Below are 144179 nucleotides of genomic sequence, written 5' to 3' on the forward strand. Positions count from 1 at the left end.
TTAGACTGTGGATGATAGGCAGAAGAAAAGTCCAAAGAGACATTCAGAGACTTACATAAAGATCTCCAGAACCGGGAGGTGAATTGTACTCCTCTATCCGAGACGATATGGAGGGGAAATCCATGAAGGCGGAAGATATGTAAAATGAATAGCTCAGCCAGACGAGGAGCAGATGGCAGACCAGGAAGCGGAATAAAGTGCGACATCTTAGAAAAACGGTCAACGACAACCCAAATGACTGTACAGCCCTCTGAGACAGGTAAATCGGTTATGAAGTCCATACAAAATATGCTGCCAGGGGACCTCAGGCACCGGAAGAGGCAAAAATAAACCTGCAGGTTTCAGTCTGGGAGACTTATTCTGAGCACACAAGGTACAGGAAGCCACAAAGTCTACAATATCCGCGGTTATGGATGGCCACCAGTAATGTCTGGAGATGAGATTCAAGGTCCCCCGTTGACCTGGATGGCCAGCAATCTTGGATGAATGCCCCCACCATAAAACCTTCCTTCGTTTAGATTCCGGAACAAAGATCTTACCTGGGGGAACCTTGGACAGGTTAACTGGAGCCACTGGGACTACTTTAGTTGGTTCAATGATGAACTGGGGTTCGTCTTCTGAATCTGTGGTTTCAAAGGACCTCGAGAGAGCGTCCGCTTTGATATTTTTGTCAGCGGACCGAAAATGCAATTGAAAATTAAATCTGGGCAAAGAAGAGAGACCAACGGGCCTGACGAGGATTAAGTCGTTGAGCTGTCTGCAAATAGGTGAGGTTCTTATGATCGGTGTAAATTATGACCGGTAGGCTAGAACCTTCCAGAAGATATCTCCATTCCTCTAAAGCCAACTTAATTGCTAGGAGTTCCCTGTCCCCAATAGAATAGTTTTTTTCGGCAGTGGAAAATAACTTAGAAAAAAAACCACAAGGAGACATACGACCTGAGGCATTCTTCTGTGACAGGACTGCCCCGGCTCCCACGGAGGATGCGTCCACCTCCAAGAAGAACTGTTTGTTGGGTTCTGGGCGTCTAAGGACTGGAGCTGAAGAAAAGGCTTGCTTGAGGGAGGAAAATGCCATCTCTGCTTCAGGGGACCATTGTTTGGGATTGGCACCCTTCTTGGTCAGACCAGAAATAGGAGCTGTCAGGGTAGAAAAATTACGGATGAATTGACGATAATAATTGGCAAAACCCAAGAACCTTTGTATTGCCTTCAGGCCGGAGGGACGGGGCCAGTCGAGCACTGCTGCCACCTTTCCAGGATCCATTTTGAGACCATGATCCGAGATGATGTACCCCAGGAAGGGCAGGGACGACTTTTCAAAGACACACTTTTCCAATTTAGCGTACAGACGATTCTCTCGTAAGCGTTGTAAGACCATCTGCACATGCCTGCGATGAGTTCTGATGTCACTGGAAAAAATAAGAATATCATCCAAATAGACAACAACACAAGAATAGAGGAGATCTCGAAAAATGTCATTGACAAACTCCTGGAAGACAGCAGGGGCATTACTGAGCCCGAAGGGCATCACGAGGTATTCATAGTGGCCATCCCTGGTATTAAAAGCTGTCTTCCATTCGTCACCCTCACGAATCCGTATTAAATTATATGCCCCCCGCAAGTCCAGCTTAGAGAAGATCCGAGCCCCACGGAGTCTATCAAATAATTCAGAAATTAACGGTAAAGGGTATTTATTCTTGATGGTGATCTTATTCAGACCACGGTAGTCTATACAGGGGCGAAGAGACCCATATTTCTTTTTCACAAAAAAGAATCCTGCCCCTGCAGGTGAGGAAGACTTCCTGATGAAACCCCTCTCAAGGTTCTCCTTAATGTAATCTGCTGTTGCCTGCGATTCAGCAGGAGACAGGGGATAAACACGACCCCGAGGAGGAGAAGTCCCAGGTAGTAAATCAATTGGGCAGACATAGGGGCGATGGGGAGGTAGTGTCTCAGCCTCTTTTTTATCGAACACATCCGCAAAGGAATGATAGCCCACCGGCAAGGCCTCCAGGTTTTTAGGGAGGGATATAGAGACCCTTCGTTGAATAGAACATAAGCACTTGCCTTGGCACAGCTGACCCCATTGAAGAACCTCTCCAGAGCTCCACTCGATTACTGGATTGTGCATCCTAAGCCAGGGCAACCCCAGCAAAAGAGAATAGGACAGTTCAGGGAGCACATATAGAGAAATCTTTTCAACATGTAACCACCCTACCTGCAGTTCCAACGGCTCAGTGATGAACCGGACTGGATCCGTCAGTACTTGTCCACTGACGGCAGTCACCAGCAGGGGATTTTTAAGCAGGCGTACAGGAATGTGGTATTGACTCACCATAGCTTGGTGTATGAAGTTCCCCGCAGACCCGGAATCTAAGGAAGCAGATATGGAGACTTTGATGCCCCCAAGAACCAGAGTCACAGGAATTTGGAGAGTGGAACAGTTTTCGCCTAGGGCCGCCTCTCCCAAAGACCCTAAGCATTGGAGTTTCCCGACTTCTGGGGACAGTTGCGGACACGGTGACCCGGACCACCACAGTAGAGGCAGAGTCCAGAAGACATGCGAAGACGACGTTCCTCATCCAAGAGCCGAGTGGAATTCACCTGCATGGGTTCAGGATCCGAAAAGGAGGCGCGTAATGGAGGTTGAGACGTATTAGACTTAAACAGTTGTTGTGGAAGTCTTTTTTCTCAACGGGCCTCACGAGCTCGCTCCGAAAACCTTATGTCGATTTTAATAGCCAGAGAGATCAGAGCCTCAAGGGAGGTAGGCACATCACGACCTGCAAGTTCATCCTTAATACGTCCAGACAAACCTTCCCAAAAGGCCGCCACCAAAGCCTCCTCATTCCACGAAACTTCAGACGCTAAGGTGCGGAACTGAATCGCATATTGGCCCACCGACCAGCTTCCTTGATGGACGTGCAGCAGAGAGGAGGCCGCAGAAGAAGCTCGACCTGGCTCCTCAAACACCCTCTTAATAGAGTCCATAAATAGTGCCACATTATTGGTGATAGGACCAGATCTCTCCCATATTGGATTCGCCCAGGCCAGAGCCTCACCCTCGAGATGAGAGATAATGAACGCCACTTTAGCGCGGTCTGATTGAAAGTGATGAGGAAGCAGTTCAAAGTGAATTGTACACTGGTTAAGAAACCCACGACAGACTTTCGGGTTGCCGCTGTAACGGGGCGAGCAGATAATCGTGGTCCGGAAACGCTTGGCTGTGCTGCAGCCGCAACAGGGACAGCAGAAGCAGTAGGAGCCTGTGCAGACTGTGCTGTAGAAAGGGAGTCCAGGCGAGCAGCTACATGCTGCAAGTAATTTATCACTTGTTTCTGGGTGGTACGCTGTTGTTCATGTGGTAGTTCAGACATTCCTGGTTTAGAGCCAGCAGAATCCATGGCCCAAGCGTACTGTTACGACCAGAGGATGTGGATCCTCTGTGTCAGCTGATAGAGGACTGGAAATTAGTCCAATATTGCTGACTGCTGACTCTCAGAGACAGGACCCTGGTGTCTGCACTGGTTACCTTGAATGCAGCTACCTGCAGTAGTGTGAACAGAGTCCAACAAAGGAACAGATGGTCTTTACTGGCAGACAGTATTCAAAAGTCACTTGACAGATACAGGCAACACAAAGTTCAGAGCAATATAGCATGCAGATATAAGCAGTCTCATAGGCAGCGCAGGGTCTGGATCCAGGCAGACTTACAGGAGGAGATGGGCAGATGCATAGTCAGGCAGTGCAGATATAAGCAGTCTTATAGGCAGTGCAGGATCTGGATCCAGGCAGACTTACAGGAGGAGATGGGCAGACGCGTAGTCAGGCAGTGCAGAGGTCTATAATCCAGGTGATCCAATAAGCAGACAGCAGGCAGATGCGTGGTCAAACGAAGCAGAGGTCAGAATCCAGGAAATCCAATAAACAGACACAGAGGAATGCTTCAGCGGGAGTCAAGAGGTACAACAACCACGCTTGGGCACTTCATGATGAGTGAAGCTGCCTTAAATACAAATAGTCCCGCCTCCGGGTGGGGATGGTAATCAGGAACCAGCTGCCTACTCCTATAAGAAAGGGAGAGGTGCGCGCACGCATGCTATAGCGCATCAGATGACACCTGGCAAAGAGGACGGATGCGGCGGTATGCTGGCGGGCACCAGCGTCTCCTACAAGGTAAGCCAGTACTGGGACCCTTAGTGCTGCAATGTGTAGACAGTGATCTGCCACCCTGCAGTGGAGATGCAGATCCCATACTGACAGGCAGCTCCGCTGGCTAAGGAACAAGTCCGGTGAAAAGGGGCGTCGTTCTCTTCTCTCTGGATAGTATAAGGGAACAGGGGGCGCTGACCTGGTGCAGCGTATCAGGGATACCAGGATAGTCCATAATAAGATTGAAGTACAATTGTCCATAATAAAACAGCATCTCAGAGGCCCACATAAATTAGAGTCATCTCTGGGCACATTTTCTTGAAGTATGAGTTGCATATAAAAGTCACAGCACATAAAAAGTCCACATTATTAGAAATGGCGCATAAAATAGTGCTGTAATGTCCCTATTCAACCTGAAAAGGGGGTTAAAAGGGTTAAGTGCAAATTAAATAACAGGCACAACTTGGCTTTTAGTTCTTTGAAGCAGGCAGGGGGTCCTGTAAACTGGATGGCCTTGGAGCAATTGGTAATTTCAGTGGCCTACCACCACCACTGAGCCGTGGGTAACTGGCAGCAGCAACATAGGGCCAAAACAAAGGACTCCTGTCCTGGAAGGGTTAAATCCTGTTTAATAGGGTCCCTTGGCAAAAGCAATCAGCATGATGGCCTGGCAGGTGTGTATCAGTTCCACTTTGAACATCAGTGGCACATCCCGGCTCTGCTGGCAAACTGGGCCTGACAAAATCCCTCCACGAGCCAAAGTAGGGCTCAGGCTGTGATCCTGGCGACAGGCAGGTGGGTCTCTCCGGTCCCGGAGAGTAGGCCGGTGGAGCGTCCTCTTGCTCCATTTTAGCAGAATCCATTTTTAATCCAACAGGTGCGGCCAATAATTCAGAGCAGTACTCGCTCTCCAACATGCTCGATCCTTCTCTGGAGAGCGACAGGGCGGCACTCAGTATCTCGCCTGCGACCTCCCACTGCTCCGGGAGGCTGCCCCCTGGGTACTCCAACATGGGGAGACGGAGTCCGTCATAGCAGACATGCAAATTCATAGAAGGGCGGTGGCGCGGACATACAGCCTTTCCCGCTCTTCTAGCAGAAGCGGACAATTTTTCCCGCCAATAAGATGCAGTGATGGCGCAGCAATAAATTTGAGTCAGCTTAGGCGGCCATCTTTAAGCAAAACGCTGTCTATTCACTGACAGCAAGCGGTGACTTTAAAACAGCAAAACAGTCCATGCAATAAAATCTTCACACCGCGATTATTACAGTTCTTGGGGGGCGATATCTGTGTGGTAGTAGTATTTCCAGGGGGACTGTTTCTGCAGTATAGTATTGGGGGCACAGTATTGGGGGCACTATCTGTGTGGTAGTAGTATTTCAAAGGGGACTGTTTCTGCAGTATAGTATTGGGGGGCACAGCGGGCACAGTATTGGAAGCACTATCTGTGTGGTAGTAGTATTTCTAGGGGGACTGTTTCTGCAGTATAGTATTGGGGGTGGCAGGAAAGGGTGTTCAGAAGATGTGAAGATGATGGAAATGTGGGAAACTAATGTCTGTTTGTCAGTCTCTGCAGAGACGGGAGATGGCAGAAAAATCATCATGGCGGTCTGGTCTGAATGGAGAAGATGAAGAAAGAGAACGTCTACAACAAAGGTGACATCACTGGATGTAAGAGGTATGGGGCGCTATGTAGGAGAGGAGATGCTCCGGCTCCCCCCCCTGCCATTTGCAGGAGGAGGATTCAGAGCTGGGTGAGGACGGCCAAGGGGGACAGCAGGCCACGGGCGGGTGGCAGATGGTGGGGGGAACCACAGGCCTTGAGCAGGATCTGGGGAGGGAGGAGAGCGGAGGAGCTTCCTGGCTGTAGCCTGCTGTTTATTGTATAATGTGAAGCAGGCAGTGCAGCCAGGACAGGCCCCCCCTCTCCGTATGATGTGTAGAGACAGGCTTCAACAATAGAATGTCAGCTGTACAGTGTTTGTTGGGAGTGGCCTATTATATGTAGGAGGGGCTTTTAATAATGGGCGGGGCTAAAATGGGCCACTTGACTGGATTTGCCCCCCAGGACTAAGGCTGCCAGCCCTCCCCTGTCGGCTCCCACGTGCGATCGGCTACATCATCATCCACTACTGTCTGCACTTCACTGATGTCACCCTCACCAGTCTCAAGGCCACCTGCCTGACCGCTCGCAACACCAGCTCCCATGCGACTTGCCCACCTACTGGAGGAAGCAGCGGATCTCTCCTCCTCACCTGTCTGTCGTACATACTGTACTGTAACATTAACTGCAAAGGTAAAAGAGCAATAGTGTCAGGCCGCAATTTCACACCAACTCCGCAACTACTGATTGACGCATCAAATTAAGTGTAAAAGAATTTGAACACTGTAAAATGTGTAGTATCAAACCAGGTTTGGGTCAAAAACACAGAACAGGTGCAGATCTTTCCATTACACCTTATCTCTGAGTAGGCTTCACTACTGGTTTGGAAATAACTGACCAAATAACTGAAGTGTGAACTCACCCTAAGGCCTCTTGCACACGCCCCCCGTGTGTCCCCCGCATACGGCGGGTCCGCAATACAAGGGGCACCGGCCATGTGCATTCTGCATCACGGATGCGGACCCATTCACTTGAATGGGTCAGCAAATCCAGAGATACGGTACGGAACGGAACCACAGAATGAAAGCACTATGGAGTGCTTCCCTGGGGTTCCATTCTGTGCTTCCATTCCGCAAAAAGATAGAACTTGTTCTATCTTTTTGCGAAACGGACGGATTGCGGACTCCATTCAAGTGAATGAGTCCGCGATCCGCATGCGGTTGGCTCACGGTCGGTACTCCGCAACTACTGATTGACGCATCAAATGTGTAAAAGAATTTGACCACCCTAAAAGTGTGTAGAAAAGTGTTTTGCTTTGGCAAACGGCGGCCTCGGTGGCAAACCCTTTTCAGCTTATCTGTTCTCGGTCTTTAACCCCAAAGTTCCATTCATAAGTTTAGACAAGAGAGAATCGAAGTTGACGAAGTGGAATCACCTTTAGGCCTCTTTCACACGGGCGTTGCAGGAAAATGTGCGGGTGCGTTGCGGGAACATGCGCGATTTTTCCGCACGAGTGCAAAACATTGTAGTGCATTTTGCACTCGCGTGAGAAAAATCACGCATGTTTGGTACCCAAACCCGAACTTCTTCACAGAAATTCGGGCTTGGGATCGGTGTTCTGTAGATTCTATTATTTTCCCTTATAACATGGTTATAAGGGAAAATAATAGCATTCTGAATAGTAAAATAACGCTGGAGGGGTTAAAATAAATAAATAAATAATTAAAATCACCTTAATCCACTTGATCGCGCAGCCGGCATCTCTTCTGTCTCCTTCTTTGCTGATTGCAGGAAAAGGACCTGTGGTGACGTCCCTCCGGTCATCACATGGTCCATCACATCATCCATCACCATGGTAAAAGATCATGTGATGGATCATGTGATGACCGGAGTGACGTCACCACAGGTCCTTTTCCTGCAATCAGCAAAGGAGACAGAAGAGATGCCGGCTGCGCGATCAAGTGGACTAAGGTGAGTTTAATTATTATTTTTTTTAACCCCTCCAGCACTATTTTACTTTGCATTCTGTATTCAGAATGCTATTATTTTCCCTTATAACCATGTTATAAGGGAAAATAATAATGATCGGGTCTCCATCCCGATCGTCTCCTAGCAACCGTGCGTGAAAATCGCACCGCATCCGCACTTGCTTGCGGATGCTTGTGATTTTCACGCAACCCCATTCATTTCTATGGGGCCTGCGTTACGTGAAAAACTCACAAAATAGAGCATGCTGCGGTTTTCACGCAACGCACAAGTGATGCGTGAAAACCACCGCTCATGTGAACAGCCCCATAGAAATGAATAAGTCGGGATTCAGTGCGGGTGCAATGCGTTCAACTCACGCATCGCATCCGCGCGGAATACTCGCCTGTGTGTAAGGGGCCTTAGTATCTTTTTTTTTTTTTTTTTAAGCCCGAGGAGCGTGCTTCCTTCCCAGAAGCAAGGATGGATGTATAATTATATATATATATATATATATATATATATATATTCTAAATACACCCCAAAACTGGTTCTATCAGACCGCACTTTCACTACAGAATCACGGATGGATGCACTTATAGATACAAAATTAACACCCCAAAACTTGTAGTATCAGACCGAAATTTCACCCCAATAACAGAATCAAGGATTACTGGAATTACTGATGTATCAAAGAATGCAAACAACCTAAAATCTGTAGTATTAGATCACTTTGTAACCCCAATTAGTGCCGCGAGGTGTAATAAGATAACTCCTACTACCCAGGCTGTACACTCTCCTATTGGTCCCTGCTCTCTCCCTAAAGTGTAGATGATGCAGCACGCCAGACCTGCAGGGTATAGCGAAGTGAGGTCACGGTTATGGGCAATCGAGGGTTGCTCACTGTATTGGAGAACCCTGGGCAGGCATGCGGCAGTGAATGAGAGGTAGACACAGTTCCTCTGGGGCACACTCGGTATGTAGGGACCAGGCCTGATGGTGGATGAGGTGCCCTGGATGTTACAGGTATTTTGAGTGCCTGGGGCAAGGTCCCTGTTGGATTCGTGACGCCAGTGCCTGTAACGGTGGCACACCGATTTATAGTTGGAATAACTGAGGTACACAGATGGTATAGTGAACCAAACGTTGCTTTACTTAACAGTCCAACTTTGTACATATAGATGGTAACACAGTCCTTTAGATCACAGCTTTACAAGCAGGCTTACTCCACAAGATGGCAGGTATTGATTATGCAAGATACTCAGAGGGTAATTCCACAATGCACTCAGAATCAGGTTGTACCTTTCCTCAGAAATAGCGTACACTGTCCTTTTCTAGAACTCCTGTCTGGTTTCAATCCCAAGGCCCGGATGCCTAAATGGTGGCTTAAATCCTTGGTATATATATATATATATATATATATATATATATATATATATATATCTTCCTCTCGTATTAAATCCTTGCTTTTCTTTCTAAAGCATCTGCCTATCAGGGTTACTTATCCTTGCCTGTAATATACTTGCTTTACTGATGACGGGCTGTGGTTTCTCCCAGGAGGTTCTGTCCTGCAACTGGGGTGTCTTCAGAGCTAACTAAGGCTCTCTTGATCCGCAGGTAGGCTAGGATCCCTCTACTAGCCTCCTGGTAACAACTAGAAGCCTGGGCTGTCTAGCTGCATGTCAGGAGGAGGCCCTCAGCTTGTCCCTGGCTGGTGCCTTCTAACTTGTCTCTGCAGACTCCTGACTCTGAACTCACTCTCCCTGTCTGGGCCTGAACCTTTATACTAGGGGCTCCCTATCTCCCTCTAGTGTCTGGGATGTCTAACTACACCCAACTAGGCCTGCTTACACATTACACAGGGGAAATGCATATAAAAACACATTAGAAAATACGTTAAATGCTTAATAAAATATAACATTTCTGTCCCTTGTGAGTAGGAGTAACGCGCACACCAATTGACCCTTGTGTAGTGCCCACGCCTATCTAGTGGGACACTACAATGATGCCTCCCTATCCTTTCCCTACACTATCAATACTCTTTCCCTGAACTGCTCAATAGTATTTTCTAAACACTGTCCTTAGTTCCTGTCACATCTCTCCCTGCATTGGAAAATGGCGGAGACTGAGCAGGCTGAGACTTTTTACAGGGCTGTGACATCACAGGGGCTGGCTAGCTGCTGATTGGCTGGCTGCATGCATGGCATTGTAGGTGATTCCTGGTTCCCGGGATTCTTACTTTCTCGTTCTAACATGTGCAGCAGCCATTTTACCAAAAACGCAATTCGTTACCATGAAGCGCAAGGGAAATTTCGACTTCGGGACAAATGAAATTTATCCTGAAATTCTGATCGAATTTCACTTCGTCAACTTTCATTTGCTCATCTCTAAACCTATGAACGGAAATTTGGGGTTAAATATACCCCCCACCACCACCTCCAATTTAAAAGGTAAATTCAATGGTTAAAAAGGAATAAATAGAATCAGTAGAAAATGCAACATGTGGTTTCAAACTAAAGTTGGAAGTTTTCATGATGTTTGAGACTGCAAGCCTGGCTCACAATCAGGGGGGAACATTAGTGCATGCGCCTTACTTTCACACTAGCGTTCGGAGCGGATCCGTCTGATGTTTCATCAGACGGATCCGCTCCGATAATGCAGACGTTCGCGTCCGTTCAGAACGGATCCGTCTGCATTAAAACTTAGAAAATTTTCTAAGTATGAAAGTAGCCTGAGCGGATCCGTTCAGACTTTACATTGAAAGTCAATGGGGAACGGATCCGCTTGAAGATTGAGCCATATGGTGTCATCTTCAAGCGGATCCGTCCCCATTGACTTCCATTATAAGTCTGGACGGATCTGCTCGCCTCCGCACGGCCAGGCGGACACCCGAACGCTGCAAGCAGCGTTCAGGTGTCCGCTCACTGAGCGGAGCGGAGGCTGAGCGCTGGCAGGCGGATGCATTCTCAGTGGATCCGCCTCCATAGAGAATGCATTGCGGCCGGGCGGCTGCGTTCAGGACCGCTCGTGAGCCCCTTCAAACGGAGCTCACGAGCGGACACCCGAACGCAGGTGTGAAAGTAGCCTAAGCTGCTGGATGCCAACAAGCCACTTTGCCCTGTGGACTAGGACAGAAAACTGAACCTTTGCCTGGGCTAAGGAAAGCCCACCATGCCCTGTTCATATTCACTAAGAACACAGGTTTTGCCCATTTGAAGAAGGAAAATCAGAAAGCTGGTGACCATCGTGGCAGGTAGCCGATTTACAGTGCACGATGACATCTTGTCATGCTGGAGCTATTTGTTTTGCTAAATGGGCAACTAAGGCTACTTTCACACTGGCGGCAGAGTGATCCGGCAAGCAGTTCCGTCGCCTGAACTGCCTGCCAGATCCATCAAAATGTATGCCCTGATCCTGATCCGTCTTACAAATGCATTGAAATGCCGGATCCATCTTTCCGGAGTCATCCAGAAAAACGGATCCGGCATTTATTTTTTTCACCTTTTTTTCGGTCTGTGAATGCGCAGACCGGAAGGACGGATCCGGCATTCCGGTATTTTGAATACATTCCTATGGGAAAAAATGCCGGATCCGGCATTCAGGCAAGTCTTCAGTTCTTTTGGCCGGAGATCTCTGTCCTGATCAGTCAAAAAGACTGAACTGAAGACATCCTGATGCATCCTGAACGGATTGCTCTCCATTCAGAATGCATGGGGATATGCCTGATCAGTTCTTTTCCGGTGTTGAGCCCCTAGGATGGAACTCTATGGCGGAAAAGAAAAACGCTAGTGTGAAAGTACCCTTAACCAATTACTCGGTGTATATTGTGTGCAAAGTAATATTTCTAGTAAGTGTAGAGAATGATGATCAGAGTATACATCTGAAATGTAATCATATAACCCTTGTATAGTATCCTCTCAGTCCCCCAAGCAAACCTTAAATATAAATCATGGAAGGTTAATTTCTCATGTGTCACAACGCCCAACTTTCCTACTTACAGAACACAATATATTGATTTGTAGTCAGGTCTATATTTACTGTCTTCATTACTTGCTTGAAGATTAATTAGTCTGAACCCAGAATGTGGAATTAGGATGCAGCAGAGCTGCCTGTTTGGTAATAGCACTCGCAGGATTTTCTATAAATGTGACTCCTGGGACAGTTTATTATCTGAAGATAAGTACTTGGTATTGAAGAGCAAAATTCAGCAGAGGCGTGAAGGCAATCTGTCATCGGCGACCTGCCTATCCGTTTGCAGACACGTAGCTGTGGCTCACCTGATTAAAAAGCTGTTTCCAAGTTATAATACTTTATCTTAATATGAAAAGTAGGGCTTTGATGCAATGAGGGCGTCGCCATTGCTCTTGTTACAGCCAAGCTCCACTCCTTTCTGTGGACAGCCGCTCCCACGCTGCTTTGTCACTGCCTGTTCATGTCAATCAAAGCAGTGATTGAGGGGCTCGCCACAGAAAGGAGTGGAGCTTGGCTGTAACAAAAGCAATGGTGATGCCCTCATTGCACCAAATGACTAATTTGAATATTAAGAAAATGTATCATAACTCAGGAACGGAGCATCAGATCAACAAAAGAAAAGAAGTGTTTTTATTGGATGAACCACAGCTATGTGTCTATACAAACATCTGGATAGCTGTTTTTTCATTATTATTTCTTGCTACATTTTGTAGCTTTTTGTGATTTTATACTGCTCCCGCTACTTTTGAAAAATGGTGGGAAATTGAGCATGCCAACTACTGTCACACTAGCGTTTCACGGATCCGTTTGAAGGGCATTTCAAACGGATCCGTCAATAAACTGACTAAACGGAGCCAAACGGAAGCCATTCAGATGGATCCGTTTGTACGGATCCGTCTGTTTTACGGATCCGTCTGTCACGTTTGTTTCTGTTTTGTCATCCGTTTAGCGGATCCGTTTTGGAAGGAAAAGCATCTCTAGGTTCCATCTTCATGTATTCAGATCTATAGGGTTGTAATGCTCCTATATTTCTCCAGGGCTATCTTGTTGAAGTTCCAAAGCTGGTCCGGCTTTGATAATGGACCACACCTTTCGGACTCTTGTACATGACTACATGCACTTAAAGATGTATAGTGTTCGTTAGAGGGCCATATGTCCCTGATCGTCATTGATCGTGCGTACAGGAGTACAGAGCATCATGATGCTGACCATGTTGTGCCGCAAACTGGGCTATTGTCCCGCACTCATATGATCTATTAGTGCAAGACTATATCCCCACGGGCAGCTCAACTTGCACAGGATGATTGTACACTATGATGCTGTGTGCTCTCGTGCGCACGATCAATGCCACTACGGGACATAGGACCCGCTCATAGACCGTATGTCTCTTGGGGCATACAGTCGTGTGCAAGAGGCCTTAAAGGGGTTTTCTCATCTCATACAATGGGGGCATACCACTTTAAGATATACCTACATTGTCTTATAGGTGCGGGTCCCACGGCTGGTACCCTCACATATATTCAGAACGAAGCCAAGAAAGTAGATGAGGTCGCACTGTGCTGCCGCCCTCCATTCACTTCTATGTGAGAGGCGGGGATTAGCGCTTGGTGGTGGACATACCATGGGAAATGTGTCCTACAGCAACAGTGCTCCCCGCTCCATTCTCGATATAGGTGAGGGTCCTACCAATGTTTACCCACACCCATCAGACAATGGGGACATATTCAAGTGAAATCCCCCCATTGTCTATGTGAATACCCCTTTAAAAACTGTATGTCCCTTGCGTGTCCCTTGTCGTAATCACACTAGTTATATTAGCATCATCGGGAAATCATTAAACATTATAAAATCACAATTTATTAATGAATTCCTGATGATGCTGATGGACCGTGACTCCCACAAGGGCTCATATGAAAGGGCACAAGATTGAACAATGAACAAGCATTTGCTTGTTCATGTGTCAATCATAGGGTCTACGATCAATAAAGAGCCAAAAGATAGCTCATTATTGATGGTCATGTTCTAATGGATCTTACGACATTGGCACTAATGCTGTTTTGATATAAAAACTACCTAGGGTGTTATAATAAAAGCACAGTAGTGAGACTAGGGTAGTTTTAATTTCAACACAGCTGTAGTGCCAAGGTTCCCTGTACAGGACAATAAAAACACAGACACAGTGCAGTAAAGTATAAACATGTTTTTATTTTTTATACAGAAAATAAATAAAATAAATATAAACAAAAATTATATTTATAATTGTTCATAACGGTGAGGGGAGGTGGACTGTCGTGGGGTTGATGGTCTGGCGCTGGCAATGGTAGCCCCCCTGTCCTGGCGATCCACTGAGGTAAAACTACGGGCCACAGGAAAGGATGCAGGGCGTAATTGCGGGGTGTGGAGAAAGGAAGGGTCTGAGGAGGAGGGGACCCGAGCATGGGTGGAGGGAGTTTGAAAAGAAGTAGGAGGAAAATACGGGGCAGGAGAAGAAAAAGAAGCAGAAGGAAACACATGCTCGGGGGGGTGGGAAGGGAAAGGTTGGCGGTACTGGCCACTCGTGTGGGATGGGGGGTAGGTGTGGGATGGGGGATAGGTGTGGGATGGGGGTGGGGGTGGGATTTGGGGGCGGTGCATAATTTCCCATGCCCCGTTCTCTTGCATGATCTTGAACTCATGCAACTGCTCGGGCGTCATTGAGTCCATCAAACTGATCATGCTTAGCCCATAATGGTAGTTTGGGCTGCGCTGAAACGCCGACTCCGCCCCCTCCCAGCGGCGAATCAAGTCAGCACCAAACTCCATCTGATGTTGCGCAAAACCTTCTAGAGCGTCGGAAACGACCTCTACAAGGTTCGCATAATCAGCTCGATTTGGCCTACCGGATCTCTGCCTGCTCACCAGGGCTCTCAAATTTTGACGAAAACCTAAGAGCCTCTGTTGAGCGGAGGGACCCGGTAGGGGACTCGGATTATCCTGAGCCGATGCATGAGGGACAGGAGGGCTGGCGCTGGCGATCTGTTCCGTTTCCGCCTCAGGAGGTTGGTCAGGCTCCCGAGTGCTGCTGGCACTTCTGTAGAAAAAAAAAAAAAGGAAAGTTAGGAATTGTCATGCAACTTACCACCCAAATGAATTTTACCTCCTTTTCTTCTCACTAATAGAGCTTTCATTTGGTGGTATTTCATTGCTGCTGACATTTTTACTTTTTTTGTTATTAATCGAAATTTAACGATTTTTTTGCAAAAAAATGACATTTTTTATTTTCAGTTGTAAAATTTTGCAAAAAAAATGAGATCCATATATAAATTTTGCTCTAAATTTATTGTTCTACATGTCTTTGATAAAAAAAAAATGTTTGGGTAAAAAAAAATGGTTTGGGTAAAAGTTATAGCGTTTACAAACTATGGTACAAAAATGTGAATTTCCGCTTTTTGAAGCAGCTCTGACTTTCTGAGCACCTGTCATGTTTCCTGAGGTTCTACAATGCCCAGACAGTACAAACACCCCACAAATGACCCCATTTCGGAAAGTACACATCCTAAGGTATTCGCTGATGGGCATAGTGAGTTCATAGAACTTTTTATTTTTTGTCACAAGTTAGCGGAAAATGATGATTTTTTTTTTTTTCTTACAAAGTCTCATATTCCACTAACTTGTGACAAAAAATAAAAAGTTCTATGAACTCACTATGCCCATCACGAAATACCTTGGGGTCTCTTCTTTCCAAAATGGGGTCACTTGTGGGGTAGTTATACTGCCCTGGCATTCTAGGGGCCCAAATGTGTGGTAAGGAGTTTGAAATCAAATTCTGTAAAAAATGACCAGTAACATAGTACATAAGTAACACATAGTAACATAGTACATAAGGCCGAAAAAAGACATTTGTCCATCCAGTTCGGCCTGTCATCCTACAAGTTGATCCAGAGGAAGGCAAAAAAAAAACCTGTGAGGTAGAAGCCAATTTTCCTCACTTTAGGGGAATAAAAAATTCCTTCCCGACTCCAATCAGGCAATCAGAATAACTCCCTGGATCAACGACCCCTCTCTAGTAGCTATAGCCTGTAATATTATTACACTCCAGAAATACATCCAGGCCCCTCTTGAATTCCTTTATTGTACTCACCATCACCACCTCCTCAGGCAGAGAGTTCCATAGTCTCACTGCTCTTACCGTAAAGAACCCTTTTCTATGTTTGTGTACAAACCTTCTTTCCTCCAAACGCAGAGGATGTCCCCTCGTCACAGTCACAGTCCTGGGGATAAATAGATGATGGGATAGATCTCTGTACTGACCCCTGATATATTTATACATAGTAATTAGATCTCCCCTCAGTCGTCTTTTTTCTAACGTGAATAACCCTAATTTTGATAATCTTTCAGGGTACTGTAGTTGCCCCATTCCAGTTATTACTTTAGTTGCCCTCCTCTGGACCCTCTCCAGCTCTGCTATGTCTGCCTTGTTTACAGGAGCCCAGAACTGTACACAGTACTCCATGTGTGGTCTGACCAGTGATTTGTAAAGTAGCAGGAATATGTTCTCATCACGGGCATCTATGCCCCTTTTGATGCAACCCATTATCTTATTGGCCTTGGCAGCCGCTGCCTGACACTGTTTTTTGCAGCTTAGTTTGCTGTTTATTAAAATTCCTAGATCCTTTTCCATGTCAGTGTTACCGAGTGTTTTACCATTTAGTATGTACGGGTGACTTGCATTATTCCTTCCCATGTGCATAACTTTACATTTCTCAGTGTTAAACCTCATCTGCCACTTATCTGCCCAAGCCTCCAATCTATCCAGATCCCTCTGTAGTAGTATACTGTCCTCTTCAGTGTTAATTACTTTACACAGTTTAGTGTCATCTGCGAAAATTGATATTTTACTATGCAAGCCTTCTACAAGATCATTAATAAATATATTGAAGAGAATAGGGCCCAATACTGACCCCTGAGGTACTCCACTAGTGACAGTGACCCAATCTGAGTATGTACCGTTAATAACCACCCTCTGTTTTCTATCATTGAGCCAGTTACTTACCCACTTACAGACGTTTTCTCCGACTCCGAGCATTCTCATTTTATATACTAACCTTTTATGAGGTACAGTGTCAAATGAAATCCGAAAGGTGAAAATCCGGTGAAATTTCCAGTGATTTCCAGTGAAATCCGAAAGGTGCTCTTTGGAATATGGGCCCCTTTGCCCACCTAGGCTGCAAAAAAGTGTCACACATCTGGTATCTCTGTATTCAGGAGAAGTTGAGGAATGTGTTTTGGGGTGTCTTTTTACATATACCCATGCTGGGTGAGATAAATATCTTGGTCAAATGCCAACTTTGTATAAAAAAATGGGAAAAGTTGTCTTTTTCCAAGATATTTCTCTCACCCAGCATGGGTATATGTAAAATGACACCCCAAAACACATTCCCCAACTTCTCCTGAGTACGGAGATACCAGATGTGTGACACTTTTTTGCAGCCTAGGTGGGCAAAGGGGCCCATATTCCAAAGAGCACCTTTCGGATTTCACTGGTCATTTTTTACAGAATTTGATTTCAAACTCCTTACCACACATTTGGGCCCCTAGAATGCCAGGGCAGTATAACTACCCCACAAGTGACCCCATTTTGGAAAGAAGACACCCCAAGGTATTCCCTGATGGGCATAGTGAGTTCATGGAAGTTTTTATTTTTTGTCACAAGTTAGTGGAATATGAGACTTTGTAAGAAAAAAAAAAAAAAAAAAAAAATCATTATTTTCCACTAACTTGTGACAAAAAATAAAAAATTCTAGGAACTCGCCATGCCCCTCACGGAATACCTTGGGGTGTCTTCTTTCCAAAATGGGGTCACTTGTGGGGTAGTTATACTGCCCTGGCATTTTCCAGGGGCCCTAATGTGTGGTAAGTAGGTAAATGACCAGTGAAATCCGAAAGGTGCTCTTTGGAATGTGGGCCCCTTTGCCCACCTAGGCTGCAAAAAAGTGTCACACATGTGGTATCGCCGTACTCGGGAGAAGTTGGGGAATGTGTTTTGGGGTGTCATTTTACATATACCCATGCTGGGTGAGATAAATATCTTGGTCAAATGCCAACTTTGTATAAAAAAATGGGAAAAGTTGTCTTTTGCCAAGATATTTCTCTCACCCAGCATGGGTATATGTAAAATGACACCCGAAAACACATTCCCCAACTTCTCCTGAGTACGGCGATACCAGATGTGTGACACTTTTTTGCAGCCTAAATGCGCAAAGGGGCCCACATTCCTTTTATGAGGGCATTTTTAGACATTTGGATCCCAGACTTCTTTTCACGCTTTAGGGCCCCTAGAATGCCAGGGCAGTATAAATACCCCACATGTGACCCCATTTTGGAAAGAAGACACCCCAAGGTATTCAATGAGGGGCATGGCGAGTTCATAGAATTTTTTTTTTTTGGCACAAGTTAGCGGAAATTGATTTTATTTATTTTTTTCTCACAAAGTCTCCCTTTCCGCTAACTTGGGACAAAAATTTCAATCTTTCATGGACTCACTATGCCCCTCACGGAATACCTGGGGGTGTCTTCTTTCCGAAATGGGGTCACATGTGGGGTATTTATACTGCCCTGGCCTTCTAGGGGCCCTAAAGCGTGAGAAGTCTGGAATATAAATGTCTAAAAAATTTTACGCATTTGGATTCCGTGAGGGGTATGGTGAGTTCATGTGAGATTTAATTTTTTGACGCAAGTTAGTGGAATATGAGACTTTGTAAGAAAAAAAAAAAAATTCCGCTAACTTGGGCCAAAAAAATGTCTGAATGGAGCTTACAGGGGGGTGATCAATGACAGGGGGGGTGATCAATGACAGGGGTGTGATCAATGACAGGGGGGTAATCAATGACAGGGGGGTGATCAGAGAGTCTATATGGGGTGATCACCAGTCATTGATCACGCCCCTGTAAGGCTCCATTCAGACGTCCGTGTGCGTTTTGCGGATCCGATCCATCTATCAGTGGATCCGTAAAAATCATGCGGACATCTGAATGGAGCTTTACAGGGGGGTGATCAATGACAGGGGGGTAATCAATGACAGGGGGGTGATCAGGGAGTCTATATGGGGTGATCACCACAGTCATTGATCATGCCCCTGTAAGGCTCCATTCAGACGTCCGTGTGCGTTTTACGGATCCAATCCATCTATCAGTGGATCCGTAAAAATCATGCGGACGTCTGAATGGAGCTTTACAGGGGGTTGATCAATGACAGGGGGGTAATCAATGACAGGGGGGTGATCAGGGAGTCTATATGGGGTGATCACCACAGTCATTGATCATGCCCCTGTAAGGTTCCATTCAGACGTCCGTGTGCGTTTTGCGGATCCGATCCATCTATCAGTGGATCCGTAAAAATCATGCGGACGTCTGAATGGAGCTTTACAGGGGTGTGATCAATGACAGGGGGGTAATCAATGACAGGGGGGTGATCAGGGAGTCTATATGGGGTGATCACCACAGTCATTGATCATGCCCCTGTAAGGCTCCATTCAGACGTCCGTGTGCGTTTTGCGGATCCGATCCATCTATCAGTGGATCCGTAAAAATCATGCGGGCGTCTGAATGGAGCTTTACAGGGGGGTGATCAATGACAGGGGGGTAATCAATGACAGGGGGGTGATCAGGGAGTCTATATGGGGTGATCACCACAGTCATTGATCATGCCCCTGTAAGGCTCCATTCAGACGTCCGTGTGCGTTTTGCGGATCCGATCCATCTATCAGTGGATCCGTAAAAATCATGCGGACGTCTGAATGGAGCTTTACAGGGGTGTGATCAATGACAGGGGGGTAATCAATGACAGGGGGGTGATCAGGGAGTCTATATGGGGTGATCAGGGGTGATCAAGGGTGAATAAGGGGTTAATAAGTGACGGGGGGGGGGGTGTAGTGTAGTGTGGTGCTTGGTGCAACATATTACTGAGCTACCTGTGTCCTCTGGTGGTCGATCCAAACAAAGGGGACCACCAGAGGACCAGGTAGCAGGTATATTAGACGCTGTTATCAAAACAGCGTCTAATATACCTGTTAGGGGTTAAAAAAAATCACATCTCCAGCCTGCCAGCGAACGATCGCCGCTGGCAGGCTGGAGATCCACTTTCTTACCTTCCGTTCCTGTGAGCGCGCGCGCCTGTGTGCGCGCGTTCACAGGAAATCTCGGCCATCGCGAGAGGACGCGCCAGCGCGTCCACTCGGAATGAATCAACCACCTCCAGGACGCGTCTGTGCGTACAGCGGTCCGGAGGTGGTTAAATAAAACATCCATGTTCTATGCTATGTCTACCGTATACCATAGGGGGCTGGCCAAAACAGGGGAGCCAAACGCTCCACTGTCTCAGACAGCCCCTTACATTCAGACAGAGAGAACAGTTGTCCATCTGAATGTAGGGGGCTGGCCAAAACAGGGGAGCCAAACGCTACCCTGTCTCAGACAGCCCCTTACAGTCAGATGGAGAGAACAGTTGTCCATCTGACTGTGGGGGGCTGGCCAAAACAGGGGAGCCAAACGCTACCCTGTCTCAGACAGCCCCTTACAGTCAGACGGAGAGAACAGTTGTCCATCTGACTGTGGGGGGCTGGCCAAAACAGGGGAGCCAAACGCTCCGCTGTCTCAGACAGCCCCTTAAACTCAGACGGAGAGAAAAGTTGTCCATCTGACTGTGGGGGGCTGGCCAAAACAGGGGAGCAAAACGCTCCACTGTCTCAGACAGCCCCTTACAGTCAGACGGAGAGAACAGTTGTCCATCTGACTGTGGGGGGCTGGCCAAAACAGGGGAGCCAAACGCTCCACTGTCTCAGACAGCCCCTTACATTCAGACGGAGAGAACAGTTGTCCATCTGACTGTGGGGGGCTGGCCAAAACAGGGGAGCCAAACGCTACCCTGTCTCAGACAGCCCCTTACAGTCAGATGGAGAGAACAGTTGTCCATCTGACTGTGGGGGGCTGGCCAAAACAGGGGAGCCAAACGCTACCCTGTCTCAGACAGCCCCTTACAGTCAGACGGAGAGAACAGTTGTCCATCTGACTGTGGGGGGCTGGCCAAAACAGGGGAGCCAAACGCTCCGCTGTCTCAGACAGCCCCTTAAACTCAGACGGAGAGAAAAGTTGTCCATCTGACTGTGGGGGGCTGGCCAAAACAGGGGAGCCAAACGCTCCACTGTCTCAGACAGCCCCTTACAGTCAGACGGAGAGAACAGTTGTCCATCTGACTGTGGGGGGCTGGCCAAAACAGGGGAGCCAAACGCTCCACTGTCTCAGACAGCCCCTTACATTCAGACGGAGAGAACAGTTGTCCATCTGACTGTGGGGGGCTGGCCAAAACAGGGGAGCCAAACGCTCCACTGTCTCAGACAGCCCCTTACATTCAGACGGAGAGAACAGTTGTCCATCTGACTGTAGGGGGCTGGCAAAAACAGGGGAGCCAAACGCTACCCTGTCTCAGACAGCCCCTTACAGTCAGACGGAGAGAACAGTTGTCCATCTGACTGTGGGGGGCTGGCCAAAACAGGGGAGCCAAACGCTACCCTGTCTCAGACAGCCCCTTACAGTCGGACGGAGAGAACAGTTGTCCATCTGACTGTGGGGGGCTGGCCAAAACAGGGGAGCCAAACGCTCCACTGTCTCAGACAGCCCCTTACAGTCAGACGGAGAGAAAAGTTGTCCATCTGACTGTGGGGGGCTGGCCAAAACAGGGGAGCCAAACGCTCCGCTGTCTCAGACAGCCCCTTAAACTCAGACGGAGAGAAAAGTTGTCCATCTGACTGTGGGGGGCTGGCCAAAACAGGGGAGCCAAACGCTCCACTGTCTCAGACAGCCCCTTACAGTCAGACGGAGAGAACAGTTGTCCATCTGACTGTGGGGGGCTGGCCAAAACAGGGGAGGCAAACGCTCCACTGTCTCAGACAGCCCCTTACAGTCAGACGGAGAGAAAAGTTGTCCATTTGACTGTGGGGGGCTGGCCAAAACAGGGGAGCCAAACGCTCCGCTGTCTCAGACAGCCCCTTAAACTCAGACGGAGAGAAAAGTTGTCCATCTGACTGTGGGGGGCTGGCCAAAACAGGGGAGCCAAACGCTCCACTGTCTCAGACAGCCCCTTACAGTCAGACGGAGAGAAAAGTTGTCCATCTGACTGTGGGGGGCTGGCCAAAACAGGGGAGCCAAACGCTCCGCTGTCTCAGACAGCCCCTTAAACTCAGACGGAGAGAAAAGTTGTCCATCTGACAGTGGGGGGCTGGCTGTCACGGCCACGGTTATGGCCGTGACTCCTTGGGAGCCGCATACTGTTGCCCGCGGTTTTGGGTTGTAGTGTCAACCGCAGCTTGAGGCATAATGTAGTTAGCCTCAGGTGCGGTTGCCGCGGACAACAGCTATGTGTGCGGTTCCCTTGGAGTTATGTGCACGTTTGTATGCACTTTTGTATGTCTGTGTGCACTCTGTTTTGTGTGTGGTGTGCACTGACATCTTCCCTTCACTGTGGTTGCCCGTGGCAACGTTTGGTTGTATGTGTACATGTGGTGGCAGTGTCCCGGCCTTCGGGCTGACTCCCAGGACACGCTTGCCACCCATGTCGTTGCCTGCGGCAACAGCCACAGTGTGTTTGTAGTTTTGACACTTCCCCTTTAAGTTATGTTTTCCCTTCTGTGGTATTGGAAGAGTTAACTCCCTTTCTGTGTGTCTGAGTCACGGGGTGTGTCTGACTGTTGGGTGTGGCCTCTTGGCCCTATAAAGCCTCAGTTGTAGGCAGTAGCCAGAGAGGGTGTTTCAGCCATGCTGGCTGTAGATATCCTCCTGGTTACTCACCAACTGCCAGTGGGGGCCAACCTTCTGGTCATAAGCTTTTATATGTCCTTTGGTGTCTGAAGATGTGTTTGCTTTATGTTGTTTCTTGCACCTGTGGTCCTGGGTTCCCGTGTGTTGTATGTTTGTGTGCTGAGTCCTGCTGTCTGTGGGCAGTACACCCACATGGGTTCCAGGCTTGGTTGTCTGTGGCAGGTCAGTGTGATGTTTGTGGCAAGTACCTGCCACTGCCACAGGTTGCACTTGTTCTCCCTTCCTTGCAGCTTGGCCAGTTAGACTCCTGTTCCTCCGTATCCAGAAGGAACAGGATGTCTTACTCTGACTCCTAGCCTAGGGACCGGCGGAGGGCGAGTAGGGATCCGAGGTTCCTGCGCATGGGTCCTCCTACCTTCAAGGTCGGCCCATGCAGGTAGGAGTTAGGATCAGGTTAGGGACGCTGTTAGGAGGTGACCTGCTCCCTAATCCTGTTCGTCCTGGTCAAGCAGCGACCAACATCGTTCGGCACACGGCTGAGGGTTTCCCCCATCCTCAGCCGTGACAGTATGACCAGAAAGCCTCCTCACCTGGTCCTTCCCTCGAAAGAGGGTAAAGCATGCACCGCTATCTACGGATGGGGTGCATGCGCGTTCTCCGGAGGGAGAGCGTTATGGGGGTTTCACCGTTTACGGCGCGGTGACTGGCATTCCCCGCCATTCCTAGTTCACCGTTGTCTGTGTTGGTGTCCCCTTTTGTTTTGTCTTTCCCCTCCCCCCCTCCCATTGTTTTTTGTGCCTCACCAACCTTCCCCTTTTGTTGTTGGGAGGGGCTTTGAGGGGTGGGAGTATGCATTCCCTCGAAAGAGGGTGAAGCATGTATCGCCATCTGCGGAAGGGGTACATGCGCGCTCTTCGGAGGGAGAGCGTTCTGGGGGTTTCGCCTCTGACGGCGCGGTGAGTGGTGTTTCCCCGCCATCATCGTTGCCTCGTTTGGCGTTCCCCCTGATTTTTAGAACACGTGGTGTTTGTTTGGTATGCGGTATGCATACCTTCGAAAGAGGGTGCAGCATGCAGTGCCATCCCCTTGTGGCCTGCATGCGCGTTCTCCGGAGGGAGAGCGTTCCTGGGGGTTCTCCGTTAACGGCACGGTTGGTGGCTTATTCCCCGCCACCTTACCTTCCGTGTCCGTGTTGGGGATCCCTCGTTCCTCTCCATGTTCCCATCTCTGGTCGTTTGCTGGCAGCACTCCGTAAGTGGTCCGGCTGCGTGCTGGTTAGGAGTGTCTGCTGGCAGCGACTGGAGTGGGGACGTGAGTGGAGAGTCCCCTCGTCCATCTCTCGGTGGTTCTCTCTCCTGTGTCGCTGGTGCGGGCTGCAGGCCTCGTCGGACTGGCTGTGTTGTGTGCTGGGAGAGGATGCAGCTGACAGCGACTTTTTGGGAACCGTGTCTGAGAGTGGACGTCCCCTTCTCCCATCCCCTTGTGTGAGTCCCTCACGTGTTTTTTTTTTTGGTGGGGGGGGCTTTGAGGGGTGGGAGTGTCACGGCCACGGTTATGGCCGTGACTCCTTGGGAGCCGCATACTGTTGCCCGCGGTTTTGGGTTGTAGTGTCAACCGCAGCTTGAGGCATAATGTAGTTAGCCTCAGGTGCGGTTGCCGCGGACAACAGCTATGTGTGCGGTTCCCTTGGAGTTATGTGCACGGTTGTATGCACTTTTGTATGTCTGTGTGCACTCTGTTTTGTGTGTGGTGTGCACTGACATCTTCCCTTCACTGTGGTTGCCCGTGGCAACGTTTGGTTGTATGTGTACATGTGGTGGCAGTGTCCCGGCCTTCGGGCTGACTCCCAGGACACGCTTGCCACCCATGTCGTTGCCTGCGGCAACAGCCACAGTGTGTTTGTAGTTTTGACACTTCCCCTTTAAGTTATGTTTTCCCTTCTGTGGTATTGGAAGGGTTAACTCCCTTTCTGTGTGTCTGAGTCACGGGGTGTGTCTGACTGTTGGGTGTGGCCTCTTGGCCCTATAAAGCCTCAGTTGTAGGCAGTAGCCAGAGAGGGTGTTTCAGCCATGCTGGCTGTAGACATCCTCCTGGTTACTTACCAACTGCCAGTGGGGGCCAACCTTCTGGTCATAAGCTTTTATATGTCCTTTGGTGTCTGAAGATGTGTTTGCTTTATGTTGTTTCTTGCACCTGTGGTCCTGGGTTCCCGTGTGTTGTATGTTTGTGTGCTGAGTCCTGCTGTCTGTGGGCAGTACACCCACATGGGTTCCAGGCTTGGTTGTCTGTGGCAGGTCAGTGTGATGTTTGTGGCAAGTATCTGCCACTGCCACAGGTTGCACTTGTTCTCCCTTCCTTGCAGCTTGGCCAGTTAGACTCCTGTTCCTCCGTATCCAGAAGGAACAGGATGTCTTACTCTGACTCCTAGCCTAGGGACCGGCGGAGGGCGAGTAGGGATCCGAGGTTCCTGCGCATGGGTCCTCCTACCTTCAAGGTCGGCCCATGCAGGTAGGAGTTAGGGTCAGGTTAGGGACGCTGTTAGGAGGTGACCTGCTCCCTAATCCTGTTCGTCCTGGTCAAGCAGCGACCAACATCGTTCGGCACACGGCTGAGGGTTTCCCCCATCCTCAGCCGTGACACTGGCCAAAACAGGGGAGCCAAACGCTCCACTGTCTCAGACAGCCCCTTACATTCAGACGGAGAGAACAGTTGTCCATCTGACTGTGGGGAGCTGGCCAAAACAGGGGAGCCAAACGCTCCACTGTCTCAGACAGCCCCTTACAGTCAGACGGAGAGAACAGTTGTCCATCTGACTGTGGGGGGCTGGCCAAAACAGGGGAGCCAAACGCTACCCTGTCTCAGACAGCCCCTTTACAATTTATTTTTTGAACAGTTGTTATAAATATTTACCTTTTTGGTGCCATTGCCTTTCGTAGGAACCCCAGGGCCGCCGTATGGATGTATGTGGCCCCTGAGGTTCCTCCGGAGCCTTCGGGGCCTGAACCTCTTTGTTGTAATCCCTCCTGAAGCGGTCCCGGATAGATCACCAATGCGTTGTAACCAGTTTGACTATCGAAAAAAACAATAAAAACTAAAATCAGCATGATGAAAGGAAAATAACAATATTTTAAAGTATTAAAATACATATTGTTTTACTTACCATATTTCTCCTGAGCCGCCGCATCGAGATCCCCCCAGGTCTCAAAAACTTCAGCACAGATGTCCCTCCAGAGCCGCTGGGTACGACGATGATCGGCGTGGTGGCGGTCGGAGTGGTCCCATAATGCTGGACGCACCTCCACCAGTTGGATGAGGAGCAGGGTATCTATGCTCGGAACCCCGAACTCCTCATCTTCCCTGGTGGAGCCTACGGAACCCTGAAAAAAAGGAAATACAAAATTTTATGTAAATCCTAATACAAAATGCTAATTAAAACTACTTAATTCAATACTTACACGTCTACGACCGCCACGCTCATTCCCGCGGACTCTGGAGGCGACTGGGGGATCCTCGCTGGCGGCTCTAGGTGCAGATTGCTAAAAACAAATATTTTTTTTAGAAGACTGTACTTAAATAAATAAAAAAATTACGATATCTATATATATATATATATATATACTGCGTGCAGAATTATTAGGCAAATGAGTATTTTGACCACATCATCCTCTTTATGCATGTTGTCTTACACCAAGCTGTATAGGCTCGAAAGCCTACTACCAATTAAGCATATTAGGTGATGTGCATCTCTGTAATGAGAAGGGGTGTGGTCTAATGACATCAACACCCTATATTAGGTGTGGATAATTATTAGGCAACTACCTTTCCTTTGGCAAAATGGGTCAAAAGAAGGACTTGACAGGCTCAGAAAAGTCAAAAATAGTGAGATATCTTGCAGAGGGATGCAGCACTCTTAAAATTGCAAAGCTTCTGAAGCGTGATCATCGAACAATCAAGCGTTTCATTCAAAATAGTCAACAGGGTCGCAAGAAGCGTGTGGAAAAACCAAGGCGCAAAATAACTGCCCATGAACTGAGAAAAGTCAAGCGTGCAGCTGCCAAGATGCCACTTGCCACCAGTTTGGCCATATTTCAGAGCTGCAACATCACTGGAGTGCCCAAAAGCACAAGGTGTGCAATACTCAGAGACATGGCCAAGGTAAGAAAGGCTGAAAGACGACCACCACTGAACAAGACACACAAGCTGAAACGTCAAGACTGATTTTTCTAAGGTTTTATGGACTGATGAAATGAGAGTGAGTCTTGATGAGCCAGATGGATGGGCCCGTGGCTGGATTGGTAAAGGGCAGAGAGCTCCAGTCCGACTCAGACGCCAGCAAGGTGGAGGTGGAGTACTGGTTTGGGGTGGTATCATCAAAGATGAGCTTGTGGGGCCTTTTCGGGTTGAGGGTGGAGTCAAGCTCAACTCCCAGTCCTACTGCCAGTTTCTGGAAGACACCTTCTTCAAGCAGTGGTATAGGAAGAAGTCTGCATCCTTCAAGAAAAACATGATTTTCATGCAGGACAATGCTCCATCACACGCGTCCAAGTACTCCACAGCGTGGCTGGCAAGAAAGGGTATAAAAGAAGAAAATCTAATGACATGGCCTCCTTGTTCACCTGATCTGAACCCCATTGAGAACCTGTGGTCCATCATCAAATGTGAGATTTACAAGGAGGGAAAACAGTACACCTCTCTGAACAGTGTCTGGGAGGCTGTGGTTGCTGCTGCACGCAATGTTGATGGTGAACAGATCAAAACACTGACAGAATCCATGGATGGCAGGCTTTTGAGTGTCCTTGCAAAGAAAGGTGGCTATATTGGTCACTGATTTGTTTTTGTTTTGTTTTTGAATGTCAGAAATGTATATTTGTGAATGTTGAGATGTTATATTGGTTTCACTGGTAAAAATAAATAATTGAAATGGGTATATATTTGTTTTTTGTTAAGTTGCCTAATAATCATGCACAGTAATAGTCACCTGCACACACAGATATCCCCCTAAAATAGCTAAAACTAAAAACAAACTAAAAACTACTTCCAAAAATATTCAGCTTTGATATTAATGAGTTTTTTGGGTTCATTGAGAACATGGTTGTTGTTCAATAATAAAATTAATCCTCAAAAATACAACTTGCCTAATAATTCTGCACTCCCTGTATATATATACTTACTTCTTGACAGCCCCGGTCCCGGCTTGGTCCACCTCCCCTGGACGCTGGCGATTGGGCAGGTGAGCTGGCCATAGCTGGAGAGCCCTCCGCAGATGATGAAGACGAAATCTATAATAAGAGCACATACTGATTAATGCAACGAATCAAACAGTAAAAACTCCAAGTGTTGATTTTATACTTACCGGCCACTGAATACGGCGGCGCCTTCTGGGTGGGTCACTCCAGTCAACGGTTGTCTTCTTTGAGGACATCTGTACGCAACAGAATACCAGACAAAATGCAGATAACGTTAAAGGAACTTGTAGAGCACTATTTCCTCATATATCAACAATAATTTTTTTTCAATACTTACTTTTTAAAATATAGATCTGGGCTTGCCCACCGCAGATATTTTTGATTTTCTTTTTTCTTTTTTTGGGAACGACCCTAATAATAAAATGATTAAAAAAATGAATCCGACAGGAGCCATAATCCCCCCCCCAACTGCCATAAACACCCCCAGAGACAGCAGCCCCGCATAGTGCCAGCAGCCCCCCACAATGACATCAGGCCCCCAGTTCCAAACAACCTTCCCACAGTGCCCTCAGCCCCCCCAATGCCAGCAGCCCCCACAGTTCCAGCCACAAACACCCCCGCAGTGCCAGCAGCAACCACAGTTCCAGCCACAAAAACCCCTGCAGTTCCAGAAGCACCGCGCAGTTCCAGCCACAAACACCCCCGCAATGTCAGAAGCACCGCACAGTTCCAGCCACAAACACCCCCGCAATGTCAGAAGCACCGCACAGTTCCAGCCACAAAAAAAACTGCAGTTCCAGAAGCACCGCGCAGTTCCAGCCACAAACACCCCCGCAATGTCAGAAGCACCGCACAGTTCCAGCCACAAAAAAAACTGCAGTTCCAGAAGCACCGCGCAGTTCCAGCCACAAACATCATACCATTGCCAGCAGACCCCCCCCCCAGTTCCAGCCACACACCCCCCCCCCCCCCAGTGCCAGAAGCCCCCCATAAAGGCAGCCCACACCACCAGTGCCAGCGGCTCCCACTGTTCCAGACACACACCCCTTCCCAAGTGCCAGCAGCCCCCCCACCCTAGGATTAGAGAGATAGATAGATAGATAGATAGATAGATAGATAGTAAAAAAAGAAAGATAGACAAACAGACAAAACTTCATACTTACCAGTCTCACCAAGTCGATAATCTAAAATGGCCGACGATGAGGGGGGAGGGACAGGAAGTTACTGGGCATGCGCAGAGACGTGAACGGTTTCAAACGGATCCGTGTCAAAGCGGAGCCAGGACAGACGGATCCGTCCCCATTGACTTCCATTGTAAGTCTGAATGGATCCGCACGGCCAGGCGGACATCAAAACGCTGCAAGCTGCGTTCGGGTGTCCGCCTGCTGAGCGGAACGGAGGCTGAACGCTGCCAGACTGATGCATTCTGAGCGGATCCTTATCCACTCAGAATGCATTGGGGCACTACGGATCCGTTCGGGGCAGCTTGTGAGAGCCTTTGAACGGAAGTCACAAGCGGAGCCCCGAACGCTAGTGTGAAAGTAGCCTTTAGCTAGGTGAAAATGTGTACATCAGATTCAGCAAAACTAACCTCAAAAATTTCCAGAGTGATAAACCTCTCCCTAAGGCCTCTTTCACACGGGCGTTGCGGGTGCGTTGCGGGAAAAGATGCGGTGCGTTTCGGGAACATGCACGATTTTAATGCGTTTTGTACGCGCGTGAGAAAAATCGACATGTTTCTTACCCAGACCCGAACCCAGACTTCTTCACAGAAGTTCTGGTTTGGGTTCAGTATTCTGTAAATTTTATTATTTTCCCTTATAACATGGTTATAAGGGAAAATAATAGCATTCTTTAATACAGAATGTTTAGTAGAAGGTCAATTAAGGGTTAAAAATAAATAAATAATTAACTCACCTCCTCCAATTGATCGCGTAGCTGCCGGTCTCCTGTTCTTTCTTCAGGACCTGTCAAAGGACCTGTGGTGATGTCACTGAGCTCATCACCATGGTGATGGATCATGTAATGTATCATGTGATGAGCACAGTGATAAAAGATGAAAGCTGCACTGTGATTGGTAGGACTTTGACCTGAATTTAAGAGAAAATTCGATTTGCAGCGAAGCCGAATTTCCTCGTGCTTTGTGGTAGCGAAACGATTTTCCCTGAATAGTGGTAAAAAAAATAATAATTATACTTGCCTCATGCATTTGCTCACGACGGGTCGGCCGCCGCCATCTTGATTGAATATCTCACGCGAAATCCTGTGCGCAGTGACGTATCACGTCACCCCTCCGACCGACTTGATGACGTTATAATGCGCCGCTCAAGATTTCGCATTAGATCTTTAATCAAGATGGTGGCGGGCTGCCCGTCGTGAGCAAATGGATGAGGTAAGTATGATTTAATAAAAAAAAATGAAAATTTTACAATGTGTTATTACTGTCAGATGCTGCAATCAGCTATGAACGTGGCATCTGAGGGATACAATGATGGGGAGCGGCACGATCGCCGCTCCCTGTCATTGCACCCACTACTGCGCTTCTGATGAAGTAATTAATCACAAAACAATTTTTTTTGTAAAATTAGGTGAAGCAGCCGAATCGAATTTTTGAATACATTGCTCATCTCTATTCTTAATCATGATCTATAATCCTATAGATGGTGGACACTTGGACAGACTGTCTAGACCTGCACCAGATTCACCACAGGGGCTCTAATTCAATGGGGGTAATGTAATAACATGCAGCTTTTTGCTCTTACATTTTTTAGATTGTCTGTTATGGGTTGTTGTTGTTTTTTTATGCCGCAGGCCATTTTTTTATTTAGCGCATTTACCTATGGATTTTTCAGTCTAAACTGTAATCTTATTTATTACAAAGGTTCCTACAGTTTTTATGCCACCAAGGAACTGGAGCACCCTTTTTATGGTGAATTGGCACAAAAATGTAACCCTGTCGACAAAACAAACCTATGTCCACCACTTTGTAAAGGCAAACTGCTGCGTATGGTGCAAACCACCCTAAAAATTGCGTAAATATATCTTAAATTTGGCTCCAATGTCTACTCAATCTACAAAACAGGCAAAATTACTCCACATTTTTGACACAACAAACTCAATTTCCCCTGTGTTGTTTAGCTCACTTTCAGATAGAATTTTATGTAGAATTGTGCCGCAAGGCTGACTCTAAATGTTACATCTAAGGCCATGCCCCTTTCCTGAGAAGCCACTCCACTTCCTTATAAGCCACACCTCTCGCAAAAGAATTGTAGAAGCCCTAGTTGACCAAATTGTCGCTACTTTTTCGACAGATTCTAGGTGCAGACACATTAGTAAATCTGGGCAACTGTTTGAAGGATGCTGATGGTTTTTGGTAGTCAGTAGATTGAAGGTCCCTTCTAGGCTGTAGGTTCATAAATAGAGTTGAGCGGACAACTGGATGTTCGGGTTCCACGGGTTCGGCCGAACTTCGGAAAAAAGTTTGAGTTCGGGACCCGAACTCGAACCGAACTTGACCCCGAACCCCATTGAAGTCAATGGGGACCCGAACTTTTGAGCACTAAAATGGCTGTAAAAATGTCATGGAAAGGGCTAGAGGGCTGCAAATGGCGTCAAAATGTGGTTAAGAGCATGACAAGTGCTCTGCAAGCAAATGTGGATAGGGAAATGACTTTAAATAACATAGAAACGTAAAAATAAAAATGTATAATCTTGATCTAGGAGGACCAGGTCCATATGGAGTAGGAGGTTGAGGAGACGGTGGATGTTGCGGTGTCAGTGGAAGCGGTGGAGGAGGAGGTAGCCTACACTGGTTTTTGGTTTTAAATTTTATTTTTAAAATTAGGGTACACCCCAAAACATTGGGAAATATAACCTGTGATAACCCCCTCCAGTCATGCTAACCACACGTTCAGACAATACACCGGCTGCATGGCAGGCCAGCACCTCCAAGGAGTAAAGGGCAAGCTCAGGCCATGTGCCCAATTTGGAGACCCAGAAGTTGCAGGGGCTGACCCCTGTCAGTCAGTTTGTGTAGGCGTGTGCACACTTACTGCCCCACCATGTCGCACGTCCCCGTGATGTTCACGATCCAATTTGATATCTGCTCTATCAACTTTCGATGTTCTTTTATGCGCCTACCATGGTGATCACGGGTGGCGGGGAATCAGGGTTCCAGGCCAGAGAGGAAGCGTGAGAAAGAGAGACCACATCCAAGGGAGGATTCATTTTTTCAAATAAATAAATAAATAAAATTTGAGTTGAAATATGGGAGAAATTATTAAAGCATAAAAGTGTGACAACTTTTCAAAGTTTAAGCATTGAATGTAAAGATGTGGTGCGCATTAATTACAGAATAATTTATTACAATTTATTCCGTCACCTATGCAGAGCAGGTGTTTTTTCTCATCTAAAATTGTATAATGTCAACCCAAGAATGTAACAGAAAAATTATTGAAATTTATTAAGCTGTCAACTAGGTAGAGGAGGGGTATATTACACCCAAAAATGTGTTTATTTCGCCAGAAAATGTAACTGACAATTTTTTATTTTTTTTTACCGTTTTTATTTGTTAATTTCACCCGAAAAAGTAAATGACAATTATTATTTTTTTGTTTAACCTGTCTACTAGGTAAAGCAGTGGTACTATACACCCAAAAATTTGTTAATTTCACCATAAAATGTAACTGAAATTATTATTTTTTTACCGGTCTACTAGGTATAGCAGTGGTACTATACACCCAAAAATTGGTGAATTTCACCCGAAAATGTAAATGACAAAGTAGTGAAATTATATAAATTAAAACACGTACAAAAAAAAAAATGGATTTATGAGGTGGAGTTCCATATGCAGTAGGAGTTTGAGAAGGCGGTGGACGTAGCGGAGTAGGTGGAAGCGGCGGTGGAGGAGGACGAGATAGCCAACACAGGTTTTTGGTTTTAATTTAATTTTGTAAAATTAAGGTACACTCCAAAAGAGTGAAATATCCAAAATACAAACATGAGCAATTGCGCTGCAGTATAACAATGGCTGCTTACGTGCCGGTATACATGTCTATTCTGCACAAGGTACGGACAAGTCCTGAGGGATCCATGCCTGGTTCATTTTAATGAACGTGAGCTTGTCCACATTGGCTGTGGACAGGCAGCTGCGCTTGTCTGTGATGACGCCCCCTGCCGTGCTAAACACACGTTCAGATAATACTCTGGCTGCAGGGCAGGCCAGCACCTCCAAGGCGTAAAGGGCAAGCTCAGGCCATGTGCCCAATTTGGAGACCCAGAAGTTGAAGGGGGCAGACCCGTCATTCAGTACGTGTAGGCATGTGCACACATACTGCTCCACCATGTTTGTGAAATGCTGCCTCCTGCTAAGATGTTCCATATCAGCTGGTGGTGCTGGTTGTTGTGGCGTGCTGACAAAGCTTTTCCACATGTCGGCCATGCTAACCCTGCCTTCTGAGGTGCTGGCGGTGCCCCAGCTGCATTGGCGACCTCTTCCTCATCCTCAGCCTTCGCCTTGTGCTTCCACTGTGCCCCCGCTGTCAGGTGGGAATGCCACCAGCAGCGAGTCTACCAGCGTGCGCTTGTACTCGCGCATCTTACGATCACGCTCCAGTGACCGAATTAAGGACGGTACGTTGTCCTTGTAACGGGGATCCAGCAGCGTGGCAACCCAGTAATCAGCACAAGTTAGAATGTGGGCAACTCGGCGGTCATTGTGGAGACACTGCAGCATGTAATCGCTCATGTGTGCCAGGCTGCCCAGAGGCAACGAAAAGCTGTCCTCCGTGGGAGGTGTATCGTCTGTGTCCTCTGTATCCCCCCATGTTGGTGGAGTACTCGAAACAGCGCAACAAGGAACACAGGTCTCGTATGGAGGCCCAGTCATTGGTGGTGAAGTGGTGCTGTTCCGCCGAGCGACTCACCCGTGCGTGCTGCAGCTGAAACTCCAGCATGTGCAAGGTGGAGTTCCACCTGGTGGGCACATCGCAATTGGGGCGGTGAGCGGGAAGGCCGAAGTGACGCTGCAGCGCTGACAGGCGAGCAGCTGCAGGGTCAGAACGCCGAACGCGCGCACAGACGGCCCGCACTTTATGCAGCAGCTCTGACATGTTGGGGTAGTTTTTAAGGAATCTCTGCACCACCAAATTCAGCACATGCGCCAGGCTAGGGATGTGCGTCAAACAGGCTAGTCCCAGAGCTGCTACGAGATTTCGCCCATTATCGCACACCACCAGGCCGGGCTTGAGGTTGACTGGCACAAACCACTCATCGGTCTGTTGTTCAAGGCCTGTCCACAGCTCCTGCGCGGTGTGGGGTTTGTCCCCCAAACAGATAAGTTTTAAAACTGCCTGCTGTTTACCCCTGGCTGTGCTGAAGTTGGTGGTGAAGGTGTTACGCTGACTGGATGAGAAGCTGGTAGAGGATGAGGAAGCAGAGCAGAAGGAGGAAGCAACAGGAGGCAAATAGAAGCGCCCTGTAATCCTCGGTGGTGGAAGGACATGCGCCAAACTGCTATCCGCCTCAGGCCCAGCCGCCACTGCATTTACCCAGTGTGCTGTTATGGAGATATAACGGCCCTGACCGTGCTTACTGGTCCACGTATCCGTAGTCAGGTGCACCTTGCCATAGGTGGCGTTGCGCAGTGCACACCTGATTTTGTCCCCTACATGGTTGTGAAGGGAAGGGATGGCTCGCCTTGAAAAGTAGTGGCGGCTGGGCACGACGTACTGTGGGACAGCCACCGCCATAAGGCCTTTAAAACTATCCGTCTCAACCAGACGGAATGACAGCATTTCAAAGTCAAGTAATATTTAGAAATGCTGGCATTCAGGGCCAGGGATCGCGGGTGGGTAGGGGGTACTTCCTCTTCCTCTCCAGCGTTTGAGATATGGAGGGCTGAACGCTTCCGTGGGACATTGTGGAGATGCTTGGTGACCCAGGTGTTGGTCTTGCTGGCAGATCCTCTGTTTGTGGGGTGCCAGGTGGCACTGTCACTCCAGAGGTTGATGAAGAGGCCGCGACTGCAGCAGAAGAGGAAGCAGGAGGAGCCAGAGACCTTTCTTGGTTTTTGAGGTGTCTACTCCACTGCAGCTCGTGCTTTGCACTTAAATGCCTGGTCATGCAGGTTGTGCTCAGGTTGAGAACGTTTATGCCTCGTTTCAGGCTCTGATTGCACAGCGTGCAAACGACTCGTGTCTTGTCGTCAGCACATTGTCTGAAGAACTGCCACGCCAGGGAACTCCTTGGAGCTGGCTTTGGTGTGCTCGGTCCCTTGCTGTGGTGGGCAGTAGGAGGCGTACTGTCTAGAGGACGGCCGCTCCGCTTTTGCACCCTGCTCCCTCTTCTGCTGTGCTGGTGGCTCTGTGCGACCACCGCCTCTTCCTCCGAACTACATCGGTCACTCGCATGACCTTGATTCCATGTGGGGTCGAGGACCTCATCGTCCTCCACATCATCTTCCACCCAGTCTTCACCCCTGTCTTCCTTGTTGGTCTGCACACTTTCGAAAGCCCCAGCAGTTGGCACCTGTGTTTCGTCATCATCCGAGACGTGCTGCGATGGTGCTCCCATGTACTCATCTTGAAAAATAAGTGGTTGGGCATCGGTGCACTCAATCTCTTCCACTTCTGGAGCAGGGCTATCTGGATGGCCCTGGGAAACCCTGCTAATAGAGTCATCAAAAAGCAGAAGAGACTGCTGCATGACTTGGGGCTCAGACTGCTTGGCTGATTTGCAAGGGGGTGAGGTGAAAGACTGATGGACATCGGCTGCAGGTGCCAACTGTGGTCTTTCAGCAGGAGACTGGGTGGGAGACAATGTGAAGGAGCTGGATCCACTGTCAGCAACCCAATCTACTATCGCCTGTACTTGTTCAGGCCTCACCATTCGTAGAGCAGCATTAGGCCCGACCAAATATCGCTGCAGGTTTTGTCGCCTACTCGCACCTGAGGAAGGGGTTTCACTTGTGCGTGTAGCTAGCACAGATCGACCACGTCCTCTCCCTGCAACAGGAGCTCCACCAGCAGCACCACGACCTGGGCCACATCCCTTATTTGACGCTCTCCTCATATTTTTTGAATTTAGGATCTTGCCCTAAATGGGTGTTTAATTAATAGTAGAAAAGAACGACAGTATGTAAAGGGTGTATCTCACACGGCCTTAACCAGACTAGGCCTCATTTAAAGATTTCTTTGCACAAAAAGGCTGTATTTCAAATGCCTAATTCAAACCCCTGAATGTATAGGGGGGATCACACACGCCCTGAACCAGTGTAGGCCTGAAGTAAATATATCACTTGCTTGCGGATGCTTGCGATTTTCACGCAACCCCATTCATTTCTATGGGGCCTGCGTTACGTGAAAAACGCACAAAGAGGAGCATGCTGCGATTTTCACGCAACGCACAAGTGATGCGTGAAAATCACCGCTCATGTGAACAGCCCCATAGAAATGAATGGGTCAGGATTCAGTGCGGGTGCAATGCGTACAACTCACGCATCGCATCTGCGCTCAATACTCGCCCATGTGAAAGGGGCCTTAAATTGCACACTGACTAATACAGATGTTGTAGTTTGTCCCCCAAAAATGGTGATTTGCAATGTCCCAAAAGCTCAGATGCAGTGCTGGTGCACTGAGCATGCATAAAATGGCCGCCGCCGCCACCCACCTAACTAACAGAAGTCTAAAAGTTAGTATTTTTGGTCAATGAGCTCAGGGCAGGGTAAAACGATAGTGCCCTGCACCCACACAACTATTTCTCTGTAGATCGCTGAGTTAGATTCTCTCCAATGCTCTCCCTGAAATCACAAGTCCAGCAGCATCCTCTCCCTACACTTGTAACAGCAGAATGACGTGCAGCGCTACGTGACTCAAGCTTATATAGAGCCTGGGTCACATGCTGCACTGGCCAATCACAGCCATGCCATTAGTAGGCATGGCTGTGATGGCCTCTTGGGGCAAGTAGTATGACGCTTGTTGATTGGCTAAAAAGCGCCAAGAAAGCGGCGAACGCCGAACCCGAACGTTCACTGAAATGTTCGGGTTCGGGTCTGGGGTCCCAAAATCCTAAAGTTCGGTACGAACCCGAACTTTACAGTTAGGGTTCGCTCAACCCTATTCATAAATAACAAATCACTTCATTACATGCGATTTATTTATGCCAACGACATGAAATCATTTTTATGCTTATTCAAACATTTTCTTGATTTCCCAGGATTCCTCTCCGCATATATGTTTGAACAGAAGGGATCAGGCTTGATAAAGATCGTTATGACAACCAGGGTCTTTTCTATGTCTTTCTTTATGAATTACGTCAATGGCGGCTCCTGTTCCGGCAACCATACAATGATCTCAATTATAATCCATCCAAATGCACGCATCCTTGTAATATGACAATGTCAATTCATGCAGCCATTCATAAATCTAGCATGATGAATTTTAATTTCCATTAAAGTTTTGGCCCTGCTAATCATCATTTTAATAACAGCCCGACACACCAGATGAGAAATAAGTGATATGTACTGTGTGAAGCGATGATGGGGTTGCGTCTTTCGTTATAGGCTACAGAGAACTGTGTCGCAGTAATATAGACAGGAGATGATTTACGTTGGGGACGGCAAGAGGTGGTGAAAATGTAACTGGGAAGTTGAAATGAGAAAACTGATTGAAATTTTACCCCTAGCTTTCATCTTTCCTACATCTGCACCCCCATCTAGAATAACAATCAGTGTTGATAACACCTCACTAACCCCTTTTTCTCAGCCGAAACGTTGCTGCTATGTGTATCATTGCTTTGAAGTCACAATAAAGTCGATGATGTGAGATGCTGCTGATACTGTTTGTATTCATCTATCCTGAAGATAGGTCATCAATATTGTACTTGCAGAAAAAGTCTTTAAACAGGGCAGAATATGGTGAAGGTTCACTTTAAGTTCGAGTAATCATTAAGAGATTAATGTGGAAAAGGTGACAAGGTAGTAGTCCTTCACTGTTAAGATCTGAGATAGCACACATGATGAGGCCTCTCGAAAATGTCACTTCATTGAGAACACATGCCCAGACTAGATTTCTTGTGATTGATTTTGGATGATTTCACACGATAGATTTTTCATGCAAAATGCAAATCCTCAGCAGAAATCTGAGGCTGTCCCTCAGATGTCAGCTATTGATCTGCCTATCAATAGGCCGTGGATCCACGTGTCACTTATTTTTGGTTTCGCAACATTTCAATTTGCACAGAAGAATACATGCAATTGGAATACTGACACAGATTTAGTTACATAGTACAATTGAAAAAGACACAAGTTCTTCAAGTTCAACCAAGAGATACAGTACAGACCAAAAGTTTGGACACATCTTCTCATTCAAAGAGTTTTCTTTATTTTCATGACTATGAAAATTGTAGATTCACACTGAAGGCATCAAAACTATGAATTAACACATGTGGAATTATATATATAACAAACAAGTGGGAAACAACTGAAAATATGTCATATTCTAGGTTCTTCAAAGTAGCCACCTTTTGCTTTGATTACTGCTTTGCACACTCTTGGCATTCTCTTGATGAGCTTCAAGAGGTAGTCCCCTGAAATGGTTTTCACTTCACAGGTGTGCCCTGTCAGGTTTAATAAGTGGGATTTCTTGCCTTATAAATGGGGTTGGGACCATCAGTTGCGTTAAGGAGAAGTCAGGTGGATACACAGCTGATAGTCCTACTGAATAGACTGTTAGAATTTGTATTATGGCAAGAAAAAAGCAGCTAAGTAAAGAAAAACGAGTGGCCATCATTACTTTAAGAAATGAAGGTCAGTCAGTCAGCTGAAAAATTGGGAAAACTTTGAAAGTAAGGGCTATTTGACCATGAAGGAGAATGATGGGGTGCTGCGCCAGATGACCTGGCCTCCACAGTCACCGGACCTGAACCCAATCGAGATGGTTTGGGGTGAGCTGGACCGCAGAGTGAAGGCAAAAGGGCCAACAAGTGCTAAGCATCTCTGGGAACTCCTTCAAGACTGTTGGAAGACCATTTCAAGGGACTACCTCTTGAAGCTCATCAAGAGAATGCCAAGAGTGTGCAAAGCAGTAATCAAAGCAAAAGTTGGCTACTTTGAAGAATATGACATATTTTCAGTTGTTTCACACTTGTTTGTTATGTATATAATTCCACATGTGTTAATTCATAGTTTTGATGCCTTCAAATTCATGAAAATAAAGAAAACTCTTTGAATGAGAAGGTGTGTCCAAACTTTTGGTCTGTACTGTATGTGGGGATTAGTGATGAACGAAGCGAGCTTCGGATGCTATATCCGAAGTCACTTAGTTCAAAACTTCGGAATAAGGCCTCATGCACACGATCGTTGTTGTGTTCCATTCCGCAAAATGGGGTTCCGTTGTTCCGTGATCCGTTTCCGTTTTTGTTTCCGTGTGTCTTCCTTTATTTTTGGAGGACCACCAGACATAAAGGAAAGTAAAAATAAAGTCTAAGACAGGTTTGCCATGCAAATGATAGGAAAAAAACGGACGTGGACGCACGGACGCGGATGACAATTTTGTGTGCCTCCGCGTTTTTTTGCGGTCCCATTGACTTGAATGGGTCCGCAAACCGTTTTCCGCGAAAATAATAGGACAGGTTATATTTTTTGGACGGACTGGAACCACGGTTCACGGAATAAAACAGCGGTCGTGTGCATGAGGCCTAATACTGTATGAATATCAGTCTCCATACAGTATTAAAATGTTATGGCTCCGATGAGCTGAAGTTAGTTATTTTCGAAGTCGTGTGTGACTTTGTTGAATTAAGCCTCATGCAGACGTCAGTGTTTCACGGACGTGTGCTGTTCGTGTTCTCCATGGACAGCACACGTCCCCATTTATTTTAATGTGTGTATTCACACATCAGTGTTTTAGTACAGTCCGTGGATTCGTGTTTTTAGCACGGATGCATGCTCTATTTTATCCGTCACGCCCATTATAGTCTATGGGTCCGTGAAAACCACGGGTGCCATCCGTGTTGCATCCGTGTTTTACGGATCATTGAGAAGAGATGCTTTGAAAATTCTTTTTCAGCTGTTCAGTGTCAGTGAAACACGGATGCAACACGGACAATAAAAAAACGGACAGCTTCAGGGATGCATCACTGACCATCTGCTCACGGATTTGAGCATGAACACGGACGTGTGAATGAGGCTTAACTCTGGTAGTTGATTTTTAAAGTGGAAAACTTGAAACCAAACTCTGCTTCTAGTCAGAACGGAAGCCGACTCCGGTTTCAAGTTTTAAACTGGTTTTCCAGTTTAAAAATCAACCACCGAAGTTATTCAACGAAGTCATACGCGACTCCGCAAATAACTGACTTCGGCTCATCGGAGCCCATACTGTACATTCTAATACTGTATGGAGACGGATCTCCGTACAGTATTAATCTGAAGTTCTGAATGAAGCGACTTCGGATGTAGCATCCGAAGCTCGCTCCGCTCAACACTAGTGGGGATGTGAATTTTAGGGAAGGAGTGTGAGAATTAATGTCATTTACTTTTAAGAATTCATCTAAAACCTTTTTAAAACTGTCCACTGTTCCTGCTGTGACCACGTCCTGAGGAAGTCTATTCCACAGATTCACAGTTCTTACAGTGAAGAGGTTTTGACGCCTCTAGAGACTGAACTTTTTCTTCTCCAGTCGTAGTGCCACCTTGTCTTTTAAGGGCATTTGACATGGAACAGTTTTTCACAGTATTTTTTGTATGGCCCATTTATATACTTGTATAGGTTAATCATTTCCCCCCTTAGACGTCTCTTCTCAAGACTAGTGATGTCGCGAACATGAAATTTTCCATTCGCGAACGCCGAACGCAAATTTCTGCAAAGGTTCGCGAACGGGCGAACCGCCATAGACTTCAATAGGCAGGCGAATTTTAAAACCCACAGTGACTCTTTCTAGCCACAGTAGTGATGGAAGAGTTGTTTCAAGGGGACTAACACCTGGACTGTGGCATGCCGGAGGGGGATCCATGGCAAAACTCCCATGGAAAATTATGTAGTTGACGCAGAGTTGTATTTTAATCCATAAAGGGCATAAATCACCTAACAATCCAATTTTTTTTTGAACAACGTGGTTTAAAACATCCAGTGTGTGTATACGATCAGGTATGATGTATCGATCAGGTAGTGTAAGGGTTACGCCCGCTTCACAGACATTGACAGACCAAACTCCCCTTTTAATGCACCGCAAACAACCGCAAACAGTCCATTTGCCCAACCGCAAACTCCCCATTTGTTCAAGGTTGGATACCAAGCTAGCCATGTCCCGTTGATGTCATTGAAGGTTTCTTCCTCTACCCAGCCACGTACAACACCAAGGGTCCCCGAAAGGTGAATTGAATTGATTTTTTGAACGGGGAGATGGTTAAAAAAATGCTGGCTCCCTCCCCTTTGTTTGAATTACGCCACGGTCACTGCGTCTGCGCCGTGCAATTTACTGCCCCACCCGATATGAGTGGTATTTTCTGTCACAATACAGTCTGTGTGGGCCTGACACACACGGGCTTGCAAATGGGATTAGATCACAGAAAAATATTAAATAGAATTTTTTTTATCTGCGAGGTATTTTCTGTCACCCCCTGTATGAATGGTGTGCACACAGTACTGTCTGTGACTGAGCCTGCAGCCTCTCACACACGGGCAGGCAACTGCAATATATGTATATATAAAATAAAATAAAAAAAGCAGACTGATGTACCAGCCCTGAAAAGGGCTTTTTGGGGTGCTGTCTGGACGCTGTCCTTACAGCAGATGAGTCTGTGGACACAGAACACTGCCCTAGCTAACGCTTTCCCTATTGAATCAGCAGCAGCAGCACTGTCCCTCCTCTCACTGAGAATGCAGATTCCGAATGAATCTAAAATGGATGCTGTCCGGGAGGTGGGAGGGTCTGGGAGGGAGGATCTGCTGCTGATTGGCTAGAATGTGTCTGCTCACTGTGAGGTACAGGGTCAAAGTTTACTCAATGATGATGTAAAGGGGGCGGACCGAACATTGCATATGTTCGCCCGCGCGGCGAACGCGAACAAGCTATGTTCGCCGGGAACTATTCGCCGCGAACTATTCGGGCCATCTCTACTCAAGACTAAAGACATTTAATTCTTTTAATCTTTCTTTCTATACCTACAGTATGTCAGCACATATTCGGGATTCATTTGAATTACATTGTTACCATACTTACTATACATGAAAAATGAAATCTCTTTTTGCATAATTTTGATCAAACATGTGCCGGGCCGATCTACCAATTTTAAGGGGGCTTCTGTAGATATGTACCTAACACTCACAGAACTGCCTCTCCTTCTGGGCTGTGTAGGAACCAGCTGCATTAATATTCTGCTTAAAAGCCCAGGGCAGATGGGCGAGGAGTGCTAAATTTAAAAGGAGGCAGCTATCCTCCAAACCCACAGCAAGAGAATTTAGACTAGCACAGTGGTGGTGAACCTATGGCACGGGGGCCAGAGGAAGCACTCAGATGCCTCTCTGTGGGCACCCACTCCCTGGAAAAAGTCTATGGTGTACCAATATGCCTTAGACTTTTCTTGCCATTCACCAGTGCAGGGCGCAATATGAACAGCACAGGCAGCGCAGGGCGCACTATGAACAGCACAGGCAGCACATTGAATATAGGCAGGTTATTATAGCTAAATGATAAAGTACATGGAAGATATACTACTGTATATTGGACTGTAGTATTCAGGTTAAATTGCAGTGTTGGCACTTTGCGACAAATAAGTAGGGTTTGGGTTGCAGTTTGGGCACGCGGTCTCTAAAAGGTTCACCATCTAGCACATCCAAAGCCACAGGTGCACATCCATAAAGCTAACATGCAGACAGCAAACAATATATGGCAGCACACGGTTATAAATGCAAACAATGGAACTTTATGGATGTGCACCTGTGACTTGGGATGTGCTAGTCTACAGACACATGCCACAGATTTTTCTATTGCCTGTCTAAGGCCTCCTTCACACGGGCATCACGTTTTGGCTCCGGAGGCGTCCCGGGTGCAATGCCGCAAACCCGCGCGAGTAGGTACACAATTGCAGTCAGTTTTGACTAGTGTTGAGCGCGAATATTCGAATTGCGAATTTTTTTCTCGAATATCGCAATTTCGAGATTTCGCGAATATTTAGAATATCGTTCTATATATTCGCGAAATAGAATATTCGTTTTTTTTCTTTTTTTTTTTTATTATATTTTTTTCTTTCCCACTTCCCTAAAGTTGTTCTTACCTGTCCTTTGGATTCCTGGCTTCCTGGCTGCTCCAGTCAGTGGCGTTTTCAACTTACTGCTATATTCCATATTAGCTAAATTACAATCTAATCTATATGTGTATTTTACGAAATTTCGCAATAGTCGCAATTGCGATGCGAGTAATATAACACGAAATATTCGCATGAAGATTTCAACTTAGCACTGCTATACTCCATATTCTAGCCTAATATGGAATATAGCTGTGCTAAGTTAGCACTGCTATATTCCATATTAGGCTAGAATATTTCGTGTTATATTAGTCGCATCGCAATTTCGACTTTTTCAAATGTTCTTAATATTGCTCTAACTTCGTCTTTTAGAAATTTCGTAATATTGCTCTAACTTCGTCTCTTAGAATATTACGAATATTCTAAAAGACGAAGTTAGAGCAATATTACGAAATTTCGTAAAATACACATATAGATTGTAATTTAGCTAATATAGTGCTATAATCCCTTTTTTTTCCTGTAATTTTTTTTGCCTCTTCTGAACTTAAGTTTTGTAAAATATGTACACTATTAAAAATTATTACTATAGCAGTATATTAGCTTAAATACAATCTATCTATACGAATATTCTAAAAGACGAAGTTAGAGCAATATTAAGAACATTTGCAAAAGTCGAAATTGCGATGCGAGTAATATAACACGAAATAGTCGCATGAAGATTTCAATTTAGCACAGCTATATTCCATATTCTAGCCTAATATGGAATATAGCAGTGCTAACTTAACACAGCTATATTCCATATTAGGCTAGAATATGGAATATAGCAGTGCTAAGTTTAAATCTTCATGCGACTATTTCGTGTTATATTACTCGCATCGCAATTTCGACTTTTGCAAATGTTCTTAATATTGCTCTAACTTCGTCTTTTAGAATATTCGTAATATTCTAAGAGACGAAGTTAGAGCAATATTACGAAATTTCGTAATATACACATATTAGCCTAGCCATAGTCATTAGCATAGGAACGTTGCCTTATACTATCAAGATAAATTTTCGCAATATGCGAAAAATAATTTCGCGATAATTGGAATAATTGCGAATATTCGATTTCGACGAATATAACACGAATATTCATGCGAATATTCGCGAAATATCGCGAAACCGAATATGGCACCTCCCGCTCATCACTAGTTTTGACTGCGATTGTGTTCCGTTGTTCAGTTTGCACGGGTGCAATGTGTTTTGCACGCGCGTGATAAAAAAACTGAATGTGGTACCCAGACCCGAACTTCTTCACAGAAGTTCAGGTTTGGGTTCAAGGTTGTGTAGATTGAATTATTTTTCCTTATAACAAGGTTATAAGGGGAAATAATAGCATTCTGAATACAGAATGCTTAGTAAAATAGGGCTGAATGGGTTAAAAAAATAAAAATAAATTTTTAACTCACCTTAACCACCTCAGCCCCTATAGCTTAAACACCCTTAAAGACCAGGCCACTTTTTACACTTCTGACCTACCCTACTTTCACCGTTTATTGCTCGGTCATGCAACTTACCACCCAAATGAATTTTACCTCCTTTTCTTCTCACTAATAGAGCTTTCATTTGGTGGTATTTCATTGCTGCTGACATTTTTACTTTTTTTGTTATTAATCGAAATGTAACGATTTTTTTGCAAAAAAAAATGACATTTTTCACTTTCAGTTGTAAAATTTTGCAAAAAAAACGACATCCATATATAAATTTTTCTCTAAATTTATTGTTCTACATGTCTTTGATAAAAAAAAAATGTTTGGGTAAAAAAAAAATGGTTTGGGTAAAAGTTATAGCGTTTACAAACCATGGTACAAAAATGTGAATTTCCGCTTTTTGAAGAAGCTCTGACTTTCTGAGCACCTGTCATGTTTCCTGAGGTTCTACAATGCCCAGACAGTACAAACACCCCACAAATGACCCCATTTCGGAAAGTAGACACCCTAAGGTATTCGCTGATGGGCATAGTGAGTTCATAGAACTTTCTATTTTTTGGCACAAGTTAGTGGAAAATGATGATTTTTTTTTTTTTTTTCTTACAAAGTCTCATATTCCACTAACTTGTGACAAAAAATAAAAACTTCTATGAACTCACTATGCCCATCAGCGAATACCTTGGGGTGTCTTCTTTCCAAAATGGGGTCACTTGTGGGGTAGTTATACTGCCCTGGCATTCTAGGGGCCCAAATGTGTGGTAAGTAGTTTGAAATCAAAATGTGTAAAAAATGACCGGTGAAATCCGAAAGGTGCTCTTTGGAATGTGGGCCCCTTTGTTCACCTAGGCTGCAAAAAAGTGCCACACATGTGGTATCGCCGTACTCAGGAGAAGTTGGGCAATGTGTTTTGGGGTGTCATTTTACATATACCCATGCTGGGTGAGATAAATATCTTGGTCAAATGCCAACTTTTTATAAAAAAATTGGAAAAGTTGTCTTTTGCCAAGATATTTCTCTCACCCAGCATGGGTATATGTAAAATGACACCCCAAAACACATTCCCCAACTTCTCCTGAGTACGGAGATACCACATGTGTGACACTTTTTTGCAGCCTAGGTGGGCAAAGGGGCCCATATTCCAAAGAGCACCTTTTGGATTTCACCAGTCATTTTTTACACATTTTGATTTCAAACTTCTTACCACACATTTGGGCCCCTAGAATGCCAGGGCAGTATAACTACCCCACAAGTGACCCCATTTTGGAAAGAAGACACCCCAAGGTATTTCGTGATGGACATAGTGAGTTCATGGAAGTTTTTATTTTTTGTCACAAGTTAGTGGAATATGAGACTTTGTAAGGGAAAAAAATAAATAAAAAAAATCATCATTTTCCGCTAACTTGTGACAAAAAATATAAAATTCTAGAAACTCGCCATGCCCCTCACGGAATACCTTGGGGTGTCTTCTTTCCAAAATGGGGTCACTTGTGGGGTAGTTATTCTGCCCTGGCATTTTCCAGGGGCCCTAATGTGTGGTAAGTAGGTAAATGACCTGTGAAATCCGAAAGGTGCTCTTTGGAATGTGGGCCCCTTTGCCCACCTAGGCTGCAAAAAAGTGTCACACATGTGGTATCTCTGTACTCAGGAGAAGTTGGGCAATGTGTTTTGGGGTGTCATTTTACATATACCCATGCTGGGTGAGATAAATATCTTGGTCAAATGCCAACTTTGTATAAAAAAATTGGAAAAGTTGTCTTTTGCCAAGATATTTCTCTCACCCAGCATGGGTATATGTAAAATGACACCCCAAACCACATTGCCCAACTTCTCCTGAGTACAGCGATACCACATGTGTGACACTTTTTTGCAGCCTAGGTGGGCAAAGGGGCCCACATTCCAAAGAACACCTTTCGGATTTCACCGGCCATTTTTTTACAGATTTTGATTTCAAACCACTTCTCACGCATTCGGCCCCTAAAATGCCAGGGCAGTATAACTACCCCACAAGTGACCCCATTTTGGAAAGAAGACACCCCAAGGTATTTCGTGATGGGCATAGTGAGTTCATGGAAGTTTTTATTTTTTGTCACAAGTTAGTGGAATATGAGACTTTGTAAGAAAAAAAAAAATCATCATTTTCCGCTAACTTGTGACAAAAAATATAAAATTCTAGGAACTCGCCATGCCCCTCACGGAATACCTTGGGGTGTCTTCTTTCCAAAATGGGGTCACTTGTGGGGTAGTTATACTGCCCTGGCATTTCCCAGGGGCCCTAATGTGTGGTAAGTAGGTAAATGACCTGTGAAATCCTAAAGGTGCTCTTTGGAATGTGGGCCCCTTTGCCCACCTAGGCTGCAAAAAAGTGTCACACATGTGGTATCGCCGTATTCAGGAGAAGTTGGGCAATGTGTTTTGGGGTGTCTTTTTACATATACTCATGCTGGGTGAGAGAAATATCTCGGCAAAAGACAACTTTTCCCATTTTTTATACAAAGTTGGCATTTGACCAAGATATTTATCTCACCCAGCATGGGTATATGTAAAATGACACCCCAAAACACATTGCCCAACTTCTCCTGAGTACGGCGATACCACATGTGTGACACTTTTTTTGCAGCCTAGATGCGCAAAGGGGCCCACATTCATTTTATGAGGGCATTTTTAGACATTTGGATCCCAGACTTCTTCTCACGCTTTAGGGCCCCTAGAATGCCAGGGCAGTATAAATACCCCACATGTGACCCCATTTTGGAAAGAAGACACCCCAAGGTATTCAATGAGGGGCATGGCGAGTTCATAGAATTTTTATTTTTTTGGCACAAGTTAGCGGAAATTGATATATATATTTTTTTTCTCACAAAGTCTCCCTTTCCGCTAACTTGGGACAAAAATTTCAATCTTTCATGGACTCAATATGCCCCTCACGGAATACCTTGGGGTGTCTTCTTTCCGAAATGGGGTCACATGTGGGGTATTTATACTGCCCTGGCATTCTAGGGGCCCTAAAGCGTGAGAAGAAGTCTGGAATATAAATGTCTAAAAAAATTACGCATTTGGATTCCGTGAGGGGTATGGTGAGTTCATGTGAGATTTTATTTTTTGACACAAGTTAGTGGAATATGAGACTTTGTAAGAAAAAAAAAAAAAATTCCGCTAACTTGGGCCAAAAAAATGTCTGAATGGAGCCTTACAGGGGGGTGATCAATGACAGGGGGGTGATCAGGGAGTCTATATGGGGTGATCACCCCCCTGTAAGGCTCCATTCAGATGTCCGTATGTGTTTTGCGGATCCGATCCATGTATCAGTGGATCCGTAAAAATCATACGGACATCTGAATGCAGCCTTACAGGGGGGTGATCAATGACAGGGGGGTGATCAGGGAGTCTATATGGGGTGATCACCCCCGTCATTGATCACCCCCCTGTAAGGCTCCATTCAGACGTCCGTATGCGTTTTGCGGATCCGATCCATCTATCAGTGGATCCGTAAAAATCATACGGACATCTGAATAGAGCCTTACAGGGGGGTGATCAATGACAGGGGGGTGATCAATGACAGTGGGGTGATCAGGGAGTCTATATGGGGTGATCAGGGGTTCATAAGGGGTTAATAAGTGACAGGGGGGGGGTGTAGTGTAGTGGTGTTTGGTGCTACTTTACTGAGCTACCTGTGTCCTCTGGTGGTCGATCCAAACAAAGGGGACCACCAGAGTACCAGGTAGCAGGTATATTAGACGCTGTTATCAAAACAGCGTCTAATATACCTGTTAGGGGTTAAAAAAATCACATCTCCAGCCTGCCAGCGAACGATCGCCGCTGGCAGGCTGGAGATCCACTCGCTTACCTTCCGATCCTGTGAGCGCTCCTGTGTGCGCGCGTTCACAGGAAATCTCGCGTCTCGCGAGATGACGCATATATGCGTGACTCTGCGCACGGCTGCCGCCTCCGGAACGCGATCCTGTGTTAGGCGGTATGGAGGCGGTTAATCCACTTGTTCGTGCAGCCGGCATCTCTTCTGTCTTCATCTATGAGGAAAAGGACCTTTGATGACGTCACTACGCTCATCACATGGTCCATCACATGATCTTTTACCATGGTGATGGACAGTGTCGGACTGGGGTGCCTAGGGCCCACCAGTGGGAGTCATTCTAGGGGCCCACCCTACAGCTGCCATAAACGGAAATATTACTTGTTCATTTTTTGGGCTTACATACATGAATCTTTGCAGTTTAGTACACAATACAGTTTGCAAAACAGAATGGTATTGTGCACTGCACGATATCAAAGTGTTTATCATTAAGCAACTCATTGTAGTTGATAATGCATCTGTTATTTACAGTCAGTAGTAGTTTGGATAGCACTCACACATGGAAATTCCTTATCCTTGATGAACCACCCTTTCCCTCATCCTAAACAATATCCAAAGTAAAGTAAATGTTTGTCGGCATCTTCAAATAGAAAAGTGTACTGGAGTGAATAGGCCACCATGTAACCATCCCTATAGGGTCTTTCTCAAGTGTCTTGACCACTTGAGTAAGACCCTATAGTAGTCGATACGTGGTGGCGAACGCCGTATTCACTCCAGTAAACTTTTTCATTTGAAGATGCCGACAAACATTTACTTTAGGCTGACAGTTATTTTTTTTCTGTCTTTGCTATCATGGTGGTATCCATGTATGATGCAGATCCAAAATAGGGTCGTGTGCATGAACATCCGTACACAAACCATTCATTTGTGAAACAAAAAAAATCATGTTTTAGTGTCTCCATAGTCTGAGAGCCATAGTTTTTTCAGTTTTTGGGCAATTGTCTTAGGTAAGGTATCATTTTTGTGGAATGAGATGACGGTTTGATTGGCACTTTTTTGGGGGGCATACGACTTTTTGATCGCTTGCTATTACACTTTTTGTAATGAATGGCTTTTTTGACACCGTTTTTTTTTTCTTTTTTTACGGTCTTCACCTCAGGGTTTAGGTCATGTGGTATTTTTATAGAGCAGATTCTTATGGACGCGGCAATACCTAATATGTCTACTTTTTTTATTTTTTTTACATTGTCTTGGGCCATTGTCTCATGTAGGGGCTCATTTTCTGTGGAATGAGGTGACGGTTTGATTGGTACTATTTTGGCGTACATACGACTTTTTTGATCACTTTTATTACCTTTTTGGGAAGTAAGGTGGGCAAAATTTCAATTTCATCATAGTTTTTATTTTTATTTTTTTATGGCGTTCACCGTGCGGGGAAAGTAACATGACCGTTTTATAGATCAGGTCATTACGGATGCGGTGATATCAAATATGTGTAGGGAATTTTAATTTTTTAATTTTTAATCAGTGATAAATGTTTTTTTTATTTTTACTTTTTTTTTTACCCAGACCCACTTAGTTCTTGAAGATCCAGTGGGTCTGATGTCTGTATAATACAGTACAGTACACTATATAGTGTACTGTACTGTATTTTCACTTTACAAAGTCTGATTAGACTTCTGCCTTTAGCAGAAGTCTAATCAGCACCATGGACAGCCTCTGATTAGCACCATGGTGCTGACACTCTGCAAACCACTCGGCCATCCTGAGAGAGGGGGCGGGTGGATGATCGCGCGGCCCTCCCGCTCGCACCCCCAACCCCGCTGCGCCCGCCGGCACATAACACAGAGGGCTGCAGGGGGAAGGTTAAACATAAAATAAAGGCATTTTGAAGTTTCTGATCACTGTGGTCACAGGGATCAGAAACCTCCCGAAAGCGCTGCAAACCGCAGGTCTGAATTGACCTGCGGTTTGCAGCGATCGCCAATATGGGGGGTCACAGGACCCCCTGGTCATTGATCCTGGGTGCCTGCTGATTGATTTCAGCAGGCACCGGGTTCCGATCACCGCCCGCCGAGCGGCGGTGATCGGAAATACATAGGACGTACCGGTACGTCCTGTATCCTTAAGGACCGGGACATCAGGGCGTTCCGGTACGCCCTATGTCCTAAACAGGTTAAGGGTGGGTTCACACTTGCGTTCTGGCATTCTGCTATAGGTTCTGATTACAATGGAACACACAGACGGAATGCAAAACGGAAACCTTTAAGAGGCATTCTGTTTTGATCTGTCATAGTAGAAGTCTATGGGCAATCATAACGGATCCTGGCGACAGTACTTTGTTTTCCGTCTTGCATAATGGAAACCAGACCAGACGGATCCGTTATACTTGCCCATAGACTTCTATTGTGACGTATCAAAATGGAATGCCTCTTAAAGGTTTCCGTTTTTCATTCTGTCTGGGTATTCAGTTATAAATGGAGCCTATAACGGAAAGCAAGAACGCAAGTGTAAACCCACCCTTATTTGCTTGTATACAGTAATTTTGGTACTGGCAATTGATGGTGCGGGCAGCGGGTGAGAATGCAAGACCTGTGCCCGCATCATAATTGCAACATAAAATGACAGCAAGTTGCAGAAAGGAAAACTACAACTCCCAGCAGGTCCTGAAGGTTTGCATCTGACAAGGCATGCTGGGAGTTGTACTTTTCAAGGGGAAAAGGCAATAAAATGTGAATAATATTTTTTTAATTTACTGTAATTTATTGTATTTCCTTTCCGGACTGCCTGGACTAGCCTGAGACAGAGAGCGTGACGTCCACTGCCTCGGCTCTATCTGTCTTGCTCACAGGCAGGAGGCAACTAACTGCTGGGCATCAGAGGCACACTATAAACCCGCCGCTGCGCTCTGCTCTGCAGACTCCAGGGCGCGGCGGGGAACCTTACTGGCTGCGTGCCTGCGCTGCGTAGGGATGCTCTGTACGGAGAGCGCAGCGCAGGCACGTCACGTATGAGGAGGCGGGGCCCACGAGCAGCGCTGCGGGGAGCGGTCTGGAGAGAACAGAGGAGGCGCTGGGCAGTGGCGGCTATGGCAAGTGAAGTGGCGAGGTGAATGATCATGGCCTGGATCAGTCATCTCGCCACTTATATGACAAGTCTGACTCTGGAGACGTCACTGTCAGTGCTCATTGAAGTGGCAGGCAGCGCTGCTGGCCAGCGGGAAGCTGGAGAGCTGCCTGCCGCACTAATCATTATAAATGAAAATGCCAGGGGCCCACCGAGGGTTTCCCGGTTCCCCGGTGGGTCAGTCCGAGCCTGGTGATGGATCATGTGATGAGCGCAGTGACGTCATCAAAGGTCCTTTTCCTCACAGATGAAGACAGAAGAGATGCCGGCTGCACGAACAAGTGGATTAAGGTGAGTAAAAAATTTATTTTATTTTTTTAACCCCTCCAGCCCTATTGTACTATGCATTCTGTATTCAGAATGCTATTATTTTCCCTTATAACGTGTCATAAAGGGAAAATAATAATGATTGGGTCCCCATCCCGATCGTCTCCTAGCAACCGTGCGTGAAAATCGCACCGCATCCGCACTTGCTTGCGGATGCTTGTGATTTTCACGCAGCCCCATTCATTTCTATGGGGCCTGCGTTACGTGAAAAACGCACAAAGAGGACTATCCTGCGATTTTCACGCAACGCACAAGTGATGCGTGAAAATCACCGCTCATGTGCACAGCCCCATAGAAATGAATAGGTCCGGATTCAGTGCGGGTGCAATGCGTTCACCTCACGCATTGCACCCGCGCGGAAATCTCGCCCGTGTGAAAGGGGCCTAAGAGTGTAAAACCCTGAAGATTAACATCCTAGTTATGTAAAGAGTCCAGCCACGCCTCAACCACACCAACTATATCTATGTGTTCCACTAGTACAATAAACTTTCCCATTTAGTTTGCTAGGCCTCTGGCATTTGTGAACAGGCATTTTAAGTTACACTTTAATTTTCCACATTCAGTTTCAGGAATGTAAATGTTTGAGATTTTGTAACGCATTGATATTAACAACGGGTCTGCTTCTCTTTGATGTACTCGTATTTCTAATCACCTCCCTACTTTCCTCACTAACCCGAACCCCACTAACTCTCCACTGTCCCGTCATATATTCCACTCTCTATTTACCTCCATATTGGTATGACCATCCTCCCTCCCCAGATCCTAGTTTATAAGCTCCTCCAGCCTTCTAACTATTACTTCCTCCAGTACAATGGGTGCGGACCCATTCATTTCAAAAGATGCGGACAGCACATCCGTTCTGAGGCCCCGCAAAACAGATAGAGCATGTCCTATTCTTGTCCACAGCCATGGACAAGAATAGGCATTTCTATCATAGTGCAGGCCATGTGCGGTCTACAAAATGCGGAACACACATGGCCTGTGTCCGTGTTTTTCAGATCCGAAATTTGCGGACGTGTGAATGGACCCTAACGTAGGGCCTGTAGCTGACAGAGAAGTCAGCCTAGTTGAAAACTAGGAAAACTATCTGGGGCAAGATCTGTACTGTACATTGTTGAAACAATGTTGTGAAACTGTTGGAAGTACTGCAACCCTCATTTTGCACTACAGTAAAGAAGACGTTTATTCTGTTAAATCTGGCCTGGTTACTGACTCCTACAACATACGTTGGCCATTGCACTCCCTACACACCCTGCCTTGCACCCATACAAACGTTAACACCAAGGGCATCCAAAACTATCATCAGGCAGGAGCCCTAACTTTGGGTAGTACTCCGAGGGAAGAAAGCGTGCACCCTCCTTTCACTGCACAGGCCCTAGGGAGCAACGGTGTGAGGAAAGCCACAGGGATAGATTTTCTGCAGCCAGAGCCCCTACCACTCCCATCTTTCATTCCGGCTCCTCAGGGGCCTGCTCCATGTATTTAACTCCCTAAGCTCCATCTGTCATTCTATTACTGCTTGTGGCACTGGTAGTATTTCTGAGAATACTACCTTACTACCTTGGAGGTCCTGGACTTGGGCTTCTCACCTAGTTTCCTAAAATCATTTTGGTACTAATGTGCACCATGACCATCGGGTCTTCCTCAGCCCCACCTAGAAACCTGTCTATCCAATCCACAGATGGCTGAACTTGAGCACCAGGAAGACAACACATTGTTCACATTCACGGTTTCGGTGACAGATGACCCTGTGTGTCCGCCTAATAATTGAGTCCCCATCCACCAACATCTGTCTGACCTTTGCTGCACTCCTCTTCCCATCCTTTTTACAGCGGTCATCCTCCTGGTTGCGAGCACAATGCCTCGCTGCAGTGATGCTGGCCCTGGGCTTACATCTCTAATATCATCCAGGCATATTTACTAGGGTGTTCCAGCCAGGACTATCCTCCCTGGCACTATCAATATTGGATAAGTGAGGGGTCGACACCTGACATCCCCACCAATTAGCTGTTTTCGGCAGTCTCTAGTGCCAGAAACATAACAGTGGATGGCGCCGTATGCATAAGGCTCCATTCACTGTGCAGTGGCCATTCCAGGTACTGCTGCTGAGCTCCCATTCAAGTCCAGTGGATAATTCATCAACATCTTAAAGTCCTAGGGGACCCCAAAAGGTCCTCCACAACTTTTTAGGGCAGCTTGTTTTTGGAATGTGAGAAGAAACTCAAAAACCTTGAAGAGACCCACACAGCCACAGGGAGGACATGTAAATGCCATTCAGATGTTGCCACTGGCCCATTTCACATGCTTTTCTCCTCTGTGCCTATGTTATAGCCCTGAGTCACCGCATGACAAGAGGTACAGTACGTAAATCTTTCACATCGCCAGTTATTTCCATTCTTCATAAAGAGACACCAATGAGTTTATGGGTCACCCAGCCTCTCAGATCAAAGGTGACTCCTTTGCCCATATTTCAGTAAATCAGTGTAGGCCACAAGCCATGTTCTTCCAGTACTTACTATGTCTGACAATCTGTGAAATAGAAAACTGGAGTAAATGGGCACATAGAGCAGATGGCGTAAAAGACAGAACGAAGCATTACGACAGAAGAATGGTGTGCGGAATTACCCTCATACTGTATGGTATAAAGACAAGTTTAATGCTTTAAAGGTATCTTATTATAGATTACATATGGCAGGAAGAGGCAGGAGTATATGGTTCACTATCAGATGCATTGGCTTGGGTACAGCCACATGTGCAGGTTTTATTAGGCAGTTTTGGAAGCCAAAATCAGGTGTGGATCATAAAAGCAGAGTATTCCGGTTTCATAAAATTGATGACATCCTCAGGATAGGTCATTAATATCAGATTAGTGGGGGTCTAATAGGGGGCTATGCTGAGGATAGGACATCAGTATCACAAAACCAAAATGCCTCTTTAACCCCTTGAGGACATCTGCCGTACATACATGTCCGCACTTTATAGATGGCGCCAGCTCGGGAGAGGAGTGAGAGCCATAGCTATTTTACACAGCAGACACCCAGGGCTAATTTCTGCGATCGGTGATAACACTGCAGACATTTAACCCATTAGATGCCATGGTCAAATGTGTGTCTGCTGTGTAAAATAACATCAGAATATGAGAGATGCAATCTGAGGGAAAAAGTAAACAAAACAAAAAAAAAAGTTAATAAAAAAATTGAAAACACCCCCCTTTCCACAAAATGAAAATGAAAATAAACAATAAAATAAATAAACATCATAGGCATCACTGCATCTGCAAACGCCCGTAATATAAAAATATTAAATATTTTGCTGTATGAGATTCACCTCAACAAAATGTTTTAACAAAAAGTGATCAAAAAGTGCACACTCCAAAATGGTATCAATGAAAACTACAGATTGTCTCAGCTAAAAATGAGCCCCCCACATCTCCGTAGAAGTAAAACTAAGCATGTAATGGAGGTCAGAATATGACGATGAAAAGAAAATATTAACTTCCAAAGATTTTATTTTTTAAAGTATTAAAACGCAAGAAAAACGATACAAGTGTGGTATAGAGGTAATTGTACTGACCCCCAGGTCAGTTTTATCGCATAGGAAACGCTGTAATAACGAAACCCATAAAATAGTGGCTGAAATGCGTTGTTTTCCAATTCCACCCTATTTGAATTTTTTCCAGCTAAATCTTATTTGATCTTTATAGGATCTTATTGTTATAAAGGGCCACCCTGGGTAAGACACGATTGTGTGCCCAGTGCAGGGTTTGAGGGGGCAGTTCATGATTCTCTCTCATCTCTGTTCTGTAAATCATGCTCTCCCCTCGTCGGGTCCTGCACTAGACATTACGCAGTGTATAGGTTTTGCTCAAAGTTTTCCTTTAATGTTGAAGTAATATAGTCCACATTATTTGATGGAAATGTACCGTATAATAGTACCCCAGTTATGATGTGGTGCTACCCGATCCTCTGACAGCACGTGAGAGGCGTCACTGCCAGCTAAAGGGCACCTGTCAGCAGATTTGTCCCTATGACACTGGCTGACCTGTTACATGTGCACTTGGCAGCTGAAGACATCTGTGTTGGCCCTATGTTCATATGTGTCCGCATTGCTGAGAAAAATGAAGTTTTAATCCTTTCAGGTTTTTTTGCGTTTTCGTTTTGCGCTCCCTGCCTTCCCAGAGCCATAACTTTTTTATTTGTCTGTTCACATAGCGATATGAGGGCTTGTTTTTTGCGGGACAAGTTGTACTTTTCAACGCCACCATTTAATATTGCAAATTATGTAGTGGGAAGCGGGTAAATAAAAATCCAAATGGGGTGAAATTGCAAAAAAAAAGCAATTCCACCACAGTTTTACGGGTTTTTTATTTACGAGTCGACGTTCGATGTGGGATAAAACGGACCAGTTCCTTTTATTCTAGAGGTCAATACAAATCCGGCGATACCCTATATGTATAGTTTTTCTTGCGTTTTGATAGTGATAAAAAAAAAAATGATGTGGAAAAAAATAATCGGTTTTATTTTTTTGTTGCCATATTTTGACCTTTTGAACTTTTTGTAATTATGTGTACGGAGCTGTATGGGGGCTCCTTTTTTGCGGGGCGATCTGAACTTTCATTGATACCATTCTGGGGTGTGTATGACTTTTTGATCGCTTTTGGACGCTTTTTTCCGTTTTGCTGTTTGCCGTATGGGGAACATATTTTTATATGGGCGTTTTCGCACATCGCGACACCCATGATGTGTATTTTTAAAAAATTTTTTGTTCTTTTATTTTTATTTTCGGAAAAGGGAGGTGATTAGAATTTTTATTGTATTTTTTTTTTTACTTTTTTTTTTACACTTTTTTATATTCTCATAGGGAACTATAACAATCAATCATCTGATTGCTATTATCATAAACTCCAATGCACTTGCATTGGAATCTATGATGATTTTACTAGTTTCCTATGGAGCCCTATTACAGGCAAGGGCTCCATAGGAAATACTATGCAGCAGCCTCCTGTCATTCATAAAGACAGGGGCTGCTGCATACACGCTCCAGCTCCTCCGATCGCCACACGGGGCGCTCAGATGCCAGATGCCATGGTCAGGATTGACCACGGCATCTGAGGGGTTAAATGTCCGCGATCGGCATTACTGCCGGTTTACAGACATGAGCCGCGGGTGTCTGCTAAAAGAAGCAGGCGGCCACCCACAGCGGGCAGGAGCAGGCACTATCTTTAAACACCTGCCCAGCGCCGTACATGTATGGTGCTGGGCGTGAAGGTGTTAATATATGTAAATGAGCCTCTAGGAGCAACAGGGGTGTTGCCATTACACCTAGAGGCTCAGCTCTTTCTGCAACTGCTGTGCCCTCTGCACTTTCTGCTGCCTGCCGCCTCACCTGGCCTCATTGGTGGTGCACCCCTGACTGGAATGTAGAACTGAACGAAGGAGCCTTTTTCCCAGATATGAAATGTTGATACTGTTGGGAGTGTTATATGGTACTCATGCATTTCATGCTCAGCTGCTGTATATTATTCATGTATTAAATTATTTCAATAGAATTGACCCCCATGCTCTGCTCTGAATAAACGTTAAAGGGGTTGTCTCACTTCAGCAAGTGGCATTTATCATGTAGAGAAAGTTAATACAAGGCACTTACTAATGTATTGTGATTGTCCATATTGCTTCCTTTGTTGGCTGGATTCATTTTTCCATCCCATTATACATGGCTTGTATCCATGGGGTTTTGACCACTGCTGCAGCGCAGATAGGAGCTGGCTGGGCCAGGAGCTGCAGTGCATGCGTGCCTAGGTGAGCTCCCACGGTCCCGGTCACCAGAGAGGCAGGCACTTTTTCCTGTAGTGTCCAAGCACGTCCACCTCTGCTGGATTGCAGGGTGGTCGTAACTCTTGGAAATGAGCAGTGTATAATGTGATGGAAAAATGAATCAAACCAGGAAAGGAGGCAACATGGACAATCACTATACATTAGTAAGTGCCTTGTATTAACTTTCTCTACATGATAATTTCCATTTGCTGAAGTGAGACAACCCCTTCCCCCGTGTTTTTGAGTGCACAGTATAAAATAGGAATACATACATTGACAAAGAGAAGCCCAACATTTAGAATATTTGTTTACAAGTCAAAAATTACGGGTGAGGAGCGAGCTGGTTACTGGAATATTATTTTACGTGCTCAGCACTTCCGAGCCAGGAATGATTGATCATATCATAGTAGGATAGAACTAATCACAGCAAAGCAGCTGCTGAGTGAATAAAACATGTGGCAGATATTATTTCCTGTGATGAAATTCACTATTTATGACATTCACGCTGCCATCTGTATAAACATGTCCCATTGCCAAAACACCAAACTAATCATTTAAGGAGAATTTTCCCCAAAGTCATCTTGCAGTTGTCTTTTGACAAACTGTTACAGCAGTTAGATATCCAACTGGGTGACACCAATATGGTCACCATTATGACAGTAAGGTTATCAATAGAGATGAGTAAATCGTTTCTGCACGAATTGAATTTGTTACAAATTTCCAAAAGAATATGAATTTCAGTGAATCTAAAACTTTTGTGATTCATCCACGTATCATGCACAAAACGCTCAAAATGGCAGCCACCATTTTACAGATCAGAAGGCAGAGAAGAAGACATATCCCACTAAAAAGGGATCATTTGTTTTTTAAATAGTACGAAAAAAATCTGACCTAACAATGTTTTTTTTAACCCATAAAGGACCTTGTGATTTTCCGCTTTTGCGTTTTCATTTTTACTCCACGCCTTCTCAAAGTCATAACTTTTTTTATTTCTTTGTTCACAGAGCCGTATGAGGGCTTATTTTTTGCGGGACAAATTGTAATTTCTAATGGCACCATTTAATATTGCATATGATGTAGTGGGGAGCTGGAATTGGAAAAAAAAGCACAATCCCACCACAAGTTTATGTTTTTTTTTTACTCCAGGTCAGTATGATTACAGTGATACCACACTTGTATAGTTTTTCTTGTATTTTAATACTGAAAAAAATTTAAACTTTGGAAAAAATCTATTTTTTATAGCTATATTTAGGGATGAGCGAATCGACATAAAACTTAGTTCTAATACTGTACGGAGCAGGAGCTTAGTACAATATTAGAATGTATTGTCTATGATGAGCCGAAGTTATTACTTCGCGAAGTCTCGCGAGACTTCGCACAAGAACTTCATAAATTAATTTGTACTGTAAAAAATCTGTTCCAAGTGGTACCTTGGAACCGAACTCGAGTTCGGGAAATGTTTTTTTACAGTATAAATAAATTTATGAAGTTATTGTGCGAAGTCTCGCGAGACTTCGCAAAGTAATAACTTCGGCTCATCAGAGCCAATACATTCTAATACTGTATGGAGTTTTATGGGAATCGACTTCGGATGTTTCATCCGAAGTCAATTCGCTCATCCCTAGCCATATTCTAACCCCTATAACATTTTCATATTTATGTCTACGGAGCTGTGTGAGGGCTCATTTATTTCAGGATGATCTCATACAGCTGATCAGCGGGGTGCTGGGTGTCGGACCCCCACCGATCTGATATTGATGACCTATCCTGAGGATAGATCATCAATAGTAAAAGCCCTGACAACCCCTTTAACCCCAGACCTCTGCTGTTCGAACTAGCAGAGACCCGCTGGCTATGGCGCCTGTTGTACTCTCGAGCAGGCACTATCTTTAAAATGACAGCTTCCACTGGACGTGTGCAGCGGAAGTGACAAAGGGCTTAAACATGTTGTTTGTTACCACCAGCTGCACCATTAGATGCACCGAACCACAAGATCAGATCAGAACCCCAATCTTTATCAGACCCCCAACCCTCATCAGACCTCAATTCAGAACCACATTCCTCATCAGACATCAGATCAGACCGCCATTCCTTATCAGACCCCATCAAACCTCAGATCACCCCCCAAATCAGACTCCCATTGCTCGTTAGACTGCCATTCATTATTAGAACTCAGATCAGACCCATATTTATTATTAGACCTGAGACTCAATCACACCTTAGATCAGGCCCCCAAATCAGACCCCCATTGATCATTAGACCTCAGACCCCCACCAGACCTCAGATCAGACCCCCATTGATTGTCAGACCTTAGATCCCAATCAGACTTCAGATCAGACCCCCATTCCGCATTAGACCTCAGATCCCCACCAGACCTCAGATCAGACCCCCATTGATTGTCAGATCCAAATCAGACTTCAGATCAGACCCCCATTCCGCATTAGACCTCAGATCAGACATAAAGTAAATAAATTAACTTACCTCTCCTGCTCTGCTGCCACTCTACAGGTCCGGCTGTCTCTCCTGCAGTCACAGTTCCTTGGTCTTTTGCGGGCCCGCGTTGCACTACATACAGTGTCAGGTCATAGTACGCACTACATCCTGACACTGTACACAGTCAGGACACGTGCAACGCGCACCCGGAGGAATACCAGGGAGCAGTGAGTACAGACAGCACTAGCAACACTTCACTCACCACTACCCATGCCAATTGAATACTAGTGAACGCTTCCATAATCGAAGCGTTCACTAGTATTCTCTCCATAAGATACCAGCAGCATACTGCTCCCTTTAAGTCATGTATACTGCAAAGTGCAAAAGTATATAGTCATGTCATGTATGCATTCCCTCTGTATTCTTATCTCACAGCCACCACTAGATGGGGCTGGTGTCACCCTCTATAGAAGGAGAGGAGTGAGTCAGCATAGTGCAGAGTGAGTGAGCAGTTCGGTGAGTGTAGTCTAATCCAGTCTGAACCAGCAAAGAGTAAAGATGTAGAACTGACATTTTTAGCTCATGCTGGACTTTGATCCTCCCAGGATAGAGCCATAACATCCCTAAAGTAGACCAGATGATAGAGAGGTGTAGAAGTGAGCAGTCTTCAAAGGACTTACTTGACTCTACAGCACCCGTGTTCAGGAGAAGCCTCCAGTGCCTGAGCACAAAACAGTTTGACCCACCTGTATGTGTCTTCTAGAGATGAGCGAATTTCTCAAAAATTAAATTTGGTCAGTTCGCCGAATTTTCTGAAAAAATTTGATTTGATCCGAATTAATTTCTGGCGAATCGTGTTAAAAAACAGCTATTTCCTGGCTGCCGAGAGCCTTTATAGTGGTGTAGAACACTGTGCCTTCCAGTAACACGCATAGGGAGTCTGCTGTGGTAATGAAATAATACTGTGAGTCAGTATGACACGCAGATGACAGGTGTCGCTCTTAGAATCACTGCACACTTCACTTATTAGGGCAGTCACGGGGCCAAAACTGACCAAATAACTCAAGTGTGAACTCAGCCTTACAGGTCGATGTTAGCGTCAAGAAGAAGCGCACTCCTTTTACACCATCGTCAGCTGGTTCCACATAGATGTCTACAGAACCTGTTCGATTAAACGCTTCAGATCAGACCCCCATTGATTGTCAGATCCAAATCAGACTTCAGATCAGACCCCCATTCCGCATTAGACCTCAGATCAGACATAAAGTAAATAAATTAACTTACCTCTCCTGCTCTGCTGCCACTCTACAGGTCCGGCTGTCTCTCCTGCAGTTACAGCTCCTTGGTCTTTTGCGGGCCCGCGTTGCACTACATACAGTGTCAGGTCATAGTACGCACTACATCCTGACACTGTACACAGTCAGGACACGTGCAACGCGCACCCGGAGGAATACCAGGGAGCAGTGAGTACAGACAGCACTCCTCAAGAAGAAGCGCACTCCTTTTACACCATCGTCAGCTGGTTCCACATAGATGTCTACAGAACCTGTTCGATTAAACGCTTATGTAGTGTCCCACTACGTAAGGGTGGGCACTACACAAGGGTCAATTGGGTCACGTTGTTCTCCACCTCCTGTGGAACATGGTTATGGTATTTTATATTGTATTGTAATGTATATTTTCATATTGTCTCCTGTGTACCAGGCCTGTTAGGGGTGTAGTTCCTCCTCCTAGGCAGTAGAGGGAGCTAGGGAACCCCCTAGTATAAATAGTCAGGTCCAGACCACAGAGAGGGTGTGTAGTCAGAAGCCAGTGTGTACTTTAACCAGAAGATAGCTGGGAAGCAGCTTCTGACATGCAGCTAGATAGCCCAGGCTCCTAGCTTGCTTCCAGGAGAAGAGGTTCCCTCCTGAAGATATCTAGCACCTTACCAAGTACAGAGCAGAGCCACTTTTATCCAGCCAAATAGAAAGCTGAAGGGCAGAAGGATATTTACAGCAAGAAGATATATACCAGAGGAAGTTTTCTCTACCCAAGGATAAAGCCAGCAATAGGGCATACGGGCCTTGGTGAAAGCCAGACAGGATCTGAGGAAAGTAAAGCCTGATCTGTAAGTGTTATACCCTCTGAGTATCTTGCAAAGACTTTGCCTGCCACTTGTATGAAGCCTGCCTGTATTCAACATTGTACGTATGGAACTAACTGAAGACTGAAAATAGTTGAACTGTTCACTAAAAGAAGTTCTGGTTCACTGCAACTTTGTGTACCTCAATTATTCCTACAACAAATCGGTGTGCCACCGTTACCGGCACTGGCGTCACGAACTTTAAGGGATCTTGCCACAGGCACACTAAACCTACAACACCCAGGGCACCTCACCTACCACCTGGCCTGGTCCCTATACACAGAGAGTGCCCCAGAGGATCCATGTGCCAGCCTCTCCATCACTGCTGTACGCCTGCCCAGGAAATATAAAAACTGTGAGTACCAAGAGCAACCCTCGTTCTGCCTATTAACCGTGACCTCACATTCGCTCACCCTGCAGGACTGAAGCACTGCACTTATACAAGTAGAGCCCCCGACAGAGTGGAGAGGGTGTCAGCAGTAAGTTTGTGTTGATGTCACTGATTATTTTGCCCTTCCTCTGATCCGTCAGAACTATAACCCCCCAGAAAACGGATCCTGTCTGTGGAGCATCCGCCTTCACTCGGTCAGCATTTATAACATAACATAGTTCATAGTTTATAAGGCCAAAAAAGACATTTGTCCATCCAGTTCGGCCTGTTATCCTGCAAGTTGATCCAGAGAAAGGCAAAAAAAAAAACCTGTGAGGTAGAAGCCAATTTTCCCCACTTAAGGGCAAAAAAATTCCTTCCCGACTCCAATCAGGCAATCAGAATAACTCCCTGCATCAACGACCCCTCTCTAGTAACTATAGCCTGTAATATTATTACACTCCAGAAATACATCCAGGCCCCTCTTAAATTCCTTTATTGTACTCACCATCACCACCTCCTCAGGCAGAGAGTTTCATAGTCTCACTGCTCTTACCGTAAAGAATCCTCTTCTATGTTTATGTACAAACCTTCTTTCCTCCAGACGCAGAGGATGTCCCCTCGTCACAGTCACAGTCCTGGGGATAAATAGATGATGGGAGAGATCTCTGTACTGACCCTTGATATATTTATACATAGTTATTAGATCTCCTCTCAGTTGTCTTTTTTGTAAAGTGAATAACCCCAATTTTGATAAACTTTTAGGGTGTAGTCTATCCATTCGAGTTATTACTTTAGTTGCCCTCCTCTGAACCCTCTCCTGCTCTGCTATGTGTGCCTTGTTCACAATAGCCCAGAACTGTGCTCCATGTGTGGTCTGACTAGTGATTTGTAAAATGGCAGGACTGTTCTCATCACGGGGCATCTATTTCCCTTTTGATGCAACCCATTATCTTATTGGCCTTGGCAGCAGCTGCCTGACACTGGTTTCTACAGCTTAGGCTACTTTCACACTGCCGTTTTGGTTTCCGTTTGTGAAATCCATTCAGGGATCTCACAAGCAGTCCAAAACTGATCAGTTTTGCACTTAATGCATTCTGAATGGATAAGGATCCGCTCAGAATGCATCAGTTTGGCTCCGTTTGGCTTCATTCCGCCTCCATTCCGCTTTGGAGGCGGACACCAAAACAGATCCGCCTCCATTCCGCTTTGGAGAAGTCCAGATATACGACATTCATTGATTCGCCACTGTCAAGTCTAGAACTTACCTCCTCATAGAAACTGAATAAATTAGTTTGACATGACCGATCCCTTATGAAGCCATGCTGATATGGCGTTATTTGCTTATTTTCATTGAGGTACTCCAAGATAGCATCTCTTAGAAAACCTTCAAACAAAATTAACCACGACGGATGTTAAACTTACCGGCCTATAGTTTCTGGGCTCTGTTTTTGGACCCTTTTTGATTATTGGCACCACATTTGCTATGCGCCAATCCTGTGGGACATTCCCTGTCAAAATAGAGTCCGCAAATATCAGAAATAAGGGTCTGGTTATGACATTAGTTAACTCTCTTTAGGATACGGGGGGTGTATGCCATCTGGTCCTGGCAATTTGTCTATTTTAATCTTTTTAAGATGCTGTTGTACTTCTTCCTTGGTCAGACAGGGCACTTTTAATGGGGAATTTACTTTGACATTCTGCATTTTTCCTTAGTAAATACAGTGGAGAAAAAAATATTTAATAGCTTTGCTTTCTCCTCATCACTCTCTGCAACTCCCCCCTCATTACTCTGTAGAGGGCTGACACCTTCAGATTTATACTTTTTACCATTTATATAATATAAGAACATTTTAGGGTTAGTTTTGCTCTCTTTATTTGTTTTTGACATTTTTTTTTCTTATAGTTTTTCAGTGCTTCCTCGCGACCCTCCTGTTTTAGTGATTTAAATGCTTTCTTTTTGTCATTTATTGTTTTCTTTACAGTTCTATTTATCCACATTAGTTTAAGGTATGTAACTCTCACAATTAGATTTTAGGATGCTTTTAAAAATATCCCATTTTGTGGCTGTTTTATTTTTATTTTTGAGGACTTTTTCCCAGTTAGTTAGGCCTATGGCCTTTCTTAGTTGGCTAAATTTAGCTTTTTTGAAGTTTGATATTTTTGTTCCTCCCTGAAGAAACGCTCTTTTGAATGATAATTGGAACGTTATTACTTTATGGTCACTATTTCCCAGGTGTCCCCCGACCTGCACATCTGTTGTTCTGTCAGGTACTGTATATTGGTTAATACTAAGTCGAGTGTGGCCGTCCCTCTAGTCGGGTCATGAACCATTTAGGAAAGGTAATTGTCTTTGGTTATTACCAAGAACCTGTTTCCTTTATGAGATGTACAGGTTTCAGTTTCCCAGTCTATATCTGGGTGGTTGAAGGCCCCCATAATGACGACCTCATTATGATCTACTGCCTCGTCTATCTTGTTCAGTAGTAGATTTTCTGTGGACTCTGGTATATTAGATGGTTTAGAATAAATTCCTATTAGTATTTTATAGTCTCCATGTATTTCTACCTACAGTGACTCCACATGTTCATGTCCCTCACTTATATCTTCTTGAACTGTTTGCTTTAGACAGGACTTTAATTAAAGGCAGACCCACTCTCCCTCTCCAGTTTTGGCGATCCTTTCTAAACAGACTGTAGCCCTGTACATTAACTGCTAAGTCATAGCTATCATCTAGCCATGTCTCACTTATTCCCACTATGTCATAGTCCTCCTCACACATCACTAATTCCAGTTCACCAGTTTTATTAGTCAGGCTTCTGGCATTAGTATACATACATTTAAGTGGTTTATGTATATTTTTTACCCTACACCTTTCTTTCTAAACTGTTCTAGTCCCTCCTTCCATTCCTCCCCCAGTCCCATTACCTTGCCCCCAGTCTCTATCTGCACTATCTTCCCATTCTGTAATGTAATTACCCCCCCCCCAGTCCCTAATTAAAACACTCCTCCAACCTTCTAGCCATCTTCTCCCCCCAACACAGCTGCCCCTTCCCCATTGAGGTGCAGCCCATCCCTACGATAGAGCCTGTAGCTGACAGAGAAGTCGGCCCAGTTCTCCAGGAACCCAAGCCCCTCCTTCCTACACCAGTTCTTGAGCCACTTCTTAACCTCCCTAATCTCCCGCTGCCTTTCTTGTGTGGCTCGTGGTACAGGTAGTATTTTGGAAAACAACATGTCAACCCGATCCGCGATGTGTCGAACTCGAGCGCCAGGAAGACAACACACTGCTCAGCGATCCTGGTCTTTATGACAGATCGCCCTATCTGTACCCCTAATAGAGTCTGCCCTGCTCTCCTGGTCCCCTGCTTACTGGAGCTGACATTCCCCTAACTGGCAGAGGAAGTGTCCGGCTGCAGCAGTGCTCTCCCTGAACTGACATCCCTCTCATCTGCCAACCTTGCAAACTTGTTGGGGTGTGTCAGATCAGGGCTAGCCTCCCTGGCAAACTTCCCTCTACCCCGCTTTCTAACTGTTACCCAGCTATCCTCGCTACCACCCTCCCCCACATCTGCCCCATAGAGTGCTTGCTCAGTGAGCAGCAAACTTTTTTCCAAATTGTCAACGCTTCTCAGTGTTGAAACTCGCCCCGGTTAGATACTCAATGTGCGATTCCAAACGGGCAATTTGCTCACATTTTTAACAAATATATGCACCCTCAAACGGCTGTTCCAGGGTTGCATACATTAGACAAGATGTGCACTGGACTGCGTCACTAATGGAACACATACTAAACGGGGATTACGCATTTGGTCAGTAATCCATCAGTATTGCTAATGCCCAAAAAAAAACAGGAGTGGATCCAAAACAGAGATGACACGTGAATGGAATATTTGCATGTCTTCTGTGTTTTGTACCCACTCCTGCTTTTGGCTACCAAATCATAAGCCAATTCTGATGTGTGTCTTATTTTTCCTTCCTTCTGACAGATCAGAAGAAGGGTCAAATAAATGATGATGTCAACCAGGCCAAAAACGAAAAATAGTGGCCCGGTAATAAAGTGAGCTGGGTGGGAACAGCATCAGAAGACCACAGAGTGGCAAGGTGACATATTTTGGAAGTGGCAGCAGCATCAGGAGACCACAGAGTGGCAAGGTGACATAGTGTGGAGTTGGCAGCAGCATCAGGAGACCACAGAGTTGCAAGGTGACATGGTGTGTAGGTAGCATCAGCATCAGAAGAACACAGAGTGGCACAATGACAGAGTGTGCAGGTGGCAGCAGCAGCATGAGGTAGCCACAGAGTGGCAAGGTGACATAGTATGGAGGTGACAGCAGCATCATGAGACCACAGAGTGATCCAGTGGGGAGGTGGGTGGAACTAACAGTACCCGCTGACAGTGGGGGGTGTAAAAAGGAGCATCAGATGTGTGGCATCAGGCGGGTGGCAGCATCAGAATAGTAGCTGAGGCAGGTAGCCAGAAGAAACTGGTCTCTTTTGTCAAGGTTTGGGTGATGCAGCATGGATGATCTAATCTGATGCATCAGGCATTGGTGAGTGGAAATCCTGGCTGATCCACTCCTGATTAATCTTGATAAAGGTCAGTCTCTCCACATTTTGGACAGGCAAGTTCTCCTTGGGGTAACTATTGCCCCCGCCGCACTAAACACCCGCTCTAATGCCACATTACTGGCCGGGCAGGACAGCTTTTCCAGGGCAAACTCGGCCAGTTGCGGCCACAAATCCAGTTTGGCTGCCCAGTAGTCCAGTGGATCTTCAATGAAGGCTGGCAGGGTGCACTCCAAGTATGCCACCACCTGCTGGTTCAGGTTCTGCTCTATGTCTAGCTGCTGGTGAGTAGTTTCTTCACTCTGCGGGTGAAGAAAGCTGCTCATCAGTGACTCTAGACTCAGGCTGCTGCTGATGGAGCTGGTACTGCTCCTGCCCCCCCCCCCCCCCCCCCACAAGCAGCCATGGCAGTGGAACATGAGCAGTCAGACCTGCGAGAGGATGTCCTCCCTCCCTGTTCAGTTTGTCCTCCCTCTCAGCGGGTGTAAAAAAGGCCCCCATTTTGGACCGGTAGTGAGGGTCTAACATGGTGGAGAGCCAGTAGTCATCCCTCTGCCGAATGGTGACAATATGGTTGTCACTACGCAAGCAAGTGAGCATGTATCGGGCCATTTGCGCAAGTGACTCGGAGGGACTCCCTGCCTCCATCTCCACTGCATGCTGCCACGGTGTGTCTGGGTCATCTGCCTCATCTTCCTCATCTCCCTCTTGTTCCTCCAGCTGCTCCTCCTCTCCTGTCACCTGTGTAGATAAACCACCCATTCCGCTACACATTGCTTGTGCTCCAATATCCTCCTCCTCCAGTTCAGCCCCCACAGGGCTCATGTTGCCGTGAGATGTAGGCGCCAGGTGTCCAGTCCCCTAACCAGACAGATTTACCAGCATCTTTTCCAGGATATGAATCAGTGGAATGACGTTGTTCGTCTCGCAGTGCTGGTGACTGAAATAAAGTGGCCTCCTCAAAGGGCACGAGCAAACGGCAGGTAACATCGAGGTTACACAGGGGAGTACCTCTGTCTGCCTGTATCAAGAAATCGTTTATGGCCTTTATCTGTTCGTACAGTCGGTCCAACATATGGAGGGTGGAATTTCAATGGGTGGAAACGTTGCATATCAGCCTATGTTGGGAGATGCCGTTCTGCCGCTGTTGCTCAAGGAGGGTGTGCTTGGCGGTGTACGAGTGGCTGAAGTGCATGCAAAGTTTCCTGGCCATTTTTAGGATGTCTTGCAGATGGGTGGAAGACTTCAGGAAACACTTGACAACCAGATTGAACACGTTCCTCCCCTGTGTGACTCCGTTCGCCCAGGCAAACTAGGTGCAGAACAGCTTGACACTGCCGTGCCCTGCACATGTGGTATGCTGGTGATGCACTGTGAATTGTCCCTGCAGTGGAGGCTGAGGACAAGGTGGAGGATGAGGAGGCAGAGGCGGACATTGTCGAAAGGACCAACAGCGTGAGAACGTGGAGGCGGAAGCGGCGTCACCTGGCCAAGTTGCTAGTTTAGTGCCTTCACATCCCAAGGCAGAAACGTGGATAAGCAAACTGTCAAAGAATAGAACAGAGATTAATGATTTGTGTGTGAACACACGATAAGGTACCTCTTTGGCGCACAGGGACGACCACAGTTCCAATTTTTTTTGGTATAAATACTATTTATTGTTCAGTTGACAATGCGTTTCGGAGTTTATAACTCCTTTCTCAAGTCTTAGGGGCGCCAACAGCAAAAGAAAAAAGCGACGCCAGACACAGCGGCACGCACCAGAGGGAGTCCCCAGTCATCCGGCTAACCTTTGTTTGTTGCTTTTTTCTTTTGCTGTTGGCGTCCCTAAGACTTGAGAAAGGAGTTATAACCTCCAAAACGCGTTGTCAACTGAACAATAAATAGTATTTATACCAAAAAAACCTTGGAACTGTGGTCGTCCCTGTGCGCCAAAGAGGTACCTTATCGTGTGTTCGCACACAAATCATTCATCTCGCCCTCAACAATCCCTAGGAGTTTTGGCAACTCCATCCTAAAGGATTGAACGGGTACCGGCAGCACCGACCCCCCCTCCCCTACCTATTGTGTGTCTACCTTCACGGACGTTGCGCTTACACACGCACAACACCCAAAGGTGAGCACATTCCATCCATTACGCTTATCTCATTATCATTGCATACCACCCTATGAGCGCCTCTCCCTCTTCTCTCTTGCCATAATTGCTAAAGAATAGAACAGAGGAGTTTGCCCTCCGTTAGGGAAAATCACCCTGTTGGTTGCATTGCATTGCCTTAAGTTAAATTATGACACCCCACATCTGGCAGCTGAAGTCGGTAAGTAAAGTGCAGGATAAGGAAAATTGCTTAAAACATCTAAAGAGACACTGGTTTGACCTATGCTTATCTGTGCATCTGTGAGAATTGTACCATCTGAGGATACTGTATTTCTGTATAACATCAGCTGGTCCATAACAAGTAAGACCTGTCCTGAATTCTCTGCATCTGAAGCAGTAAAGAATTGGTTGCTGTTAACTTGGACTCAGTATTTCTATTCTACATTTGAACCTCAAGGTGCTGAATCATGACCACCTGTACCCTGCTTCACATGGTCAAACAACATCAAGGGCATCTCAACTGCCATCAGGCAGAAGAACCCCAGAACCAGAGTGTGCCCAACAAGGAAGAACCAGTGCACCCTTCCCGTCACTGCATGCTAGCCCAGGCAGCTTCAGGAAACTGTGAATACAACTACAGCACCCATTCGGCCACACACATGTGGCCCAGTCGCTGCAGCACTGCCATTTTCCCTCCACTTTTGAGGGGGGAAAAAGAGGCGTCTTATGGAGTGATAAATATGGTATATTACTGTCACTGTGATATTATTAATGTCTTGGGATTAAAGAGCTGGAAAGGTATCGGATACGGTCGTTGGAAACTCTATGAGAGTGTCATACACAACTTTTCAGGGAAATTGGGGCACTTTCAGTTAAGGTAGAATTGATTTGGACTGAATCAAATCTGACTACCCATTCATTCGAATTGGACCCAAAGTGGAAATTCGCTCATCTCTTCTGATCAATTTTCCCAAACTTTGTAATATTAAATTTGCCTCAATATGGAGATCTTGTCTTATTAAGAATTGTCTGTGAGTGCCTTGTTGGATTGAAGTATAGTAATATGGATGAAGAGCAACTAGATGTGGCATATGGAGTTCACCCTCTTTGTTCTGCCAGAAGTTTATGGAAACTGTTAATAAGAAGTTTGCCTACTTCTACAAGTTCATGTATTTGCCCACTGCTAAAAGTTTTCAGTAAAGAACTGTTCACTTGTTCACCAAGTTGGTCTAATCATTGTTCCTGAAAATCATGTCTTCTCTCTGCCTTGCACCCGACCATCTACAGACACCAAGTGCACCCCACTCTTAACCCAGGATGTGCCCTGAGGGGAACAAAGCGTGTACTCAGGGCCAGCCTTAGGGGGGGGGGGAAGGGCAATTGCCCATGGCCCCCATTCCTAAATGGGGCCCCCTGCTGAGCTCCCCAGACACATGTGGTAAAGAGCTGGTGGTGGCACCTGAGAATAGCACAGACAGCACAGCAAGGAGCCCTGGTCTCCTGCTCACTGTAGCCCGCAAGGTCCTTATGCTGTAGTGAGGGGAGCTGGGTGCTGCCTCCATAGCACTGGCTCCACAGCAGTCAGGCAGACCTTGGCCCCGCACCCTTCCTCTCTCTCTTACCAAGGCCCTCCTGTGGTTTACCGGTGAGTTCAGAATGTCACCCTCTAATAACCTGACATATGTGCTGCAATAAATGACAAGGGCTGCTAGTTGGCAGACATAACCTGATAGGTAAAGCTGGACAGTCCAGACTCTGGACTAACAGGAGGGGAGATAGCCTGCAGAGCATATACAGGTCGTCGTCGTCCCCCCCTAACACTGTAGCTAGTTTTTTTGTAATTATTTGCTGCCTGGAACACAGTTGTCTGAATATAATGTAATATTTATAATGTATCGAATGCTTATCTATCTTACAAATATCTTTATTTCTGCATCCTCTACCCATATATCTTTATCATCTGTATTTTTCATATCTATCTATCCATCTCATTATCTATCTATCTATCTATCTATCTATCTATCTATCTATCTATCTATCTATCTATCTATCTATCTATCTATCTATCCATCTCATTTTCTATCTATCTATCTATCCTTAAATCTATCTATCTATCTATCCGCTATGTATCCTAAAATTGTGGAAGAAAGGCAGCATTCTGACTTCAGTGAAACAAGTGGATTCCTTTATTCACCCAACACTTAATGTCATTGACTGTTTGGGTGAATAAAGAAATCCACTTTTTTCATTTTTACTTGCATTTTTTATTTTTTTTCATATCTCTTTCTATTCGTTATTTACTTTTTTACTTTGAATGCAGAGAACACATATCTCCATGTCCCTGCTGTCTCTATATACAGAGCACTGGTAACAGTGACTATTTTCAGGTGTTTTCTGATTATTTAAGAAAGTTAGGGCCCACGTGTGCCGGCCGTTCTGTGCGTTGGGGGCCGCAATTTGCAGTCCCCAATGCACGGGCACCATCCATGCGGTTGCCGCAGATAGATCCAGACCCATTCAAATTGAATGGGTCCATGATCTGTCCGCACCACAAAAAATGTTCTATTTTTTTGCGGTGTGGAGGCACGGAGAGAAACCCCACGGAAGTGCTTCCATGGGGTTCCATGGCTCCGTTCTGCACTGCCCCTTTTGGTGCCTGTATATTGCAGACAAGCAACAACCGTCTGCATGAGCCCTTAGGCTGGGTTCAGACCTGAGCGTATTTGATATGCGCGTTTAACGCGCGTTTTTGTCGCACGTTTTTATGCGCGTTTTTTGCAATAGTAAACGCGCATTTGACGCGCGTTTGTGTGATTGACTGCAGTGTCCTATGGCCACAAACGTGCGTCAAAACGCCCCAAAGAAGCTCAAGAACTTGTTTGAGCGTAGGGCGTTTTTCAGCGCGTTCAAACACGCTGTAAAACGCTCAAGTGAGAACCAGGGCCATAGGGAAGCATTGGTTTTCATGTGTTGAGCGTTTTACAGCGCGTTTGAACGCGCTGTAAAACGCTCAAGTGTGAACCCAGCCTCAGTGATTGTGAGCCAAAACCAGATGCAGGTCAAAAAGACAGAACAGGAGGAAATCTTTCCATTACACCTTATCTCTGAGTAGCCTTCACTACTGGTTTGGGCTCACAATAACTGATGTAAATAACTCACCAAATAACTGAAGTGTGAACTGGGACTTACCTGCTTCCTGACACTGGTTCTCGGCTCCAGTGCCCTCCGACCTCTGCTCAGGTCCCTGGGTGTCATCATCCATTTTGGCGCTGCCTGCAACCATTCATGGGCCACGGCGATGACTTCTCCCCTTGCATTAAGTGAATAAATGTGACTCTTGATACAGTACTTCAGAATTTGGGGCCCCGCTTTTAGTTTTGCCCAAGGCCACATTTTGTCTAAAACCGGCCCTGGGTGTACTCCTCCCTTCACTGTGCATGCAGCCCTGGAGCTGGATCTACGGCCATCATCGGGACTCCAACTCCCATCCTCTCCACCCATTGCCTTCCCATGCTGAGCCAGACCTTGTAACTTGTCTTCTTGGCTTTGCATCCTAAAATGATATCTAAAATGTAGAACTATCTAGACCAGTATTGCATTATCCTTTGGCCTCATCTGCTTTACGTTGCTGGTGCATTTGTTGCCTTTTTATTCGTAATCAGTGTTTGAATCTTTGTAATAAAGCACACAAACCTCCTGATTTGTGCTGATGGGATGAGGCAGTTGTGCCAACCCCATTCCAGTCCAACTCATCTATAACACAGTGGTCTAATTAGCTTTCTTTTAAACATTTTATGCTATTACTGTAGCCAGTGAGAGGGAATTTGGTTTAAATGAAGGTTAAAATAAAGTGTTTTTAAGAGTTGTGAATTACAAGTGACACTGTCTGTCACCTATGAGGGGCCGGAGCCTCCAAGGGAATAAGGTAAAATATCATCGGTCCTAAATAACATTATCTTTCCTAATGCATCCTGACAGTCTGGTAATCACTGCAATTTATTCTGAGCTGTGCGATCTAATTGCCAGCATTGCACTGATCCTTTGAGCACAGGAGTGCCAATTCATATGTGCTTCACCCAGGCTATAAACATGCCACTCGATGTACCATAGATTACAAAATAATAAGACAACCATGTCCATACACATTATTAATGCCGCTCTCATATTAGGATTCATTTCCAGCTTAATCCATTGCGTAAAGAAGATTAGCATTTTGTGTTTTTCTTGTTCCGTGTCCTTGAGCCAGAGCAGAGATCTGTAATCATTGCCAGTCTTGGGCAATTTTTCTGTCTGATCCCTTTCTTCAACTGTTCAATAGATTGAAACCTTTTGTCCATGGCACTACTGTTGCACATGCAGCGAGCCCTTGGGGAGCAGAGGATAGGAGTGGTAGTGGCTCTGCGTATAGGATGAGTCACATTGGTTTCCCTTAGGCCATTGCTCCCTAGGGCCGGTGAAGTGAGAAAAGGGTGCACCCTTTCTTCCCTCAGGGCACGCCCTGTATTTGGGGCTCCTGCCTGATGATAGTTTGGGGTGCTCATGATTTTGGTGGTTGTATGGGTGCCTGGCAGGAATTGTAGTAGTGCAATGGCCAGCATATGGTGTGGTAGGAGTCATTAAGCCAGGCCGAGGTGGAAGAATAAGTGTCTCACTTGAGTGCCAAATAGGAGTTGAAGTACATCCAAAAATAATCTGTACACAATGCAAATCCTTTTCCCAGATGGTGAGGTATAGAGGCTGGCAAAATGGCAAGTAGTGGCATTCTTGTTATGCTATCTTGCTAAAGTCTCTCTCATTGTGTCCACTATGGGATACAGGTTTTAGAGGCACAGCTGGCCAGGATGTGGTTAAATGTGATGGGTGTTTTAACTGTAATCCCTCACAAGCAGCAAAGTCTTTATAGCTGTAATCACAGGTTACCTTGCTGACTCCTATGCTTTAGCCATGCAGATTCTGAGATCTTGTCTCTCTCTTCCTCTCTCTTGCCCTTTCTTTCTCTTGCTGTAGCAGCAGTATCAACTCCCCATAGATCGGTTAGTCTCTGGATTCTGAGGCCTAAGGAGTAGGAGCACATGGAACTGCTTCCTCCCTCCTCACTGACTAGTCTATATTCCCCCTCAAGACAGAAAAGTCCGACCAGCCCAACCTTGCCAAGAGAGGAGGAACAGGGTGGTTAACCCTGTCCCTGCCAACCACATACCAGGTCATGCTGGTTGTATACCGCAATACATAACAATACATAACATTACAAACCATTTGCAGATACCACTTGTACTGGGGTACTGCACATATACTGTACCATAGTCCCATGTTCTTTGCATATTTTACTGGAGCGATATTGTGTTGTACATTCATGTGACTGCTGTAGTTAATCACCAGTCTCATTGGTCACATTTAGTGCATGTTATTTATTGGCTGCAGTTTTCATGTGAATGTAAGGTAGTTCATTGCTACAGGAAAATAAAGACTGGTGCTGAGGGATTTTTTTCCATATATTCTGATATACATTTTCTGTAACTAGCTTAATTTTTTAAACTCTCAGAAAACCCCAACTAAAGTCTGTGGATGGGATGGAAGCAATAGCTGTGCTTGTAGCTCTAAGGAAGGAACTGTATGCATAGACACCATAGTACTGTAGAGTTCTTTCCATAGTGACTCAAGAATATGTATAGCTACTGTATGCATGTAGACACGGACTACTCTTTGCTCCAAGTCCCCTGAGTTGCTCTCCTCTGGAGAATTGTGACCTTAGCTATTTTACATGTCCTAAGGATAGGTCATGAGTACAGATTAGCTAAGTTTTCAAAAATCCGATTTGGTCGCCTCACAAATTTTTTTTTTTTTTAATCGCTTTGGTCCAAATGAATTTGTCATGAAGTGTGTTAAATCAGGTCTATCCCAGCCTGCAGTTAAACTTTAGTTAGTCTGGTAGCGAAACAGTTACAGTGTGTCTGAATGACAGGCAAGTCACATATATGGCCGTGAACATCATCATGCAGGCCCCCAACATTCCTAGCTAACCCCTAGCTAAACAAAAAAAAAAGCATACAGCTTCCTTCAGTAAAGCAAACACTTCTATAGCAGTGTAAACACATGCGTTTGAATTCCTTCTGTTAGATGTAGAATGACTGTGCATCACTATTAGACTTAGTTCGCACTTCACTTATTTGGTCAGCAATTGTCAGCCCAAAACAGATGCAGGTCAACCCACAGAACAGGTGCAGATTTATTCATCATACCTAACCCAAGAGTAGGCTTGACTCCTAAATTTGCCTCACAATAGCGTCAGCTCTAATTTATCTGTGTGGACTTAACTATGCAGTGGCCTGAAATTCAAGGAGTGGCCCTATGACAGTGAGGAGGGTGTCAGCAGTAAGGCTGTGTTCCCATGACGAGGGTATTGGTTATCCATGTTCGCCTCGACCATTACTTTCATACCCACCTTACTCACCTCTAAACCACCATTACACTTTTCCACCCCAGAACTCTAATCCCAATAAAACTCGGACCACCAATTGGAAATGTAATGGCCACAGCAGCCGTTTATTAAATAACATTTACAACCATAACATAACATAATACAGTATAAAACCCCAATGGGGGGAGGTCCTTGAAGCCCCAAAACATCGAGCTGTCAAACCAGGGTGAGCCATTCTTGCCTCCAGCCGTACCGCCCAGCTCAAAGGCACCATCGAATGACCCCCCCTCGATTCACCACAACCGCTCGGTCCACCTCGGAGTCCAGCCCCCACCGTGGGGCCCCCCCCAATTGTCCTCAGATTCCACCGTGCCCAACTCCAAGGACCCCCCCCCACCGCCACCAACGACCGGACTTGACCACCTCAACTCCGGGCGTTCCTCCACAACCTCAGGGCCACCTCAATGCCTTCCTGCAACGCCAAACTCCACATATCCAACCCCACCGCATTCAAATGCACTCCGTCCGATCTCCAAAAAGCCCCCGTTCCCGCCTCCAAATCCCTATGCCTGACTACCACCGCCCCGTTCCTAGCCATAAAACGCCCAACTGCCCTGTTCACCTTTATCCTCGCCTTATTCACCGCATCCACAGACCTAGCCTCCCTCCACACCTGCCGGGGGACAATATCCGACCATATGGTCACCATATCCGGAAATAACGACCACAACCGTAAGAAATCCCACTTGATCTCCTTAATCAACTCCCGGATAGGCTTCGCCGCCAAATCATTGCCCCCCGCATGTACCACCAACACCTCCGGTGCCCTATCCATCCTCACGAACCTATGAATTTCAGGCAGCACCCCTTTCCAAACCATACCCCGCCTCCCAATCGCGGCCGTAATACAGGTGAGTGAGGCAAGACAGGCACCTCACTCGGCCCCCCCAGCAGCAGCTGGATCTGCTCCTGGACCCACGCTGGGCCTCTCACCTCAGCCGCTGCCCGCAACTCGCCGATCATGGCCTCCAGACGCTCCATCTCTCAGGTGATGTACCAGCTTTTCTCTCTACCTAAAATCGCCCCTAGCCTTCTTCTTCACTGCCTATTCAAACCCCTCGACTCCACCCCCTCACACCCCTAACCTATCCTAACCTATTCTCCCTGCCAAAGCCCCCTCCCTCTCCCCTAGCCCGACCACTCCCCCCCCCCCAGCTCACTGAAACCAAACCCCCGTTATGGGGGCCTCCCCTAAAGGGGTCTCCGCCCCCCCTCAGTCCGGCCACTGCTTTACTGTTTATTTTTCCGTTCTTATGATCCGTCAGAAGAACAGCCCAAAAAAAAGGTATCCTGTAGTTTGAGCATCCGTCTTCACACCTTTAGTATTTGGTCAGCATTTGATCAGTATTAGTAAGGCAAAAACAGAAGTGGGTCCAAAACAGAGATAACATGTTATGGAAATATTTGCATATCTTTTGTGTTTTGGACCCATTCCTGCTTTTGGCTTCCAAATCATGATGAAATCCTGATACAAAATACTAACCGTGTGATAGAGGCCTTCTGGACACTCAAACGACAGGTCACGTTTTTTTAAATTATTTTTTGGTTCTTCTGACAGATCAGAAAAACGGAAAAATAAGCGGTGATGTCAACACGGCCAAACAGCGACACTATTGGCCCTGGAACAGACTGGTGAAGGGGGCAACAGCATGAAGAGTCACAATAGTAGCCCCATAACAGAGTGTGAAGGGTGGCAACAACATGAAGAGTGACAATAGTGGCCCTGGAACAGAGTGGGGAGGGGGGCAACAGCAGTGGCAGTAACAGCTAGAGATGAGTGAATTTCTTCTAAATTTGATTCGGCTACTTCGCTGAATAAAAAAAAAAATTTGCTTCATGATGAATTACTTCGTCACGAAGCGCACTTTTTTGTAAGTAGCGGGTGCAATGACTAGGAGCTGCCATAGCTCCGCCCCCGTCATTGTACCCCACAGATGCCGTGTTCATACATGAGTTCAAAAACAGTGTAAAATTATCAATAAAAAAACAATTACAGCAAACTTACCGTCTCCATTTGCTCGCGATGTGCCGGCTGCCGCCATCTTGCTTGAAGATCTCGGCTGAAATCCTGTGCGGCGCGAGATTACATCATCAGGCCAGCTGGCATGGTGACGTATGACGTCATCACGCCAGCCGACGTGATGATGTAATCTCGGGCTGCATGTGATTTCACCCGAGATCTTCAAGCAAGATGGAGGCTGGGGGCCCGTTGCGAGCAAATGGAGACGGTAAGTTTGAATTTTTTTGTTTTTTATACTATTTCAGGATAAATCGATTCGCTGACACGAAGCACAAGGAAATTCGGATCAAATTCCACTCTGTGGGATTCGATTCGCTTATCTCTAGTAACAGCACAAGATGGTGGCAGATGACTGTAGGGGCAGATGTCAGTAGAGGCAGCAGGCATGTGGCATCAGGCCGGTGGGAGAATCAGAATAGTGGCAGCATAGGACATGGGCAGAAGTAACGGGCCATTTGTCACAATGTTCTGGTGTGGCAGCACACTACAGGCAGATCATTACTGCCAGAATGATCTAGTCTGTTGTATCCGGCACTAGTGTTTAAAAATCCTGGTTGACCCAGACCTGATTCATCTTTATAACAATAGAAAAAATACTCCAGCAATGTAGTTGCAAGATCGTGGGTATGCGGCTGCACAAACCGTGTGACATTTCGGCCCTTACTTGGCCTTCATCAAACTGGTGCCGCTAGAGGTAAGGGAGTCAGGGAAGCGTGAGCTCTCTGGAAATGTGCCTCAGCACTGTAGGAAATGCGCCATTATATTATGTAGGGACAGTGATTTTAATCATGTATGAAATACACATTATTAGGTAAATGTGTGTACTTCTATTAGAAAACAGTATGTAAAGTGTCTCCTCTGAGCATTGCTATGCAGGGTGTAAAGGGAATATTAATCACCAATATTTATGCAAATATCGATAATTAATATTCATAAATGGGAGGAGCCACCTAGTGATAACTCCGCCCATTTATGTCTTTATATAATAACACAATACTTTCGCTATGCTTTACACTAATCACTACGCTAGCTGCATGCGCCTTACTATCACTATACTACGGCGGCGACTACTAAAAACACCATACACCGCATTATGAACAATAAGGAATATTTATTACACAATACAATTATATCAGTCTAGCAATACGTTATATCTATATATATTCATGGATCAATGGATATGAATATATATACATATAGACGTACACACCGCAGTACAGAAACAGTACTACAATAAACACAATACAAGCCTAACTACACTACACAATCCCAAATTCCACCCCACATACTATCTATACATTACAATAATACATCATACACACAAATATCAGTAACCCACCCCACCTGACTATTCACTGTCCCTACGGGGTACGACGACGGTTAATGGTGGCCTCACAGGGGTGTAAACCGACCACAAACACAAAGGGTTAACAATGGGGATAATATCAGAACTGTACAGCAATGCAAGGGTGAATACCCTGCAAGTGTACAGAGGGGGGGGGGGGGGTGTGTGTGTGGCAGGGGTAGAGCAGGGGTTACCACCAGGGGTTAATCAGAGTAGGGAAAGGGTTACACGGTGGAGCAAGGGTTTGGGGGATCAGGGTGTCCAGTAACATGGCAAGGGTAAGGGGTTACAGGACTAGGGGTGATATGTGAGGGGTAGGTAGGGGCTACACAGGTATACTTAGGCCTTATCCAGGTGGTCATCATGAAGCTGCTCTCTCCCCTGCATCTCTGAATCTAGTCTGGTTGCAAGAGCCAGCACCTCTGGCCGGTTCGGGGTTTTATAGCCCAAAAGCAACCCCCTCCTCAGGGATGTGACATCATAGTGTCACTGTGACGTATGCCTGCCTACAATCCCCAGAGCCCCCCCCCCCCCCTAGTCCCAAAGATGCTGGGAGTAGTGGGATGGAGTTTTAGCCATGGGCAGAGGTGTGGAAAAACAGGTTCTCAGATTCTTGATGTCTGGTTAGAAGGTCCCCTCACAAACGGTGCCAAAGGGTCTGATTGCTTTGGGCCTGAACAAAAGGGGACTAGATGCTAATCAGCTGTTATCCTACAGGCTATAACAACTCTGTAGATAACAGTTGGAATTGCATATATGCATATATATATCCACAGATGCTTGGGGGCTCATCTATAAACACATACAAAACCGGGGGTATGAATGGGCAGCAATAAGCCCACATACATACTGTCATGCTGACATAAGTGTATATACATAGACACGTGTGTAAATACATACACACATATCTATATATACACACACCCTCGCATATATCTGGGGCATACAGGGGACATATATAAGAGGGCACATATATTTACTAATATAAGGGGGCACAGCTTCCAGGGACCACATATTTCCCACAGGGGCCACCATGAGCCCCTGGGGATCACCATGGGCAGACGTGCGCAGATGCTGGGCACATCTGCGCACATCACCCCATGATGCGGTGGTTAATGTATGCATATATATACCATACATGCCCGCACGTGTTTGCAGGCATGCATGGATATATATGCATACGTCTCAACCGCTCCTCAACAATCCCCCTGTTGTCGGAATATAATACGACAATATAATGGGGGAACGGGTTGAGATATGTTTGCCCCCCTTCAACCCCATCTTTGGTGGAAGTTCAGGAAGAACTGTAGCGCACACTGATCTTTAGGTACTTAGACATCCCCAATCCAGCTTCCTCCGACCTGCCCTTCTGTCTTCTTCTTGACATCTTTAGGATACCACACACCCACAGTCTCTTGGTTAGCTGGTCTTTCTTTAACAGTCTTAGTGTCGGCCACCCCCACTTTGGAGTGACCACACCCCCACAGTCTCTCGGTAATTCTGCCGATCTTCAGGTATCTTCGCCCCCCCAATTCTGGAGCGGGTTCACCCTTACAGTCTTTGTCCCAACTTTCTTCTATCCAACATCTGTTTCTATCTTGATGGGTGCGGTTCTCCCGTGGACAGATTAATAGGTCTTTACAAGGCAGGTCAGACTCTTAAGCGGTGATGTCATAGTACCTAAATTCTACTGCGGAGAACACCTCCGCCACACTACACCTCCAGCCCTTCCCTTAAGAACCTCACCGTTCCAGGGTTCAAGGTGGCAAATGAATGATGCCTGTCCCTATCGTGACCTAACCTTATCCCCATTCACACAAAACACATGTCACATCCCTCCCAACACCACCAAAATCATTATATGTATGTGTACCCATAGAGACTCATGCAACCTGGCATATCTCTACACCTCCAAAGACACAGGTAGGTCGCAGACCCCTGTGTCAATGGGAAACGACTATAGGATGCAAATGTGTACAGCCGAATATAGGCTGTCACACATTTGTACCTAGAGTGTCCATGGGTACACCATCGAGCAACAAACACAATCAATACAATATTTGGCTACAGGAACAATGCTTGAGTTATGTCCTGAGCCTCCTCCTCCGGATAGTTCTGTAAAGTTCTGTCTGGTTCTGGTGTATTTGGTCAGTAAGTCCCTTGACCCTCAGATTACGATGACCAGAACCAGAAGAAGTTTCACTGGGTGAAACAATTGAATAAGTTCTTCCACCCGAACGTCTCCCAAGTCTTCCTCCAGAGCCTAAATAATGCTCCCGCTGGATTGTGGCAGTCTTCTATAACACCTCTAGGCAGAGGTCGCTTTGTTGCCAAAATCCAGTGGGATCCTCTGGGGCTTCACAACAGTGTCAGGGGGAATAGCTGGTCTCTTCTGTGGCATCTCCTGAGTTTTTCTTCCGCTCCATATAAAATCACACCTATGGCAGAAGAAAATACCAGGCGCTCCCAGGGGAATTTCTCCCCTAACAGTGCAATTAATGTGAAAATTTCCAGCACCAATACCTTTGACCCATGGGTAGAGAAAGGCATTGAGCTGCCCTTTATCTCACAGGACCCCTCGTTATCCCAACACTGGTGTCTTAACACCGTACCTTCAGAGGATTGCATCCTCAGCTGCACATCCCTCTGCACCAACAGATAAGGATGGCCACCCTACTAGGTTGGGATAACTGGAGCTCTGTGGACAAAGCACCATCTTGTTATTGATGGCACCGCATCCCTGTCCACTCACGTGTACCCAGGCTGATTTCCCCCTGTGATCCCATCTTGTGGAGGCCCGCAGAACCAATGGCATAGGCATGCCCTGGCTCCCCAGGACCCCACAACACAAGAACACAGTCCACACTCTGCTGCCAAACACTCTGCGTCCAATCCCTATCAGAGCTGTGCTACCTGACCGGACTAGAATTAAGTGCGCAGCACAACATTACACCAATGTTGTCTGTCCGCCCCAGTCCCCAGCGCAACACAGCCCTACCGAAAACCTGGAGCACAACAGTGCTATCTGTATCGATCTGAGACCCTGGTTGCCCAGAATAATATCACATCATCCTTTGTGTGCTGCATGGAGAAGGTCCTTATGCCTTCTCCCGACCAGCAGGATTTCCCGTGTGATATTATCTGCTCGCGAACCTATACGTTCTCGATCCACAGTATAACACTGTTCCACTCCAAGGGGACACAGAATGAAACAAAGACAGCAGACGGGACTTACAACACTACATAAATCAGCATGGTAGAACACATCCGTAGACAAGGACTACCACCATCAACATCAAGAAGAACGTACAAACAGATAACAAAAACACACAACATGGACATACACAGGGAACAAACTGTGTAACAAATAGTACAGGGGTGTCAAATGTTGCCTAGCCTAGCTTGGCCACTCTGACCTCTCAGCAGCTGGTGATGCTGCCGAGAGGTAACCCCGTTATGGCCAGGCTGACTAGACCCAACTGCACAACTTGTTACCTGGCTGATACTGTTGGACACATTGCAATTACTTGCACAAGGGCAATTCCTTGCAATGTGTCCTTTGTTCCTACACCTGAAACACGTGACTTGGTTTCCTGTCCTGTGTGTTATGTTCCCATCTGTTTCGCAGTGTCTCGCTATGTGACCTAGGCCACCACATGCAAAACATCTGATGTTTGCTCTGCATGGCCCAGGTCCATCTACACTGCATCCGTGCTCCCTTCTCCTGAATTGTTCCATCCTCAGGGACGCACTCTTCACCACAGTTGTTTTTCCCAAAGTCAGGGAAAAATCTCTGTTAGCCTGGACCGGCTTGACCTGATGATCAGACCGGTCACAGACTACTCTCCCCCCTTGTGGCCCTGCACAGGGCAACGTTTTGGGAGATTCCGACCATGGCTTTACGGAAAAAGAAAGGGCCGGCACCAACTTGGTGATAACCTGTTGCATGCCAGACATTAGCTGGGACCTTACAGCAACCTGAGCCTTCAATTTGGCTACCGTCACGTCAGTAGAGGCAGTCCGCTCCTTGAAGGCATTGACTTCAGTATAAGACTGAGTCAACTTAGCCTCAATTTCCTCCTTCTGCCTCTGCAGCTCTACCAACTGTGACTCTATCCTAGCCACCTGCGCATCCTGCTCAACAGTAGACTGCACATTCTCTGCCAGCTGTGCCTGCAATGTCGAAACCTGGTCCGAATTACTGGCACAGCACTGGCAGTGAATGGCCGGAGGAATTGTCTCCGTTGACCGAGACACCAGCGCAACTTCCTTTGGCTTACAGATGCTAGCCTCAAACGTATGAACGAGTTTGGCCAGCATCCGAAGCCGTTTGGTGGCCTTGTTCAAAACCGTCCGTTTGTTAACACAAAGCTTGTCGTAACTACAAGCCTGTGCTAACAAATCGGACCACAGCATTTCTGCTGACTTGTATGTAGTGGGGAGGATGGGGTTAAATGTGCTGTGTTTGCTCAAGTGTTGCAGTGTGGGGAAGTCCATACTCACCGTTTGATGAGTGTCCATCTTCTTCTTGGCGCCGTACCTCGCAGCTGCTTGGAAGAAGTCCATTTTCCCGGATCGCCTCTTCCCGACCAGCCTGACTTGTACGCCGCTCCCACGAAGATGGATCTCCTTCAGTGACGTGTCTTCTTCTCCCTTGCAATCACTTGAGCGATGCAGTGACCGTGTAAAGCAAACAGCAAAATATTAATACACAGATAGACAATAGATTCTCTGCTAAAGATTTTGATCCGTGTTTGGTGCTGTGAGGTAGAGCCGCGTTACCTGTCCGAATTATCAGGTCCTAGACGCTCAGACCACTGACCGCGTCTCTCTTGCCTGATAATTGACAGTATAACCGAACTTTTGCCTCAAAACCAAACACAGATTTCAAAATCTAAGCAGTGGGCCTGACTCGCCAATGTAAAGGGGGCATATTAATCACCAATATTTATGCAAATATCGATAATTAATATTCATAAATGGGAGGAGCCATCTAGTGATAACTCCGCCCATTTATGCCTTTATATAATAATAACAATAATACCTTCGCTATACTTTACACTGATCACTATGCTAGCTGCATGCGCCTTACTAAACTAACTATCGCCAATAACCACATGCCACACAGATAGTTATAAACCAAACACAGTATTTATTACTAACAATACAATACGCACGCAATACTAACAATACAGCACTAAATATACAATCCTAAACTATACTACACAATCCCAAATTCCACCCCACATACTATCTATACATTACAATAATACATCATACACACAAATATCAGTAACCCACCCCACCTGACTATTCACTGTCCCTACGGGGTACGACGACGGTTAATGGTGGCCTCACAGGGGTGTAAACCGACCACAAACACAAAGGGTTAACAATGGGGATAATATCAGAACTGTACAGCAATGCAAGGGTGAATACCCTGCAAGTGTACAGAGGGGGGGGGGGTGTGTGTGTGGCAGGGGTAGAGCAGGGGTTACCACCAGGGGTTAATCAGAGTAGGGAAAGGGTTACACGGTGGAGCAAGGGTTTGGGGGATCAGGGTGTCCAGTAACATGGCAAGGGTAAGGGGTTACAGGACCAGGGGTGATATGTGAGGGGTAGGTAGGGGCTACACAGGTATACTTAGGCCTTATCCAGGTGGTCATCATGAAGCTGCTCTCTCCCCTGCATCTCTGAATCTAGTCTGGTTGCAAGAGCCAGCACCTCTGGCCGGTTCGGGGTTTTATAGCCCAAAAGCAACCCCCTCCTCAGGGATGTGACATCATAGTGTCACTGTGACGTATGCCTGCCTACAATCCCCAGAGTCCCCCCCCCCCCCTAGTCCCAAAGATGCTGGGAGTAGTGGGATGGAGTTTTAGCCATGGGCAGAGGTGTGGAAAAACAGGTTCTCAGATTCTTGATGTCTGGTTAGAAGGTCCCCTCACAAACGGTGCCAAAGCGTCTGATTGCTTTGGGCCTGAACAAAAGGGGACTAGATGCTAATCAGCTGTTATCCTACAGGCTATAACAACTCTGTAGATAACAGTTGGAATTGCATATATGCATATATATATCCACAGATGCTTGGGGGCTCATCTATAAACACATACAAAACCGGGGGTATGAATGGGCAGCAATAAGCCCACATACATACTGTCATGCTGACATAAGTGTATATACATAGACACGTGTGTAAATACATACACACATATCTATATATACACACACCCTCGCATATATCTGGGGCATACAGGGGACATATATAAGAGGGCACATATATTTACTAATATAAGGGGGCACAGCTTCCAGGGACCACATATTTCCCACAGGGGCCACCATGAGCCCCTGGGGATCACCATGGGCAGACGTGCGCAGATGCTGGGCACATCTGCGCACATCACCCCATGATGCGGTGGTTAATGTATGCATATATATACCATACATGCCCGCACGTGTTTGCAGGCATGCATGGATATATATGCATACGTCTCAACCGCTCCTCAACACAGGGTCCATCTTCAGCAAACTACTGTATGCTGTAAATGGGTATGTGTAACATACAGAGGCAGGCTTCTCACCCTGCTTCTTCTGTCCCTACCCCAGCTCCTGCCTCCCTACATGTGCTCTACAATATTTCTGACCTGTCTCCCATCAGTGTGACCTGCTGTCAGCAGTGATTGCTGGCAACTCTGCTCATTTCTATCTTCTGTATAGCACTGGGAAGATAGGGTGAGGGAAACAGAACTGCAGCGGTCCTGTGCTCCTCTCTCTTCACTGCACTTCTCTGTTAGTGATTAGAGATGTCGCGAACATAACATTTTCCGTTCGCGAACGTCGAACGCGAATTTCCTCAAATGTTCGCGAACCGGGCGAACCGCCATAGACTTCAATAGGCAGGCGAATTTTAAAACCCACAGGGACTCTTTCTAGCCACAGTAGTGATGGAAAAGTTGTTTCAAGGGGACTAACACCTGGACTGTGGCATGCCGGAGGGGGATCCATGACAAAACTCCCATGGAAAATTACGTAGTTGACGCAGAGTCGGGTTTTAATCCATAAAGGGCATAAATCACCTAACATTCCTAAATTGTTTGGAATAACGTGCTTTAAAACATCAGGTATGATGTTGTATCGATCAGGTAGTGTAAGGGTTACGCCCGCTTCACAGACATTGACAGACCAAACTCCCTTTTTAATGCACCGCAAACAACCGCAAACAGTCCATTTGCCCAACCGCAAACTCCCCATTTGCACAAGGTTGGATACCAAGCTAGCCATGTCCCGTTGATGTCATTGAAGGTTTCTTCCTCCACCCAGCCACGTACAACACCAAGGGTCCCCGAAAGGTGAATTGAATAGATTTTTCAAACGGGGAGATGGTTAAAAAAACGCTGGCTCCCTCCCCTTTGTTTGAATCCACGGTCACTGCGTCTGCGCCGTGCAATTTACTCTCACACCCGATATGAGTGTTATTTTCTGTAGTTCTCTTCTCATCAGTTTAATCCCTGTTACGTCCCCAATCTGGGGTCCATTTATTGAATTGATTTTTCGAACGGGTAGATGGTTAAAAAACGCTGGCTCCCTCCCCTTTATTTGAATCCACAGTCACTGCGTCTGCGCCGTGCAATTTACTCTCACACCCGATATGAGTGTTATTTTCTGTAGTTCTCTTCTCATCAGTTTAATCCCTGTTACGTCCCCAATCTGGGGTCCATTTATTGAATAGATTTTTCGAAAGGGGAGATGGTTAAAAAAACGCTGGCTCCCTCCCCTTTGTTTTAATTCACGGTCACTGCGTCTGCGCCGTGCAATTTACTGTCACACCCGATATGAGTGTTATTTTCTGTAGTACTATTCTCATCAGTTTAATCCCTGTTACGTCCCATATCAGGGTGGGATTGCCTTTTGTGAAAAAAAATTTAGGCCGGGTACCTTCGACTGCCTTCACAGTGACAGACCAAACTCTGATACACCAAACTGAATTGATTTTAGGAATGGGGAGATGGAAAAAGCAGCTTGGTCGGTCCTCTTACGCCCAAGTTGGGGCACTGCGCGTGCACGGAGCAATGTGCTGTGACACCCTATATGAGTGGTGTCTTAACTAGTACTATTCCTATCAGTTTAATCCCTGTTACGTCCTCTATCCGGAGACGTGTGTCAAATTGATTATATTAACCATTGTCGAATTAACGAACCATTACGACATCCTGAAATAATTTTGTTCTGAGCTCTGTACTTGCTTTGTATTGGAATTGATGGGGATTTTTTAAAATTGTCTGCATTATTTCTAATAAACTATTAAGAGACTTTATTATGATTTTTTTATTTTATGTATTAAAAACCCATACAACTTAAAAAAAAAAAGAAAAAAAAAGAAAATGTTTTTTCTATGAAAAATTATCCAGCCGATCGCTTTTGGTCTGATCATAATGAAGCAACGGCCTTATCTGGAGTGTGGCAACATTGCCAACACACTCATAGAGGTGTTGATTGCTTTATTGTGAATTTGTGATACGCAAGTTCCTTCACCACGACAAGGTAACGATCATGAAGGGGAATTGACACATGTATGTGCCTTTTATTTTTGTTTTGTTTTTGCAGCCACAGTGCAGCACCAGAGGCCAGAAAAATTAGGCATGTACACATGCCTGAAAAATAATGGCATTATTGCAGCCGCTGTTGTAGCAGCGGCCGGAAAAATGTATGTTTTCCAGGCAGAAAGGTGACTAAAACATTGCGGCTTGAACCCTAGTTGGTGGTGGAGAATTCACGAAAGTCATCCGGTATGCAGACATTAAATACAGCAGCGTGGGGACCATTTTGAGGCCAAGGCATGTAATCAGGCCTTTTGTTAGTCAAACGTATCCCCCACTGTCAGTCCCTTCGGGATCCATGCCTCATTCATCTTAATGAAGGTGAGGTAATCAACACTTTTTTGACCGAGGCGACTTCTCTTGTCAGTGACAATGCCTCCTGCGGCACTAAAGGTCCTTTCTGACAGGACACTTGAAGCGGGGCAGGCCAGAAGTTCTATCGCAAACTGGGATAGCTCAGGCCACAGGTCAAGCCTGCACACCCAGTAGTCAAGGGGTTCATCGCTCCTCAGAGTGTCGATATCTGCAGTTAAGGCGAGGTAGTCTGCTACCTGTCGGTCGAGTCGTTCTCTAAGGCTGGATCCCAAAGGGCTGCGGCGATGTGTAGGACTGAAAAAGCTCCGCATGTCCTCCATCAACAACACATCTATAAAGCGTCCTGTCCTTGCCGCCGTGGTCGTGGTAGGAGGAGGATTACTTTCACCTCTTCCCCAGTTAGATTCCCGTTGTGCTGTGACATCCCCCTTATAAGCTGGTTAAAGCATATTTTTTTGTTTGGTTTTGAACTGCTGCATCCTTTCCGACTTTCGGTAATTTGGTAACATTTCCACCGCTTTCTGCTTATACCGGGGGTCTAGTATCGTGGCCACCCAGTACAGGTCGTTCTCATTCATCCTTTTTAGACGAGGGTCCCTCAACAGACATGACAGCATGAAAGACCCCATTTGCACAAGGTTGGATGCCGAGCTACTCATGTCCCAGATACGTGACAACAACGAGCACCCTGGGATGCCTGCTGTGGTTGGTCTTCCTCCTCCTCAAAGCCACATTCCTCCTCTGACTCCTCTTCCTCATACTCCTCTTCCAGCGTTGCCGCAGGTCCGGCAAGCGATGATGACAAGGCTGTTTCTGGTGGTGATGGTGACCACAACTCTTCCTCTTCCTCTTCACGCTCATCTACAGCCTGATCCAGCACTCTTCGCAGGGCATGCTCCAGGGAGAAAACAAATGGGATGAGGTCGCTGATGGTGCCTTCAGTGTGACTGACTAGGTTTGTCACCTCCTCAAAAGGACGCATGAGCCTACAGGCATTGCGCATGAGCGTCCAGTAACGTGGCAAAAAAATTCCCAGCTCCGCAGAGGCTGTCCTAGCACCCCGGTCATACAAATACTCATTGACGGCTTTTTCTTGTTGGAGCAGGCGGTCGAACATTAGGAGTGTTGATCTCCAACGTGTCGGGCTGTCGCAAATCAAGCACCTCACTGGCATGTTGTTTCGCCGCTGGATATCTGAAAAGTGCGCCATGGCCGTGTAGGAACGCCTGAAATGGCCACACACCTTCCTGGCCTGCTTCAGGACGTCCTGTAAGCCTGAGTACTTAGACACAAAGCGTTGTACGATGAGATTCAACACATGTGCCATGCACGGCACATGTGACAACTTGCCCAAATTCAATGCCGCAAGGCCCGCAAACAAACTGCTTCCATTGTCACACACCACTTTGCCGATCTCCAGTTGGTGCGGGGTCAGCCACTAATCCACCTGTGCGTTCAGGACGGACAGGAGTGCTGGTCCGGTGTGGCTCTCTGCTTTCAGGCAAGTCAACCCCAAGACAGCGTGACACTGTCGTATCTGGGATGTGGAATAGCACCTGGGGAGCTGGGGGAGTGCTGTTGATGTGCAGCCAGACGCCGCAGCAGAAGAGGACTCAGCCGAGGAGGTTATCGAAGAGGATGGAATAGGAGGAGTAGAGGAGGTGGCAGTAGGCCTGCCTGCAAGTCGTGGTGGTGTCACCAACTCCGCTGCAGAGCCACGCATTCCATGCTTGTCAGCCGTCAGCAGGTTGACCCAATGTGCAGTGTAGGTGATATACCTGCCCTGACCGTGCTTTGCAGACCAGGTATCAATGGTCAGATGGACCCTTGCCCCAACACTGTATGCCAGAGATGCCATGACTTCCTTTTCAATAACAGAATAGAGGTTTGGGATTGCCTTTTTTGAAAAAATAATTCGTCCGTGTACCTTCCACTGCGGTGTCCCAATAGCGACAAATTTTTTGAAGGCCTCAGACTCCACCAGCTGGTATGGTAAAAGCTGGCGGGCTAAGAGTTCCGTCAAGCCAGCTGTCATACGCCGGGCAAGGGGGTGACTTTGTGACATTGGCTTCTTACGCTCAAACATGTCCTTGACAGACACCTGACTGTGGGCAGATGAGCAGGAACTGCTCAAGGCGAGAGACGGAGTGGCGGATGGTTGAGAGGGGGCAAGGAGGACAGCAGTGGTTGACGTGACTGAAGATGCTGGACCAGGAGGAGGATGGCGGCTTTGAGTTTGTATGCTGCTTGTACTCATGTGTTGATCCCATAGGCGTTTGTGATGTGCGATCATGTGCCTTCGCAAAGCAGTTGTACCGAGGTGGGTGTTGGACTTCCCACGACTCCGTTTTTTTTTGGCACAGGTTGAAAATGGCATTGCTGTTATCAGAGGCAGACACACAAAAAAAATGCCACACTGTTGAGCTTTGCAATGACGGCATTCTGGTGGTGGCAACAGCATGCGTTGATTGGCGTGCTGTCTGGCTGACCCCGGGTGCCGATACATGCTGTCTGACTGTGCCACTAGCTCCTTGCGACGACCTCCCCCTGCTTCCAACTCGTCTCCTCCTTCTCTCTGTCTCCCCTTCCGAACTTTCTCCCTCTTCTTCTTCTCTTCGAGCAGGCACCCACGTGGCATCCACGGACACATCGTCATCATCAACCACTTCACTTGTATCTGACACCTCAGCAAAGGAAGCAGCAGCGGGTACAACATCATCATCATCACACCGTACGTCCATGTGTGTAATGCTGCCTGACTGAGACATATCCCTGTTATCTACATCCTCTGGCAATAATGGTTGCGCATCACTTATTTCATCCAACTGATGTGTAAATAACTCCTCTGACAGATCAAGTGAAGCAGCTGTGGTGGCTGTGGTGGTAGTGGTGGTGGTGGCGGCGGGCGGGAGAGTGGTAACTTGAGAGCAGGTGACCGAAGCTGAGCTGGAGGAGGATGGTGCGTCAAGGTTCTTAGCGGAAGCTGTTGAAGATTGGGTGTCCTGTGTAAGCCAGTCAACTATTTTCTCTGAATTTTTCGGATTCAGGGTACGTAGCCTCTGAACACTGGGCATTATTCCAGGGCCAGTGGAAATCACAGCACCACGACCACGACGGCCCCTGCGGGGTGGCCTGCCTTTGCCTGTAATTTTTTTTTAGATAAGTGGTACTATGCGTGCAAGGTACTGCCCACCCTATATAAGTGCTGGGCAGTGGGCACAGTACAGGCTGTGTGGGCCTGACACACACTGGCTTGCAACTGCGATTATATCACAGAGAAATAATAAATGGACTTTTTTTTATCTGCAAGGTACTGTCTGTGACACCCTGTATGAATGGTGTGCACACAGTACTGTCTGTGAGCCTGCAGCCTCTCACTGGCTTGCAACTGTGATTACATCACAGAGAAATAATAAATGGACTTTTTTTTATCTGCAAGGTATTGTGAGTGACACCCTGTAACGGTATGAGTGGTGGCCTAGCCAGTGGCCACAGTACAGTCTGTGGGCCAGACACTCACTGGCATGCAACTGCGATTATATCACAGAGAAATAATAAATTGACTTTTTTTATCTGCAAGGTACTGTCTGTGACACCCTGTATGAATGGTGTGCACACAGTACTGTCTGTGACAGAGCCTGTAGCCTCTCATACACGGGCAGGCAACAGCAATATATATATATATATATATATATATATAAAAAATAAAAAAAAGCAGACTGATGTACCAGCCCTAAAAAGGGCTTTTTGGGGTGCTGTCTGGATGCTGTCCTTACAGAAGATGAGTCTGTGGACACAGAACACTGCCCTAGCTAACGCTTTCCCTATTAAATCAGCAGCAGCACTGTCCCTCCTCTCACTAAGGGCTCTTTCACACTTGCGTTATTGTCTTCCGGCATAGAGTTCCGTCGTCGGGGCTCTATGCCGGAAGAATCCTGATCAGGATTATCCTAATGCATTCTGAATGGAGAGAAATCCGTTCAGGATGCATCAGGATGTCTTCAGTTCCGGTACGGAACGTTTGTTGGCCGGAGAAAATACCGCAGCATGCTGCGCTTTTTGCTCCGGCCAAAAATCCGGAACACTTGCCGCAAGGCCGGATCCGGAATTAATGCCCATTGGAAGGCATTGATCCGGATCCGGTCTTAAGCTAAACGTCGTTTCGGCGCATTGCCGGAGCCGACATTTAGCTTTTTCAGAGTGGTTACCATGGCTGCTGGGACGCTAAAGTCCTGGCAGCCATGGTAAAGTGTAGCGGGGAGCGGGGGAGCAGCATACTTACCGTCCGTGCGGCTCCCCGGGCGCTCCAGAGTGACGTCAGGGCGCCCCAAGCGCATGGATCATGTGATCGCATGGATCACGTCATCCATGCGCATGGGGCGCTCTGACGTCATTCTGGAGCGCCCCGGGAGCCGCACGGACTGTAAGTATACCGCTCCCCCGCTTCCCGCTCCTACTATGGCAACCAGGACTTTAATAGCGTCCTGGGTGCCATAGTAACACTGAAAGCATTTGGAAGACGGTTCCGTCTTCAAATGCTTTCAGTACACTTGCGTTTTTCCGGATCCGGCAGGCACCTCCGGCAACGGAAGTGCATGCCGGATCCCAACAACGCAAGTGTGAAAGAGGCCTTAGAATGCAGCTTCCGAATGAATCTAAAATGGATGCTGTCCAGGAGGTGGGAGGGTCTTGGAGGGAGGGTCTGCTGCTGATTGGCTGGAATGTGTCTGCTGACTGTGAGGTACAGGGTCAAAGTTTGCTCAATGATGATGTATAGGGGGCGAACCAAACATTGCATATGTTCGCCCGCCGCGGCGAACGTGTACGAGCTATGTTCGCCGGGAACTATTCGCCGGCGAACTATTCGGGACATCTCTATTAGTGATGTAGTGTCCTGGAGCAGGGAGTACTTTGACATTTGGACATATTTGGACATTTGCCTATTTCACCTAATAGGGGTTAGCTTGCACTGTTTAATACTGTGTATATATATGTTGTGATATATATCCTGTTCATTATTAGTGATGTCGCGAACATAAAATTTTCAGTTCGCGAACAGCGAACGAGAACTTCCGCAAATGTTCGCGAACTGGCGAACCGGGCGAACCGCCATAGACTTCAATAGACAGGCGAATTTTAAAACCCACAGGGACTCTTTCTGGCCACAATAGTGATGAGAAAGTTGTTTCAAGGGGTCTAACACCTGGACTGTGGCATGCCGGAGGGGGATCTATGGCAAAACTCCCATGGAAAATTACGTAGTGGACGCAGAGTCGGGTTTTAATCCATAAAGGGCATAAATCAACTAACATTCCTAAATTGTTTGGAATAACGTGCTTTAAAACATCCAGTGTGTGTATACGATCAGGTATGATGTTGTATCGATCAGGTAGTGTAAGGGTTACGCCCGCATCACAGACATTGACAGACCAAACTCCCCTTTTAATGCACCGCAAACAGTTCATTTGCACAACCGCAAACTCCCCATTTGCACAAGGTTGGATACCAAGCTAGCCACGTCCCGGTGATGTCATTGAAGGTTTCTTCCTCCACCCAGCCACGTACAACACCAAGGGTCCCCGAAAGGTCAATTGAATTGATTTTTCGAACGGGGAGATGGTTAAAAAAACGCTGGCTCCCTCCCCTTTGTTTTTATCCACGGTGACTGCGTCTGCGCCGTGCAATTTACTGTCACACCCGATATGAGTGGTATTTTCTGTAGTACTATTCTCATCAGTTTAATCCCTCTAACGTCCCCAATCTGGGTGCCATTTATTGAATAGATTTTTCGAACGGGGAGATGGTTAAAAAAAACCTGGCTCCCTCCACTCTGTTTTAAACCACGGTGACTGCGTCTGCGCCGTGCAATTTACTGTCACACCCGATATGAGTGGTATTTTCTGTAGTACTATTCTCATCAGTTTAATCCCTCTAACGTCCCCAATCTGGGTGCCATTTATTGAATAGATTTTTCGAACGGGGAGATGGTTAAAAAAACGCTGGCTCCCTCCACTCTGTTTTAAACCACGGTGACTGCATCTGCGCCGTGCAATTTACTGTCACACCCGATATGAGTGGTATTTTCTGTAGTACTATTCTCATCAGTTTAATCCCTCTAACATCCCCAATCTGGGGGCCATTTATTAAATAGATTTTTTGAACGGGGAGATGGTTAAAAAAACGCTGGCTCCCTCCACCGATATGAGTGGTATTTTCTGTAGTATTATTCTCATCAGTTTAATCCCTGTTACGTCCCATATCAGGAATTGCCTTTTATGAAAAAAAATTTAGGCCGGGTACCTTCGACTGCCTTCACAGTGACAGACCAAACTCTCATACACTAAACTGAATTGATTTCAGGAACCGGGAGATGGAAAAAGCAGCTTGGTCGGTCCTCTTACTCCCAAATTGGGGCACTGCGCGTGCACAGAGCAATGTGCTGTGACACCCTATATGAGTGGTGTCTTAACTAGTACTATTGCTATCAGTTTAATCCCTGTTACGGACCCTATCCGGTCGAATTGATTAACCATTGTCGAATCCCCCATTGACATCCCCCTTATAAGCTGTGTAAAGCATATTTTTTAGTTTGGTTTTGAACTGCTGCATCCTTTCCGACTTTTGGTAATTTGGTAACATTTCTGCCACTTTCTGCTTATACCGGGGGTCTAGTAGCGTGGCCACCCGATCGCTTTTGGTCTGACCATAATGAAGCAACGGCCTTATCATCTGGGGTGTGGCAACATTGCCAACACACTTTTATAGAGGTGATGATGATTGCTTCATTGTGATACGCAAGCCCCTTCACCACAACAAGGTAACGATCACGAAGGGGAATTGACACTTGTATGTGCCTTTTTTTTTTGGTTTGTTTTTGCAGCCACAGTGCTGCACCATAGGACAGAAAAATTAGGCATGTACACATGCCTGAAAAATAATGGCACTGTTGCAGACGCTATTGTAGCAGCGGCCGGAAAAATTTATGTTTTCCAGGCAGAAAAGTGACTAAAACATTACGGCTTGAACCCTAGTTGGTGGTGGAGAATTCACGAAAGTCATCCGGTATGCAGACATTAAATACAGCAGCGTGGGGACCATTTTGAGGCCAAGGCATGTAATCAGGCCTTTTGTTAGTCAAACGTATCCCCCACTGTCAGTCCCTTCGGGATCCATGCCTCATTCATCTTTATGAAGGTGAGGTAATCAACACTTTTTTGACCGAGGCGACTTCTCTTGTCAGTGACAATGCCTCCTGCTGCACTGAAGCTCCTTTCTGACAGGACACTTGAAGCAGGGCAGGCCAGAAGTTCTATCGCAAACTGGGATAGCTCAGGCCACAGGTCAAGCCTGCACACCCAGTAGTGAAGGGGTTCATTGCTCCTCAGAGTGTCGATATCTGCTGTTAAGGCGAGGTAGTCTGCTACCTGTCGGTCGAGTCGTTCTCTAAGGCTGGATCCCGAAGGGCTGTGGCGATGAGTAGGACTGAAAAAGCTCCGCATGTCCTCCATCAACAACACATCTGTAAATCGTCCAGTCCTTGCCGCCGTGGTAGGAGGAGGATTACACTCACCTCTTCCCCTGTTAGATTCCCGTTGTGCTGTGACATCTCCCTTATAAGCTGTGTAAAGCATATTTTTTAGTTTGGTTTTGAACTGCTGCATCCTTTCCGACTTTCGGTAATTTGGTAACATTTCTGCCACTTTCTGCTTATACCGGGGGTCTAGTAGCGTGGTCACCCAGTACAGATCGTTCTCCTTTATCCTTTTTATACGTGGGTCCCTCAACAGACATGACAGCATGAAAGACCCCATTTGAACAAGGTTGGATGCAGAGCTTCTCATTTCCCGTTCCTCGTCCTCACTGATGTCATTGACGGTCTGTTCTTCCCCCCAGCCACGTACAACACCATGGGTCCCAGATAGGTGACAACAACGAGCACCCTGGGGTGCCTGCTGTGGTTGGTCTTCCTCCTCCTCAAAGCCGCCACATTCCTCCTCTGACTCCTCTTCCTCATACTCCTCTTCCAGCGTTGCTGCAGGTCCGGCAAGCGATGATGACAAGGCTGTTTCTGGTGGTGATGGTGACCACAACTCTTCCTCTTCCTCTTCACGCTCATCTACAGCCTGATCCAGAACTCTTCGCAGGGCACGCTCCAGGAAGAAAACAAATGGGATGAGGTCGCTGATGGTGCCTTCGGTGCGACTGACTAGGTTTGTCACCTCCTCAAAAGGACGCATAAGCCTACAGGCATTGCGCATGAGTGTCCAGTAACGTGGCAAAAAGATTCCCAGCTCCGCAGAGGCTGTCCTAGCACCCCGGTCATACAAATACTCGTTGACGGCTTTTTCTTGTTGGAGCAGGCGGTCGAACATTAGGAGTGTTGAATTCCAACGTGTCGGGCTGTCGCATATCAAGCGCCTCACTGGCATGTTGTTTCGCCGCTGAATATCGGAAAAGTGCGCCATGGCCGTGTAGGAACGCCTGAAATGGCCACACACCTTCCTGGCCTGCTTGAGGACGTCCTGTAAGCCTGGGTACTTAGACACAAAACGTTGTACGATGAGATTCAACACATGTGCCATGCACGGCACATGTGACAACTTGCCCAAATTTAATGCCGCCAACAGATTGCTTCCATTGTCACACACCACTTTGCCGATCTCCAGTTGGTGCGGGGTCAGCCACTGATCCACCTGTGCGTTCAGGGCGGACAGGAGTGCTGGTCCTGTGTGGCTCTCTGCTTTCAGGCAAGTCAACCCCAAGATAGCGTTACACTGTCGTATCCGGGATGTGGAATAGCCCCTGGGGAGCTGGGGGGAATCAGTTGATGTGCAGCCAGACGCCGCAGCAGAAGAGGACTCAGCCGAGGAGGAAATTAAAGAGGATGGAGTAGGAGTAGAGGAGGTGGCAGTAGGTCTGCCTGCAAGTCGTGGTGGTGTCACCAACTCCGCTGCAGAGCCACGCATTCCATGCTTGTCAGCCGTCAGCAGGTTGACCCAATGCGCAGTATACGTGATATACCTGCCCTGACCGTGCTTTGCAGACCAGGTATCAGTGGTCAGATGGACCCTTGCCCCAACACTGTATGCCAGAGATGCCATGACTTCCTTTTCAATGACATGGTAGAGGTTTGGGATTGCCTTTTTTGAAAAAAAATTTTGTCCGGGTACCTTCCACTGTGGTGTCCCAATAGCGACAAATTTTTTGAAGGCCTCAGACTCTACCAGCTGGTATGGTAAAAGCTGGCGGGCTAAGAGTTCCGTCAAGCCAGCTGTCAGTCGCCGGGCAAGGGGGTGACTTTGTGACATTGGCTTCTTATGCTCAAACATGTCCTTGACAGACACCTGACTGTGGGCAGATGAGCAGGAACTGCTGAAGGTGAGAGATGGAGTGGCGGGTGGTTGAGAGGGGGCAGGGAGGACAGCAGTGGTTGACGTGGCTGAAGATGCAGGACCAGGAGGAGCATGGTGGCTTTGAGTTTGTGTGCTGCTTGTACTCATGTGTTGATCCCATAGGCGTTTGTGATGTGAGATCATGTGCCTTCGCAAAGCAGTTGTACCAAGGTGGGTGTTGGACTTCCCACGACTCAGTTTCTTTTGGCACAGGTTGCAAATGGCATTGCTTTTATCAGAGGCAGACACACAAAAAAAATGCCACACTGCTGAGCTTTGCAATGACGGCATTCTAGTGGTGGCAACAGCATGCGTTGACTGGCGTGCTGTCTGGCTGACCCCAGGTGCCGATACATGCTGTCTGACTGTGCCACTAACTCCTTGCGACGACCTCCCCCTGCTTCCAACTCGTCTCCTCATTCTCTCTGTCTCCCCTTCAGAACTTTCCCCCTCTTCTTCTCTTCGAGCAGGCACCCACGTGGCATCCGTGGACACATCGTCATCATCAACCGCTTCACTTGTATCTGACACCTCAGCAAAGGAAGCAGCAGCGGGTACAACATCATCATCATCACACTGTACGTCCATGTGTGTAATCCTGCCTGACTGAGACATATCCCCGTAATCTACATCATCTGGCAATAATGGTTGCGCATCACTAATTGCATCCAACTGATGTGTAAATAACTCCTCTGACGGATCAAGTGAAGCGGCTGTGGTGGCTGTGGTGGTAGTGGCGACGGGCGGGTGCGTGGTAACTTGAGAGCAGGTGACCGAAGCTGAGTTGGAGGAGGATGGTGCGTCAAGGTTCTTAGCGGAAGCTGTTGAAGATTGGGTGTCCTGTCTAAGCCAGTCAACTACGTCCTCTGAATTTTTCGGGTTCAGGGTACGTGGCCTCTGAAAACTGGGCATTATTCCAGGGACAGTGGAAATCACAGCACCACGACCACGACGGCCCCTGCGGGGTGGCCTGCCTCTGCCTGTCATTTTTTTTTTAGATAAGTGGTACTACGCGTGCTAGGTACTGTGCCACCCGGTATGAGTGGTTGGCACTGGCAGTGGGCACACTACAGTCTGTGGAAGTGGGCCTGACACACACTGGCAGCAGGCAAGCAACTGAATTTAGACTACTGTCTAAAAATTAAATGCCTTATTTATCGGCAAGCTACTGTGCCACCCGGTATCAGTGGTTGGCACTGGCAGTGGGCACACTACAGTCAGTGGAAGAGGGCCTGACACACACTGGCAGCAGGCAAGCAACTGAATTTAGACTACTGTCTAAAAATTAAATGCCTTATTTATCGGCAAGCTACTGTGCCACCCGGTATCAGTGGTTGGCACTGGCAGTGGGCACACTACAGTCAGTAGAAGCGGGCCTGACACACACTGGCAGCAGGCAAGCAACTGAAATTACACTAAAGTGTAAAAATTAAATGCCTTATTTATCGGCAAGCTACTGTGCCACCCGGTATGAGTGGTTGGCACTGGCAGTGGGCACACTACAGTCAGTGGAAGAGGGCCTGACACACTGACTGGCAGCAGGCAAGCAACTGAATTTAGACTACTGTCTAAAAATTAAATGCCTTATTTATCGGCAAGCTACTGTGCCACCCGGTATCAGTGGTTGGCACTGGCAGTGGGCACACTACAGTCAGTGGAAGCGGGCCTGACACACACTGGCAGCAGGCAAGCAACTGAAATTACACTAAAGTGTAAAAATTAAATGCCTTATTTATCGACAAGCTACTGTGCCACCCGGTATCAGTGGTTGGCACTGGCAGTGGGCACACTACAGTCAGTGGAAGCGGGCCTGACACACACTGGCAGCAGGCAAGCAACTGAATTTAGACTACTGTCTAAAAATTAAATGCCTTATTTATCGGCAAGCTACTGTGCCACCCGGTATCAGTGGTTGGCACTGGCAGTGGGCACACTACAGTCTGTGGAAGTGGGCCTGACACACACTGGCAGCAGGCAAGCAACTGAATTTAGACTACTGTCTAAAAATTAAATGCCTTATTTATCGGCAAGCTACTGTGCCACCCGGTATCAGTGGTTGGCACTGGCAGTGGGCACACTACAGTCAGTGGAAGAGGGCCTGACACACACTGGCAGCAGGCAAGCAACTGAAATTACACTAAAGTGTAAAAATTAAATGCCTTATTTATCGGCAAGCTACTGTGCCACCCAGTATGAATGGTTGGCACTGGCAGTGGGCACACTACAGTCAGTGGAAGAGGGCCTGACACACACTGGCAGCAGGCAAGCAACTGAATTTAGACTACTGTCTAAAAATTAAATGCCTTATTTATCGGCAAGCTACTGTGCCACCCGGTATCAGTGGTTGGCACTGGCAGTGGGCACACTACAGTCAGTGGAAGCGGGCCTGACACACACTGGCAGCAGGCAAGCAACTGAAATTACACTAAAGTGTAAAAATTAAATGCCTTATTTATCGACAAGCTACTGTGCCACCCGGTATCAGTGGTTGGCACTGGCAGTGGGCACACTACAGTCAGTGGAAGCGGGCCTGACACACACTGGCAGCAGGCAAGCAACTGAATTTAGACTACTGTCTAAAAATTAAATGCCTTATTTATCGGCAAGCTACTGTGCCACCCGGTATCAGTGGTTGGCACTGGCAGTGGGCACACTACAGTCAGTAGAAGCGGGCCTGACACACACTGGCAGCAGGCAAGCAACTGAAATTACACTAAAGTGTAAAAATTAAATGCCTTATTTATCGACAAGCTACTGTGCCACCCGGTATCAGTGGTTGGCACTGGCAGTGGGCACACTACAGTCAGTGGAAGCGGGCCTGACACACACTGGCAGCAGGCAAGCAACTGAATTTAGACTACTGTCTAAAAATTAAATGCCTTATTTATCGGCAAGCTACTGTGCCACCCGGTATCAGTGGTTGGCACTGGCAGTGGGCACACTACAGTCAGTAGAAGCGGGCCTGACACACACTGGCAGCAGGCAAGCAACTGAAATTACACTAAAGTGTAAAAATTAAATGCCTTATTTATCGGCAAGCTACTGTGCCACCCGGTATGAGTGGTTGGCACTGGCAGTGGGCACACTACAGTCAGTGGAAGAGGGCCTGACACACTGACTGGCAGCAGGCAAGCAACTGAATTTAGACTACTGTCTAAAAATTAAATGCCTTATTTATCGGCAAGCTACTGTGCCACCCGGTATCAGTGGTTGGCACTGGCAGTGGGCACACTACAGTCAGTGGAAGCGGGCCTGACACACACTGGCAGCAGGCAAGCAACTGAAATTACACTAAAGTGTAAAAATTAAATGCCTTATTTATCGGCAAGCTACTGTGCCACCCGGTATCAGTGGTTGGCACTGGCAGTGGGCACACTACAGTCAGTAGAAGCGGGCCTGACACACACTGGCAGCAGGCAAGCAACTGAAATTACACTAAAGTGTAAAAATTAAATGCCTTATTTATCGACAAGCTACTGTGCCACCCGGTATCAGTGGTTGGCACTGGCAGTGGGCACACTACAGTCAGTGGAAGCGGGCCTGACACACACTGGCAGCAGGCAAGCAACTGAATTTAGACTACTGTCTAAAAATTAAATGCCTTATTTATCGGCAAGCTACTGTGCCACCCGGTATCAGTGGTTGGCACTGGCAGTGGGCACACTACAGTCAGTAGAAGCGGGCCTGACACACACTGGCAGCAGGCAAGCAACTGAAATTACACTAAAGTGTAAAAATTAAATGCCTTATTTATCGGCAAGCTACTGTGCCACCCGGTATGAGTGGTTGGCACTGGCAGTGGGCACACTACAGTCAGTGGAAGAGGGCCTGACACACTGACTGGCAGCAGGCAAGCAACTGAATTTAGACTACTGTCTAAAAATTAAATGCCTTATTTATCGGCAAGCTACTGTGCCACCCGGTATCAGTGGTTGGCACTGGCAGTGGGCACACTACAGTCAGTGGAAGCGGGCCTGACACACACTGGCAGCAGGCAAGCAACTGAAATTACACTAAAGTGTAAAAATTAAATGCCTTATTTATCGGCAAGCTACTGTGCCACCCGGTATCAGTGGTTGGCACTGGCAGTGGGCACACTACAGTCAGTAGAAGCGGGCCTGACACACACTGGCAGCAGGCAAGCAACTGAAATTACACTAAAGTGTAAAAATTAAATGCCTTATTTATCGGCAAGCTACTGTGCCACCCGGTATGAGTGGTTGGCACTGGCAGTGGGCACACTACAGTCAGTGGAAGAGGGCCTGACACACACTGGCAGCAGGCAAGCAACTGAATTTAGACTACTGTCTAAAAATTAAATGCCTTATTTATCGGCAAGCTACTGTGCCACCCGGTATCAGTGGTTGGCACTGGCAGTGGGCACACTACAGTCAGTGGAAGCGGGCCTGACACACACTGGCAGCAGGCAAGCAACTGAATTTAGACTACTGTCTAAAAATTAAATGCCTTATTTATCGGCAAGCTACTGTGCCACCCGGTATCAGTGGTTGGCACTGGCAGTGGGCACACTACAGTCAGTTGAAGTCGGCCTGACACACACTAGCAGCAGGCAAGCAGCTGAAATTACATTAAAGTGTAAAAATTAAATGCCTTTTTTAAGCAAAGTCCTGTGCCAGCCGGTATGAGTGGTGGGCACTGGCAGTGGGCACACTACAGTCAGTGGAAGTCAGCCTGACACACACTGGCAGGCAACTAACCTTAGATTAAAGTGTAAAAATTAAGTGCCTATTTTTTAAGCAAAGTCCTGTGCCACTCGGTATGACAGGGGTGGGCACTGGCAGTGGGCACACTACAGTCAGTTGAAGTCGGCCTGACACACACTAGCAGCAGGCAAGCAGCTGAAATTACACTAAAGTGTAAAAATTAAATGCCTTTTTTATGCAAAGTCCTGTGCCAGCCGGTATGAGTGGTGGGCACTGGCAGTGGGCACACTACAGTCAGTGGAAGTCAGCCTGACACACACTGGCAGGCAACTAACCTTAGATTAAAGTGTAAAAATTAAGTGCCTATTTTTTAAGCAAAGTCCTGTGCCACTCGGTATGACAGGGGTGGGCACTGGCAGTGGGCACACTACAGTCAGTTGAAGTCGGCCTGACACACACTAGCAGCAGGCAAGCAGCTGAAATTACATTAAAGTGTAAAAATTAAATGCCTTTTTTAAGCAAAGTCCTGTGCCAGCCGGTATGAGTGGTGGGCACTGGCAGTGGGCACACTACAGTCAGTGGAAGTCAGCCTGACACACACTGGCAGGCAACTAACCTTAGATTAAAGTGTAAAAATTAAGTGCCTATTTTTTAAGCAAAGTCCTGTGCCACTCGGTATGACAGGGGTGGGCACTGGCAGTGGGCACACTACAGTCAGTTGAAGTCGGCCTGACACACACTAGCAGCAGGCAAGCAGCTGAAATTACACTAAAGTGTAAAAATTAAATGCCTTTTTTATGCAAAGTCCTGTGCCAGCCGGTATGAGTGGTGGGCACTGGCAGTGGGCACACTACAGTCAGTGGAAGTCAGCCTGACACACACTGGCAGGCAACTAACCTTAGATTAAAGTGTAAAAATTAAGTGCCTATTTTTTAAGCAAAGTCCTGTGCCACTCGGTATGACAGGGGTGGGCACTGGCAGTGGGCACACTACAGTCAGTTGAAGTCGGCCTGACACACACTAGCAGCAGGCAAGCAGCTGAAATTACATTAAAGTGTAAAAATTAAATGCCTTTTTTAAGCAAAGTCCTGTGCCAGCCGGTATGAGTGGTGGGCACTGGCAGTGGGCACACTACAGTCAGTGGAAGTCAGCCTGACACACACTGGCAGGCAACTAACCTTAGATTAAAGTGTAAAAATTAAGTGCCTATTTTTTAAGCAAAGTCCTGTGCCACTCGGTATGACAGGGGTGGGCACTGGCAGTGGGCACACTACAGTCAGTTGAAGTCGGCCTGACACACACTAGCAGCAGGCAAGCAGCTGAAATTACACTAAAGTGTAAAAATTAAATGCCTTTTTTATGCAAAGTCCTGTGCCAGCCGGTATGAGTGGTGGGCACTGGCAGTGGGCACACTACAGTCAGTGGAAGTCAGCCTGACACACACTGGCAGGCAACTAACCTTAGATTAAAGTGTAAAAATTAAGTGCCTATTTTTTAAGCAAAGTCCTGTGCCACTCGGGATGACAGGGGTGGGCACTGGCAGTGGGCACACTACAGTCAGTTGAAGTCGGCCTGACACACACTGGCAGGCAACTAACCTTAGATTAAAGTGTAAAAATGAAGTGCCTTTTTTTTAAGCAAAGTCCTGTGCCACACGGGATGACAGGGGTGGGCACTGGCAGTGGGCACACTACAGTCAGTTGAAGTCGGCCTGACACACACTAGCAGCAGGCAAGCAGCTGAAATTACACTAAAGTGTAAAAATTAAATGCCTTTTTTATGCAAAGTCCTGTGCCAGCCGGTATGAGTGGTGGGCACTGGCAGTGGGCACACTACAGTCAGTGGAAGTCAGCCTGACACACACTGGCAGGCAACTAACCTTAGATTAAAGTGTAAAAATTAAGTGCCTTTTTTTAAGCAAAGTCCTGTGCCACACGGAATGACAGGGGTGAGCACTGGCAGTGGGCACACTACAGTCTGTGGGCCTGCAGCTCCTCACACACAGGCAGGCCAGGCAACTGCAATATGTATATAAAGGAAAAAAAAAAAGCAGACTAATGTTGCAGCCCTAAAAAGGGCTTTTTGGGGTGCTGTCAGGACGCTGTCCTTACAGCAGAGATCAGATGAGTCTTTCAGGACTGGAGTGGACACTGAATTCACTAGCCTAGCTATCGATTTCCCAATTAAATCAGCAGCAGTTACAGTCTCCCTCCTCTCACTAAGACTGCAGCTTCAGAATGAATCTAAAATGGATGCTGTGCAGGAGGTGGGAGGGTCTGGGAGGGAGGGTATGCTGCTGATTGGCTGGAATGTGTCTGCTGACTGTGAGGTACAGGGTCAAAGTTTGCTCAATGATGATGTATAGGGGGCGGACCGAACATCGCATGTGTTCGCCCGGCAGAGGCGAACGCGAACAAGCTATGTTCGCCGGGAACTGTTCGCCGTCGGATAGTTCGGGCCATCTCTATTCATTATCACTGTATTTACATGGCTCTGTGGAAAGGGTTAATTAATACTGAAAGACTGTTAGGGCTGTTGTGGAAATTTTAATATATTGTGTATTGTCATCATGTCTCTCAGTGTCAGGGTAAACCATTGGAGTGGATATCTTCCCGTGTATGTCCTGTCACAGCTGCTGGGCGCAGAGGTCTCCGTCGGCAAATGGTCCATGTGCTAAGCACTGGGCTGTGGGCCGGGGGAGACTGATGTGTTCAGCAGAGCAGTGTTTTGTTGGCTGATTTATGGACGCCGGCTAGGGCCCCCACGCAAGACGCGGATTTATTGGCTTGGCGTGGATGCATTTGTTAAGAGAACAATATATGAAAGGAACGTGCGTTTGTTGTCTCTAGTGCGCCTGATCAGCCGCTGGAGATAATGACGTTGTCCTGTAAATAAACATGCATGAGGATCATAGTAATTTTATCTGGCATTGATCACTGAGCAAGGCTGGATAAAATTAGCTAGCTAGGTTATTCTAAATGATGGTGTCTTGTCTTCCTATGTCATCACTTCCTGTATGTCATCACTTCCTGTATCCTTGTCTTGGACCAGCCCCTTTTACACCTTTTGTTAGTAAATAAAAGACAGACTGAGCAGGGCGGCGGGGGGGTTGCTCAGCAAGAATTCAATATGGTAACACCTGGGTCTGTCTCTGACTGCGGCTGAGGGAAAGAGAGATTTACCTTTTTCCTTAAACAAACTTTAAAGAGAGCAGATTACAACTATTAATATTTTGATAACAGATGGCGAGCTTGGAAGGATTCAACTGATTTTTTTCTCTGCACAGCAGGTAAAAGGGAGAGGATAGTAAACTACAGTTTTGTCTGCTGTGTGAGAGAAAACATTTTTCGCTCTATTTGTGTAAGGATAAGGTAAGAGTTTTTCCGTTGTGTAGTTTTTGGTGGGTCTGAGTTGATTGTACAGAGATTGTATGATGAGATGGTGTGCTGAGCAGTACAGGGTATTGTGTTTTTTTGTAACTTCTTAACTTTTATGTTACTGTGATTTTGTAAGAGGCAATTTTATAGAGGTTTATAGAGGCAGCAATTGGTTTTAGTGTTTGTACATTAGAGACAGTATTTAGAGAGTATTTTTATATTGTTAACCTGTAAATCACCCACAGAGTGGAGGTTTTGCTGTGGTTTCGGGGGTAGGGAACAGGAAATATAGAAACTGTTTCTATGGCTGGATTTTGTAGACACTATCTTGATTTCTTTTGTGTGATGACCATGTGCTCTGTCGGCCATCTTAGTTCGTTTGCTATGGAAAGCGATTTGATTGTTTTTGCAACCTTTCTATGTACAGTTTGATTTTGTTTTGATAAGTTTTGTGCTGGATATCAGTTGAGTGTTCGGTTATAGTATAGCGCAGTGACCAGTCTGATACAGGAATCATTGTGTGAACATTAGTGGCAGTTTAGTGGTGAAATCGTCCTATAGTTGATGATTCTGCTTAAATGTTTGTATATCTGTGGCTGTTACACTGAATTGTAGACTTGTTTGACATAATTAATACGGGTATTACAGTGAAGAAAGGAGGTGCTTGGTACCAGTATTTTGTTTTCTTGTGCAATGGAAAGTATTTTTAAAGAAGTAGCAAAGTTGAAGGACACGGCGGCCATTCTTCAAGCTATGCAGGGATCTACTAATCCATGGCTGCAGGCTCAGAATTGTGTAGCAAACCTGATCGGTACCAAAAAATGGCGCAAAAGGAAAGGCAAGTATGCTCTGATTTTTGCTGCTGGGTGGATAGCGGATAAATATCAGGAGTCTTGTAGGCTGAAGCTGAGTTTGGAAGGAGAAGTGGAAGATTTAAAAGTGGAAATTGTTAAATTGAGAACTCTTGTCCAGCAGGCAGCTGAAGCTAGCGCTAATTATGAATGTACTATGAGGTGTAATACTGTGCTGTGCAAGGAAAATGAATGTTTATCTGAATTGCCAGAGTTATTGAAACAACCGTTGGAGAGTAATGTGTCTGGGATTAGAGGAAATGTATGGACTGTAAGCATGGAGAAGTCTGAGGACTGTGGGTCGCATGGTGGATCTGAATCAGGGATGGAGATGGACAATGTGTCTGACCCTGGAGTTGGACGTATTAACACAAGGCCAGAAGATTCCTCAGATGAGTCCGTGGTAAGTGGACTCAATACAGATAGATGAATCTGAAGCTGTTTGGGGCTGGGCAAATTAACATTTCAATGACTGGGTGGGTAGAAATTCTCCTGTACGGTTTCAGGGGAACCCTCCAAGACATTGATTTGTTAATTCAGTCCTATACAATTGTATGTGTTCCTAAGGGTTTAGGTTTTGTATTTGAGTTTTGGGTTTTAAGTTAAAATTAACTTTTTACTGAATCTCAATGTATGTAACAAGACTGTCTTTAACTGAAGTTTTCTATGTTGTTTGTTTTTCTCTCCTGTTTATAGGTCTAAATGCTACTAATCCATTTTTATTTTTTAGGTTTTTATTGAAGTTTCTTTCAGTTTTTCCTTATTTACCAACCCATTTTTTATTTTTAGTCTATGATTAATTTTTTCCTTTTGCATATTTTGGCGCTTTTCTCTTTTTCTCTTTCCTTCCCTCTCTCTTCTCTGTAGATTTGGTTAGGAGTACTGGGGGTTACATGATATTGTGTGGGAACTACTGTCTGAATTCAGGGGTTGCTGCTGAGTGAGAGGTTTTTGATCAGTCACTGCAAAAAGGGCTTTGTTCAGCTTGACTATATAGAATCATATCGGCAAAGGAAAGTGAGTTGATGAGCTTTTTTTAAGGAGACAAGGTGATATATATCACCTGGGCATACCAATAGCTGTGTGAGTAACCCCATTCCACACAGGAGTACTGTGTGTTTGTTCTCTGTGCACCCCTTTTTCCACTCCAGGTCAATTGGAAGCCCTATCCTGTGGTCAGGTCACTATTCAGAGCCAAAACCGAGGCTGGTATATCTCATTAGGAGACTCAGAGGGCCGCCATGTGTCGGCAAGAGCCCTTTTCCTCACACTGATTACTCCTTTTCCTGAGGTCTAACTAGGGTGAACGGAGTCCGTGTGTCGGTGCCAGAAACCCTAGGGCAACTCAGAGGCGAACGAAGGGGAGTAGCAGCCGTCCATGGCGTAGGTCGCGGGACAATTCCTTGCGTAGGTCGCGGGAAACTGTATGATGGACGCATTGGTTCAGTGGGTCATCTGAAATATTAAAACTGTATGATGGACGCATCTACATTTAGAAGGCTTGAGCATGGGTTTAGGGAAATTTAGGGAACAGAAGGGTACCACTTCTGACTATAGGACAGCCAAGCAGTACATGAAATCCATCTATGGAGGAGGAGTTGTTAAGCCCCTCAAAGATTGGTACCAAGGATCTGTAGGTTTAGAGTGGACCATCCGCAAAGAAGGGACCTTTGAGGTCTGGATTGGGAAAAAGTTTGTCCGTAAATTCCCCACTAGACTCCAAAGCCATGGTTCCCTCCAGAAAGCAGAACTGTGGCTGCACTAATCCATTGATCTCCAGCAACAGGGCATTCAAAAGTCCTAGACAGTGCGAAATAACACTGTCATGTACTCCTGTCCCGCTAAGACTGCAGAGTCCAAGAGAAGCGCTTTTCCCTTTCTCTTTCTCTATCTCTCTCTCTCTCATCCCATGCACCATGTTTAATCCAGCTTCTCTTCGTCCTGGTTTTCTCTTCAAACTTTCTAACCTCTCAAATGTCAATTAATTTCGAACCTAGTAGGGAATTACGTTGAGAACCATCACAACTGCCTTTTCTTTGCTGGTACTTGGGTCAGATTTTTGCAAACAAGGTAAAAATCACGGCCGATCCATGGCCTGAATGTTCCGCTGTAACCGTTTTATTCCATCAGGTATGCCCCCAGGCAGCCCCACGGATTATCACCCGATGTCCACCACCGGGTTCGGGAGTTTCTCCCGGACCCAGACTCAATAACCAGTGTTCATTCAACCAGGTGATTGGGTCGTGCTAAAGAAACATCCGAGGACGGACTAGAGCCGAGATGTCTTGGGCCATTCCAGGTGCTGCTGATGACGCCAACCTCTCTGAAGTTCGAGGGACGAGACAACTGGATCCACACCGGTCACTGCAAGAAGCTGCTCAACTAAGTCAAAGAATGCAGAGTATCACTTTTGTTTATTTGTTACAAGGAGGCATTTGTTGATAGACGATACATTCCTAGAGGGTAATATTAATATTAGCTCTGGCTCCTGCTCCTCGCTTGTTAATCCTGTATGGGTGTCCGGGCAGCTAGGCGACCCGTAGATGTGGGATCCTCCAGTTGTGAGGAAGGTATACGGTTATACCTGGCTAGCAGACACCATTGACAAGGGTCAGGCCCATACTGACAGGAGCAGGGCAGAGGCTATGACTAGTGAGGGTCAGAATCCTTTTTAAAGCTTTGGGAGGTCTTGCGTCTCACTGGTTTTCCATTGGATCCGGGCAAAAGGAAATAGGACATATACTTATGTTTTTTTGTTTCCATTCCTTCTATACGCCGGAGTGAGATGTTCCTGATGTCTAATTGACTGAGTTACCGAAGCCCGAACAGATAAGACGCCCTGAAGACCAAATCATGGACCAGATGCAGAGGATCCCAAACCAGCCGGCGACCAACGCGAAACGCCACCTCCTAAGTCACTTCCCGAAGTTCTGTTTTCCATCATCTGTTTTGTTTTATGGATTCAGGACTTTTCGTAGACAAGAGGTTTTTTTTCAAAGAAGAAGATCGAGATTCGTCGAGGGACACTGGGGAGCATATGACAAAGAGGAGGGACTGTTGTGGAAATTTTAATATATTGTGTATTGTCATCATGTCTCTCAGTGTCAGGGTAAACCATTGGAGTGGATATCTTCCCGTGTATGTCCTGTCACAGTTGCTGGGCGCAGAGGTCTCCGTCGGCGAATGGTCCATGTGCTAAGCACTGGGCTGTGGGCCGGGGGAAACTGATGTGTTCAGCAGAACAGTGTTTTGTTGGCTGATGTATGGACGCCGGCTAGGGCCCCCGCGCAAGACGCAGATTTATTGGCTTGGCTTGGATGCATTTGTTAAGAGAACAATATATGAAAGGAACGTGTGTTTGTTGTCTCTAGTGCGCCTGATCAGCCGCTGGAGATAATGACGTTGTCCTGTAAATAAACATGCATGAGGATCATAGTAACTTTATCTGGCATTGATCACTGAGCAAGGCTGGATAAAATTAGCTCCAGTGGTAATGGTAGGTTATAGTATACATGTGTTTGTTAGCTAGCTAGGTTATTCTAAATGATGGTGTCTTGTCTTCCTATGTCATCACTTCCTGTATGTCATCACTTCCTGTATGTCATCACTTCCTGTATCCTTGTCTTGGACCAGCCCCTTTTACACCTTTTGTTAGTAAATAAAAGACACAGACTGAGCAGGGCGGGGAGGAGTTGCTCAGCAAGAATTCACTATGGTAACACCTGGGTCTGTCTCTGACTGCGGCCGAGGGAAAGAGAGATTTACCTTTTTCCTTACACAAACTTTGATGAGAGCAGATTACAACTATTTATATTTCTACAACAGGGCTTTGATTGAGAAGCTCGTAATTTTCCACAGCTGCCATAGGGTTTAAAGAATACCATGTTTTGGAGGGAAACAAACATTCTTTTGTTACCACCGTGTTTTGGAGGGAAAAACCCAGTCTTGTTTACCACCAAAAAGCATACAGCCTGACCTTTTAAATGTCTGGTTTTAGCTATGTTGTTGTGTCTGGAAACTTGTTTTTGTCTGGAAAACCTGCCGTGTCATTGCCACTGAGTATCATTGAAGCTCTAATGTAAGTCTATGAGAGACAGAAAGTGTAACAATGTATTTGTTTGTGCTGAGTTTCTGCACTCCACCCCTCCTACTAGAAGGTTCTAGTCTAGCAAAACTGTATATAAGGAGAGCAGTCAGAGCCCCTAGTGTGCTGCAGTTAAGGAACAGTGCTTGGAAGAGGAGACTTTGCCAGACTATTGAGTGACCAGAAGAAGATGCTGAGACGGGAATACGCTGCCACAGACGCTGCTACCAGCCTTCTGAAGAGACAGAGGGACAGCTAGCTCAGGCCTTTCCTCAATATCAAACCCTTCTTCTGCCAGGGAGGAGACTGATGAAGCCAGCCCAATACCTCACCTGTATTGTTTTGTACCTGAATTCCTCCAGTAAAGAAGCACCTTGGTTTACTGCAGACCCTGACTCTCTGGACTTATTTCCCATTGGGGTGCACCACGCCTTACCATCCCTTCCGGAGAGCAGCAACACGTGGTGACACCTCGACGGTTTTTGGAGGACCCAGCGTAGCTTTGGGGCCACCCCAAACCCAGCCACTGCAGTGAGTGCAGGGAAAAGAGATGTGAATGGACCTGCAGCATTTAGCACTTTCAGTACATATACAGGAACATGTACTATGTTCCTATATACCTACTGTCAGCGCTAAATGCTGCTGCCCCACTCCTTACTATTCAGTGCGTCTCTGGTTAGCACTGGGAAGATAGGGAGAGGATGCAGCGAACAGCACCATGTTCAAGTATACTTATTTTTAGCACTGATCTCTGAAGTCCTATTTTCCACACAGACAGTACCTAACAGAGAAGTGCAGAGAAAATGGAAATGAGCAGAGCTGCCAGCACTAGCAGCAAATCAGATAGGCAGGGACAATTCAGAAATATGGTAGGCCACATGTAGGGAGACAGAGGCTGGGGTAGGGAGATAACAAGCAGGCTGAGAAGCCAAAACCAGGTGCAGATCAAAACAAACAGGTGCAAATCTTTACAATTATGCCTTACTCTGTGTAGAAAAAAATCACTGCTCAAGGAATTACTTATAGTCGGTGTCTCAGCTGTAACTATTATCACAGACAATTGGAGGCGCTAAAACGAATATACTTTATTTTTATTACTTAAAAACAGGGGATTGTGTCATAACATATATGAAAAAAATGAAAATAATTAATAAAAAATAAGGTGCTGCATTGACACCGCGACTGGATTTAATTGTATAGCCAAGTCGATTAATTAGTGCAACAGGAGAGACAAATAGGAGGTATATATCTCGTTAAATGTTGGGCCTGAGAGACCAAATGGTCAGTGTCCCACATATGCTGAGATTTAACAGCTGACAGGATCTGACCTTATATGCGTATTAGAACTGGATTGAATATCAAACCCAATCACCAGCTCAAGGAAGTCTCTCAGATCCTCTACCTCCTAACAACAACTAGCTATCGCTCCCACATGGAGTGTCTAAGGCTCGACGTGTTTCATCATCACAGACTCATCAGGAGCAACATAAGGCAAGATACAAGAGCTCGTAGTGGAAACAGTAACAAAATGCTGCCACACTGATGTTGTGTGGCAGCGTAACTGGTGTTGTGCATCTTTTTTTTTTTTTTTTTTTACATTTTTTACATCCTCTGTTTTTAAATAATAAAAATAAAGTATATTAGTTTTAGCGCCTCCAATTGTTCGTGATAGTACTTATCTCTGTGTAGACCTCCTGGTTTTGGCTCACAATCACTGATGGAAATCACTGACCAAACACTGACATATAAAATAGGCCTCACATTCTGTTTTCTAATCAGATGAAAAATACACACATTTCTCTAATAAAGTATATTATAAATATGATTAAAATGACAACTACATGTTAAGTCTGCCATTTTTTATTCTGCCATTTATAATAATTTGATTAACTAAAAAATGGCTGACCCCGGTAAAACTGCATGAAATGCACTCACTAATGTCCACAGTGTTAAGTAAGATGCGGCCATTTTATGGTTTAGCAGTGAGCGCTATGTGACCAATGTCCCCTGTGGTTTACTTGAATTCTGGGCAAACACCAATGGATTTTTCTACAATTATTAAATGACCTAGAAAACATTTGCTTTCCCCTTTACTGATATGATATAATCCCATAGTGTTGCAATCGTTCTTTGTAAATTTCCAGTGGGATTTGCTTGTTCATGTGCTATGCCCCAGCAACAGCTGGCTCTAACGCAAGCATCATATTACCGTACTTTGAGCCAGGATTGTGCATGTAAAATTGTAATTATCACAAGCCCAAATGTATAATCATCTGCAAATTACAGCATTTATACTCAAGGTGAGGAAATTAAGTAACTTCTCATTAATTTTTCCAGTGCATTGACAAAATTTTCCATGGAATTTCTGTAATTTACTGTATTCTTCATAATTTGTAGTAAGGACTGCATTATTTTTTTATAACAAACTCTACAGCTGCTGCTGAACATCTTTTTGGCAAGTCGGGCCTTGTTCCCACATCTGATGATGACATCCATGACAAGACAGTCTGTGAAAATGTCTTTGGAGGGTCCATTGTTGGTCCATGTGACATCCAAACAAAAGGGAGCACTTCTGACTACCAACGATCAGTCAAAACCACTGACAAAGCACGGATGCCATCCACATTCTGTCAGTGGTTTTCACTGACCCATAGACTTCCGTGGTCATGCTTGGTCTAAAATAGTGCATGTCTCCATCGTCTTTCCACTGACCCATGTTAGAGTGTGTGAATAAACACATTCAAATCACTGGGTCATGCATGCAACCGTATTTTTCTTCAGTGTTCTATCCACAGTATTTTTGTGGCTAGCACACTGACCCATTGATTACTATGGGGCCATGCACACATATGTATTTTTTGCAGATCTGTGCGGCCATTACGCAAATTATATAACGTGTCATAGACTGGTCTACATTGTGGACCAGAATTGTCCTTTCTATTGATGGGAGTGAGAAAAATATGGAATGCACATGGAAGGTATCCGTATATTACTTGTTTTGCAATGGTATTTTACATATACTTAAGTACTGGTTCTATCCCCTTTAATTATTACATCACCTTCAATACTCTTTGTAATGATATTCCATGTAAGTTAGTGAGCTAAGGGTTGGTTAGATAACATATACAACCCTTCCCCATTGTGCTGAGAAGGCTGTATTCCTGAATGATTATCTGAGAGACATGCGTACTACACACTGGGCATCCTTAGGAGGAGGGCTTGAAAGGTATAAACCTTTCTGCACAAAGACAAATAACTGGAATTCCAATGAGAACATCATCCAGTTAGGATGTTATAGGTCACTCTCTCTTGTATCACCATGGAGTGTAGGCCATGTGCTACGACATTGCGACTGGAGTTCCTCCACCATATTGTATTGTATATGCCAAGTTATTGATTATTATTTATTCTGTATATGATTTGTCTGTTTTACCTTATATTTAATCACACTTAGTAAATATATTTATCACTTAGCCTGCTTAAGCCTATTTATTCTCAAATTGTCAAATTCATGTTAAACAGTACTTTTTCCAGCTCCAAAGCATCCTTTTTATTCTTTTTATGGATTGGTGCCCAGAACTAAACTGCATATTCCAGATGAGGCTTCACCAAAGCTTTGTAAAGTGGTAATATTAAATCCATGTTCCGCTTATTACATTCCCTGTCATGCTTATTTAAAGGGTCCACTATCCCAAGAAAGCAATTATCATAATCCTGTACAATAACCTAGTATAAGCCTGATCTGTTGTGTGTTGGAATTTCAAATTCTATCGCACTAATAATTGCGTTTTGTATTATTAGTATTATTGTCATGGACTTACCTGACTGCACTACGGCGCCGCTCTGTTGCTACGGCAACCAGCCCACCAGCAGTGGTACTGCTTGACCTATCATGGAGCCGGGACGCCAGGCGAATTAGACTCTGTGCCGGCATCACATGCTTTCTTGTTACAAACACAATTATTTCAAACCAATTTGTTCCATAAGTCAGAACAAGGTTAGAGCATGTTTGATATTTATCTTGTCCCATACTAATAATGTTACAATTATAGGTTTCAAAGGGTATATCCACCTTTACAACCAATTAGTATTGCTTCAATGCATCTAAAATAAAAAAGAAGCAACTTTTCAAATAATCTTGCTTAAAAATCTTCTGTCATCTTGTGCATGCAACTCCTATGCAGACCTATGTGTTTCCATGGTTACAGTTAGGGATGAGCGAATCGACTTCGGATGAAACATCCGAAGTCGATTCACATAAAACTTGGTTCCAATACTGTATGGAGCAGGAGCTCCGTACAATATTCAAATGTATTGGCTCCGATGAGCCAAAATTATTGTTTCGCGAAGTCTCGCAATACTTTGCGTAATAACTTCATAAATTAATTTGTACTTTAAAAAACCATTTCCCGAACTTGGATTCGGTTCCAAGTGGTACCTTGGAACCGAACCCGAGTTCGAGACTTCGCGAAGCAATAACTTCGGCTCATCGGAGCCAATACATTCTAATACTGTACGGAGCTCCTGCTCCGTACAGTATTGGAACGAAGTTTTATGCGAATCGACTTCGGATGTTTCATCTCAAGTCGATTCGCTCATCCCTAGTTACAGTCTATAAACAAATTCTGTATTGTCTGAACCTGCAGACATACTCCATCCCATCTCATCCATCATTGCAAATATCTTATAATTAGTCCTCCGTAAAAAAAAGAAAAAAGAAAAAGAGATCTTGGCGAACCAACAAACAAGACAATGTGAATGCTTTGAAAACTCATTTAATGGAGGGGAGGATTCTAACCCCATAAAAGTTTTCTTTCTGAAGCAGACCTTCCATGACTTTTACAAGACTGGATTGTAATTAAGTTCTTGTATCTTTCCTGTAATTATACAAACATTTAAAGGAAATTTAATCAGCGGGGCACATCACTTGTCAGAAAGCAATGAAAGCGAAGAATATAACATGACAAACAGAAAGGGGCTGGGCAGGGAGACTCAAAATAATAAGCAGTATATCTCAGATCATCAGTCACACTCTCTGGTTTTACGAAGCAGCTTTACCCTCACACAAATAACTACTTGAAGTTATTGAGACTCATTAAAGTTCTTGTCACTTTTCCAAGTTTCTTCATTGTGGCCTGAACTGTTAATAGAAAATAGCCATTCCTTATATTACAGTGATACATTATTTGGATACAAGGAGCTATAAAAGTAAAGATATGCATAGTCCATAATTCATAAGCAGCCTAGAAGGCAGAGGAGTAGCAAGAAGGGGGCAGGGGGGACATGTGCCCTGGGCGCAGACAGTTGTTATTATTATTTATTATTAAAGCGCTATTCATTCCATAGTGCTGTACATATAAGGGGTGCACATACATAATACAGACAATTGCACTAATCATAATCAGTTGCGGCATTGAGGGGACGTAGCCAAGGTGGAAGAAGAGAGCAGGACACAATAGATTGCAGGCGGCGCCGGTACATAATACAGGCCGCTTGCTTGCCGTCCGCGCTCCGCAGCCCCGCCACACACGCTGCTACATGCCCACGCTTCCGCCCGCATCCCCAATGCTTCAGATGCAATCAGCTGTTCTAAACTTCAGAACAACTGATCTCTAGTTAGCTTGCTAAGGCAGTCTCTAATGCGGGAGGTGAACGCATTGCACCCGCACCGAATCCGGACCCATTCATTTCTATGGGGCTCTGCACATGAGCGGTGATTTTCACGCATCACTTGTGCATTGCGTGAAAATCGCAGCAAGCTCTATATTGTGCGTTTTTCACGCAACGCAGGCCCCATAAAAGTGAATAGGGCTGCGTGAAAATCGCAAGCAAGTGTGGATGCGGTGCGATTTTCACGCACGGTTGCTAGGAGACGATCGGGATGGAGACCCGATCTTTATTATTTTCCCTTATAACATGGTTATAAGGGAAAATAATAGCATTCTTAATACAGAATGCTAAGTAAATTAGGGATGGAGGGTATATCTGTAACCATGTACCTGGATAAATGAGAACCTTCACAGACATAGGGATGAAGGGGTTAAAAATTTTAAAATTAAACTCACCTCATCCACTTGTTCGCACAGCCCGGCTTCTCTTCTTTCTTCTTCTTTGAGGACCTGTATTCAGAATGCTATTATTTTCCCTTATAACCATGCTATAAGGGAAAATAATAAAACACCGATCACAGACCCAAACCTGAACTTCTGTGAAGAAGTCCGGGTTCAGGTCTGGGTACCAAAAATCACAAATTTTGCCGCGACGCACCCGCATCCTACAGTATCTGGCCCTCACACGCGACGCCCGTGTGAAAGAGGCCTTAAGGAATATGAATACCTTGGAGTTCATTCCCTGATGAAGCTGTAAAGGTGTAATATGGTAGGACGTTAGCTCCCTAGTTGTTTTACTGATGTACAATGGGACAAGGTGATATCCTATCTTAGGTTTTATGGAATAAAGCAGGATATTTTATATTAATATGGACCCTATCAAGTTGTTCTTCCCATCCTTCTCTCCCGTGGTTGTCTTCCTGCTCCCATGAAGTGGTGGGACTAATGGAATCTGAATTCTGAGAAGATCTTTGTCCAGAGGCTGAAAACAACTACTGTGGAAATTTATGCTATAGGAAGTGGGGCCTGTTTGTGTAGCCATAATATAGGAGAAGTGTGGACATTAGAGATTAGAGAATTTCTTCAAAATCCAATTTGGCTGCTTCGCCGAATTTTACAAAAAAGTCGATTTGTAGGGTGTGCAATGACAGGGAGCTGCGATAGCGCCGTTCTCCATCATTGTACCTCTAAGATGCCACGTTCATACATGATAGTGTCATCTGAGAGTAAAAACTATGTAAAATTAACAGAAAAATTAAATGAAATCATACTTACCGACTCCATTTGCTCGCGACGGGCTGGCCGCCGCCATCTTACTTGAAGGTCTGGCGCGAAATCTCACGTGGACTGAGATGACGTCGTCATGCCGGGACAAAAAAACATTTGCTTTGTAAATAGTTGGTGCAATGACAGGGAGCGATGATTGTGCCCCTCAGATGCCGCTTTCATAGCTGATTGCAGCATCTGATAGTAATAACACAGTGTAAAATTTTTTTAAAAAATCATACTTACCTCCTCCGTTAGCTTGCGACGGGCCGACCGCCATCATCTTGATTGAAGATCTAACGCAAAATCTCGAGCGGCCCGTCATACTGTCATCACATCAGCCGGCGTGGTGACATCATATGTCACCACACATTGGATTTTGGCCAAAATCTTCAATCAAGATGGTGGCAGAAGGCCCATCACGAGCAAATGGAGGAGGTTAAAGTATGATTTTTCGTTTTCGTTTTTTACACTAAATTGGCAAAATTGATTCGCTACCACGAAGCGCGAGCAAATTCGGCTTCGCAGCAAATTGAGTTTATCCTGAAATTCGGATCGAATTCCACTTCGTTGGATTCGATTCACTCAACTCTAGTGGACATAATGTGGACAATCTGGAGGTACCATACTGTGCAAGCAGTTTTTCTTGAAAAAAATAAAAGGACAAATGACTTCTTCAGCCCCAGGACATTGTTTTCTTATTTCTATGGGGAATAATGGTTTCAAGTCCCAGAGGTGAGGTCCCCCCCCCTTCCCCAAATTATTTACCAGGGACTCACAAATCATTATGTAGTCCTGCTTATTGTAGACTTGACATTTTAAGTCATTGCCATTTATTTCAAACATGAATTTATAATAAATCCTTCAATTTCTAAAGAACATTTTAATAAATGACCCTTTTTCATTGCTTCTTCCAAGACGGCTGATGTAATGTTCTCCAGCGATGGAATTTAGATGCATTTCAGTGAAAAGAAAAGCGCTGAACAAAAGCGAAAGGGTTTTCACTATATTTTATTGCTTTTTTATTTATTGTGCATAATTGCACAGGCAACTTCAGGTCAAATTGTTAATGATTTTATTTCATGCACAAAACTAGTCAAGAAATGTCACGCCTGATCCAAACGCGGCAGCCGTACATTATGTGCAGCCACAGATTAAACATATTATTCAGTATTGAATTGTAAATGAAAATATTATTACAATACAGAAGACTTAAAAGGCTAAAGGCTAATTTACAGAATCAGCTGGGACTCTAATATTTTATTGCATATACTATTCATATATTTTTAAGAATAATTTAAAAAAAATAAGCTTTTAAAAAGAAACTTACATTCTGCTTTTATTACCAGTTTTTAGCATTTCATGCAGTGTTTTGTCATTGATATTTCTATGCATTATAATATAGAAAACAGGCACCGCTCCAACGTGAACACATGGATCATTTGGTACATTCCAAAACACATACATGCAATTAACAGCAAGGTGGGAACGAAAATTCAAACATGGATTATGTTAATTACACAAGTGCAAAATCCGTAAAGGGTTTTTCCAAGAAATGTTTATTTATCGCTTGAATAGGAAAGAGCCATCCCACTGAAGTGACTGGGACGGCTTCTTGTAATCGCACTGCTCACCGCTGCGCTGTAGACGGCGAGCAGGTAAACAATGAAGGGAAGGCCTTCTCTTCAACCAGCTGATCGGCGGGGGTGCCGGGTGCCGGACCCCCGCCGATTTGATATCGATGACCTATCCTGAGAATAGGTCATCAATAAAAATGTCTGGGAAAACACCTTTAAGGGTGGGTTTGCAGGTGTTTTTCTGCAGTTTTGTGTTTTAATAACTTTTTCGCACTACCTTTTTTGGTGTGTTTTTTTTGCGTTAAAAACACCAGCTCCAGGTTGTAGCTGACAGTCTATGGGAAATATAAAAAGCAGGACACGGGTGTTTCTTGCTACTGAATGCTCATTAGCGATGATCTGACAGTGGAATACTGCCTACAAATGCCAAGCAAACGCTCGTTCATCCGGCAGTTGTGATTTTTTAAAGGGTGTATTAGATGCTGCAGACGATTGTTGGGAGGAAAGCATTCCCTCCCGGCAATCGTCAGATAGCGAGCGGAGGACACAGCAGCTATTACAGATAGCTCGTCCCCATGCACGGCAGCGGTGCGCTGGTGGCAGATCGCTATTACACAGCGCAACCTGCTGCCGGCACCATTGTGTGTTTTTAAGTATTCTTAAAAATCACAATTGCCTGATGAATGAGCGTTTACTCGTTCATCGGGCATTTGGAGTCAGTATAAGACTGCCAGATGATCACTAATGAGCATTCATAGGAACACTCGTTAGCGGTCATCTGCCAGAAAATCGTATGCTTAAGGCTTATTGCACACGACCGTATGGCTTTTTCAGTGTTTTGCTGTCCGTTTTTCATGGATCCGTTGTTCCGTTTTTTGTTTCCGTTGTGTTTCCATTTTTGTTCCGTTTTTCCGTATGGCATATACAGTAATTACATAGATAAAATTGGGCTGGGCATAACATTTTCAATAGATGGTTCAGCAAAAAACGGAACGAAAACGGAAGACATACGGATGCATTTCCGTATGTGTTCCGTTTTTTTTGCGGACCCATTGACTTGAACGGAGCCACGGACCGTGATTTGCGGGCAATAATAAGACATGTTCTATGTTAAAACGGAACGGAAAAACGGAAATACGGAAACGGAATGCATACGGAGTACATTCCGTTTTTTTTATCGGAACCATTGAAATGAATGGTTCCGTATACGGACCGTATACGGAACGCTAAAAACGGCCAGTAAACGGGAAAAAAAAACGGCTGTGTGCATGAGGCCTTAGTATGCTTAAAAATCACAATGGTGCCGGTGTCAGATAGCGATGTGTAATTACGATCTGCCATTGCATGGGGACAAGCGATGGCATAGTGATCGCTCCTCCCCATGACATGGAGGACATCACTGCATGTAATAGCAGCGGTCTCCTCCTCTAGCTATCTGATGATTGCCGGGAGGGAACACTTCGTCCATGGCATTGGGGTGTCTAATACACCCTTTACTCTGCAGAGAAGCAGGCCGGACATATACTGTACTTGACTCGCTAAACACTCATATTATTTGATCAGCTGATCCTAGATCTAAAATGCCCGGCTTTTGCTCTTTACACTTATGCCATGACTAGGGATGCGAGATGCATCTAAAATGCGTAAGCATCTATGTATTTTAATGCCACTGAATCTGTAGGCATTTTAATATACCATAGATACATTTTAAACTATACTATACTATTACCACTATGTATTTGTACTTTGGAGTGCTGCCTCTATTTTATTTTTTTGGATCCACAATTTATTTGGTGTTTTTTTTTTTTTCTTTGTTGTGGGCACTTCAATATTGACCTGAATGGGACTGAGCTGCAATACCAGGCATAGCCACAAAAGTATTTACAGCGCTGTTCCTGTGTAAAGAATAAAGGGGACATAGCACACATTGCCACAACTTTTTCAACTGCTGATTGGTGGAAGTCCTGGGAATCGGACACCTACTGATCATATACTGAAGGCCTGTTCTAAGGACAGGCCACCAATATTTAGAAGGGTAAGGGGGGGGGGGGGAGTACTGCTCACAGGGCAGAGAGACGGAGACGCTAATGGATATTACTATGACATGTCTACCGCACAAGCTATAGTCTACATCTGCCTTAGGTAATGTGGCAACACTAAGGCTACTTTCACACTACCGTTCAGAGCGGGTCCGTCTGATGTCTGCTCAGATGGATCCGCTCCTATAATGCAGACGTTTGTATCCGTTCAGAACGGATCCGTCTGCATTATAGTTTAAAAAAAATTCGAAGTGTGAAAGTAGCCTGAGCGGATCCGTCCAGACTTTACATTGAAAGTCAATGGGGGACGGATCCGTTTGAAGATTGAGCCATATGGTGTCATCTTCAAGCGGATCCGTCCCCATTGACTTACATTGTAAGTCTGGACGGATCCGCTCGCCTCCGCACGGCCAGGCGGACACCCGAACGCTGCAAGCAGCGTTCGTGTGTCCGCTTGCTGAGCGGAGCGGAGGCTGAACGCTGCCAGACTGATGCATTCTGAGCGGATCCGCGTCCACTCAGAATGCATTGGGGCAGTACGGATGCGTTCGGGGCCGCTTGTGAGAGCCTTCAAACGGAGCTCACGAGCGGACACCCGAACGCTAGTGTGAAAGTAGCCTAATAGGCATCCATCCCAACCCATTCAATACCTATTATTTATAATTCGGTCCCACTGTGTAATCCATCCGCGTTTGGTCCTGAATGTCCCTTAGTATTGTTGCAATAATGTCTAGAGTGGTGTCTGCAGGCTGATTGAGACAATTCAATAATCCGCAGCACTCGCCGGTGAATGATGAAAATAGTGGTGATTTATTCACTCAAGCAGCCAGTATACAAGGCTGATTGATGATTATTACTACGTACGGTCCCGGTGCTACTATTGAACGGGTACCATTTAAAGCTGTGGGATAGGTGGTAAATAAGTATGGGGTCTGGTGGTGAAATGAGACCCTTACAGGACTGTCATTTGGAATGAATCTTTAGAAATATTTTTTCCTTGGACACTCAACTGCTGCACACATATGCTGTTACTGCTTGTATTATAATTCACAGCTGCAGTCACCATTCTATAGGCTTCAGAGCTGAGATCTCTTATCATTATCTGTTTATTCAGCTTCTGCTTAGAACTAATTCTGATGACTTGCATTCTAGGAAGAATAATCTTGGTCAGGTTTCACATGGTCAGGTTTCCTGATGCCGCTTTAGAAGCCAAAACTAGTAGTGAATTCAAAGAAGAGGAGTTGTGTCTGTCCTTTATACTTTCTCTTCTTCTTTGATCCACTCCTGATATTGGCTTCCAAAACTGCAAAACTTGACTGTGTGGCCGTACCCTCAAAAGCACCATAACCGCCCCATATTAAAATTGCTACATAATGGCTAAAGGGGTTGTTTTGTTTAGAAAACCTATCTTCATTCACCCTATTAGTAAATCTTAAAGGGGTTGTCCACTTTCTGGTGACTGTTGACCAATGTGTTTATGAGATGATTATATGGCACTTACTAATATAGTCTCTGTTGAAATTCTGCACCATTTGCTATATTTTCTAAGGTATACAAAAGTCTTTTGTGCTGTCCACACAGAGTTCCTGTCCATAAGATGGCCGCTTATGGAGGGTCATGTGACCGAGCAAATCACTTCATGTGATGCCTCCTCCGTTCAAATACACTGCACCTGTCATTTGCACTTGTTCTTTTCAGAGTTTAGAGCAGATTCAGTGTGTTTGAATAGAAGAGATGTCACATGGAGGTGATTTACCTGCTCACATGACCCTCCGTCGGCAGCCATTTTATGGACAGGACCTCTGTGTGGACAGCACAAAAGACTTTGTAAACAAGGGGACATATCTGATATAATATAGAAAATGGTGCGGAATTTCAATGAAGACTATATTAGTAAGTGTCACATAATCATCTCACAAACACATTGGTCAACAGTGACCACAAAGTGGACAACCCCTTTAACTACCTCCGGACCGCTGTACGCAGATTCGCGTTCCGGAGGTGGCAGCACTGCGCACAATCACGCATATACGCGTCATCTCGCGAGACGCAAGATTTCGCTCAAAGCCGGCCCGCGCCTGCGCATCGCGGGCCGGCAAAATTCAAAGAAGAAGTTTGTCACCAGCCTGCCAGCAACGATCATTGGCTGGCAGGCTGGCGATTTTCAAAAAATCCAATCAAAAGTCATATAACAGATCATATTAGTAAATATGATCTGTTATATGGCTTGTCTGCTCCTGTGCTGGTCCTTTTCGTCGGTTGGATCCAGCACAGGAGCAGACTGAACTGTGAGTACACCAACACTACACCTTAGCCCCAGATCACCCACCTGCACCCCAATTAACCCTTTGATCACCCCTTTGATCGCCCCTGTCAATCACTAGTGAAAGGAAAAAAAGTGATCAGTGTAAACTGTCACTTTATTTTTTTCACTGGTATTGGCTGTTAGGTTTTAGGGATAGTTTAGGCCCCTTGGTTAGGTAGTTAGCGTCAGTTAGCGCCCACCCCACCGCAGTCACTTTTATTCGCTGAATAGCGTATCGCTAATCAGCATTTGTACTTTTATAGTATCTGTAAGTGATCAAAACTGATCACGGTCAGATCTATAATAGTATTAGTGTCACTTTAGTTCGCCCTCCACCCAAAACGCAGTGTTTGCCCGTTCAGGCCTGATCGGTCGCCCACACGTGCGTTCACCCACGCCCGCCCCACCGCAGTGACAAAAAATATATATTTTTTGATCACTGCACATTCATTTTACACGCACTGCGGCGATAAAAAAATCAGTTTTGATATTTTTTATCAACCGCAGCGGCCTCCGGTACTTCGCTAGCCTCCCCTTTGTAAGACAGGCTTGCTTTTTTTCTTGGGTAGTCTCAGGGAATACCCCTAAATTTAGTAGTCCAAAATGTCAAACAGGGGGTATTCTTCTGAAGAGGCCTACAGGATTCTGACCCAGTCGGATGAGGAGTGGGAACCCTCATCTGATGAATCTAGCGGGTCAGAATATGAACCTGTGGAAAGCAGTGGCTCTCTGACCCAAAGTTCGGACGAGGAGGTGGAGGTCCCTGGCAGCACCAGGCGTACCCGGCCCCGTGTCGCTAGACCACAGGTTATGCAGGATCCGCTTCAAGAGCAGCAGAGTGGGGCTGTCGCTGCCGGATCACGTGGTGAGGCATACACCAGCAGCGCAGCCCTCCCTGGACCTAGTACCAGCACTGCCGTACAACATGGTGACGTGGCGAGCACCAGAAGGGCAGTTGAAGCTGGTACGGTGGCACGTGCACTAGTTACCCCGTCGCAGCCACCGCACAGACAGGCCCGTAGAGCCCCTAGAATCCCTGAGGTGCTGGCAAACCCCGATTGGCAGTCACCAACTTCAGCCGCACCTGTAGTTCCCCCTTTCACCGCCCAGTCTGGAGTTCGGGTTGAGACGGCTCAAATCGGTTCGGCCCTGGGATTTTTTGAGCTGTTCTTGACTGCGGAGCTCTTGGACTTAGTCGTGGCAGAGACCAACCAGTATGCCACACAATTTATATCCGCCAACCCGGGAAGCTTTTATGCCCAGCCTTTCCGGTGGAAACCAGTCCAAGTTTCCGAACTTAAAATTTTTTTGGGCCTTCTCCTCAACATGGGCCTGACAAAAAAGCATGAATTGCGGTCATATTGGTCAACGCACCCGATTCATCACATGCCCATGTTCTCTGCTGCCATGTCCAGGGCACGATTTGAGGCCATCCTCCGTTTCCTGCATTTTAGCGACAACACCACCTCCCGTCCCAGAGGCCACCCAGCTTTTGACCGGCTCCACAAAATTCAGCCCCTCATAGACCATTTCAACCAGAAATTTGCAGATTTGTATACCCCCGAGCAAAACATCTGCGTACACGAGTCCCTAATACATTTTACCGGGCGCCTTGGCTTCAAACAGTACATCCCAAGCAAGCGTGCCCGGTATGGGTTCAAATTGTATAAGCTCTGTGAAAGGGCCACAGGCTATACCCACAAATTTCGGATCTATGAGGGAAAAGATCAGACCCTGGAGCCGGTCGGTTGCCCTGACTACCTGGGGAGCAGTGGGAAGACAGTCTGGGACTTGGTGTCACCCTTATTCGGCAAGGGGTACCATCTTTATGTGGACAATTTTTACACAAGTGTGGCCCTCTTTAGGCATTTGTTTCTAGAATGGATTTGCACTTGTGGCACCGCGCGAACTAGTCGCGTCGGCTTCCCCCAACGGCTTGTAACCACCCGTCTTGCAAGGGGGGAGAGGGCTGCCTTGTGTAACGAAGAACTGCTCGCGGTGAAATGGAGAGACAAGCGTGACGTTTACATGCTCTCCTCCATTCACGCAGACACGACAATCCAAATTGAGCGAGCAACCCGTGTCATTGAAAAGCCCCTCTGTGTCCACGACTATAATGCGCTCATGGGAGGGGTGGACTTCAATGACCAGATGTTGTCTCCGTATTTAGTTTCCCGCAGAACCAGACGCTGGTATAAGAAGGTGTCTGTATATTTAATTCAATTGGCGCTGTACAATAGTTTTGTTCTCTACAGTAAGGCTGGGAGAACACGATCTTTCCTCAAATTCCAGGAAGAGATCATCGAGAACCTCCTTTACCCAGGAGGTTCCGTGGCCCCATCCACCAGTGTAGTTAGCCGTCTACACGAGCGACATTTCCCCAGTGTCGTTCGTGGTACCTCAACCCAACCGTCACCCCGAAAAAGATGTCGTGTCTGTAGCAGGAGTGGAATAAGGCGTGACACCCGCTATTTCTGTCCTGACTGTCCTGACCACCCTGCCCTATGCTTTGGTGAGTGTTTCCGGAAGTACCACACACAGGTACACCTAGCATAGGGATTGCATCTCACAGGACAGGCACACAGGGCTATTAGGGCCCTTTTACTCTCAGCTGCTGCAAACCTCTCCTTTCACCTGGGATAAAATGCATAACGTACTTCGCCACATCTTTGGGCGATTTGCGCTTTGCACATTGTCCCATGGGGAAGGAGAGGTTTGTTCTATAAAGGTAAAAAAAACTAAACAAAAAAAAAATTACCGGTAAGTAAAAAAGTTAAAAAAGTTAAAAAAAGTTAATATGTTCTGTTCTAAAGTTAATAAAGTTATTGCTTTGCGGCCTGGTTTTTTCTTTTTTGTTTTGTTTTTTTTACCTTCCAGGTGGACCAACCGATCGACCAGCTGCAGCACTGATGTGCATTCGGACAGAAGCATTGCGCTGCTGTCAGATTACACGCAAGTCGGTGTATGCGGCGCTGCAAGACGAGATTTCTCCTCTGCAGTAAAAGATATGTTTGCCGAGGCATATGAGCTGAGGAGGTGGCGGTGTTCATATATTTTGGCAAACACTTTGTATATATAAAAAAAAAAATCCCGGCAATGATTTATTCATCCACATCGATTGATGTGAATGGAGAAATCTGGTTTGCCAGGGCATACGAGCTGAAGTGGGTATGGATGTTGGGCGGAGCTCCTATGTCCTGGCAGAAGCCTTTCCCCTCCTTTTTCTTTTTTTGGCAGAGATTTTTTCATCCACATTGATCGATGCGAATGAAGAAATCTGTGCCGTTCATTTTTTTCTTTCAGCCCAGAGGCTGAACGGAAAAAAAAAATCTCATTACCCGTATGCTCAATATAAGGAGAATAGCAGAAACTCCTAAAGCTGGGCATACATGTAATGATTGCGGAGACCCTCAAATGCCAGGGCAGTACAAACACCCCACAAATAACACCATTTTGGAAAGAAGACACTCCAAGGTATTCGCTGAGGGGCATATTGAGTCCATGAAAGATTGAAATTTTTGTCCCAAGTTAGCGGAAAGGGAGACTTTGTGAGAACAAAATCAAAAAAATCAATTTCTGCTAACTTGTGCCCAAATTTTTTTTTTTCAATGAACTCGCCATGCCCCTCATTGAATACCTTGGGGTGTCTTCTTTCCAAAATGGGGTCACATGTGGGGTATTTATACTGCCCTGGCATTTTAGGGGCCCCAAAGCGTGAGAAGAAGTCTGGTATCCAAATGTCTAAAAATGCCCTCCTAAAAGGAATTTGGGCCCCTTTGCCCACCTAGGCTGCAAAAAAGTGTCACACATCTGGTATCTCTGTATTCAGGAGAAGTTGAGGAATGTGTTTTGGGGTGTCTTTTTACATATACCCATGCTGGGTGAGATAAATATCTTGGTCAAATGCCAACTTTGTATAAAAAAATGGGAAAAGTTGTCTTTTGCCAAGATATTTCTCTCACCCAGCATGGGTATATGTAAAATGACACCACAAAACACATTCCCCACCTTCTCCTGAGTACGGAGATACCAGATGTGTGACACTTTTTTGCAGCCTAGGTGGGCAAAGGGGCCCACATTCCAAAGAGCACCTTTCGGATTTCACAGGTCATTTACCTACTTACCACACATTAGGGCCCCTGGAATATGCCAGGGCAGTATAACTACCCCACAAGTGACCCCATTTTGGAAAGAAGACACCCCAAGGTATTCCGTGAGGGGCATGGTGAGTTCCTAGAATTTTTTATTTTTTGTCACAAGTTAGTGGAAAATGATTTATTTTTATTTTTTTTCATACAAAGTCTCATATTCCACTAACTTGTGACAAAAAATAAAAACTTCCATGAACTCACTATGCCCATCAGCGAATACCTTGGGGTCTCTTCTTTCCAAAATGGGGTCACTTGTGGGGTAGTTATACTGCCCTGGCATTCTAGGGGCCCAAATGTGTGGTAAGGAGTTTGAAATCAAATTCAGTAAAAAATGACCTGTGAAATCCGAAAGGTGCTCTTTGGAATATGGGCCCCTTTGCCCACCTAGGCTGCAAAAAAGTGTCACACATCTGGTATCTCCGTACTCAGGAGAAGGTGGGGAATGTGTTTTGGGGTGTCATTTTATATATACCCATGCTGGGTGAGAGAAATATCTTGGCAAAAGACAACTTTTCCCATTTTTTTATACAAAGTTGGCATTTGACCAAGATATTTATCTCACCCAGCATGGGTATATGTAAAAAGACACCCCAAAACACATTCCTCAACTTCTCCGGAATACAGAGATACCAGATGTGTGACACTTTTTTGCAGCCTAGGTGGGCAAAGGGGCCCATATTCCAAAGAGCACCTTTCGGATTTCACAGGTCATTTTTTACAGAATTTGATTTCAAACTCCTTACCACACATTTGGGCCCCTAGAATGCCAGGGCAGTATAACTACCCCACAAGTGACCCCATTTTGGAAAGAAGAGACCCCAAGGTATTCGCTGATGGGCATAGTGAGTTCATGGAAGTTTTTAATTTTTGTCACAAGTTAGTGGAATATGAGACTTTGTATGAAAAAAAAAAAAAAAATCATCATTTCCCACTAACTTGTGACAAAAAATAAAAAATTCTAGGAACTCGCCATGCCCCTCACGGAATACCTTGGGGTGTCTTCTTTCCAAAATGGGGTCACTTGTGGGGTAGTTATACTGCCCTGGCATTCTAGGGGCCCAAATGTGTGGTAAGGAGTTTGAAATCAAATTCTGTAAAAAATGACCTGTGAAATCCGAAAGGTGCTCTTTGGAATATGGGCCCCTTTGCCCACCTAGGCTGCAAAAAAGTGTCACACATCTGGTATCTCCGTACTCAGGAGAAGGTTGGGAATGTGTTTTGGGATGTCATTTTATATATACCCATGCTGGCTGAGAGAAATATCTTGGCAAAAGACAACTTTTCCCATTTTTTTATACAAAGTTGGCATTTGACCAAGATATTTATCTCACCCAGCATGGGTATATGTAAAAAGACACCCCAAAACACATTCCTCAACTTCTCCTGAATACAGAGATACCAGATGTGTGACACTTTTTTGCAGCCTAGGTGGGCAAAGGGGCCCATATTCCAAAGAGCACCTTTCGGATTTCACAGGTCATTTTTTACTGAATTTGATTTCAAACTCCTTACCACACATTTGGGCCCCTAGAATGCCAGGGCAGTATAACTACCCCACAAGTGACCCCATTTTGGAAAGAAGAGATCCCAAGGTATTCGCTGATGGGCATAGTGAGTTCATGGAAGTTTTTATTTTTTGTCACAAGTTAGTGGAATATGAGACTTTGTATGAAAAAAAAATCAAAAAAAAAATCATCATATTCCACTAACTTGTGACAAAAAAGAAAAAATTCTAGGAACTCGCCATGCCCCTCACGGAATACCTTGGGGTGTCTTCTTTCCAAAATGGGGTCACTTGTGGGGTAGTTATACTGCCCTGGCATTCTAGGGGCCCAAATGTGTGGTAAGGAGTTTAAAATCAAATTCTGTAAAAAATGACCTGTGAAATCCGAAAGGTGCTCTTTGGAATATGGGCCCCTTTGCCCACCTAGGCTGCAAAAAAGTGTCACACATCTGGTATCTCTGTATTCAGGAGAAGTTGAGGAATGTGTTTTGGGGTGTCTTTTTACATATACCCATGCTGGGTGAGATAAATATCTTGGTCAAATGCCAACTTTGTATAAAAAAATGGGAAAAGTTGTCTTTTGCCAAGATATTTCTCTCAGCCAGCATGGGTATATATAAAATGACACCCCAAAACACATTCCCCACCTTCTCCTGAGTACGGAGATACCAGATGTGTGACACTTTTTTGCAGCCTAGGTGGGCAAAGGGGCCCATATTCCAAAGAGCACCTTTCGGATTTCACAGGTCATTTTTTACTGAATTTGATTTCAAACTCCTTACCACACATTTGGGCCCCTAGAATGCCAGGGCAGTATAACTACCCCACAAGTGACCCCATTTTGGAAAGAAGAGACCCCAAGGTATTCGCTGATGGGCATAGTGAGTTCATAGAACTTTTTATTTTTTGTCACAAGTTAGTGGAATATGAGACTTTGTAAGAAAAAAAAAAAAATCATCATTTTCCGCTAACTTGTGACAAAAAATAAAAAGTTCTATGAACTCACTATGCCCATCAACGAATACCTTAGGGTGTCTACTTTCCGAAATGGGGTCATTTGTGGGGGGTTTGTACTGTCTGGGCATTGTAGAACCTCAGGAAACATGACAGGTGCTCAGAAAGTCAGAGCTGCTTCAAAAAGCGGAAATTCACATTTTTGTACCATAGTTTGTAAACGCTATAACTTTTACCCAAACCATTTTTTCTTTACCCAAACATTTTTTTTTTATCAAAGACATGTAGAACAATAAATTTAGAGCAAAATTTATATATGGATCTCGTTTTTTTTTGCAAACTTTTACAACTGAAAGTGAAAAATGTCATTTTTTTGCAAAAAAATCGTTAAATTTCGATTAATAACAAAAAAAGTAAAAATGTCAGCAGCAATGAAATACCACCAAATGAAAGCTCTATTAGTGAGAAGAAAAGGAGGTAAAATTCATTTGGGTGGTAAGTTGCATGACCGAGCAATAAACGGTGAAAGTAGTGTAGGTCAGAAGTGTAAAAAGTGGCCTGGTCTTTCAGGGTGTTTAAGCACTGGGGGCTGAGGTGGTTAAGTTACTTCAGGATGGGGGGTTCTCTGCTCTTGGCCAGACTGGAAAGCGTTGTCTCTTTGTGGAGGCGCTGTCCTGCATTATACACATCACCCACTTATTTAAATAAGTAAGGTGTAATGCTTAATTTGCCCTGCGGAGGCACTGCAGGGAAATTTAAGACTTACTGCCATGTTTCCCCACAATAATGGCTGATCGGTGATTAACTTATAGTCAAGGGACCCTTCTAACAACTAGGGATTGTCTATAGTGGACTGATGAATATCTGTAAAACTTTCGTTATAGCCAGCTATAACAAATTGTTATATATTATTATTATTATTATTATTAAAGCGCCATTCATTCCATAGCGCTGTACATATGAGAAGAGGTATACATACATTATACAGACAATTGCACTAATCATAAACAAGACGAGTTACAAACTGGTACAGAAGGAGAGATATATATGCCTATGAAGCAGAGTTTGGCTGGAAAGAGTAATACCTAGAACCTGTAGCTAAGGGGCAGCACTCGTTGCCAGACTCAGGGATGTTTGCAGACCTTGGAATGCCACTGTTTGCCTAATCCATGTGTGCAGAATCCTTGGTATGATTTTGTTATGACGGGGAGAAGTCACACAGAGACGAGTTATTGTTAATGTTGCACAGCTGCATTTTTGTTTTTTGTTACACTGTTTGTTTTACAGAGTTCCTCTTATTGTACATATTTTGATGCGTTTTTATCCGGTTTCCATCTCATCTGATGCTTCCTGTGAATCACTGGATATACTGGCAGGCACAGCAGGTTAGGACATTTCTATTCACGGATATGTAATTTATTTGACACACAAACAATACCGACATAGCGGTATTTGGCAATGCACCAATAATTATATCTACTTATTCTTCCCTGTATCACAGAATGCTCTTACAATCCTTTTCTATAATATGGCCTAAGAGATATGTGTGTAATACACTGGCCTTGTAGGAGTAGGAGCTGCATTAAAGAGTTATGCCATTAATAAATTGTCAGGTCGCTGGAGGTCGAACCATCGGGACCCCCAATATTTCTAAATGGGTCCCCCAGCCCATTCTCTTAAAGAAACGGTATTACATGTGTTGGTCCACGGCTCCTTTAACGTCTATAGGACTCAGGTAGACGGCGCTTTGTCAGTCTCATAGATGGGTGATAAGTACTCGTTCTGGCACAACCGCTTTAACACTAGGCTGAACTGCATACTGGGGGGAAATGATCATATACTGGCGTTTTATGAGGGTCTGTGTGATTCCCTCGCAGTCCGTGCACTTGAAATCTACAGCAGCTTGGAGCAGAACAGATAACGGAGGTAAAAAGATACTTTTTCTGAGCCTCCTGGCCTCCGCCCCCGAAAACTGGTGTAAAAGCCATTGGTAGTCAGCCATTGGAGGTAGCTGGGGACAATACCGAAAAAAAATGGAATTGCTCTTTAAGACATTAGGACAGAGCTACTGTATGCTTTGCATCGGTCATCAATATTAGATTGGTAGGGGTCTCCAGCTGATCGGTGGAGGGTGCTGGGTATCTGACCCCCACTGATTTGATATTGATGTATCAATATCTAAAAGCTGGAATACCCCTTTAAGCCTTGCAGTGATATGTGGAGCACTGTTATTACACATACAGGTCTATAGTACTGCACAGCACTCTACAATGTAGGGCTATATGTGCTACTATAGGGCTGTATCTACTGTATAATAATAGTGCTCCATATATCACTATAGGGCTACGTACAGGATATTATTTTGGTGCTCCATGTATCACTGTAGGGCTTATATGTAGTTATGGTGAAGTTTGTCTCATTTTAGGACTTTAGGACTTCCTTTGTATTGTACAAGGTTCTGTGCCCCAGATATATATAGTGCCAGGTGCTGTGCCCCTTTATGTTGTACTAGGCTGTTTCCCCCCTTTATATATTGCCAGATTCTGTGCCCCTTTTTTTTATAGTGTCATGTTCTCCGCCCCCTTTATAACGCTTCTCATGCTTAGTACAACCTTTATATAGCGCCAGGTTCTATGTCCCCTTTATATACTGCCAGGATCTGTGCCTCCTTTTTGTAGTGTTCTTTGCTTTGTGCCCTTTTTATGTAGTACCATGAACTGTATCCCCTTTATAAAAACGGCTTTTGCTCTGTGGTCCCTTTAGATAGTACCAGGTTCTTTGTCCCCTTTATATAGTGTCAGGATCTGAGCCCCCCTTATACAGTGCTTTTTGTTCTGTGCCCCCTTTATATAATGTCAGGATCTGTTCCCCGTTTATATAATGTCAGGATCTGTTCCCCGTTTATATAATGTCAGGATCTGTGCCCTGTTTATATAATGTCAGGATCTGTGCCCCCTTTATATAATGTCAGGATCTGTTCCCCGTTTATATAATGTCAGGATCTGTGCCCTGTTTATATAAAGTCAGGATCTGTGCCCCCTTTATATAATGTCAGGATCTGTGCCCCTTTATATAAAGTCAGGATCTGTGCCCCCCTTTATATAATGTCAGGATCTGTGCCCCCTTTATATAATGTCAGGATCTGTGCCCCCTTTATATAATGTCAGGATCTGTGCCCTGTTTATATAAAGTCAGGATCTGTGCCCCCTTTATATAATGTCAGGATCTGTGCCCCTTTATATAAAGTCAGGATCTGTGCCCCCCTTTATATAATGTCAGGATCTGTGCCCCCTTTATATAATGTCAGGATCTGTGCCCCCTTTATATAATGTCAGGATCTGTGCCCCCTTTATATAATGTCAGGATCTGTGCCCTGTTTATATAATGTCAGGATCTGTGCCCCCTTTATATAGTGTCAGGATCTGAGCCCCCTTTATATAGTGTCAGGATCTGAGCCCCCCTTTATACAGTGCTTTTTGTTCTGTGCCCCCTTTATATAATGTCAGGATCTGTGCCCTGTTTATATAAAGTCAGGATCTGTGCCCCCCTTTATATAATGTCAGGATCTGTGCCCCCTTTATATAATGTCAGGATCTGTGCCCCCTTTATGCAGTGATTTTTGTTCTGTGCCCAGTTCTTTCTTTAGTGAAAGGATCTGTGCCCACTTGCATAGTGTCTCATGCTCTGTGCCCTATTCTGTGCCCCTGTGTAAACATACTCACCTGTCCCCAGTCCCACAATGCCATCCAGTGACGCAGGTCTAGCCTCTTCTGGCCAGGCCTGCTCCTGTGGAATGTTGCAAGCGTAAATGTGCCACCTGCATCACAAAAAGCACCGAATGGTGGGGCAGGGAAGCAATGGTTCCCTTGTCCCATCAGCATCACCACCAGCTCGGTTGTATTTGTATCCTGGGTACCCAGATACAATTGAATGCCCAGAATCCATGTAAATAGACCCAGTGACCAGGTGCCTGGGAGAGGGGCTCAAAACCCAGGTGACTCCTGGGAGAACAGGATATCTGCAGACCTCCCAAGTGTTCCTCTTTTGGAGGAACAGTCCCTATTTTTGACCCAAATCCTTCTGTCCCTCTTTGCTCATTAAATGTCCCTCTTTTTGATCTGAGGTATAGAATTGTATTATTACATGTACAATATTGATATAAAAAGTGTTTATCTGGTTCCTCTCTGTATATTAGACCTCACCTTGTATACTATTTCATTACTTGATGCAATTTGGATTTTAGAAACTGCGCGCTGAGAAAACTATTAAAGTGTATAAATATACAAGATTTTTTTTAAAAAATTTCACATAATGAACCATAACCGTCCAAAAAGTTGAAATGTATGAAACTCACACCCCTGCGAGCTGTGTGGGCCGCTGATGCTACGTGTGAGTATATGCAAGTCTTTCCCTGTATCTGTATCCAAGGTACTGTACGAATGACATTCGGCTTGACAAGTCATTATGCCTTTAATATTTTATTATCACTTTGGAGACTGTTTAATGTCTGTAATACCTCTGCGCTTTCTTTGATGGATAATGTACTGAACTATATTGCTCAGTCAGTTGTCATGTTTTACTGGATGCATTCCCATGACAGGCAATGCCTGAGCTTGTCCTCTCTGTGCTACACTACTGACTAAGGTATTTTCTAGTAAAACATTTGCACACATACCAGAAATAAATCATTTTTTTCATCTACAATGACATCTCGGCTTAAAGGATAACTGTCACACTTAGACCCTAATTTCAATTTTCATATATGTAGTTACTAATAACATGATATTCCAGAATCAGTTACTATTAGACTGACTTACCCCATATTTAATAAGATTCAGCCCTTAGCAACCAGTCTGCATAAAACTGCAATTTCACTATTCAGTTAAGATGGCCGCCACTGCCCTCACCCTGAGGCTAATCCCGCCTGCCCTCACTAGCCAGTAACAATAGCCCCCAAAAGTGTCAGTAACCAGAGCCCTCCCCCCCTAAAGGGTTAATCTCCTGCAGCACAAAGGGGTCCTCTTACCACATGTTGCTTTCATTTATACACTGAGCAGATGGCAAATCTCCCTTCCCTGGTGTAACGGTCGCGTACACACACACACAGGGGGGAGGGAAGTGACCACTGCGCTCCACCCTTACCCCTGGCCCTGCCTACTTGCCTCGCGAGTCCTAATGACAGGGGACAACTGGACGGCAATCCCTAACTTGGAGTAAGTGCAGGGATGACAGACAGACAAACAACAGAACGTGAACGGACCGAGTCAATACCAGGAAAGCTGCAAAGTACAAATGGAGCAAGCAGAGAATTGTCAGGAGAAGCCGGGGTCATAAATACCAGGAGAGCAGAGAAGTACAAGAGGAGTCCTAAGAGAGTAGTCAGGTGGGAGCCGAGGTCACAATACCAGGACGGATGCGCAGTACAGGAGGATCAGGCAAAAGGATGGTCAAGGAACAGGATCAGGTAAGTATTCAGCAGTCCAACAAATAGCCAGGAACCTAGAAATTAACAGGCAACCTGTAGCCAGCAGGCTGCCTGTATTTATAGTGGGGAGTGAGGGTCATGTGACGTGGCCAGCGTCACATGACCGACAGACCAACCAGTCGAGCACCGAGTGATCAGCTTGGCGCTCAAGGCAGACTTAGGAGCAAGGAGCCACCCAGCTAGTAAAGCCGCCCTGGGAATGAGGTCAAACACAGAACCTCATTCCAAAAGCTAAGCAACAGTTCTGCGGGCAATGGGGGACCGAGTGCACCTTCGGAACCCCGTGACAGTACCCCCCCTTTTACGAGGGGCCACCGGTCCCAAGACTTCAGGCGATGGCTTTTCAGGGTGTTCTAAATGAAATTTACGAACAAGTCTAGGAGCATGAACCTCCCTGGCAGGTACCCAAGATCTCTCTTCAGGTCCATACCCCTTTCAGTGAATCAGGTACTGCAAGGAATTACGCACCTTCCTGACATCCACTATTTTAGACACCACATACTCGACAGCATCATTAACAAGAACTGGCGGAGGCGAGGCTTTTGATGGTACTACCGGTTCAAAATATTTTTTAAGCAGAGATTTATGGAACACATTATGAATGTGGAATGACTCAGGCAGCTCCAACCTAAAAGATACCGGGTTAATCACTTCCGTGATCTTATATGGTCCAATAAAACGAGGAGCTAATTTTTTAGAAGTTACCTTGAGAGATAGATTCTTGGAGGACAACCATACTTTATCCCCAACCTGAAAGTTTACCCCCCTTGAACGTCTCCTATCGGCCTTGAGTTTTTGAGAACATTGAGCCTTTTCTAGGTTCGATTGAACCCGGGCCCAAACTGTGCACAGTTCGGAGGAGAGTTTATTAGCTTCAGGGTTAGAGGAGGAGACGGACGACCCAGAATGAAAACGGGGATGAAAACCATGGTTACAAAAGAAAAGGGGGAGACCCCAGCAGAAGGATTGACACGGTTATTCAGAGCAAATTCAGCCAACGGAAGGAATTTGACCCATAATTGCTGGTCATCAGCAACATACAACCTCAGGAATTGTTCCACAGACTGATTAAGGCGTTCAGTCTGCCCATTACTCTCAGGATGGTAGGCGGAAGAAAAAGACAACGAAATTTTACATCTTTGACAGAAGGCCCTCCAGAATTTGGACACAAACTGCACACCCCTGTCCGAAACAATATTTTCCGGGATACCATGCAATCGAACAATTTCTTTCACAAAAATAGACGCCAGGGTTTTGGCATTCGGGAGTTTAGACAGGGGAATGAAATGGACCATCTTGCTAAACCTATCCACCACTACCCACACTACAGTCTTACCGTCCGCCAGCGGTAGGTCAGTTATAAAGTCCATCGAGATATGGGACCAGGGTCTACTGGGAATGGGTAGGGGTCGTAGGTTACCAGCAGGGCGAGTCCTAGGTGTCTTGGACCTGGCACAAACCTCACAGGCTGACACATAGGACTTGACATCCCTAGTTAGAGTGGGCCACCAATAAGATCTAGAAACCAGATCCTTAGTGCCCTCAACACCCGGATGTCCACAAAAGGCAGAATCGTGACACTCACCCAACAGCTGGAGACGAAATTGTACGGGAACAAACAACTTATCTGTTGGGGTGGATACCGGTGCCAGATGTTGTTCCGACCTAATGCGAGCCGAGATATCCTGGGTAAGAGCTGCTAAGAAGATTTTTGCTGGTAGGATGGATTCAGGTGGTACCTCAGTAGGTTGAAAAGCCTGGAAGCTCCGAGATAATGCGTCCGCCTTCACATTTTTACTTCCCGGCCTGAACGTGATGGAAAAATCAAAACGAGTAAAAAACAGAGCCCATCTGGCTTGACGGGGATTCAACCTCTTAGCAGACTCGAGAAACATAAGGTTTTTATGGTCAGTGACAACAGTTACACAATGCCTTGCCCCCTCCAGAAAATGCCTCCACTCCTCAAATGCCCATTTAATGGCCAGCAGCTCCCTATTCCCTATGTCGTAGTATCTCTCCGTGGGAGAGAATTCCCTGGAGAAGAAGGCACATGGTCTCAGATTAGTGAGGCTGGCAGGACCTTGTGAAAGGACTGCTCCTGCGCCGTCCTCGGACGCATCCACCTCCACAATAAAAGGTTTCTCCTGATCAGGCTGGATCAGAATGGGAGCGCTACTGAATGCCTTTTTTAATTTTTCAAATGAAGAAATGGCCTCAGTAGACCAATTCTCCAAATCCGCCCCTTTCTTAGTAAGGTCGGTCAACGGTTTAGCAATTACGGAAAAATTCATAATAAATTTACGATAGTAATTGGCGAAACCTAAGAACCGTTGTAAGGCCTTTAAGGATGAAGGTCTTACCCATTCCTTAATTGCTAGTACCTTACCAGGATCCATCTTGAAGGCGTGAGGAGTCAGAACATGCCCTAGAAACAGAATCTCCTGCACACCAAAGACACATTTCTCTTGTTTAGCGGATAGCTGATTCTCCCTCAACACCTCTAATACTTGTCTAACATGAGACACATGGGATTCGAAGTCAGGAGAGAATATCAAAATGTCGTCAAGATAGACAATAACAAATTTACCTAAGAACTCCCTAAGAATGTCATTCATGAAGTTTTGGAACACAGCTGGGGCATTGCTGAGTCCAAAAGGCATCACCTGATATTCAAAGTGTCCTACCGGAGTATTGAACGCCTTCTTCCATTCGTCTCCCTCCTTGATTCGGATTAGATTGTATGCCCCTTTCAGGTCAATTTTGGAAAACCAGGTTGCCCCCAGGACCTGGTTAAATAAATCCGGAATCAATGGGAGGGAGTATCTATTCTGGACAGTGATTTTATTTAATCTCCGGTAATCGATACATGGCCTAAGACCACCATCTTTTTTCTTAACGAAGAAAAACCCCGCCCCCATAGGAGAGACAGAAGGTCTAATATGCCCTTTACCAAGGCTCTCCTTAATATAATCTTCCATGGCCTTGCGTTCGGGCATAGAAAGATTATAAATTCGTCCTTTAGGAAACTTGGCCCCTCTACTAGCTCTATGGTACAATCATAAGGTCTATGGGGGGGTAGAACCTCCGGGGTTGGTGATGAGAATACATCAGAATATTCTCTAACAACAGAGGGTAAAGTATCAGACTTTACTGAGACCCCAGCCTGTACCACGGACAGGCACGAGTCACACTTAGGCCCCCATCTCACCAACTCCCCATTGGACCAATCTATAGTGGGGTTATGTAGTCGGAGCCAAGGCAACCCTAGTACCACCTCAGCAGGTAGGTTCTCCAGGACTAGAAGCGAACATCTCTCTGAGTGGCACACACCCACGGTTAGAGAAATCTCCGAGGTACATAAGCTCACCGTACCACCAATAAGAGGAGTAGCATCAATAGCCATGACATGGATAGGAGTTGGTAAGGCAAACATAGGAATACCCAATCTAACAGCCTACTCAGAGTCAATAAAGCTAGCCGCTGAGCCAGAATCAATAAAGGCCTTACCCGGCCATTTATCTACTCCCAGAGAAATCGTAATGGGTACCGAAAGCTTACATTTAGAAAATTCAGGGTGTACCTGGTCTTTAGGTTGCCTTGCCTTAGGAGACTTGACAGAGAGGACCTTCTTAGGACACTGGTTGATCCAATGGTCAGAATCTCCACAGTAAAAGCATTCTCCACGTCTGCGGCGAAGATTCCCTCGGGTCATGCCAACCTGCATGGGTTCCTCGGTGGAGACCTCAGCATTGTCTCTGGGATAGGCCTCTGGCTGGACCACCATCTGGGAAGAGAACTGTTGTTCCTGTCGTCTCTCTCTAACCCGTCGGTCAAGTCGGACAACAAGGGTCATCATCTCCTCTAAGGTCTCTGGAAGTTGATAACTGACCAGAAGATCCTTTAATTTATCAGACAGACCTGACCTGAACTGACTCTTCAGGGCTGGTTCGTTCCATCCTGAGGGGACACACCACCTTCTGAATTGGGTGCAATAATCCTCCTCTGGTAAATTGCCCTGAACCAGTGCCTTTAGAGCCGTCTCGGCTACTAGAGCCCTGTCTGGTTCATCATAGAGGGTACCTAGGGCCTGAAAGAACCCCTCCACAGAATATAAACAACTGGCGCCAGCAGGTAAAGAGAACGCCCAGTCCTGGGGATCACCCTGTAATCGGGAAATGATAATGCCCACGCGTTGACTCTCGGGGCCAGAGGACACGGGGCGCAAACGGAAGTAAAGTTTGCAACTCTCCTTAAAAGAGAGAAACTTCAAAAAGGTTTCTGGGAGCTTAATCTGGGGCTCAAAATGCGGACTGGAGGCCTGAGGAGTGGAAGAGCCTTGCCCTAACTCAAAAGAGCTGAGTTTTTCCCCTAACTCCTGCACCATCTGCGTCAGATTAGAGACATAGTCAGTCAGGGTCACCAGAGGATTCATAATACAGTGGTTATTGGGCCTGTTAATCTGTAACGGTCGCGTACACACACACACAGGGGTGAGGGAAGTGACCACTGCGCTCCACCCTTACCCCTGGCCCTGCCTACTTGCCTCTCGAGTCCTAATGACAGGGGACAACTGGACGGCAATCCCTAACTTGGAGTAAGTGCAGGGATGACAGACAGACAAACAACAGGACGTGAACGGACCGAGTCAATACCAGGAAAGCTGCAAAGTACAAATGGAGCAAGCAGAGAATTGTCAGGAGAAGCCGGGGTCATAAATACCAGGAGAGCAGAGAAGTACAAGAGGAGTCCTAAGAGAGTAGTCAGGTGGGAGCCGAGGTCACAATACCAGGACGGATGCGCAGTACAGGAGGATCAGGCAAAAGGATGGTCAAGGAACAGCATCAGGTAAGTATTCAGCAGTCCAACAAATAGCCAGGAACCTAGAAATTAACAGGCAACCTGTAGCCAGCAGGCTGCCTGTATTTATAGTGGGGAGTGAGGGTCATATGACGTGGCCAGCGTCACATGACCGACAGACCAACCAGTCGAGCACTGAGTGATCAGCTCGGCGCTCAAGGCAGACTTAGGAGCAAGGAGCCACCCAGCTAGTAAAGCCGCCCTGGGAATGAGGTCAAACACAGAACCTCATTCCAAAAGCTAAGCAACGGTTCTGCGGGCAATGGGGGACCGAGTGCACCTTCGGAACCCCGTGACACCTGGTCTGCGCTGCTTCAACTCTGCATTCTCCAGCTCTGCTGAGTGAGGGAGCGTCTGCTAAGCCCAGGGACAGGGAGAAGTGCACACAGCCCAGGCACTTAGCTGCTGGGGAGGACCTGGCTTTAATCATTTACTTACAGTCCCTGGCTGTCAGTAATCTGACCTTGCACGCTGCAGCTTCTGCGTCCTCCGTCCTTCAACAGATAGACGGACCATGCCTAGCAACCCTATTTTAAGCACAGGTAAAAATAGGAAGTACAGGGAACAAAAATGTGGAATTAAGGGGTAATTGAATACACAGTGAAAGTTGAAATAGGGCCACCAAGGTGATATTAATCACCACAATCCAATACTCCAAAAAAATATATATATGACAGTTATACTTTAAGATACTTTTCATTTTTTCATGCCGAAGCCCCTGGTGCAGAGTTAACATATCAAATCCAGCATGAATAGTCTCGGATTATCAGATAAGCCCAACTTGGCCCCCTCCTTTTTCCACTGACCATACCCACTTCTGTGTTCCGCCCTATGGCCCAATGTGGCAGACGATTGTCTGGAGGGGAGCGTTCCCTCCCAGCAATCGCCTACTCGCTAGCGGAGGAGACCGCTGTTATTACATGCAGTAATATCCTCCACAGCATGGGGAGCAGCGATCTCCTCCACAGCATGGGGAGGAGTGATCACTAGGCCATCGCTCGTCCCCATGCTGTATAGTGGTTTGCTGGAGGTAGATCGTAATTTTTTAACATGTCAAAAGATTTGGATTGCCCAATGAATGAGCTCGTCCAACGGGCAGTCAGTGGCAGTATTGCACTTCAAGTTGATTGCTAATGAGCATTCATGTGAAAGATTGTTAGCTTAGTGATCATCTGCTGAAAAATCGGCAAGTGTAATACAGGTTATACTGTACCCTATGTAACAACACAGTGATAACTCCCTGAATACAGAGAGATAATTCATACCTCCCAACTTTTGAAAACCACAAAGAGGGACAATATGTGCGGCAGCTATTTTTTTCATACTAGGCCATACCTCTAACTCCGCTAAAAACATAACTATAGACACCCAGTCCCCTTAATGCCCCCACATAGTAACCCCTTTGTTCCACATGTGCCCCCTTCACAGTAGTTATGCCTAGATGTGCCCCCTTCACAATAGTTGTGCCCACATTGTGCCCCATACAGTATTTATGCCCAGTTATGCCCCCTTTGCAGTAGATATGCCCAGATGTGACCCCTTCACATTAGCTTTGCCCACTTCACAATAGTACTGTGCCTACTTCACAGTAGAACTGCCCACATGTGCCCCTTCACAGTAGTTATTCCCACATTGTGTTCCTCACAGTAGTTATGCCCACAGTGCCCCTCACAGTAGTAATGCCCACATTGTGTCCTCGTCAAAGTAGTTATGCACATATTGTGTGCCCTTCACAGTAGTTATGCCCCTCACAGTAGCTACAGTATGCCCAGATATGCCCCCTTTACAGTTGCTATGCCCAGATATGCCCCCTTCACAGTAGTAATGCCCAGATGTCCCCCTTCACAGTAGTTATGCCAACATGTGCCCCTTCACAATAGTCATGCCCAGATTGTGTCCCCTTCACAGTAGTTATGCCCAGATATGTCCCCATTTCACAGTAATTATACCCACATTGTGTGCCCTTCACAGTAGTTATGCCCAGATATTTTCCCTTCACAGCAGTAATGCTCACAGTAGTTATGCCCACGTGTTCCTCACAGTAGCTATGCCCAGATGTGCCCCCCTCACAGTAGCTATGCCTAGATGTGCCCCCTTTACAGTAGTTATGGCCAAATGTGCCCCTTTCACAGTTTCTATGCCCAGATATGTGCCCCCTTGACAGTAGTTATGACCAGATATGTGCCCCTTCACAGCAGTAATGCTCACAGTAGTTATGCCCACATGTGTCCCTCACAGTAGCTATGCCAAGATGTGCCCCCTTCACAGTAGCTATGCCCAGATGATCCCCCTTCACAGTTGCTATACCCAGATGTGCCCCTTCACAGTAGTTATGCCCAGATGTGCCTCCTTTACAGTTGCTATGCCCAGATATATGCCCCCTCACAGTAGTTATTGCCATATATGTGCCCCCTCACAGTAGTTATTTCCAGATATGTGCCCCCTCACAGTAGTGATGTCTGGATATATGTCCCCTTCAGAAGAGGTAAAAACAACAAAAAAAAAAGCTGTAAATTCTCACCTAGTTCCACCGATGATCACAGCTCAGCTGCCGGCTCTCCCTAGCAGGCAGGATACTGTTACACATCGCGCTGCCTCTGCCTACACAATCCAGCAGCGTGATGTGTAAGGACATGGTGCTGGGGATCGCCAGCCGCTGAACAGTGAAGTGGGAGCAGAGGGCTTGCATAGATATATCACTCAGATAGGTATATATACACTGCTCAAAAAATAAGGGGAACACAAAAATAACACATCCTAGATCTGAGTTAATTAAATATTCTTCTGAAATACTTTGTTCTTTACATAGTTGAATGTGCTGACAACGAATTTTTTAACCCATGGAGGTCTGGATTTGGAGTCACACTCAAAATTAAAGTGGAAAAACACACTACAGGCTGATCCAACTTTGATGTAATGTCCTTAAAACAAGTCAAAATGAGGCTCAGTAGTGTGTGTGGCCTCCACGTGCCTGTATGACCTCCCTACAACGCCTGTGCATGCTCCTGATGAGGTGGCGGACTGTCTCCTGAGGGATCTCCTCCCAGACCTGGACTAAAGCATCTGCCAACTCCTGGACAGTCTGTGGTGCAACGTGACGTTGGTGGATAGAGCGAGACATGATGTCCCAGATGTGCTCAATTGGATTCAGGTCTGGGGAACGGGTGGGCCAGTCCATAGCATCAATGCCTTCGTCTTGCAGGAACTGCTGACACACTTCAGCCACATGAGGTCTAGCATTGTCTTGCATTAGGAGGAACCCAGGGCCAACCGCACCAGCATATGGTCTCACAAGGGGTCTGAGGATCTCATCTCGGTACCTAATGGCAGTCAGGCTACCTCTGGCGAGCACATGGAGGGCTGTGCGGCCCTCCAAAGAAATGCCACCCCACACCATTACTGACCCAATGCCAAACCGGTCATGCTGGAGGATGTTGCAGGCAGCAGAACGTTCTCCACGGCGTCTCCAGACTCTGTCACGTCTGTCACATGTGCTCAGTGTGAACCTGCTTTCATCTGTGAAGAGCACAGGGCGCCAGTGGCGAATTTGCCAATCTTGGTGTTCTCTGGCAAATGCCAAACTGATTGATTGTCACTCAGTGTTGCTTCCTAAGTGGACAGTTTGATTTCACAGAAGTGTGATTGATTTGGAGTTACATTGTGTTGTCTAAGTGTTCCCTTTATTTTTTTGAGCAGTGTATATATATATACATATGTAATTTATTCTCCACAAAAACTGATTAAAACAGGGGGTAATTCATATTGAGTAGAATAATGGAAATGAATAATAACATTAAATATCTCTCTAATATATCTATAAATGATAACTATAGGCTCTAGCTGATCTTCACATATATATGACAACAATTAATACAACAGTGATTTTTATAATTTGAAGGCACATACTTGGTCCGGACCAATATAATAAATATAGATAGGCTATATATTTGATAAATGGATTTTCAGGTCAATATAAATAGTTGATAGATAGTTAGTAATGTTTATCTTCTAAGTAATTATTTTAAAAAAACTATTTAGATCCGTGGCAGTAGGTTCATAATTTCACTATCATAGTTTTACTGTCTCTGCGTCCTATGGACATGACATACCTCAGTTGTTCCAGGACCGCGGGACAGCCAGGACTGTCCAGCCAGAACAAGGACGTTTGGGAGGTATGATAATGTAGTACATGTTACCTGCAGTCCTATGTAACACCCCAGATAACAAAGTAGTAACTCTTTGAATACAGATCTTGTAGTACAAG

Source organism: Bufo bufo, chromosome 1, assembly GCF_905171765.1.
Source record: "Bufo bufo chromosome 1, aBufBuf1.1, whole genome shotgun sequence".
Lineage (NCBI taxonomy): Eukaryota > Metazoa > Chordata > Amphibia > Anura > Bufonidae > Bufo > Bufo bufo.